The 113,487-nt window shown below is 42.4% G+C and overlaps 1 protein-coding gene across 1 annotated transcript; it reads right to left on the reverse strand.

Annotated features, from left to right (window-relative positions):
• Positions 1 to 49,423: 49,423 nt before the first annotated feature.
• Positions 49,424 to 112,681, reverse strand: LOC115113069 (lysyl oxidase-like 4). The gene is made up of 15 exons (XM_029640291.2): positions 112,594 to 112,681; positions 110,984 to 111,331; positions 109,230 to 109,537; positions 108,513 to 108,727; positions 76,376 to 76,414; positions 75,884 to 76,097; positions 75,388 to 75,565; positions 68,313 to 68,467; positions 67,391 to 67,558; positions 64,952 to 65,114; positions 64,346 to 64,589; positions 56,919 to 57,034; positions 56,556 to 56,692; positions 51,826 to 51,937; positions 49,424 to 51,676 (listed from the first exon to the last, which is right to left on the reverse strand). The coding sequence occupies exons 2-15, from the start codon at positions 111,309 to 111,311 to the stop codon at positions 51,606 to 51,608; spliced, it is 2,448 nt and encodes an 815-aa protein (XP_029496151.1). The 5' UTR covers positions 111,312 to 111,331; positions 112,594 to 112,681; the 3' UTR covers positions 49,424 to 51,605.
• Between the last annotated feature and the right edge of the window lie 806 nt (positions 112,682 to 113,487).

The raw sequence follows: 113,487 nt of genomic DNA on the forward strand, positions 1-113,487 counted from the left end.
TCAGTATGACAATGCCCCTGTGCACAAAGCGAAGTCCATACAGAAATGGTTTGTCGAGATTGGTGTGGAAGAACTTGACTGGCCTGCACAGAGCCCTGACCCCAACTCCATTGAACACCTTGGGGATGAATTGGAATGCTGACTGTGAGCCAGCCTTAATCGCCCAACATCAGTACCCCACCTCACTGACGCTCTATTGGCTGAATGGAAGAAAGTCCCTCCAGCAATGTTCCAACATCTAGTGGAAATCTTTCCCAGAAGAGTGGAGGATGTTACAGCAACAAATGGGGGACCAACTCCATATTAATTCCCATGATTTTGGAATGAGATGTTCGATGAACAGGTGTCCACATACTTTTGGTCATGTAGTGTACCTCTGTAATATATTGTTATACACTGTGTGTGTGTGTCTGTGTACGTGTGTGTGTGTGTGTGTGTATTGTTATTGTCTTTAACATACTGTGTAAATCCTTATGTCTTGTCAATTACCTATCAAATAAAGAAAATGATTTGGAACATAAATAATATATAGAGCATTTTGATCGTTCCACACTATTCTTACAGACTTGTAAAAGTAGTTTAATTTATCATTTGAAAACAGGACATTTCTGTAAAATGATGTAAGCAAAAAATATAACATCTCCAGATGGAAGTTCATTCATATTGTTTTTATCTGCACAGCAAAGTTCAAAATACCTTGTAGGGTCGATATACAAGCCAACATTAAAGAATGTAAGCAAAATGTGTTGGAACTTACCTGCAGTTCAGGTTTACTCTGTGTGCTATTCCCTTGTGGCTGGTTACAATGTTATTTATGTGGGACACTGGGATACAGTGCTTTCAGAAAGTGCTCATACACGTTGACTTATTCCACATTTTGATAAATGGGGGGCGGCAGTGACCAACAATCTTAAGATTGGGATGGGATTCAATGGGATTCAAGTCTGTGCTTTGGCTGGGCCATTCAAGGATTTCACATTCTTGTTCTGAAGCCATTCCGGTGTTGCTTTAGGTGTATGCTTGGGGTCATTGTACTGTTGGAATGTAAATCTTCACCCCCCAGTCTAGGATTGTTTGTACTTTGAAGCAGGTTCTCATCAAGGATTTGCCTGCATTTGGCTCCATTCATTGTTCCTTCTATCCTTACCAGTCACCCAGTCCCTGCTGCTGAAAAGCATCCCCATAGCATGATGCTGCCACCACCATGCTTCACAATTGGTTGGTGATGAGCTCTGCCTGGTTTTCTCCAGACATAGCACTTTGCATTCAAGCCAAAGAGTTACATTTGTCTCATCAAACCACAAAATCTTTTGCCTTATGATCTCAAAGTCTTTCACCTTTTTACAAACACCAGGAGTGTCAATTGCCTTTTTCTCTGGAGTGGCTTCTCTCTGGCCACTCACCATAAAGCCCAGATTGGTGAAGTGCTGTAGAGACTGTTGTCGTTCTGTCAGGTTCTCCCATCTCAGCCAAGGAACTCTGTAGTTCTGTCAGAGTGGTCATTGGGTTCATGGTCACCTCCCTGACCAAGGTCCTTCTTGCCCAGTTGGTCAGTTTGGTCGGGAGGCCATCTCTAGGCAGAGTCTGGGAAGTTCCATATTTTTCCCATTTCCTAATGATGGAGACCACTGTGCTCTTGGAAACGTTCAACACTCTAGAAAAAGTTTTTACCCTACCCCAGATATGGCACAATTCTATCTCAGCGATCTATGGTATGGACAGTTCCTTGGACTTCATGGTATAGTTTCTGCTCGGACATGCACTGTCAACTGTGGGACTTATATAGACAGGTGGGGTTCTTTCTAAATGATGAAAAACTATTTACAGGTGGACTCCATTCATGTCCACAGGTGGACTCCATTCATGTTGTAGTGACATCTCAAGGATGATCAAAGGAAATTAGATACCCCTGAGCTCAATTTGGAGTGTCGTAGCAAAGGGTTGTGAATACTTATGTAAATATATATTTCTGTATTTAATTTTAAATATATTTGAAATTCTAAAAACATGTTTTCACTTTGTCATTATGGGGTATTGTGTGTGTATATGTGTGATAATTGTTGTTGTTATTATTATTATTTTAACAAAGGTGGAATAAGTCAAGGGGTATGAATACTTTCTGAAGGTACAGTATATCTATGGTTGAGTGATTGAGGCATCTTTCAGTTAGAGAGTGACTTTTCCTCAGGGAGACATAGTGACAAATGTCAGACTTGAAAAACCCTGGAAACAATGTATAACGCACACACACACCATTCTAAATCTATCGCTCAATGATAGTAGGACTTCCTGACTCGGTCGTGGAATCAGGGTCCTGTGTGAGTTGAGTCATGGGAAACGTGTGTGTGTGTGTGTCGTAAATTCCACTTCCCCTCCATCAATTCCCAATCATCCCCTTACTCAGGTAATAAACCCCTGAATCTATCACCCACACTCATAGACACCGTTCTAAGACCTTGCATGCCCCTTCCCCTGTGGAAATTATCCTGATCTTAAAATAGCGGAAGTCCCTTTTCAGGAGTTTTACTACGGTGAGAAGAAATGTCCCTCTCATAGTGGTAGGCTGTCTAGTGCTACAGCATTTTGATGAATCTCTTCTGAGCTCCGTTATCAACGACTGTATGACTGCAAAAACACACACACACACACACACACACCCCCATCTAGACACACACACTGTGCTCATGCTGTGATGAATCTCCTCTGTGCAGGGTGGTGAAAGGGAGAACACTTCTCATATCATTAAGCTTTAGTAATGGTCCCCATGCAGTGAACCCTCTGGCACGGTGATTCTCACTCTGCTGGCTAACTAGCCTGCTATGGACTGGGGAGGGATGGAGAGTGCAGGCACTAGATGGTCAGGTCGGAAGGGACATAAATGGCCATACAATTCACTATTAACTGCACACCCTATTTACTGGAAGCACAGTGCAGTTCACCAGGCTGAATTCTAATATGTTCTTGCCCTGCAAACTGCTCTGGATGAGTGCATACATTAATATATAGTCCCACGCTGTTGCACCACAAGATAACTAAATTGTCACCCCGTGTGTATGTATTTTTAGATCAGTATGTGCATACAGTACTGGTCAAAAGTTTGGAAACACCTACTCATTCAAGGGTTTTTCATTATTTTTTACTATTTTCTACATTGAAATAACACGTATGGAATCTATTAGAAGGCAAAAAACTGTTAAACAAATCTAAATATACTGTATTTTATATTTGTGATTCTTCAATGTAGCCACCATTTACTTAGATGACAGCTTTGCACATGCTTGGCATTCTCTCAACAAGCTTCATGAGGTAGTCACCTGGAATGCATTTCAATTGACAGGTGTGCCTTGTTAAAAGTTAATTTGTGGAATTTATTTCCTTCTTATCGCGTTTGAGACATCAGTTGTGTTGTGACTAGGTAGGGGTGGTATACAGAAGATAGCCCTATTTGGTAAAAGACCAAGTCTTTTTTTTTATGGCAAGAACAGCTCAAATAAGCAAAGAGAAACGACAGTCCATCATTACTTTACGACATGAAGGTCAGTCAGTTCTGAAAATTTCAAGAACGTTGATAGTTTCTTCAAGTGCAGTCACAAAAACCATCAAGCGCTATGATGAAACTGGCTCTCGTGAGGACCGCCACTGGAAGACCCAGAATTACCTCTGCTGCAGAGGATAAGTTCATTAGAGTTACCATTCTCAGAAATTGCAACCCAAATATATGTTTTACAGAGTTCAAGTGACAGACACATCTCAACATAAACAGTTCAGAAGAAACTGAATGAATCAGGCCTTCATGGTCGAATTGCTGCAAAGAAACCACTACTAAAGGATGCCAATAATAATAAGAGACTTGTTTGGGCCAAGAAACCAGAGCAATGGGCATTAGACCAGTGTAAATCTGTTCAAATTTGAGATTTCTGGTTCCAACTGCAGTGTCTTTGTGAGACACAGAGGAGGTGAACGGATGATCTCCGCATGAGTTGTTCCCACCATGAAGCATGGAGGAAGAGGTGTTATGGTGTGGGGGTGCTTTGCTGGTGACACTGTCAGTGATTTATTTAGAATTCAAGGCACACTTAACCGTCATGGCTACCACAGCATTCTGCAGCGATACGCCAACCCATCTGGTTTGCGCTTATTGGGACTATCATTTGGTATTCAACAGGAAAATGACCCAACATACCTCCAGGCTGTATCAGGGCTATTTGACCTAGAAGGAGAGTGTTGCAGTGCTGCATCAGATGACCTGGCCTCCACAATCACCCGACCTCAACCCAATTGATATAGATTGGGATGAGTTGGACCACGGGGTGAAGGAAAAGCAGCCAACAAGTGCTCAGAATATGTGGAAAGTCATTATGTGGGACTGTTGGAAAAGTAATCCAGGTGAAGCTGGTTGAGAAAATGCCAAGAGCTTGTAAAGCTGTCATCAAGGCAAATGGTGGCTACTTTGAAGAATCTCAAATATAAAATATATTTTGATTTGTTTAACACGTTTTTGGTTACTACATGAATCCATATGTGTAATTTCGTAGTGTTGATGTGTTTACTATTATTCTACAATGTAGAAAATAGTAAAAATAAATTAAATGAGTTGAATGAGTAGGTGTGTCCAATCTTTTGACTGGTACTGTACGTGAGTGTGTGAGTGTGTGTGTTTGTATGGAATGCATGTGTGCATGTGCGTGTGTGTGTGCTTACATGCTCGCACGTTTGTGAACCAGGGTTCCAGAGCCCTGGGCTGAGTGCTGAGATCACGCTTCATACACATGGGTTGCCTCCCAAATAGCACCATGCATATTCCCTTTATAGTTTATTAATTTTGTGCAAGACCCATGAGGCTACGTACTGTAGGGTATTAGGCTGCCGTTTGGAACAGAGACATGCTGCTTGCTTGGTGTGTAGGTTTAGCCACCGACAGGGAGCTCAGTAGATCACCTTTCTCTGACAGCTCTCTTAAATGTCCTTGGCAGACCCCCCCCCCCTCCCTTATCCTCTCTCCCTCCATTCACCTCTTCCCTCCCTCCATCCTTTCTTCCCTCCATCCGGCCCAGCCTGGATGCTGCCATATTTCTCTCTTTCTCTCTCCCACTCTTTTTGCCCTCACTCTTCACTCCTTTATACCTCTCTCTCTCTCTCGCTCGCTCTTTATCCTTGAAATTCCTCCTGTGCAATGCCTATATTCTTATCAGTAAAGTAATACAACAATTTGAAATACTGTAGGTGTAGATGCACCTTCCTAACATTGAGTTGCACCCCCTTTGCCCTCAGAGCAGCCTCAATTTGTAGGGGCATGGACTCTACAAGGTGTCGAAAGCATTCCACAGGGATGCTGGCCCATGTTGACGTCAGTGCTTCCCACAGTTGTGCCATGTTGGCTGGATGTCCTTTGGATGGTGGACCATTCGTGATACACAAGGGAAGCTGTTGATGTCATGATCGCCGTCGTCGTGGAAATGACCGGACCAAGGTGCAGCGTCGTGAGCGTACATCTTTCTTTATTATAAATGTCGCCAACAAAACAAGAAACAACAAAAATGAACGTGAAGCTTACTAGGGCTATACAGGCCACTAACAAAGACAACTACCCACAAAATACAAAAGGAAGCAAAGGCTGCCTAAGTATGATTCCCAATCAGAGACAACGATAGACAGCTATCCCTGATTGAGAACCATACCCGGCCAAAACATAGAAACACAGAACATAGAGTTTCCCACCCGAGTCCCACCCTGACCGTAGAGATCTTTTTATTCTCTATGTTTGGTTGGTCAGGGTGTGACAGTTGAGCATGAAAAACACAACAGAGCTGGAGTTGTACCGGTACCCCCTGTATATAGCCCCGCTATTGTTATTTACTGCTGCTCTTTAATGATTTGTTATTTTTATCTTATCTTTTTTCTGTATTTTCTTAAACCTGCATTGTTGGTTAAGGACTTGTAAGTAAGCATTTCACTGTAAGGTCTACACCTGTTTTATTCGGCGCAGGTGACAAATACAATTTGATTTGATTTGAAACGTTCTTGGCACACGCAAACCGGTGCAATGTCACATTATCCCAGGCCTGGGCAATGCGGCCTGCGACCTGATTCAATACTGCCCGCGGAATTAAGCTCAAATCACATAAAGAATTTGCGACAGTAAAGTTCTGAAAAACGTATTTGTTATTCAAATTTTAAAGCCCAATGAATTCTCGCCTTTGTGTAATGATTTAAATCCCACTGCTTGTGGGACATGTATTTTGAAGGCACGTATAAATCACAACTGCACGAGGACAGACAGTGACTGACAGGCTGACACACACGTCACAGTTACAAATAGTAGCTAGCTAGAAATTGAGCAAAAATTTGTTCTTCAAAGATTTTAAAGAAAAGGGAAGTAGACAATGAATGTCGGGTGTTCCAGCAAGTGGACATCAAAATATTTATTTTTTGAGGTATCAGGGAAAGCTGTGTGCTTAGTGTGCAAAGAGAGCATCGCTGTCTTGAAAGACTGCAACTTGTCCCGACTCTTCCAGACAAAGCATGCAGAGAAATATAGGAATATGTCTTGTGAGCAGAAGGCAAGTTCATTGAAAGAGTTGCTTTCTCAGTTGCAAAAGCAGCAAGGACTTTTCACAAAACTGCATTCATCAAACGACGGAATTGCGAGACCTAGCTGTGTACTGTCCCACAAAATTGCTTAACATAGCAAGCCATTCGTTGAGGATGAATTCATTAAAGAATGTATAATTGAGTAGTTTACATGTAATGTTGTGCTCACTCTCTTGTATTTTTGTGCATACCCGTTAACAAGAGTTCTGTCTGTGTTGCTGAAATCCCAGTGTACTTTCCCCTCTGTGTAGTTCATTGCATGTTTAATAATGAAAATACCTACCAAAAGGAGAACATGGATGTGGTTTATTTATGTGCATGTAAAATAAGTAGCATATCTGGACGTGATTTGCAGTAGATATATCTGTCAACACAGTCACACACATGATGTATAATCCTGTAATATGATTCTGGCCTGCTATGGCAAAAAAATATTCTAATGTGGCCCTCCATGGAAAATAATTGCCCAGGCCTGCATTATACCATGCCGCATTCAACAACACTTAAAAATGTTGTCTTTCCCATTGAATGGCACACATACACAATCCATGTCTCCATTGTCTTACGCCTTAAAAATCCTTCTTTATTTAATCTGTTTCCTCCATCTACACTGAGGGATGTGGATTTAACAAGTGACATCAATAAGGGATCATAGCTTTCATTTGTATTCACCTGGTCAGTCTATGTCATGGAAAGAGCAGGTGTTCATAATGTTTTGTACACTCAGTGTATATAGACAACAACTTCTAAACATCTGACCAACAAGGAAAAGTACAAGAACCAGGACATATATCTTATCGAAGAAAAATATTTGTTTGGCATTCTGTCTCTCTGAACAAAATGTCCCCTCAAAATAATATTTAATATTTTTTACATCATGCGGTTTTGTACACAATCTCTCTTGCACCTCTATCAATCAGGTTTTTAATTTAATGTATGAATATGTGATTTATGTAGCTGGGGCAGATAGTATAAATCTATTGTGTGGAGAGCGCTGATGTTCCTGTATTGATTGACCGTCTTAATAGTGTTTGTTGTTTATCGCTGATCCCGGCAAATAAAGCAAATAAATAGTTCAGATTGAGCTCACTCACAATGATGATCAGTAGTATGGAGGGAGGGAGACAGAGAGGGAGGGATCTGGAACAAGGCAGGGAGAGGGAGAGGGAGAGGGATTACAGATATGCAACAAGGCAAGGAGAGGGAGGGAGGGAGAGAGTCTTGTATGGAGGATGTAGTCTGTTCAGTGATTGAGCGCTTTGCTGATGCACACTGCTATAGGACAAGACATGAGCAACAGCTCGATGGGTGCGAAGCCAGGGTGAGCCTTGGCTCAGCACCCATAGAGCAGTTTGTGTATGAGCAAGTGTCTTGCTCAAGGGCACAATAGCCGGAGATGGTATCTAGAATTTTCTGCCAGTGCTATGAGGACTGGACTGACCTACATTTTTGGCCTGATCTGCTCCTATATAGTTTTGCGTTTGAAGAACATTTCATTTTAACATTTGATTGACAGCCCAGTGTATTATTGTATGCTTAAGGACACAACGTGTCCAATGTGCACCCATAGGCATGCACACACACACACACACACACACACACACACACACACACACACACACACACACACACACACACACACACACACACACACACACACACACACACACACACACACACACACACACACAGTCTCCAACCCAAGGCCTAAATCAAGTACAAATCTGATCGCTCAGATTCTTATTCTCAGAGTTATTTCTATTCCCGGTGAATTTGTCAAATCAATGAGAAAATCTACCCATTGTTATTTCTCAGTGTCTGTGCTTTTCAGAAGAATTGTGACAAATGAAATTTGTCTTGACAGTCAGTTAGTTAGAGAAGAGAAAAGTTAAGAGAGCTTTCTTTGAGACGTACTGTGGTGTGTCATGTTAAATAAATTAAATAAGGAAACCCTGAGAACTACAAGTGATAGTCTTTAGTTAATGCGTTGACCTGAAATGATCCGCAATAGATAAAAGAGGGAATATTAATTTCATTAGCTTATGTAACAATGATTTAAAATTGCCCTTGTGTGTAAGGCACAAGGCCAACATTTAATATTTCACTGCTCCTTTCCACACAGCACTTAGAAGTGGCCTTAGGTACAGCTGTAGGATCAGTTTATTCTCCCTATTCAATTTGTAATCATTTGGGGGGAAAGTGCATAACTGACCTTAGATCAGTCTAGGGGCGACTTCATTCTACACACACGTATCTACACACTTACACAGACACTCACAAGCAGATGCACACACACACACACACACACACACACACACACACACACACACACAAACACACCTAAAAGTAGGGAGGGGAACACACAATAAATCAGGACAATTACTCGTCATGTCTCTCAAAGAATGCTCACGCCCCTGGCTAAAATAAACAGAACTTCCCATCCCCATTTCCCTAAGACAGAGCAGGCTGTCACCCTACTGTCGCTGCTGTAGCTACCTCTCCCCCTGCCACCCTCCATCCTCCACCCTCCCACTCTCCCTCTGTGGCGCTACCACATTAACAGTCGATCGATCCTGAATACGAGAGAATGGGAAACGAGAAGAAAATGGAGGGATGTGTCCATCTCCGGTGAAGGGAGGTGTGGTGGACGGGGGTCAGATCAAACGGTGACACAATCCGGATGTTAAGACTACGGCAGGAAGATGGGGAGGATGGAGGCCGGAGGCTGAGGGGGATGCTGAGGGGGATGGGCTGGGGGGGTTGAGGTGGGGATGCAGGGAGGTGTGTGTTTCGCAGACGTTGACGGATCTTGGCAATCTCACGCTAGTCTCCGCCACTCTATCAGGCGAGGAGCGTTAACATTAGCTGTCAATATCATCAGCCGGGGGTCGGCTAGGTCTGAGAGATACACCGGTCTAGTAACACTCAGTTACTGTGGGCTTTTCTATACTACATACACCTGCCATGCTAGGGCTGAGATACACTAGGCTAACACTGCTCAGATACTGTGGGCTTTTCTATACTACATACACCTGCCATGCTAGGGCTGAGATACACTAAGCTGACACTGCTCAGATACTGTGGGGTTTTCTATACTGTCTGCCAGGCAAGGGTACAGAAATACAGAGGTAATGGGTTTGAATCTGGACTCGTCATTTCAGGTGATTTACTGTAATGCTGGTTCAGCCAAGGCCACATTTGTTGACTGTAAAAGGCTTTTCGTGAGACTGTCTGCTAAATGACTGCAATGTACCATTCCTTATATACCGTAATATAAATATGCACATGATCGAAGCACCGCAGCAGAGCATTATATTTTACAGCGAATGCTGCAGAAAACGTGAACTCCTTCATAGGCGACTCTTACGTCCGCCCGCACACACAGCTGGCTGTTTAAACCTGTCTGAAAACAGACTATAATATATCTTTGTCTATAAAACAAATAATCTGAGATGCATGCAATTGAACAAGTCACAGGAAGCATGCTCTCCTTTTGTGCCTCCTACTTAAAAATGTACTAGCCTAATCCGTAACCCTACAAATACAGTGCCTTGCGAAAGTATTCGGCCCCCTTGAATTTTGCGACCTTTTGCCACATTTCAGGCTTCAAACATAAAGATATAAAACTGTATTTTTTTGTGAAGAATCAACAACAAGTGGGACACAATCATGAAGTGGAACAACATTTATTGGATATTTCAAACTTTTTTAACAAATCAAAAACTGAAAAATTGGGCGTGCAAAATTATTCAGCCCCTTTACTTTCAGTGCAGCAAACTCTCTCCAGAGGTTCAGTGAGGATCTCTGAATGATCCGATGTTGACCTAAATGACTAATGATGATAAATACAATCCACCTGTGTGTAATCAAGTCTCCGTATAAATGCACCTGCACTGTGATAGTCTCAGAGGTCCGTTAAAAGCACAGAGAGCATCATGAAGAACAAGGAACACACCAGGCAGGTCCGAGATACTGTTGTGAAGAAGTTTAAAGCCGGATTTGGATACAAAAAGATTTCCCAAGCTTTAAACATCCCAAGGAGCACTGTGCAAGCGATAATATTGAAATGGAAGGAGTATCAGACCACTGCAAATCTACCAAGACCTGGCCGTCCCTCTAAACTTTCAGCTCATACAAGGAGAAGACTGATCAGAGATGCAGCCAAGAGGCCCATGATCACTCTGGATGAACTGCAGAGATCTACAGCTGAGGTGGGACACTCTGTCCATAGGACAACAATCAGTCGTATATTGCACAAATCTGGCCTTTATGGAAGAGTGGCAAGAAGAAAGCCATTTCTTAAAGATATCCATAAAAAGTGTTGTTTAAAGTTTGCCACAAGCCACCTGGGAGACACACCAAACATGTGGAAGAAGGTGCTCTGGTCAGATGAAACCAAAATTGAACTTTTTGGCAACAATGCAAAACGTTATGTTTGGCGTAAAAGCAACACAGCTCGTCACCCTGAACATACCATCCCCACTGTCAAACATGGTGGTGGCAGCATCATGGTTTGGGCCTGCTTTTCTTCAGCAGGGACAGGGAAGATGGTTAAAATTGATGGGAAGATGGATGGAGCCAAATACAGGACCATTCTGGAAGAAAACCTGATGGAGTCTGCAAAAGACCTGAGACTGGGACAGAGATTTGTCTTCCAACAAGACAAAAACATAAAGCAAAATCTACAATGGAATAGTTCAAAAATAAACATATCCAGGTGTTAGAATGGCCAAGTCAAAGTCCAGACCTGAATCCAATCGAGAATCTGGGGAAAGAACTGAAAACTGCTGTTCACAAATGCTCTCCATCCAACCTCACTGAGCTCGAGCTGTTTTGCAAGGAGGAATGGGAAAACATTTCAGTCTCTCGATGTGCAAAACTGATAGAGACATACCCCAAGCGACTTACAGCTGTAATCGCAGCAAAAGGTGGCGCTACAAAGTATTAACTTAAGGGGGCTGAATAATTTTGCACGCCCAATTTTTCAGTTTTTGATATGTTAAAAAAGTTTGAAATATCCAATAAATGTCGTTCCACTTCATGATTGTGTCCCACTTGTTGTTGATTCTTCACAAAAAAAATACAGTTTTATATCTTTATGTTTGAAGCCTGAAATGTGGCAAAAGGTCGCAAAGTTCAAGGGGGCCGAATACTTTCGCAAGGCACTGTACATGTATTAATATATTGTCAAAACACATAGGCCTATTCAATAGCCTAGAAGAAACAAAGAAACTGAAATAAAAGTGATTTTAACCTGGTTATAATTAATTTTCTTTCAATTTATTAATAATAAAACAAGGCAACAGTAAACATGTCGTCCCCCACAAATTATGCAGCGCCCCCTTGGGCCAATTGAGATATCGTATGACATACACATTTCAGTTATCGTGTGTGACCACAGATTATCCATTATATTGTTGACATACTCAAGTGGCCACTCGAACAATGAAAATAAATGTCTTAAAAATGGTATGCAGTTAGCCTGAGTACCAGTCTCTATAGATAATCCACCCCCTGTAGGCCTACTCCATGTTTTTTGCAAAGAAATACACCACCTGCTGGAGAAGACAGATTTTAGGCCCGGGGGTTATCCCTCTTGCTTTGCGTCTTCATCTCTGGTGTGACTCACACATTTCAGTTAATAACTATAGCTCCCACCTTGGGCCTATCAGTGTAATTTTATAAATGCAGGATCTTTACGGCAAGATGAATCATTCCCCCAAGTTCCGTCAAAATTGGGCCAGTGCTGTCTGAAATATCACGTGTGACTAACAGACCCTGAAGTCCCCTCCCCTGCAGTCCCCGCCCCAATTTCATCGTGGGGGACAACTCGGCATACAATATTTCCTTGAAAAGGAAATCAAACATGTTGGATAGGAACTGCCTTTATTAGAGATTCTGCACAGCGGCTTGTTCTAGCCGCTCCACTAGAGCAGCAATCATCAACTAGATTCAGCCACGGGCCGATTTTTACTATAATATAATATTTGACAAAAACATGATCATTTCAAACCTTGCTTACATTTGTGTACAATCAAATCAAATCCAATTGATTTACATAGCCCTTCTTACATTAGCTGATATATCAAAGTGCTGTACAGAAACCCAGCCTAAAACCCCAAGCAGCAAGCAGTGCAGGTGTAGAAGCACATTTCTCTCTATTATGCCTGGGAATACTTGGGAATAGATTTCCAAAATTAAAATAAATGGTGTTTTTACAGTCTTTGATGTCCAACAATGAACATAAAAACATAAAAAAATAAGTGTTAACAGATTTTGGATCAGAAAAATGGGGAAATAAAACCACCCACAGGTGATTGGCACCAATATGTGCAGTCTGACTGTAGATAGATAGCTACCATGGGAATTTTTTCGATATTAAAAAAGACAGAATGTAACTGACCTGCACAGGTAGGAAAGTGTCCAGATAACTGTGTGCTGATTGACCGGCAGGCTTGGTGTGAAGGTTCTGAAAGATTGATTTCTAATCAATCATCTGAATAATATAAGAGTCCTAATCAACACCTGATGGGCCATCACTGGATCAATTGAGCCGTGTACACATTGGCAGTTTGAAGTGAGTCAAATCCATTTTTTTTGCATATACAATTCGAATCTCATATTTTTCCTGCAGTCTGAACAGTCAAGAAGTACATGGAATCAGATTTTTTAAGCCACATTTCAAACCACATTAGATGGTTTGTAGTCAGATACAAATTGGATTCCTGGCCATGTGTCTGAATCTTTAAATCTTATTTGTTTGCCCTCAAGTGGTTTTTAGACTGTTATTTGGCATATCGAGTCTGTTCTGAGACCTCACTATCAATGCATTTCTATGGGCTACAGTTGTAATGGTTTTCCTCCTCTTCGTCTGAAGACCCAACTCACGTCCTGACCAACTAAAACAAACAATTAACACAATAACTAGGGTCAGAACGTGACAACAGTAGTAAAGGCAAAATTCCATATTTTATCAAATCATTTTTTAATATATTTTTTTACACCTAAAGATGTCATTAAATTCCTTATCAAATAGCTAAATGATCCACCACCTTAAAACAATTCCATATGTTAGCTTAGTTTCCAAGTTGGCGGCAGGTAGCCTATAGTGTTGGGCCAGTAACTGAAAGGTTGCTAGATCAAATCCCTGAGCTGGGATCAGGCCATCATTGTAAGTAGGAATGTGTTCTTAACAGACTTGCCTAGTTAAATCAAATAAATAAATGTCTTGTTGCTTGCTAACTACTCTGTTGACAGTTTGACAAGAATATGTAGTAGCTAATTAACTTGTTTGTTAGTTATTTACAAACAAATTAGTGAATGTGCTAGAAAGCTAAACAGCTAGTTGACTGCCTTGGCTAGCTAAAAATGACTTGTTTTGAAAGTTGGATCATCTTATCATTTGAGGCTTTAAAAGTGTTCTTACACTATGATTTTAAACATTCAATGGAACTGGGAAACATATGGAATTGTTTTAAGGTGGTCACACCATGGATCATTTTGCTACTACTGCAGCCCATAGAAATGCATTGATAGTGAGGTCTCTTCAGAATCTCGAAGTCCAGAACAGACTGGGAGGAGCACAGTACTACACAGAGCCATGGCAACATGGAACTCTATTCCACACCAGGTAACTGATGTAAGCAGTAAAATCAGATTTAAAAACCAGATAGAAATACACCTTATAACAGCGGGGACTGTGAAGAGACACACATACAGGCACAGACACAAACTAACAAATACAAATGATAGACTCGCACTCTACACACATGTACACATGGATTTTGAATTGTAGATATGTGGTAGTAGAGTAGAAGCATACAACAATTGTGTTGTGAAAAGTGTTATGAAATGTAATGTCATATAATATTTTAAAATTGCCTTAATTTTGCTAGACCCCAGGAAGAGTAGCTGCTGCATTGGCAGCAATTAATGGGTTTCCTTAATGAATACAAATACAAATTGAAAACACATTCATAGTTGGTAAAAAAAAAAATGGTAAAAAAATAAATCATAAGGAATCAGGTTATGAAGTGTCTATCCTACATATAGGAGATATAAGAAAGTTCAGGATTTTTTGTTGTTGTTGGGGGGACATACACATTTAACTCTTTAGACACTTTTTTATGGCACAAAACTATCTCCATACTTCCGTTATTTGTTCGGGCTACCTTTAGACGAGTCCCGTGACACTTGTAGGGGGAAAATGAATAATACTTTTGTCTTCATGAGAGTCTCCCCTTTCCACAGTGGGTTCATATTATACGGAACAAAAATATAAATGCAACATTTAAAGTGTTGGTCCCATGTTTCATGAGTTAAAATAAAAATCCCAAACGTTGTCCATACGCACAAAATGCTTATTTCTCCAATTTTTTTGCACAAGTTTGTTTACATCCCTGTTAGCGAGCATTTCTCCATTGCCAAGATAATCCATCCAACTGACAGGTGTGGAATACCAAGAAACTGATTAAACAGCATGATCATTACACAGGTGCATGTTGTGCCGGGGACAATAAAACGGCACTCTAAAATGTGCAGTTTTGTCACACAACACAATGCCACAGATGTCTTCCTGGAAGCTGAAAATGTCCAAGTTCTTCCATGGCGTACATGCTCACCAGATATGTCACCCATTGAGCATGTTTGGGATGCTCTGGATCGACGTGTAGGAAACCCGTGTTCCAGTTCCCACCAATATCCAGCAACCTCTCACAGCCATTGAAGAGAAGTGGGACAACATTCCACAGACCACAATCAACAGCCTGAACAACTCGAAAGGAGTTGTGTCGCACAGCACTATGAGGTCAATTAATAAATGGTAATCAAAACGATAAGAAAGCTCATAATTGTGCATGTTACTTGATAGTGAGAGCCCAGTAATAGATTGACATGCAATCCCTTTAATTATAGGCTATTGTTACTTGTTGTCTCTAAGATCACGATCACATTTACATTTACATTCGTCATTTAGCAGATGCCCTTTCCATTTCTATAAAAATAGCCTATTCTTTTTACCGATGTCAGCCTTTTACCAGATCCAAATATTTTCGTATGAACTGTATAACTGATACAACTTCTGTAGGCTATACATACAATATTCTGCCCATATGAGCAAATGTAATTTTGGCCCAAAAACAGTCATACATGATTTAGAGTGATTTCTGCATAGTGCATAGTTAATGAAAAGCAGCAAACATACAGTGCATTCGGAAAGTATTTAGACGCCTTAACTTTTTTCACATTTTTCACATTGAATGGAGCAAGTCCCTGCAGCAATGTTCCAACATCTAGTGGAAAGCCTTCCCAGCAGAGTGGAGGCTGTTAAAGCAGCAAATGGGGGACCAACTCCATATTAATGCCCATGATTTTGGAATGAGATGTATATACTGCATACTGTATGCAAGATACAAATAGGAGAAGATATGTAACTTCAAAATACAGAAATCATCCCTGTATGATGCTGCGTAATGCATCATAGGGGGATCATTTCTATATTTTGAAAGATAAATATCGTGAAAACTTGAGTGATGACAAGAAAAACCATTTGGGACTATGTTAACAATGGGACTAATGAAACAAATACCAAAATATCGTTTTTTGTGGAGTTTTCCTTTAAGTTCAGATGTTTAAGTTCAAGTGTCAAGATTAAATGCTGGAAGTGTTTGGCATAGGGTTACAAAATCTGTATATCCACTGCCTAAAATGTTTGGTATCCTGTGCTCTTAATTTTCTTATACTAACTAACACACATGCCTAAGTATATTTGTCATTTGGTTTAGTAGGATATAGTTATTTCACACTGTCATCAATGTTTTTACTAATATCTCTAATAACATACTTTGGTAGCACTTTACAATAACTCCACGTAGTAAAGCATTTATAATGGATCAGTAAATAGTTTATTCATCATTTATTAATCAATACTCCATAGATAATATGTTTAATATAGGTCCTTATGAACCATTTACTAATCATTAGTTCCGTTTTTTTCACGGCCTCATCTAAAGTGTGAGCTATTTATACTTTATAAATACTTAATACATTTTTTGAATGACCAGCGAAATTTCTCACAAAATGATAGACATGCCATTGGTAGACATTTCAGCAGTACCTAATTCTCCTTAAGGTCTCAAAATAAACTAGAGCGCCGGTGGTTTTAGTTCTTGCAGTCAAATTGCAGTGTTATAAATTATTTGTAATTATGTTCCGGAACCCCGACCATTCACTCACAAAAAAATCATCACATGGCTGAATCTAGTTGATGATCCCTGACCTAGAACATATCAATGGTAAAAGAATAAGGAAACAACAAAGTATGTTACAGGAAATACAGTCGTGGCCAAAAGTTTTCAGATTGGCACAAATATGAATTTTCACAAAGTCTGCTGCCTGAGTTTGTATGATGGCAATTTGCATATACTTCAGAATGTTATGAAGAGTGATCAGATGAATTACAATGAATTGCAAAGTCCCTATTTGCCATGCAAATGAGCTGAATGCCCCAAAATAATTTCCACTGCATTTCAGCCCTGCCACAAAAGGACCAGCTGACATCATGTCAGTGATTCTTTCGTTAACACAGGTGTGAGTGTTGACGAGGACAAGGCTGGAGATCACTCTGTCATGCTGAACAATACCTTTTCCAGCATGATGGAGCACCTTGCCATAAGGCAAACGTTATAACTAAGTGGCTCGGGGAACAAAACATTAATATTTTGTGTCCATGACCAGAAAACTCCCCAGACCTTCATCCCATTGAGAACTTGTGGTCAATTCTCAAGAGGCGGGTGGACAAACAAAACCCCACAAATTCAGACAAACTCCAAGCATTGATTATGCAATAATGGACTACCATCAGTCAGGATGTGGCCCAGAAGTTAATTTACAGCATGCCAGGGCGGATTGTAGAGGTCTAAGTCACTTTGAGCGCGGTATGACTGTCAGTGACAAGCATGCTGGTGCCAGTACATAGGAAATGATCAGCCTCCTGGGCCATTCACGCACAGTGTATGCATTTTCCCGAGAATGGTGAGACAAACAAAAAACATCCAGTCAGTGAAAAGGTTGAAGGATATGAATCATGCAAGCTAACAGGTGGGCTACAAACAGGCAAATGACAGATCAGTACCACAGTGGTTTGCAGTACGGCATCTTATTTGTGTGGATCACTAGTGTTTAACATGATTTTGGAATGACTACCTCATCTCTGTACCCCACACATACAATTATCTGTACAGTCCCTCAGTCGAGCAGTGAATTTCAAACGCAGATTCAACCACAAAGAACAGGGAGGTTTTTCAGTGCATTGCAATGAAGGGCACCTATTGGTAGATCGTTAAAAAAAAGCAGACATTGAATATACCTTTGACCATGGTGAAGTTATTAATTATACCCAGTCAATACAAATATACAGGCGTTCTTCCTAAATCAGTTGCCGGAGAGGAAGAAAACCACTCAGGGATTTCACCATGATGTAAATAGTGACTTTAACCTCTCTGGTATCAGCGTCCCACCTCGACAACAGCAAGTGAAATTGTAGGGCGCCAAATTCAAAACATCATAAATCCCATAATTAAAATTCCTCAAACATACAAGTATTATACACCATTTTAAAGATAAACTTCTTGTTAATCCAACTCCAGTGTCCGACTTCAAAAAGGCTTTACGGCAAAAACACACCATGCGATTATGTTAGGTCAGCGCCTAGTCACAGAAAACCATACAGCCATTTTGCAGCCAAGGAGAGGGCTCACAAAATTCAGAAATAGCGATTAAATGTATCACTAACCTTTGATGATCTTCATCAGATGGCACTCACAGGACTTCATGTTACATAATAAATGTGTGTTTTGTTCGATAAAGTTAATCTTTATGTCAAAAAACCTCAGTTGAAATTGGCGCGTTATGTTCAGTAATCATGGTCTCAAACAAACATCCGGTGAAATTTCAGAGCCACATCAAATTACAGAAATACTCATCATAAACATTGGTGAAAGATACAAGTGTTAGGATTACATAGGATTAAAAATAAACGTCTAGTTAATCCAGCCGCTGTGTCATATTTCAAAAAGGCTTTACGGCGAAAGCACACCATGCGATTATGTTAGGTCAGCGCCTAGCCACAGAAAACCATACAGCCATTTTCCAACAAAGGAGAGGTGTCACAAAAGTCAGAAATAGCGTTAAAATTAATCACTTACCTTTGATGATCTTCATCTGGTGGCACTCCCAGGTCTCCATGTTAGACAATAAATGTTAGTTTTGTTCGATAATGTCCCTCTTTATGTCCAAAAACCTCTGTTTTGTTGGTGCGTTTAGTTCAGTAATCCAAAGGCACAAAGCGTGATCTCAACATCCAGACGAAAAGGTACATTTCTTTACATGTATAACCTTGAAATGCTTCCAGTGCTTTCCACCGCAGACTATTTTAACTTTTACTGGGCCTCTAAAGGTAGTAACTCTAAACGTAATGGGATAGTTCAGCAACATAATGTGTTCAGATATTTGTTTCCTTATGTTGTAAGCAGTCTACGGAGTGCTCTTAATCTCTCAGCATAAACTGAAGAATCTGTCGCGGCAGAATGGAAGGTGTAGGATAACTAGCAGCAGTAGTTCCAGTGTTTAGGTTTTCACCCCTGACTATTTGGCGAAGGCAGTGCTTAAACTTCAGGTGAGAGTATATTTTGCGAGGGTGTAGACTTCGCAAACCGGAAATTCCAATTTCTAACACATGGACCTAGAACCAAATTACAATATTTTAATTTGCGGCCAAAGGAGGGTCAACCAGTTATTAAATCCAAGGGTTAACATACTTTTCCCACCCTGCACTGTGAATGTTTACACGGTTTGTTCAATAAAGACATGAAAACATATAATTAGTTGAAGCACACTATGTTTGTCTATTGTTGTGACTTAGATGAAGATCAGATCAAATTTTATGACCAATTTAGGCAGAAATCTAGATAATTACAAAGGGTTCACATACATATGAAAAACTTGCCACTGTAAGTCCTAGATGGCAGAAAGCTTGGCCCCAGTGATGTACTGGGCTGTATGCACTACCCTCTGTAGCGCCTTACACTGGGATGCTGAGCAGTTTCCATACCAGGCGGTGATGCAACTGGTCAGGATGCTCTCGATGGTGCAGCTGTAGACATTTTTAAGAATATGGGCACCCATGCCAAATCTTTTCAGTCTCATTTCAGTCTCTCTTTTCAGTCTCATGGGGGGGAAAGTGCCCTCTTCACAACTTTCTTGGTCTGTTTGGACAATGATAGTTTGTTGGTGATGTGGACACCAAGGTACTTCAAACTCTTGAATCGCTCTACTACAGCCCCGTTGATGTGAGTGGGGGCGTGTTCGGCCCTCCTTTTCCTGTAGTCCATAATCATCTCCTTTGTCTTGCTCACATTGAGGGTGAGGTTGTTGTCTCTGGGACTAAGTACGCACCCCTGATGTTGAGGATCACCGTAGCAGATGTGTTGTTGCCTACCCTTACCACCTGGGGGCGGCCTGTTAGGAAGTCCAGGATCCATTTGCAGAGACAGGTGTTTAGTCCCAGGGTCCTTAGCTTAGTGTTGAGCTTTGTGGCGCTATAATGTTGAACACTGAGCTGTAGTCAATGAACAGCATTCTCACATTGGTGTTCCTTTTGTCCAGGTGGGAAAGGGCAGTGTGGAGTGTGGATGAGATTGCGTCATCTGTGGATCTGTTGGGATGGTATGCTAATTGGAGTGGGTCTATTGTTTCCCGGATGATGGTGTTGATGTTAGCCATGACCAGCCTTTCAAAGCACTTCATGGCTACCGAGATGAGTGCTTCGGGGCGGTAGTTATTTAGACAGGTTACCTTCGCTTTCTTGGGTACAGGGACTATGGTGGTCTGATTGAAACATGTAGGTATTACAGACTCGGTCAGGGAGAGGTTGAAAATGTCAGTGAAGACATTTGCCAGTTGGTCCGTGTATGCTCTGAGTACACATCCTGGTAATACGGCCTTGTGAATGTTGACCTGTTTAAAGGTCTTGCTCACGTCGGCTATGGAGAGCGTGATCACACAGTCGTCCGGAACAGTTGGTGCTCTCATGAATGCTAAACACTTTACCTGTTGTTAATAAATGTGTGAAAAACTAGGTTACTAGTTGTTAGAGTAATGATGAATAAATAGTGAATAAATGATTGACTTATCCATTATAAATGCTTTATTGCATGAAGTTATTACAAAGTGCTACCCATACTTTTTTGTTCTGGGATCTGTTTAGAATAGATTGTCCTTTGGGATTCTGATCCTATCATCGTCACCCATCACAATTGCATGGTTGCAGGCACTGCTTTCTGCAACCATGCAGTTTTACTGCTCTTCCAGAAGGCCAGCTCAGTTTCCCAGTTGTGCCTCCTGTTCATAGCTGTACAGAGGCAAAACAACAATGGCACAAATCAACTAAGTGTTTTAACGATACATTTTAGGTGCATTTACAATGTCTAGATTTACCCACAGGAGCTTAACACTCACATTCATTGATTAGTGTTTACTGTTAGTGGTCCACATTCAGTGTTTACAAAAACAGTACTTTCCTAATCTATGATTGGTTCTCTTTCTCAGAGGTTGCAAACATAGTTCTGTATTTGTCTTACAGCAGTGGTTCCCACTCCAGTCCTCGAGTACACCCAAAAGCACGCATTTTTGTGGTAGCCCAGGACAACCATTCCTGATTCAACTCATTGAGGGCCTGATGATTCGTTGACAAGTTGAATCAGGTGTGCTTGTCCGGGGCTACAATAAAAATGCGTACTGTTGCGAGTACTCGAGGACCGTGAGTTGGGAACCACTGTCTTATATGGCGTGAAACCTGGGCCCATCAGCAAGATGTTTATATCCAAGCCTACACCAAACCACATGGCAGAAGGAAAAGTGAGGTAAGCTATAAAGTTACTGTATTTTATTGTTTAAGATCTCACTGTTGCTGGATCTCTCTGTGCTGAAGGTGGAAGAGACTTACAGGGATTTCCAAATGCTAGACAAACCGCTGGTTACCACCATGTATAACAGTCATGGAGTGCAGAGGCCTAATGGGAATGGCTGGCTAGAGCCCATACAGTCTTTTGACTGTGTGTGTGTATGTGTGTGTCTGTGTGTGTGTGTGTGTGTGTGTGTGTGTGTGTGCGTGCGTGCGTGCGTGCGTGCGTGCGTGCGTGCGTGCGTGCGTGCGTGCGTGCGTGCGTGCGTGTGTGCGTGTCACTTCAATGTGTAGAGAACACAAAATGTAAAATTACTAAAATACTGGGCTAGGATACTCTTAATACTCTTAATCGGGATTGATTTGCTCTAGGATGATTAATGAGACTGGAAGCAAACTTTTAAAATAGAAAAACTTAAGGCGGAATATTTGATCACAACTGGTAAATGGTAATCAACTGATAATCAAGGTTTAAAATAGCATGTCAATGCCAGTATCACAAATAATTCAAGTATCAAATTGGGATGTAAATATTAATATCACATATATATGAATCAATATAAATGATGAGAAGTCAGATTTCGCTCCATTTCCCTCTACGCTGAAGAAAACGGTATCTTCACACCTCCTTGGCCCATTTCTTGACAAGAGCAGGCATGCCACAGTGAAGAGCTGGTGGATGCTTCCTGCAGTAGCTAGGGGAATATTGGTGTCAAACAACTTGTTCTCCTTCACCCTCTGAATCACACCCTCCACATGGTCTCTTGTGTCTGATGAATTTCTTCTGTTAGCATTTGGCTCTGTTTTGAGTGAAATGGGGGATGTTAAATCTTCTTTGGTACAAGGTCATCGACGAGGAACCCCTTGTCGGGCATTACTGCCATGTCCTCTCTGTGAAGCTGTTGGATGCCTGACTGAAATGTCTTTATCACTGATGGAGCCTGTGTACAGCGAGGACACAAAGGTGATCAGTCCATGAGGAGCTATTCCCACTAATTCCATCATTGTGCAGTGGGAGAACATCTTATTCTGCAGCAGAAGTGAGGATGGTGTCTGACACATAAACTCGGTGCAGTCAACAATGACCTGCATGTCGGGGGAAAGCTTTTAAATTCCTCCAGCAAGTTGGCCTTTACTTTCTCTTGTAACATCAAGATGGTCCCTTCTCTGAGCAGTGTGTACAGGAAGTTGGCCCACGTGATGATGATCCTATGTCCTTCAACCCCAGAGGTAGATATGTAAGGAAAAGGAATATCTCATCCTCTGGCTGCAACGCCTGTCTCTGTAAACAAAAGCAACACCCCCCCCCCTCGCCACCCTTTTGCCCTCAGAACAGTCTCAATTTGTCAGGGGGCAAGGACTCTGCAAGGTGTCAAAAGCTTTCCACAGGGATGCTGGCCCATGTTGACTCCAATGCTTCCCACAGTTATGTCAAGCTGGCTCGATGTCCTTTGGGTGGTGGGCCATTCTTAATACACATGGTAAACTGTTGAGTGTGAAAAACCCAGCAGCGTTGCAGTTCTTGACACAAACCAGTATGCCTGGCACTTACTACCATGCCCTGTTCAAAGATACTTAAATATTTTGTTTGCCCATTCACCCCCTGAATGCACAATCCATGTGTCAATTATCTCAAGCCTTAAAAATCTTTCTTTAACCTGTCTCCTCCCCTTCATCTCCACTGATTGAAATGGATGTAACAGGTGACATCAATAAGGTATCATAGCTTACACCTGGACTCACCTGGTCAGTCTATGTCATGGAAAGAGCATGTTTTGTACACTCAGTGTATACAGTTTATACACACTATACCCGTATGAGAAGGACCAGAGAAAAATTGCAAGCTAGTACAGGCTAAAATGGTTAAATGGTTCAAATGGTTAAAACAGGAAGTAGTTTGCTGGAAGCAGATTGCCATAACATTTATTAACCAGTTAGTTGTTTTATGACGCTTGTAAGTAACCTATTGGTTTTGCTGTCCTTCGTGGATTGTTGGACACACCTATCCCCCTAACCCCGCCTCCACGTCAATGGAGTACCAAAACTTGGTGGAGAGAAAAGATGACGTGAAAAAGGTGGAAAGACATTGTCAAGGACAAGAACCAAGAGTGAAAATGAGTTATTTGACCAACGGAACTAAGATTGGATGCAAACATCAACTGAATACTTTGAAAATCATTTTCAATATGTTTGAATTGTTCATACAATTCAATATTTTTAGTTTACATTACATTTTATTCTTTACATGTTTCAACATGCATTACTTCACTTTTCCTTAAAATATTTTATTTACATTAATTTTTTATTTTGGGCCAATTCTTTTGAACTGAAATTAGCTCCAAACATCTGGTGCAGACACACATCCTCTCCATACCACCTGGCAGGAGTGATCTGTCAGGTGGGATGTAATCCAGAAGTGTGCAGAGCCTGAGACACCAAGCCCTGAGAGGGTAGAGGGGAGGAGCTGATGATTCATGGTGTCGAAGGCAGCAGATCGTTCTAGGAGGAACAGAGGAGAGAGTCAACTTTGGCAGAGCTAAAAGCCTCTGACACAGAGGAGAGTGGTCTCAGATGAGTGAGCTGCTTGAAACCTGACTGGTTAGGGTCAACAAGATTGTTCTGAGAGAGATAATGAGAGAGTCGGTCATAGACAGCACGCTCAAATGTTTTGGAAAGAAAAGAAAGAAAGGATACTGGTCAGCCAGTAGTTAAGGATGAGTTGATGAGGGAAGTGATGAATGGGAGAAGGTCTCCAGATAGAAATGTTGGTTTCCTCCATTTCCGCACAGCTGCCCGACAGCCCTGTTCTGTGAGCACGCAGTGTTATATTTGAAAAGAACCAAACAAACACGTTGTCAGTTGAGGTTGACGTTTATCTAAACAAGTAGCATCTTACATACAACGGAAATAGAAAAACCAAATCACCTAGTGATTTCCGATAAAAACATATTAAACAAAACAGACCGCACAATTGATGATACAAATCACGGATGCTATACTAAACAATCAGTGCTGAACACAACACAGTGAGTCACTCAGCCAGGGAGCGGGTGGGGAGGGCCGAGCTGTCCTGGAGGAAAGGGGACAGTGAGAGTCAAAGGATGTGAAAAGGGAGGTTAGTAGTGTCGAAGAGGCAGAGTCAAGAGACAGAATAGAGAAGGATTTAGCAAAAGGGAGAGATTATAGGATTAAAGAGGCGAGAGTAGTGGGAGAGAGAGAGTGGAGATGCGATGGCGCATGACCATCTGGGTAGGGGCTGAGTGTGTAGGTTTGGAGGAGAGATGGAGAAAAAATAAGCAAAGCAGTGATCAGAGACATGGAGGGGGGTTGCAGTGAGATTAGTAGAGGAACCGCCTCTAGTAAAGATGAGGTCAAGTGTATTACCTGCCTTGTGAGTGGGAGGGGACTGAGGAAGGATGAGGTCAAAAGAGGAAAGGAGTGGAAAGAATGTGTGTCAGGGGGTTGAAGTCACCCAGTACAATGAATGGTGAACCATCACTGGGAAATGAGCTTATCGTGGAGTCAAGCTCATTGAGAATCTCTCCAAGGGCACCTGGTGAGCAATAAATAACAACAATGTTAAGCTTGAGTGGATGAGTGACAGTGTGTCATTCAAATAAGGAAGGAAAAAGAGAAAAATCTTCACTTAGAAGAAATAAGTAGCCCTGTGCCACCACCGCAACAACCGGATACTCTTGGATTATGAGAGAACACATAGTCAGATGAGGAGAAAGCAGCTGCAGTAGCAGTGTTAACTGGGGTAATCCATGTCTCTGTCAGGGCCATAAAGTGCAAGGACTGATTGGCATTTCTAAATGCTGCCGGAGACTAGAAATTCAACATGGGTTGTGCGAGCAGGGTACACTAAATTAGAAGGGTTGCAGCAAAGGTGTGGGGAGCTTCTGTAAAACCTTCAGCGAGAGGAGCAAACAGGGATAGGAAGACATTTACTTGACAAAGCTACAAAGGAGCAAAATGAGGTCATCAGAAGTTAAGATACTCAAGTGAGAGAGTGGTCTGAAGTCTTTCTCAAACAACTCCGCAGAATGTCTCTGTTTCAGCGGCAGTCTCCATTTTGGCGCTTACAGCTGCCGCTGAATAAACAGGGGAGACTGAAGTCCTAACACGTATTGTGGATTGCCTGAGGTGGTGAAGAGGTGAAGAGAACACCGCCTACAACACAACACACCTACGAATTAGCAAGACGTTTACACAAATAGGCCTGAAACTAAGTCCACAGCAATAGTCACAAGTACTGAGCAATCTGACAGTTCAAACAGCAATGATGAAGTAGGCTAGTAGGTAGAAGATCCCTCTCAATGTGTTCTCCAACTCATAAAACATTTTAGAAATAGGCTCAGTGCCGTTATCTTGCAAGGTGAGGTATTGAACGTTTTTGAAAAAGGGGTGTCATGAATTGTGACCCCTACATTCTTGAGTAAAACATTTATTACTTGTTAATGAACAAAATATCTTTCTCTGAGCAATTGTTTTAGTATAATACTCCAATTTTTTGGAGCTCAGTATTTGAATGATTTACTATATACAGTCATTTCTTTCTCCTCTTTATCAAGGATGTCAATCATTTCAGACCCCAGTGTATATTGTATGCATGCCAGTTAAATAAAAGACATTCAAATAACACCCTTGCCTTTCTGCTAAATAACTCAAATGTAAATGTAGTTAGCAGGTGAATTTATGAGTGGCCCCAGTGAGTATCAAACTTATGACCCTAGCTTTGCAAGCGCCATGCTCTATAAACTGAGCCACACAGGACTAGGTAGGTGTCTTTACCACACCACATTCTCCACATTCACCCCACCTCTGTCCCCCAGCCTGTCACTCCATCTCTTTCTCTTTAGCGGGATAATCAGCTCAGCTGTGTTCCAAGTTCCAACCAGGTAATTCCTGCCTGCTAGGGAGTATTCCCAATGGGCCTTGGTCAAAAGTAATGCACTACATAGGGAATATGATACCATTTAGGACACAACCTAACGCCAACAGTCATACAGGTAGGTTTCATTAAATTATCACAACAAATTACCTGAACACCATCCCAATCCCTCAGCCCACCTGTCTGTCTCTCCATCTCTGTCTCATCAGAAATGTTCCAACCAACTCTTGGAGTTTGTGTGTGAGTGTGGCCGTGCCGCCAGAGCTGGTCGGCGCTCAGTCGCTGCGGAAATGCATTTTTTTGTTTAATTTCAGGGTTATTGATCGAAAGGCGCTTTATGGCTGTATGACATCCATAATCACAACAACACTATGACAGGAGTGATAAATAACAGGAGGGAGGGAGGGAGGGAGGGAGGGAGGGAGGGAGGAGGGAGGGAGGGAGGGAGGGACCAGTTCCATCTCTTACAGTTCTCTGTATTAATTACTGTACGCACGCACATATGCACACACACACACACACACACACATGCATGCGCTTACACACACACACAGACACACACACACACACACACACACACACACACACACACACACACACACACACACACACACACACACACACACACACACACACACACACACACACACACTCACACACACACACACACACACACACACACACACACACACACACACACACACATACACACAAACCAAATCACCATCACCACAATCAACTAATTGATCTCACTTCAATAACCATAAATTACTTTTTATTTTCCCAACGCAGCTGAAATATGTTTGTTTAAGCTGGTGTTTAAAGGATTGGACCCGCTAGGTCACAGTAATTAGAAAATAGGCTACTGTAGTTGATGTAATTATGACGATTAGCAGAGCAGAGTTACTGCTGGCCTGCTAGCTTGCAGAGCAATTGACGTTTTATTCAATACTTTCATAATACATTTTATGTTACTGGTCATTATTGAGCATAGAAATTGAAGTAGAGAAGCATGATAAGGTATCTATTTTAACAGTCATGTGCAAGAAGAGGCTAAAGACAGGCATAAAGTTGGTCTTGTCCAAAACAGATTTATCACCTTTGTGTAGTTAGTTGAAGTCTGTCCAAGGCTTTTTAAACTATGTGGCTCCCCAAGGCCAAAATAAATAGATTCAACCTTTATGGTCCATTCTATGATAGATATAGAGGGCCCTGGATAATAATATTAATAAACACAATTTACAGCCTAGTAGCATGACATCATATTGAGTCTGACATTTGATACATTTGAGTCGTTTTATTGGGTATTTGTGGAGATATTCAAAGCCACATAGCTGGATTGGAGTGTATGGTATTTCGTTTTCCACAGTGAGTGTAAACACTCAGGACTATTTCCACCTTACAGCCTGGCAGAAATGGGTTCTGTTCAGTGGGTGAACTGGCAGATGCTAAGGGATTAGCGGGAAACATACCCTGGGGTTACTGTGGGCACTGTGGGCACTGGGCAGTCAAGAAACAACACACACACAGACATGCACACACTCATGCAAGCACACACACTTTGGCTCGAAGCCTGACGAAGACCCATAGCGGTCAAAGAATAGTGGCCAGTCACCCAACCCTTGTCTCACACCCTCCTACCCACTCTCTTGAACTGGAGAGGGCACCATAAGCTATGTTTTTCATCAGCCAAGACTACAGTAGAGAAGAATAGACATGAGGAGGGGTGAGGGCTGCCGCTAATAAAATGTCTCAAGTCAAAAGGGTGATAAGGCTTTGCACACGCTTTTATTTGTGAGGGGAAGGAGAGGTCCGCGTTGCATTGGAGAGGTCTACCCTGGCACACACACTCTGACAAACACATCCTGACACACACATCCTGACAAACACACCCTGGCACACACACCCTGACACACACATCCTGACACACATCCTGACACACACACCCTGACACACACATCCTGACACACACATCCTGACACACACACCCTGGCACACACACCCTGACACACACATCCCGACACACATCCTGACACACACACCCTGACACACACATCCCGACACACATCCTGACACACACATCCAGACACACACATCCTGACACACACATCCTGACACACACATCCCGGCACACACATCCTGACACACACATCCCGGCACACACATCCTGACACACAAATCCCGGCACACACATCCTGCCACACACACCCTGACACACACACCCTGACACACACATCCTGACACACACACATACACACACATCCTGGTACACACACATACACACACAAACAGACACATGCATGCTCGCATTTCAGATTTGACATTTTATTATTTATAGTTTTATAGTTTTACTGCACTGTGGGAGGAGAGCTTGCAGGTAAGTATTTCACTGCACATTTACACCTGCCGTAAAGGAGAGAGAACTAGAGAGAGAACAGTTGAGAGAGAAAATGAAAAAGAAAGGTGATTTTGGGCCTTTAAACTAGAGTAACTCCCCAAAATAATGAGATTGTAACCTTCACATCAAGCTGAGACACTGGAAGGTACAGTGCTATACAACTATTGTGCTGTATCATGTTTCCTATATCAATGAGGAAGCTAGGAAGACACGATGGAGTGAACTAGCTACTGCACATGGATACAGAATGAACCCACCGTGAGCCGTGACAACAGAAACTGTTTGCTTGTCCCAGCTTCGGATGACTACCATACAATCATCACTCTCTGTGTCATTTCAGAAAGATACTGCATAGCTGTTCACACCAGTGCTTCACACGTTTCATAGTTATTTGTATGTAAGACTACCCTCAATGTACATTCTCTTTGAATGTGTCCCAAAGGGCATCCTATTTCCTACATTGTGCACTACCTTATGGGACCTGGTCAAAAGTATATAGGGAATAGGGTGCCATTTGGGGCGCATCCTTCCTCATTATTAGGCAGGAGACCCTTGACCTAATCTTGGACAAGACCTGTTAAAGACAGGCAGCCTCTCCTTATCTCCATGCCCTTGCAGTGAGAGCCTGAACTTTTGACTAGGGTATATACTTTTGACTAGGGCCCATATGGCTATGGTCAATAGTAGTGCTCTATGTAGAGAATAGGGTGTCATTTGGGATGGAGACCTATTGATATGCCACCTCGGCTATATCTTCATGCCAAGATGCTTCCAATTATGCGCGTCATTGGAGTGAGGCGGGCCGACGAGCGTTTCTGTTAAAAACCGTCCCGTAGTTCTAATTCGATCTCGCTGCTTTTCTGCTTTTACCTAAAGGGATAAAGAGAGTGTGAGAGGGGGGGAGAGGGATGGGGGGAGCGGGATAGTCTTCTAAAACCCTTCCCTAGGCCACATAGAGACTTGGGTCTCGTTTCAATCAATTGTGGACTCTTTTGGCATAGAGGAACTATGTCACTGCCTATGTCGACGGGGGGGAGGGGGGATCCCGGGACTCTCCCAACAAATCACGAGGCAGACATGACAAAACGACGCAATTGAAAACCAAAGTGTGCAGGAAAAACCTTTTCAATGGTTTCAGTTAAAGTAGTTGATGCAAACTAGCCACTTGTGAAATGCACTCTTTAAAGATGACCTCTGAGATCTCCATCTTGCTAGCTACTATTTTGCATTTTATTCAAACGGATACACTAGTGATGTAGGCAGTGGTGGAAGGAGGAGGGAGATGGAGATGGGAGGAGAGAGAGAGAGAGAGAGAGAGAGAGAGAGACAAAGGGAGGAAGGAGGAGGGAGATATAGATGGAGGGAGAGAGAATATGATCATGCTGCTTTCAGATACAGGGATGGTATGGCTTCCACACATGAGGGGGCCTAGAATTCGGATTAGTAGAAAGGACAAAACCCCTCAGTGTCTGATTTCTTGGCCAGTACACCCAACATGGCGTAACAATGCAAATTGTTATAATAAACATAAATTATTGTGAACCCGAAGGCATTTTTTCACATTGTGTGGACAATAAAGGTTTTCTAATTCTAACTCTAAATTTATCAGCCATTCAAATGTGTACACCAAATATGGCCGCAAGTCTAGGTTCAAGAATTCAGAAATTATATCATTATTCTAGCCGCCAGTGTAACAACCAAGGAACATTGTTTTGATTAATTCTAATTCTGTGGTTCTGCACTTCACCACTTTACTTATTATCAATACTCTGTACTGTGTTTCCATTGGGACCCGGTGGCTCATGTTACCTCCCAGAGCTATTGCCTGGGCTTTAGCTCATGGTAGTGGGCTAACTCTTAACTCAGCCTTTACATATCATTATGTGTTGCAGTGTGTAGGCTACTCTTTCCAGTGCCCCAGAGAGCACAGTTTAAACCATTTCGCACAAGGGACAACAGGGGACAACAGTAAATAAAGACACTGTGACTCAGCTGCTGTAACTGGCTAAGTGGTGACATGGGCAACGAGGAAAATAATGGGCGATGGGAGACAGAATGGAGAGAGAGAAAGAGAGGGAGAGAAAGAGAGAGAGAGAGAGAGAGAGAGAGAGGTATCTCTATATAAGCCTCTAGGTCTCAGGAATGCCTAGTGATGTAGCTATCGGTCATAACTCTCCTTATCAATGTTTGTGTCTGTGTCAGGACCTTCAACTCTCTCTGTCCTAGACTGACCCAACCTCATCTGTCTCTCTCTCTCTCTGTCCCTCGCCTGTCCTCTCTCTCATCACTCTATCTTCAGGCCTCTTTTCCTTTCTTCTGTGGACGAGGTGGTAGCCTTAGTACAATTACAGGTAACTTCTTGTCGTGAAATTAAATTCTACCTTTAGCCCTCAAATATCCCTCAAATGTATGAATGTATTTGTTCTTTCTTCCTTCTTTAATCTCTCCTAGTCGACCATTGAGCGCTCAACGTAGTTCCATAACCTGCCAGGAGAGGGTGGCACTTCTCTAGTAATGTTCGGTGATTTTTTACATTTGCTTTATTTTCTAGTGAATACAGCAGAACGTATGTGATATTCAGATATGCCATATAGGACTGGCATCATCCTGCCAGTATAGAACTGTGGTCATTGAAAAAAGTTACACTATAACCTAGTCTAAAAGCTTCTTGACAATTCTTCTTCATGATTTGAAGGTGAAGGCTAGGTGAAAACAATATGGGGATTGGGAATTGGAGAAGTAAGACATTTGAGAAATTGCTTTCGCCTGTCAAGTTTGTATTAATCAAGTGCAGGTGGAGAAGAGATAAAACAGGAGGAAAAAGGAAAAGAAACCGCATTAGATACTGAGATCTTTCATTTCTCTCTCCCTCACCCTCATTTCATTTCATCTTAATCTCACTCTGCCTCCTTTCTCTCTCTCTCTTCTCCCCCTGCAACCCTCTCTCCTTGCTCCAGCCTGTAATCAGGCTGGTTAGTGGTAGCCATTTGGAGTGGTATATAGAGAGGTATATATAGCAATAATTGTCAGGGAGTTGGGCTGAGACTGGCCATAGCATATGTACTCTCACAGAGCTCACACACATGCACGCGGCGAGCATTCACGAACACAGATGTTTTATTGTCACATACATCACGTAGGTGCAGTGAAATGTGTCGTTTTACAGGGTCAGTCATGGTAGCACGGTGCCCCTGGAACAAATCACGGTTAAGTGCCTTGCTCAAGGGCACATCAACAACACACACACACACACACACACACACACACACACACACACACACACACACACACACACACACAAATATTAAATATTAAACATAATCTTCTGTCACACAAGCTCTCTGGAGTCTAATCTACTGTACACTCCCACATGGTTATAAGAACAATTTAAAATGAAGAATGATTTAATAACTATGTTTATTCAGATGAAAATTGAATACGTCCGGTCAAATGTGTTTTTCTCTCAAAATGATGGGAGAATTATGCAAATAGGGTTTTAATTGAATTGAGTCCTTAGTCATTAGCATATAGGAGCCATTCTAGATGATGAGTACGATGTGTTAGTGTATGTGTGTCGCAATCAGGATGTCTGTCTCTCTGTTTATATGCAATATACTGACTTCACAAAACATTAAGAACAGCTTCCTAATATTCAGTTACACCAGCCTTAATTCATCGGGGCATGGACTTTACAAGGTGTCGAAAGCGTTCCACAGGGATGCTGGCCCATGTTGCCTCCAATGCTTCCCACAGTTGTGTCAAGTTGGTTGGATGTCCTTTGGGTGGGGGGACCATTCTTGATACACACAGGAAACTGTTGAGCGTGAAAAACCCAGCAGCGTTGCATTTCTTGACACACAAACCGGTGCACCTGGCACCTTCTACCATACCACATTCATAGGCACTTAAATATTTTGTCTTTCCCATTCACCCTCTGAAGGGCACACATACACGATCCATGTCTTAATTGTCTCAAGGCTTCAAAATCCTTCTTTAACCTGTCTCCTCCCCTTAATCTACACTGATCGAAGTGGATTTAACCCGTGACATCAATAAGGGATTGTACGTTTCACCTGCCTTCACCTGGTCAGTCTATGTCAAAGAAAGAGTTCCTAATGTTTTGTACACTCACTGTATACACAAATAACAACTTTAGAGCGGACAGGGATGAGGATTCAAACACACACACATATGCAGATACCAAACCATGCACACGTGCACAAACATGCACGCACGCATACACACACACACAAGCGTGACCGCGCATACATTTGTGCACGCGTGCACACACACACACACGTGTCATCCATCTTCCACGTGTCACTCCTGCCTTTATATGAGAGAAGCCTGCGCCATATCATTAGCTGTGTGTTTGAACCAGTAATGTCCGGCTCAGTGGTTTGAGCTGTATAATGCTTTACATGCTGTGACAGTCAGAATGGCCTGGATGTCCTTCAGAGGGACAGGGGGTTGGCCAGGCAACTGCAGGCCACACAATATACAGATGTAGTATCTTCATTTGACCAGTTTCTCAGGACAGGAAAATGATCCTGCAGCAACAGGAAATGTGAATTCTTGTGTGGATTATAATGAATGGACATTCTTGTGGTTGATACATTTTTAGGTTAGTGCAAATCAAGTCTGACATTTTTAAGTGGAATTTACATACTTTAGAAGTCTATTTAAACCTCAAATACAATACAAGTTTGCATTCCCTTCTGTGCAGGGTGATTAACTTAAGATTCAACAACTCTAGGCCTAACCTGGGTGCTGGGAAGACAACCCACTGCACAACACCTCCCTAGTTGTTATTTTATTAGGAACCCCATTAGCTGTTGATAAAGCAGCAGCTACTCTTCCTGTGGTCCACACAAAACATGAAGCCAGGTTTTCTGTTCATTTGAGCAATAAGATGGAAGGGAGGTCCATGCAAAAATGTCTCTGTATAATACTGTACACTTTTCTTGAATTTGTTCTGGATTTGGAGACTGTGAAAAGACCCCTGGTGGCATGTCTGGTGGGATAATCGTGTGTGTGTTATTTGACTTTTCAACACATTAACATTTCTTAGAAAAAGAAGAAGTGATGCAGTCAGTCTCTCCTCAACTCTTAGCCAAGAGAGACTGGAATGTATAGTCTTTATATTATCCATCTGATTACAATGACGAGCAAGAACGTGCCACTCTGTTCTGGGCCAGCTGCAACTTAACTAGGTCTTTCTTTGCAGCACTTGTCCACATGACTGGACAATAATCAAGATAAGACAAAACTAGAGCCTGCAGGACTTGCTTTTTGGAGTGTGGTGTCAACAAAGCAGGGAATCTCTTTATTACGGCCAGACCTCACCCCATCATTACAACTATTGAATCTATATGTTTTGACCATGATAGTTTACAATCTAAGGTAACACCAAATAATTTAGCCTCATCAACAGCCAAACCATTCTTTACCAGATTCAGCTGAGATCTTGAGCTTAGGGAATGATTAGTACCAAATACAATGTTTTTAGTTTTAGAGATGTTCAGGACCAGTTTTACTGGCCACCCATTCCAAAACTGACTGCAACTCCTTGTTAAGGGTTTCAGTGATTTCATTAGTTGTGGTTGCTGACACGTATATGGTTGAATCATCAGCATACAGTGACACACAGGCTTTATTTAATGCTAGTGGCAGGTCACTCACAAAATAAAATACGGCCTAGAGAGCTGCCTTGCGGTACACCACACTCTACATGTATAACATTAAAGACGCTTCCATTTAAGAAAATCCTCTGAGTTCTATTAGATAGATAGCTCTGAATCCACAATATAGCAGAGGTTGAAAAGCCATAAAACATACTTTTTCTCCACAACAGGTTATTGTCAATAATATTGAAGGCTGCACTGAAATTCTAACAGTACAGCTCCCACAATGGTATTATCAATTTCTTTCAACCAATCATCAGTACATGTTGAGTGTCCTTCTTTATAATTATGATGAACGTCTGTTGCCAATTTGTTTACAGAGAAAAAGCATTGTATTTGGTCAAACGCTATTTTTTCAGACTATGAGCTGGCAGCAAGCTGATAAAACGCTTGGGTAGCTTCCCTCCAGGCTTGAGGACAAACACCTTCATCTACATTCAGATTAAAGATGTGACAGATAGGAGTGGCCATAGAGTCAGATACCATTCTCAGTAGCTTTCTGTCTAAGTTGTCAATGCCAGGAGATTTGTCATTATTGATCGATAACAATAATGTTTCCACCTCTCCCACACTAACTTTACAAAATTCAAACTTACAGTTATTTTCTTTCATTATTTATATTTGTTGCATGAATACGATGTCACAGTGTTTGTTGTTGGCATTTTCGCCCTAAGTTTGACCACTTTGCCAATGAAGTAATTATTAAAATGATTGGCAACACCAAATGGTTTTGTGATGAATATGCCATCTGATTCGATGAATGATGAAGTTGAATTTGTCTTTCTGCCCATAGCTTTATTTTAAGTACTCCATCATTTTCATTCATTCTTTATATCATTCATCTTGGCTTCATGATATGGTTTCTTCTTCTTTTGTTTAGTCACATCATTTCTCAAATTGCAGTAAGTCAGCCAGTCAGATGTGCAGCCAGACTTATTAGCCACTCCTTTTGCCCCATCTCTTTCAACCATACAGTTTTTCAATTCCTCATCAATCCATGGAGCCTTAACAGTTCTCACAGTCAGTTTCAGGTGCATGTTTATCAATAATTGGAAGAAGCATATTCATAAATTCATCAAGTTTAGTGTCTGGATGCTCCTTATTAATGTAATGTGTGCATTGGGAGTCGGGAAGCAAGTTCAGGGAGTGCATAATTTAATAAACAAATGAACAAAACAAGAAACATGAACAACGCACAGACAGGAAACAAATCAAATCAAATCAAATTTTATTTGTCACATACACATTGTTAGCAGATGTTAATGTGAGTGTAGCGAAATGCTTGTGCTTCTAGTTCCGACAATGCAGTAATAACCAACAAGTAATCTAACTAACAATTCCAAAACTACTGTCTTATACACAGTGTAAGGGGATAAGGAGTATGTACATAAGGATATATGAATGAGTGATGGTACAGAGCAGCATACAGTAGATGGTATCGAGTACAGTATATACATATGAGATGAGTATGTAGACAAAGTAAACAAAGTGGCATAGTTAAAGTGGCTAGTGACATAAGGATGCAGTCGATGATCTAGAGTACAGTATATACGTATGCATATGAGATGAATAATGTAGGGTAAGTAACATTATATAAGGTAGCATTGTTTAAAGTGGCTAGTGATATATTTACATCATTTCCCATCAATTCCCATTATTAAAGTGGCTGGAGTTGGGTCAGTGTCAATGACAGTGTGTTGGCAGCAGCCACTCAATGTTAGTGGTGGCTGTTTAACAGTCTGATGGCCTTGAGATAGAAGCTGTTTTTCAATCTCTCGGTCCCAGCTTTGATGCACCTGTACTGACCTCGCCTTCTGGATGATAGCGGGGTGAACAGGCAGTGGTTCGGGTGGTTGATGTCCTTGATGATCTTTATGGCCTTCCTGTAACATCGGGTGGTGTAGGTGTCCTGGAGGGCAGGTAGTTTGCCCCCAGTGATGCATTGTGCGGACCTCACTACCCTCTGGAGAGCCTTACGGTTGAGGGCGGAGCAGTTGCCGTACCAGGCGGTGATACAGCCCGCCAGGATGCTCTCGATTGTGCATCTGTAGAAGTTTGTGAGTGCTTTTGGTGACAAGCCGAATTTCTTCAGCCTCCTGAGGTTGAAGAGGCGCTGCTGCGCCTTCTTCACGACGCTGTCAGTGTGAGTGGACCAATTCAGTTTGTCTGTGATGTGTATGCCGAGGAACTTAAAACTTGCTACCCTCTCCACTACTGTTCCATCGATGTGGATAGGGGGGTGTTCCCTCTGCTGTTTCCTGAAGTCCACAATCATCTCCTTAGTTTTGTTGACGTTGAGTGTGAGGTTATTTTCCTGACACCACACTCCGAGGGCCCTCACCTCCTCCCTGTAGGCCGTCTCGTCGTTGTTGGTAATCAAGCCTACCACTGTTGTGTCGTCCGCAAACTTGATGATTGAGTTGGAGGCGTGCGTGGCCACGCAGTCGTGGGTGAACAGGGAGTACAGGAGAGGGCTCAGAACGCACCCTTGTGGGGCCCCCGTGTTGAGGATCAGCGGGGAGGAGATGTTGTTGCCTACCCTCACCACCTGGGGAAGGAACCAAAGGGAGTGATATGGGGCAGGTAATCAAGGAGGTGATGGAGTCCAGGTGAATCTGAGGCGCAGGTGCGCGTAACAATGGTGACAGGTGTGCGCCATAACGAGCAGCCTGGTAACCTAGAGGCCGGAGAGAGAGCATATGTGACGGTACCCCCTCCCCAGCACATTTGGCTCCAGCCGCAGGACGCCAACCAAAGGGACGATCCCAGGGATCCGGAGCGGACCGGTCGCCTGAGGCGCAGAAACCTGAAGAACCGGCTGAGACGTGAGAGCCTGATGAGCCAGCTGAGACCTCCCTGGTTGCCTCGGTCGAGGCACGGGAACCTGTTCACCAGCTGAGGCATAGGAGCCCATCAAACCCACTGAGGCATGGCATCCTGTCAGCCAGCTGAGATATGGAATCCCTTCGAGCCAGCTGAGGCAGGGGGACCTGACAAACTGGCTGAGGCCTCCCAGGTAGCTCCGGTTCGGACACCGGGACTCGACATCATCTCCAACACAAAAAAAACACAAATAAAAACACAACCTGATGCTTCCCTTTGGTGAGGTGTCATTTTGTAACGTGTGCACTGGGAGTGCATAATTTAGGAAGTTCAGGGAGTGCATAATTGAATAAACAAATGAACAAAACAAGAAACACAAACAATGCACAGACAGGAAACTGAAACAGAAACAATGACACCTGGGGAAGGAACCTAAGGGAGTGATATATAGGGCAGGTAATCAAGGAGGTGATGGAGTCCAGGTGAGTCTGATGATGCGCAGGTGCGTGTAATGATGGTGAGCCATAACGAGTAGCCTGGTGACCTTGAGGCCGGAGAGGGAGCACACGTGGCAATTAATCACATCAACACATATTCTTAACATCGTCCACATAAAGAGTCCCAACAAAAACGTTGGTATGATCTTATACACTATTTTAGGCCCAGCTTTTGAACTTTGGTTCTCCTAGATATAGCCACTATATTTATCACTGCATCCAATGGGTACGGATAAAGATTTAGAACATGTTCTACAGTATTAGTAAAAATGTGAACAATACATGTGGATGATCTTGTTCCTGTAGTGTTTGTAAACACCCTTGTGGGTCAATTAATAACCTGAACCAGGTTACAGGCACTGGTTACAGTGAGAAACTTCGTCCCGGCTTGATGATAACCAGTCAATATTCAGGTCCCCCCGAAAGTAGACCTTCCGTTTACGTCACATACACTATCAAGCATTTCACAAACATTATTTAGATACTGACTGTTAGCACTTTGTGGCCTATAGCAACACCCCAAAAGAACAGGCTTTAGATGAGGCAGGTGAACCTGCAACCACAGTACTTCAATAAAACTTGAGATCTTCTATAGGCATTACAGGGATATGGCTCTGAATATATACAGTGCCTTCGGAAAGTATTCAGACACCTAGACTTTATTCACATTTTGTTACGTTACAGGCGTATTCTTAAATTGATTAAATGAAAAAAATCCTCAGCAATCTATACACAATACCCCATAATGACAAAGTGAAAACAGGTTTCTAGAAATGTTTGCAAATGTGTTAAAAATAAAAAAAACACTATCGGCTGGGTCTGTCACCTGTCATCTTTTACAGTCCTGTGGGCTCTCCACCTCAATCTTCCTGTGGTCCGTATTCAGTTTTCAGAGATAATTGTCCTCAGACTCCATCCAGGTCTGATGTGGAGATTCTGCAATTCTGTCCACAAGAATGTTGTTCCACCCTGTTTGTCCCTCAAGATAATCTGATTACTCCGTCATTGTTATGATGGATTCACATACATAACTGATGTCCTTCCTCAGTGTTTTACAGATTGCTGTCATCTTGCCGTTTACCTATTTAAACTCATTGAGCTGACCCTGGGAGAACTGCAAACTGTTCTTCAGGTCCTGGACCTCTCTGGTCAGGTTGTCCAATCTTTTATTAGTTGACTCCACTAGTATTTGGACACAACACTATTTTCTTGTTGTTGTAACAACTGCCTGTAATCAACTATTTGTTATTTGTTTAAAAGATCCTTCACCTTTGATAGAGAGACAACACTGTCCTCAATGGTACTCCCACCGGCTTTGGTCTTTGTCATGGCAATGGAGGCTACGCTGTTACTCCTCGCAGTCCGCAGTCCCTGCGTTCAAGCACTCAACAAAACCCTGCTAGCTTGGTCGGCAGCTAGGCTAGCTGCTACGCAAAGCAACTCCTCAGCACCTTGGCCGGCAGGATCCCTGGACAGATAGCAACAGTCCCAGTAACAGATGCCAACCGCGTCGCAGGATCCAAACTTAAAAAGGTAGCTAGCTAGTAACCAAACCTTTTCAATAAAATACTTTTTCCAGAGACTTTCAAAACTTTCAAAAACAACAATCTCGGGCCGACTCTTTTCTCTGTATATATCAATGATGTTGCTCTTGCTGCGGGCGATTCCCTGATCCACCTCTACGCAGACGACACCATTCTGTATACTTCTGGCCCTTCCTTGGACACTGTGCTATCTAACCTCCAAACGAGCTTCAATGCCATACAACACTGCTTCCGTGGCCTCCAACTGCTCTTAAACGCTAGTAAAACCAAATGCATGCTTTTCAACCATTCGCTGCCTGCACCCGAACGCCCGACTAGCATCACCACCCTGGATGGTTCCGACCTAGAATATGTGGACATCTATAAGTACCTAGGTGTCTGGCTAGACTGTAAACTCTCCTTCCAGACTCATATCAAACATCTCCAATCTAAAATTTGTAAGTCGCTCTGGATAAGAGCGTCTGCTAAATGACTTAAATGTAAATGTAAAATCAAATCTAGAGTCGGCTTTCTATTTCGCAACAAAGCCTCCTTCACTCACGCCGCCAAACTTACCCTAGTAAAACTGACTATCCTACCGATCCTCAACTTCGGTGATGTCATCTACAAAATAGCTTCCAATACTCTACTCAGCAAACTGGATGCAGTTTATCACAGTGCCATCCGTTTTGTTACTAAAGCACCTTATACCACCCACCACTGCGACCTGTAAGCTTTAATCGGCTGGCCCTCGCTACATATTCGTCGCCAGACCCACTGGCTCCAGGTCATCTACAAGTCCATGCTAGGTAAAGCTCCGCCTTATCTCAGTTCACTTGTCACGATGGCAACACCCACCCATAGCACGCGCTCCAGCAGGTGTATCTCACTGATCATCCCTAAAGCCAACACCTAATTTGGCCGCCTTTCCTTCCAGCTCTCTGCTGCCTGTGACTGGAACGAATTGCAAAAATCACTGAAGTTGGAGACTTTTATCTCCCTCACCAACTTTAACGTGATGGGGATACATGATCCCCTTTGGGATCACCCCCCATCCCCCCTGAGCTGTAATGTGGCGCAGGGAACGCAAGAAATAATCCTAAAAATATTTAACCTCCACAGAATCGCTTGAAAAATGGCTCAAATGAAAGATAAAGAAGTTATTTATCTACCCAGCAAGTCAGATTTCTAAAATGTTTTACGGCGAAAACATAGCACATATTTATGTCCAACCACCACTGCATACATACCTCATTAGCTTAGCCAAGTAGGAAAAAATATGCAATCAACAAACGCAGGATTAAAAGAAAAATCATTTCACTAACCTTTTGAAATCTTCATCAGATGACAGTAAATATAACATGTTACACAGTACATTCATTTTTTTTTCAATAATATGCAATATATATCCATAAATCTCTGTTTACAATTATGCATCGTTCAAAAAATGCTACTGCAATGTCAGGAGAAATAAAATAGCTCCGGCAGATAACGTCAGCTAACAAGGAATACACATCATAAACTTTGACTAAATATGCATGTTTTACATATGTATGGCAAGATAAACTTCTTCTAAATGCAATCGCTATGTTACAATTATTTTTAACGTTACATTTGGCGTTCACTAGGCTATAATAGAGAGTCGGCGCTCCCATTTAGCATACTGACTCCTCTATCTTGGAGTCGACAGAAACCCAAAATGAAGACATAAATATTCCCTTACCATGGCTGTTCTTCCTTCAGAAGACCTGGAAGGGTTAATACTCACCAAGTTAGCGTTCAGTTTTCAAGTCTGTGTCTTTCCGTTCTCAAACTAGACACTTTTCGGTCGAAATGTATGCAAATTTCAAGTGGATGCGCACCAAAACGTCGAAAGTATACATTATATTTTGAGTAAACTTGTCAAACTATGTTTATAATTAAGCCTTAACATGTTATAAAGGTCTACAGCAATCGTGAGGGCGAACAGAGAAGCATACGTTGTTCAGTCCATCCTGAGGGAAAGAGAGAGAAATTTCCCAGCTCCCATTGGTGAAACTTTTTTTTTGCGTCACCGGGACGTTTGGGCACGCTGAACGTCTCGTGAGCGTGCGATTCTCACAGTTACACGCCTCATCGAAAGCAGGCTTCACGCTGAAGATGTAGAAACTGTTTCCATGGTTATAACTGCTTGGGAAGTGTGTATACGATGACGTTGAAGTGGTGGCAACTTTTTTCATTACAAGAGAGACTTTGGGAGAATGCATGCCCTGAGACTTCTGCTCTACATAGAGACAAAATTTAAACGGTTTTATAAGCTTTAGAGTGTTTCCTATTCGATAATAATTTTTATATGCATATATTAGCAACTTTTGACAAAAATTTATCATGGTTTATATGGGTGCCAAATTCCTCCAGAAGGGGCAGTATTCAGGGCTAGCCCCAACAGGTTTTAAACATCTGCTATGTGAGCAGCTAACCGATCGCTGCAGCTGTACATAGTCCATCGGTAAATAGCTCACCCAATTTACCTACCTCATCCCATATTGTTTTTATTAATTTACTTTTCTGCTCTTTTGCACACCAGTATCTCTACCTGCACATGACCATCTGATCATTTATCACTCCAGTGTTAATCTGCTAAATTGTAATTATTCGCCACCCTCCTCATGCCTTTTGCACACAATGTATATAGACTATTTTTTTCTACTGTGTTATTGACTTGTTAATTGTTTACTCCATGTGTAACTCTGTGTTGTTGTCTGTTCACACTGCTATGCTTTACCTTGGCCAGGTCACAGTTGTAAATGAGAACCTGTTCTCTACTAGCCTACCTGGTTAAATAAAGGTGAAATAAAAAATAGAAATACAAATAAATTGAGCTCTCCCACGTTCTGCGTACAACAGGCCTGCCTACCTGCTGTTTTAGTGCAGGTTGGCAGTGGGGACCATAGACATGTAGGCCCATGATGTTTCTACCAGTCACAGTTCCTGTAAACGCAAGGTAGAAGTCATCCTTAACCACAGATCTAGGATCAGATTATCATAGCGCCTAGGCCATTCAGGAAGAAGACACCCATCTATTGTATATGACAGATTTCTATCCATTCCAGTTCTATGAAGATGGTGTGAATGACAGTTCTATCCACACTAGCTCAATGTCAGTGAAAGGGTGAATGACGGTTATACTGGATCAATCTGGTTCTATGTAGGTGACATAGAACTATCAGTCCAGTTCTATGTAGGGCGAATGACAGTTCTATCCATTCCAGCTCTATGTCAATGAAAGGATGAATGTCTATAGATATCAGTGACAGGGTGTGGGTCGTATACAGGGACAGGTCTGTCATTGAGAGGTGAACACAGTCCCCATTGTAACCAGCCCTGAGATCCCCTGAGGGGGCTGGCTGGCTGGGTCTGGTGCTACCGCTGTTTCTCATAACAACAACACGTGTTGCTAACAGAAAGCAGACTAGTTCAGTCAGGATAAAACATGAACAGGGCGGCTGGCGGAGTGTTTATCAACTCACCTCCCTCTCTAAGCTCTCACTCTGTCTCCCTCACTCCATCGCTCTCTGGCACTCGTTCTCTCATGTTCCGATCTCTCACGATAAGCAGGCATCTTTGAGTGTATGTCTGAGTGTGTGTGTGTTCGTGCATGCAAGTCTTTTGTCCATCCTAAGCATCTGTTTTAAGTCTGTACTGAGGTTGGTGTGTGTGTGTGTGTGTGTGTGTTCGTGCATGCATGTACAGTATGTACACTATCCCAGGTGCGTCTCTTTCAAGTCTTTTGTCCATCCTAAGCATCTGTTTTAAGTCTGTACTGAGGTTGGTGTGTGTGTGTGTGTGTGTGTTGTGTTCGTGCATGCATGTACAGTATGTACACTATCCCAGGTGCGTCTCTTTCAAGTCTTTTGTCCATCCTAAGCATCTGTTTTAAGTCTGTACTGAGGTTGGTGTGTGTGTGTGTAAGAAACCAGTCAAGGAATGTTTTGTGTCAGGTGTTTGGTTATCAAATCAAACTTTCATTTTTAATAAAACATTTTGGAACATTTGGGTGCTTTCAACCCACCCCTCCCATATCACAGTTTGGAATTCTTGAATTCAACCATTAGTTTCTGAAGGGCTGTGTGTACTTTAGTTACAGAAATATTTTGGGGGATTTTCTCACTTCCCCACAGGAATGATCTGTGCTGAGTATTTGCATATGATTTCAGATCCAAGATGGCGTAGCAGTGGGTTGTCTGTTTTGATTGTCTTGTCCCTTCCCTTGTATATATAGTTTTTCTTTGTATATATTTGTATTATTTTTAATCTCATTTTCCATCTACGGACTGAACATACTCTCCTGCAACCCGCCTCACCCAACGTGCTATGGATCTGCTATTTTTACACTTTTGAACCGGAACCCCCTTCAGAAGCTAGCCAGCTAACTAGCTGCCAGCTAACTAGCTACTAGCTAGTAGTCAGTTAGCCACTGCTAGCGGTCATCACCGTTAACTCGGACTGGCAGCCTCAGCCCAGGCAACTCCTGCCAGTCTGCACCATGCGATATCTACCCAGAGCATATCGGACTGCTTTTCTCTACCACATCTCCGGATTCCTACCAGTAGCTCTGAACCTTCACTCCGGATCCTCGCAGCTAGCTAGCTGCTATCAGAGTGGCTACTCCTGTCTAACGTCTCTGTCCTGAAGCAAGCACCGGCTAGCCGAAGAAATCCATCAGATAATTCCTGTGCTTCAATACCTCTTCTGCCTATTAGCCTGGACCCTTTGCTGCTGACACGGAGCCCCGCCGATCTATCACAACTGGTCTTACGACATAACCGTCCGAGGAGGTTTCAACAGTTGCGATGTCCCCCTGAGGCCCATCTGCTAGCCTGCTGCTAGCCCTGACCTACTAGCTGTCTGAATCGCCGTGCCTCCAGGTCGCCTAGCTACTCACTGGACCCTATGATCACTCGGCTACACATGCCGCTCCCTAATGTCAATATGACTTGTCTATTGCCGTTTTAGTTAGTCATTTTTGTCTTATTTCACTATAGAGCCTCCAGCCCTGCTTAATATGGCTTAGCTATCCCTTATGTTCCACCCCCCACACATGTGGTGACCACACCTGGCTTAAATGGTGCCTTTAGAGAACCTCTCTCATTGTCACTCAATGCCTAGGCCTCCACTGTACTCACATCTGACCATACCCATCTGTACATTATGCCTTGAATCTTTTCTTCCTTGCCCAGAAATCTGCTCATTTTACTCTCTGTTACGAACGCACTAGACAACCAGTTATTTTAGCCTTTAGCCATACTCTTACCCTACACCTCCTTTGTTCCTCTGGTGATGTAGAGGTTAACCCAGGCCCTGCAGCCCACAGCATCACTCCCATTCCCCAGGAACTATCATTTGTTGACTTCTGTAACCGTAAAAGTCTTGGTTTCATGCATGTTAACATCAGAAGCCTCCTCCCGAAGTTTGTTTTAGTCACTGCTTTAGCACGCTCCACCAACCCTGATGTCCTAGCCATGTCTGAATCCGGGCTTCATGACCTCTCAACGTTGCCTCTTGTCATAGACACCACTCAGCCCCCAGCTGTGCCCTGGACACCATATGAGAATGAATTGCCCCCCCATTTGTCTTCAGAGTTCATACTGTTATGTGACCTAAACTGGGATATGCTTAACACCCCGGTCGCCCTACAATCTAAGCTAGATGCCCTCAATCGCACACAAATTATCAAGGAACCTACCAGGTACAACCCTAAATCCGTTTTCCACCTGGCTACCCCTATATCGGCAAACATCTCAGCACCCCCTACAGCAACTTGCCCAAACCCTGAAAGAACTGCAACATCTGGCTTCCAACAAATCAGCTGGGCTAGACAACCCTAGACCCTCTATCTAAAATGATCCTCCGAAATTGTTGCAAACCCATTACTAGCCTATTCACCCTCTCTTTAGTATCGTCGGACATACCCAAAGATTGGAACGCTGCCGTGGTCATCTCTCTCTTCAATGCGGGAGACACAGACCCAAACTGTTATAGACCTACAGTTGAAGTCGAAAGGTTACATACACCTTAGCCAAATACATTTTTCACAATGACTGACATTTAATCAGAGTAAAAATGTCCTGTCTTAGGTCAGTTATGATCACCACTTTATTTTAAGAATGTGCAATGTCAGAATAATAGTAGAGCGAATTATTTATTTCAGTTTTTATTTCTTTCATCTCGTTCCCAGTGGGTCAGAAGTTTACATACACTCAATTAGTATTTGGTAGCATTGCACCAAATTAGTATTTGGTAGCATTTGGTAAATTATTTAACTTGGGTCAAACATTTTGGGTAGCCGTCCACAAGCTTCCACAATAATTTGGGTGAATTTTGGCCCATTCCTCCTGATAGAGCTGGTGTAACTGAGTCAGGTTTGTAGGCCTCCTTACTCGCACATGCTTTTTTAAGTTCTGCCCACTAATTTTCCATAGGATTGAGGTCAGGGCTTTGTGATGGCCACGCCAATAGCTCAACTTTGTTGTCCTTAAGCCATTTTGCCACAACGTTGGAAGAATGCTTGGGGTCATTGTCCATTTGGAAGACCCATTTGTGACCCAGCTTTAACCTCCTGACTGATGTCTTGAGATGTTGCTTCAATATATCCACATAATGTTCCTCCCTCATGATGCCATCTATTTTGTGAAGTGCACCAGTCCCTCCTGCAGCAAAGCACCTCCACAACATGATGCTGCCACCCCTGTGCTTCACGGTTTTGATGGTGTTCTTCGGCTTCCAAGCCTCCCCCTTTTTCCTCCAAACATAACGAGGGTCATTATGACCAAACAGTTCTATTGTTGTTACATCAGACAAGAGGACATTTCTCAAAAAGAACAATCTTTGTCCCCATGTGCAGTTGCAAACCGGAGTCTGACTTTTTTATGGCAATTTTGGAGCATTGGCTTCTTCCTTGCTGAGCTGCCTTTCAGGTTATGTCCATATAGAACTCGTTTTACTGTGTATATAGATACTCCTGTACATGTTTCCTCCAGCATCTTCACAAAGTCCTTGTTGTTCTGGGATTTATTTGCACCTTTCGCACCAAAGTACGTGTCTCCTTCCTGAGCGTTATGACAGCTGCGTGGTCCAATAGTGTAAATACATGCGTACAATTGTTTGTACAGATACGCATGGTACCTTCAGGCATTTGGAAATTGTTCCCAAGGATGAACCAGACTTGGCTGATTTCCCCAATGTCAAGCAAAGGGGCCCGAGTCTGTCAGTAGGCCTTGAAATACAGCCACAGGTACACCTCCAATTGACTCAAATGATGTAAATTAGCAATGAGATCCATTTCTGGATTTTTCAAAGGTGTTTAATTAAAGGCACAGTCAACTTAGTGTATGAAAACTTCCGACCCAATGGAATTGTGATACAGTTAATTATAAGTGAAATAATCTATCTGTAAACAATTGTTGGAAAATGACTTGTGTCATGCATAAAGTAGATGTCCTAACCAACTTGCCAAAACTATAGTTTGTTAATTAGACATTTGTGGTGTGGTTGAAAACTAGTTTTAATGTCTCCACCCTAAGTGTGTTACGTACGCCTCTAGGAAGAGGGAACACAACACCCTGCACCTACAATATGAATGGTATTGTAGGTGCGGGTAAGGATGACAAAGGCAGAGAATTTACCGTTGATAGGGAATTTCTTCCTTCACACAGTAATTTTGGGAAAAAGACTACCTTACCTACCCACAACTTACCTAACTAGCACCACCTGGTGCAATATCCAAAATACAGGGGGTGGTCCGCCCAGGTTTTACCTTGTATGCATAGACAGAGTACATACTACGGGTATATGTTGCCTAAGCACTCCCAAGGTCCCTTCCCCTTCGAACAAATGAAACAATAATACAAACATAAGTAAACAATCTCAATAATCAAAAACACTGCGTCCTATGGGGACACACATACCTCAGAAGCAGCGGCTACAAAATACTTAACAAAAACCTGTCTCTGATCAACAACCAACACAGGACATAACCATCAGCTCTCTCGCCTAACAAAGGAACAGTGACTTTTATAGCTTCAGAAGGAGTCGGTAATTGAAGACAGCTGTGTCTCCTGACGAGAGGGCGGGGTCAGATCTCCAATCATCGATGCGGCCGACCAATCAGCTGCTTAGAATTTCAGTAAGCCATCCTGAAACACACACATACAAACAAAACCACAACACAGAAACTGGGGAACGTAACAGTATGTAATCTTCCGACTTCAACTGTATAATTTTTTGGAGCTGGGATGGGACAGATGCCTGAACTCACTGTGGCCCCTTCTCCAAAATAAAAAGTACTTTAACAGCATTGTGGCAAACTCATCATGAATGGGCCATGAGTTTTTCTCAATCATGTGATCTGAAGAGGGGAAAAAAGCCCAGAGTTTTTCCAAGTCATGTCACAGGGTCAGGAAATAGTCCTGACCTGAGAATACAGTCAAGAGAAGTAATATGAGGAGAAAGAAACAGATAGGGGAGACAACTTGTATCATGATGGTTTTTATTGATTCACAGTAATGAATGTAGTGATATTTGTGCTGTAACTCATCTATGCAGCCAAGCCCTCTAGCCAGTACTTAACCACAGCTATCCCAACTATTCCATTGGCAAAATGTCACAAAGTCCATTTCCATACACCAATTATGCATAACAACATCATCAAATTCTCGAAATAAATCACTTAAGCAAAGGGATTAACATGAAACAAATCTTAAATGTGAAACCATTTGACATAAGAATTGATCATTTATTTCATGAAAGAATACTTTGGTCACACATGAATCAAAGATTTGGTTTTGGGAGTTATTTGAGTCTCTGAGAGCACAAGCTTTCTATATGAATATTAAATAAGCACCCTAGCTCACACATTCAGCTTACACTGCATACCGTTTCAAACATTATCACATATGACAACCAGTTGGCAAACTGGCCATGTAGCATTGTAGATATCCCAACGCTAGATATTCCAACAGCATGGATATGCGTACATACAGTAAAATATATGATGTAGATGTAGTGAATGTGATGGATAAGAATCAAAAACGGTTATTATTATTAAAGTTATTATATTATTAAAGTTATGGAACATAATACAAAAATTAAATAACAACACATAGAATAGACTATGTTATTATGTCAATAGCAACTGTACACAAGCACAATACAATTGAAAAACAAAAATATTAAGCTATAAAATGTTTTTTGACACGATTAAATACCCCTGTAGAGACACCTCTAAACTGTATTTAGTATGATTTAATCTACAGCTTTTATTGATTAAAAGGTGTGTGTGTGTGGGGGGTTAACTTAACACTGTTTCATAATAACATGGAGGTGTTTTGTGATATAAAAGTTGATGAAGACAAGAGGGCAATAACTAAAGCCCGTGAAATGTGTATTGAGTGGGCAGGGAACCCAAAGGGATCTGCTAAAGATATTAATTTAAAAAACTCTTCAAAGTCTAAGCTGTTGGGGGGGTGGTTCTAAGCTGACATATGGAATTGTTTTAAGAAGGTCATACCATGGATCATTTAGCTATTTGATTTGGAATTTTAGGACCCATTTAGGTATCAAAAATATTGAATTTGGCCTTTACTACCATAGCCCATAGAAACGCATTGACTAACACATTCAAAAATGGCAAGAAACAGACAATCAATAAATCATAAGAAAAAGGAGATATGAATGCTCAGGAAATATTTGTATTTATTTGACACATATTTAACACCTTATTTTTGTTGGTTTAAACTACCTCCATACTACCATTCATTTGTATGGGTTGCCTTTAGATAAGTCCTGTGACACTTGTGGGGATCGTAGAACAAAACGGAGAACACAATCGTGTTTGTGAGTCTCCACTTTCTATAGAGGTTTTTAGGCCAAACCGTTCAGATGCTACAGAGGTTTTTGTGAGAAGACAGATTTTCGGGATGTCTCGTGGTCTGACAAACAGCACTGTAGCTCTGTCACTTTCCACCGCAGATGCGGGAAGTGCAACATAGGCAGATTGAGATGCAGCCCAAAAAAAATGCAAAAAAAAATGGATTAATCTATCTTAAACTGACAGATTTCTATATAGATTGGTGCGTCAATAGCAGCTGTTGACTGTTTGAATCCAGCAGTTTATTTTGCTCTCAGACAAACATGTTGTTCTCTTTAGGAGCTCAGTATGCCAGTTATGCGGTTTCTGCAGTAGTGGCCATGGTGGATTTTCACTGGTAGTAAAATCTGTTGTGTTGCCCACGTCAAGGCTTCTCCTCTTTCCTTTTCTTTCTTTCTCTTTGATCTCTCTCTGCTAGTGGAGGCTGCTGAGGGGAGAACAGCTCACAATAATGGCCGGAACGGAGCAAATGGAATGGCATCAAACACCTGGAAACCATGTGTTTGATGTATTTTATACACCACAGAATCCGCTCCAGTCATTACCACGAGCCCGTTCTCCCCAATTAAGGTGTTGCCAACCTCCTGTGCTTTCTGCCCATTCAAAGGCAGTGTTCTCTATCTCTATCAGTCTGTTTCTCTCTGGTCCTCTCTGTCAACCTTTTTCTGTTACCTCTCTACCCCCACCCTCTCTCTTTCCCTTCCCTTCCCCCTCTCTCCCTCTCTAGTCTGACTATCCTACCCAGGCCTGTAGCTGGTGACAGCAGAGTTCACAGTTGCAGTGTTTCTCTGTGTACGCCCCATGCTTACCCTAACTCTAACCCAAATACAGCTAATTAAAGGCTTTTTATACACTGCCTACCTGGCTGTGGGTTTACCGCCGAACCTGCTTTCACTCACACTGGGAAGGCCAGGAAAAGGAGAAGGAGAAGTGCACTGAGATGGATGGCACAAAGCTGTCTCTCAGTTTGACATTTGGTGAAAGGAAAAAACGAAAAGTTAAGATGATACAACCCTTTGAAGTTACACTCTAAGAAAATATTTTCTACCTGGAACCCAACATTTTTTTTTCTGGAACCAAAAACAGTTCTCCGAGCTACAGGGACAGCCAAAGAACCATCGGTTCTAGGTAGACCCTTTATTCTAGTATATAACCTAGATAGGGACTTATTAGGTGAAAATGTGTTTGCTTTACATGTTTCATCAATATAAAAAGTATGCAAGCGTTAGCCTTGAATAAATTAACCTGCAGCATTACATATTATGAAAAGATTTGCACCAAAAGCATTGAAATTCACACAGTAAAGAATAAAGTAAACTACATCAAGTTACATTTTCTTGGCTGGTATCAAGATAAAATCACAAAAGCCAACTTGAAGGCCTTCATGTAATAGTAATTTAAAAACAGAAGAGAGAACTGTTTACTAACTCAACACTTTTTAGTTTTGTGTATCAGTTTTACTGTAGTTACAGTATTTTGAGAAAAAATGGTTAACACATCAGAATATAACTACCTGCACAATAATAAAACAGCTAATTAAATTGTAAAAACTAAGATAAACGGTTCATACACAACTATGTATTCAAACCCGGGCCTTGAGGTCCACTGTAGAGCTACGGACATCAAAGTCTACAGGAAGGTTGTGATTACAGTACTAATATTGTGATAATGTAGATGTAGGAGACATTTGTCCAGACAGACCAACAGTCAAACAGATAACGCAGACCTCTTTTCAGTCATTCTTTCCCCTTTCCTGGGACGCGGGTATACGGGACCAAGCATATGTTTGGGGTTTTAGGCTGCATTTCTGTACAGCTGGGTTTCTGTACAGCACTTTGAGATATCAGCGGATGTAAGAAGGGCTATATAAATACATTTGATTTGATTTGACATGTTAGTCATTTTAAATCATGGACAGACAATAATCATTTAATCTTAATCAGAATTCATTCATACAAACTTTGAGTAGCTAAATTACTAGTAATCCACATTCATAAACTAACAAATGTTGAATCCATACCATTTTAATTATCCATTGTTAACTGAACTAATTTGGTTGCCTTGGTGACACCTGTCCTGCTCTCAGTTGCTATTGACTGTTGGGTGTGGTAAGGGTGATGGTCTTCTCCTGGTTGTGGTGTATTTTGGGTAGTGTAGCCAACAGCAGGTCAGGGCGGTGGACAGGTGCAATTCCGTGAGTCCTCTAGTGTTGTGGGGCAGGAGTCCCTGGACCCACCAGACCCCAGGCCACCCTGAGAAGTATATGTTCCCAGCTCTGAGCCCTCTTCGCTGGGCACCAGACTGTGCCAACGCTGGGCCCTGAATGGGCCTAGACAAAGTTATTGGAGATCTGCCGTTGGTGCTCGAACAGGTCCTCAATCTCTGCACTGTACGCATCACCTGGTAGAAGAAACAACATACAGTTAGAGAGCGAGCGAGCGAGCGAGAAGGAGAGAGAGATTGAGGAAGAGAGACAGAGAGAGAGAAAGACAGGGATAGAAAACAAGAGTGTGAATGTGTGTTAACAAGAGTGAAATAACTTCCCATACCTGCGTGACATCCATACATGTATGCTCTGTGTCCGTCGTATTTGCATCGACATCTCATCACGTTGTTCTGGAAGTCCGATTCAGCCATGTCTAACGAAGGGTTAACTTCCACCTGCAATATGACAAAGACAGAGGATATAGCTATTAGTATAGTCAACTGTATGCAATGTCAATGGACTGAGTGCACTAAACCAGAGCAGGCAGAACAAGAAACACATATTTGAATTGGGACTGATTAACTTTACTGTACTCAAATAGAGATTGTACTTGTTCTTTGTGCACGTATCAGTAGTTGACTATACTTGAGCCCTGTAATGGACCAGAGCCAGAGAGTAATGACAAAGTTATTACAATGTAAGAGAATTATGGTTGTCTGATCTCCTGACTTGCAGCCACTAACTCAATTCTTACCACACTGCTTTATTAGAAAACAGAGGGAGGAGTTTATTATTTTGTCAGAGGGTGGACTTTAGCTTTCCTATTTAACAAAATGTTCACTGATCTATGTGTGGTTTCACCAATGATTGATCAAAACGTATTGCTGATTGCCCTTAATTGAGTGCATGCATTTGCTGTGACTTGGAAATCTTCTGTGCTTAATTGTATGAAGATTGGAGCTTCCCCTAAACTAGTGTAGTTCACGCCCTCTGCCTCCTTTATAACCTGCGGTGCACTTGGAGTACAAGATGCAAGCTGTCAGTGCACACTACAAAGGTTTAAGCTGCAGGGCTCTGGTTGGAGCTCCTAGTGGCGTCCATCCTAACATAGTCTGCCCTGCGTTCAAGGTTGTCGCTTATCGTTTGTTTTTTGAAGTTCGCGATCCAAGCGCCACTCCCCATGCTCCCATATGCTTGCGGTGATGGTATCTTCACCAGGTATTTGTTATGATGATGAAATTATGTACAATGTAATTTGTTTGCTCTTAAAGTGTCAGTAGCGCGATTGTAGTCCTAGGTATTCTAATTGTTTTGATTAGTGTGCAAGCCACCATCCAGGTATGTATTGATTGCTATCTATATTGGTAAACAGAAAGAAATTGCCAGTTGGTTTGTAATCTTGTAACTGAAGAATATTGTAATTAAAAATATATATTATTGATCAAGTGTTGCCTGGTCCATTGCATTGCTCATGACCCAGCTCAATAGGTGGCCTGTCACAAACCTGTGTCGAGGTGTCACCCACTCATTTAACATAAACTGCCATTTAAGGTAACCATAGTTGGCAGGTGTTACAATTTCATTTCATTCTTACCCCTCAAGTCTCCCAGCCGTACCAGACCCGTGGCGTGGAAGAGAGAGGAGTAATAGCCTGCATCCCAAATAGCACCATATTCCCTATGTAGTGCAATACTTTTGACCAGAGCCTATAGGACTCTGGTCAAAAGTTGTGCATGATATGGCAACTAGGGTATCATTTGGGTCACACCCATAGAGTAATAATGTGTGCAGAGTGCGCTAGCATCCACCGGACTGAAAGAGACATCTGAAATAAAGATTAGTTGGATGTAAAATTGTTAGATGGTCTCTGTCATTAAAAGTCAGTCGTGGTTGGTATTGATTTTATAGTTAGTCTTATTCCTTTCCATAAAAAAGTGGGATGGCTTTTCCATATTTCAATAGGAGAAATAAATACAGTACTTTTCTCTCCATATAGAGGGACAGATGGATGAGATCCCCATTTGCTCTTTGAGTAGCAATCAAGTTGTAAAGATGTATAATGTCAAGACTATAATAAAACCATTGTTTGTCCCATTGTGAGAAACATAAAATAAATGCTGGAAGACACTGCTTCAATAGCAGCCTGAGGAAAACTCATCAATAGTTTTGACTACTGTATGGAAGGTTGTAAGTTTAGCATAAATGTTGAGTAACAAACATATTTTCACCCATTGGGTGTACATGCTGAGAGTTGTATGGTTCGTCACAGGACTAAAGTATGGCCATTCCATATGCCCAACTGAGTCTCACTATTTGAGTTATAACTGAAGAATCTGTCAGAGGAAGCATCAACCTGTTTGCTCCATTTCCACTTTTCTGTGCTGTTCATTGTAATGTCATTCTGTTTACATTTTTCATGTTAAAATCAAAATCGATCACAATAAAAGCCTCAAACTCCACATCACCTATGCAGTCGACCACATCGGCTAAAATTACTCTTGGCTCTTAACTTAAAGAACACCTTTAAGTTGAGTTGAGGACATGAATTAAAGGAGTCATTTAGTTGGAGGTTAAAAAGGTGCAGTAGTTACAGAGTGCATTACCATGACTGTATACGTTTCTGTAATAGGTGCTATTCCGAGCTTTACCATGTTCTAATAGGCTGTTATTCACCAGTCTAACAGTCTACTTTCACAGCTGCTGACATAGCCATTCTCTTCTGTAAGCCCACACACTCCCGTGCGCACACACACACATGCGTGCGAATGCAGGAAAACACAGGCAGGCAGGCAGGCTAAAACACACACACACACACACACACACACACACACACACACACACACACACACACACACACACACGGTGATAATACTGAGGGCCCATTTTCCCTTATAGCCACTATGTAAACCTGCTACACCCACTTTAAATACAGGATGCAGCCAGTAACACAGGAAAGCAACTCTAAACTGCACCAACAAAAAAACGCCAGAAGAACTTGTTCAAGTTTGTGAATGCACAAAACCTAGCCTCTGTTGAAATTAGTGTTGGACTTTGTCATCTGTAGCCGGTTGGCTTGGGCCATCGGAATGTGTAACAGAGTGAGAAAAGGCCTGTAAGAACAGCAACGGAATTGTATGGGGGGAAATGAACTGTTTCTAATGGTGGGGGGGGGGGGGGGTTCTAATGGAACTATTTCTAACCCTGCGTGGTTCAAGGACAGAGCTTCTAGATCTTTATTAAATGTCCACCTCTCTCAAATGTAGACATGTAGGTAGCAGTATCGCTGGATGCTTGAAATACATCCACAGGTACACCTCCTCCAAATGATGTCAATTAGCCTATTAGAAGCTTCTAAAGCCATTACATAATTTCCTGGAATTTTCCAAGCTGTTTAAAGGCACAGTCAACTTAGTGTATGTAAACTTCTGACCCACGAATTGTGATACAGTGAAATAATCTGTCTGTAAACAATTGTTGGAAAAATTACTTGTGTCATGCACAAAGTAGATGCCCTAACCGACTTGCCAAAACTATAGTTTGTTAATAAGAAATATGTGGAGTGGTTAAAAAACTAGTTTTAATGACTCAAACCTTGGTGTGTGTAAACTTCCGACTTCAAAGCACTCTCCTCATCCTCTCTTCTTCTCATCCTCTCTTCTTCTCATCCTCTCTTCTTCTCATCCTCTCTTCTTCTATCCTCTCTTCTCATATTCTCTTCTAACCTCTCCTTCTATCATATCCTCTCTACTTCTGTCCTCTCTTCTCATCCTCTCTTCTATACTCTCTTCTTCTATCCTCTCTTCTCATACTCTCTTCTATCCTCTCTTCTTCTATTCTCTTTTCTTCTATCCTATCCTCTCTTCTTCTATCCTCTCTTCTCATACTCTCTTCTATCCTCTCTTCTTCTATTCTCTCTTCTTCTATCCTATCCTCTCTTCTTCTATCCTCTCTTCTTCTATCCTCTCTTCTTCTCCTCCTCTCTTCTTCTATCCTCTCTTCTTCTATCCTCTCTTCTCATCCTTTCTACTTCTATCCTCTTCTTCTATCCTCTCTTCTTCTCATCCTCTCTTCATCTACCCTCTCTTCTTCTATACTCTCTTCTTCTCCTCCTTTTCTCCTCATAGCTGTGGCAGGGCCACCACCTGTAATTATGCCCTGCTCTACATGCCTAAAATACACATGTCCATGTGTGTGTGTCCGTGAACATGTGTGTGTGTACGTCTATTACAGAGACATGCAGGGTGATTAAATAAAACAGGCTGTGACACTTAGAGAGTGTGTGATGAAACAGGGAACCGTCTTCACTGTAACCTCTCAACTGACTCCCATGGCTTAGGTAGCACAGTCTTTAGGGAACAAATTTGACCACAACCCCCCTCTCATTAGCAGGGATTAATTAGGTAGTACCAGTAATTACGGGGGTGCTAGTTTCCCTGTAACCCCTCTCTCATTAGATAACAGATATCAGTGAGTATTACTGGGGGAGCTAGTCTCACCATAACCCTCACTAACAGATAGAGTGTTTCACTGTAGCAATGTTGACTGTTACCCAAGGCTTTCCCACGGCTGAGATATAAAAAGAATCGAGATCCTAATTGGCCCCTGGGATGGCATACTGGGATTAGTAGTCTGAGACAGAAGTGGTGGCTGGTGGGAGTTGGAGTATTTGATGTATCCTGAGGTGACGCCCACAAGGACACTGCTGATGAACATGAGACAGGGTCATGACAGAAAGGGAGTGTGTGTGTGTGTTTGGGGGGTAATACAACATAGCTGTCTCTCATGTTATCACATATCACAGAGGAGGGTCTGCAGACCTCAGTCACAAACATGTCATACTTCAACATACTCACAAAAAAATGTGCGCGGTACAAAGGAACCAAAGTGCAAACTCGGAGCTTGATCAAGAGCACCTTTGTGTGTGTGTGTGTGTGTGTGTGTGTGTGTGTGTGTGTGCGTGTGTGCGTGTGCGTGTGTGTGTGCGTGCGTGTGTGTGTGTGTGTGTGTGTGTGCGTGCGTGCGTGCGTGCGTGCGTGCGTGCGTGCGTGCGTGCGTGTGTGTGTGTGCCTGTACCTGGAAGATGTAGTCTCCAGGCTTGACATCGGTGATGTCAATCCACTGACAGTCGATGTCGTGGCGATACGTATCCCAGCAACCCACTGAGATGCCCTGGTCACCCATGTTGTAGCAGGAGAAACGCTTATGCAGACCTGATACACAGACCAGAACAGTGACTTTACTCTTCAACTTGAGGTTTTTGGAGCCAGTTTCAGTGACTCAAATAAATAAAATAAAAACAGATTTAACCATGGTCCAGGAATAATTCAGGTCATGGACAACATATGAAGCCAAGTTATTTAAAATAAATGGTTGTTATAAATGTTAATAGCATGTGACATTGCTGTGGCATCCATGTTAATAACATGGTGTTATTACCTTCAGGGCAGTATGTATCCTCCAGACAGAAGCTGGCCTTGTGTCCCTCAGCTATTCTGGTTCCATTCAGAGTCAACAGGTCATAGTGGGTGAACACCTCTATGCTGTGGTAGTGCCTGGTAACACAGAATAATAGGGTGTGTGTATGTGTGTGTGTTTCAGAATGACAACAGTAGGTCCCCATGTTTGGTAGCCTAGTGACCTCACCACTAAAACATGGGGCAGGGTGTCAGAGTGACACCTCTCGTAGAAACTTGTTTTAGAACTTGATAGGTAGCACCGCTCACACACAGAGCTGTTTACACACTCACAGTGAATGGGGGGCATTGAAACTCACCCACACACATTCATGCATTCACGTGCACACACACAGGAAAGTAATGCACGCAAGCACACACGCATGCATGAACTAAGACATGCACGAACATGTGCAGATACAAACACACCACTCCTGTGTTATTGGAACAGATTAAGAAAGGCGGGGCGGCCCTGTACAACCCCCAGACTGTGTAACACAGAGTGGCTCAGTCATATCTCAATGTATCTCAATGTACTCATTAAGACACACACAGTCATTACACACACACATTCAGTGGACAGCTAAGGAATCTGGGTAGATGACAGCATGCCGCCAGGCCACCCCCAACTTACTGGAACAGAATACACACATACACAGAACTCTACAGAGAACACACTGAGGAGGGTTAAATGACTCCTTCTTCTCCGATGACGACAGTCAGAACACACTCTCGTCATCTGACAAGAAATGGCCTTAATTGGGGGCAAAAGTTCCTGACTTGATAGAAGACCAGGATAGAGGAATGAGTCACATGTATAGGTGGTGAAATGATTTCATTTATATCAAAGTAACTGACCAATGACTAACTACCACTAAGGCCAATCAACAAATACTGGTTTCTATGTGACCCTATGAGCCAGTTTTTATACAAACGCCATCTACTAACTTACGTTGAGGTCACAATAGGTTGAATATTTTGTGAGTGTCAGCAGTATGAAAAGTGATGCTACGAAAGTGAGGAGTCATTCGGTTGCAACGTTCTGAATAATGACACCAACTAAGATTCAAGTACAACAGAACAGCAACATGTGTATTCATAACATTATCAAAGCAAGGCTTTATGTGGTCCATACGTTTCCGTGAGTAATGTTCTGTACAAACAGCAGTTATTGTACTTAATGGCAATGAGGTCATACCTTCACATGTTTTATACCCTGTCACTAACTCAATTCAATTCAAGTCAATAAGACATTATTCCTCCCACAGAGACCTCTAACCTGTCACTAACTCAATTCAATTCAAGTCAATAAGACATTATTCCTCCCACACAGACCTCTAACCTGTCACTAACTCAATTCAATTCAAGTCAATAAGACATTATTCCTCCCACACAGACCTCTAACCTGTCACTAACTCAATTCAATTCAAGTCAATAAGACATTATTCCTCCCACACAGACCTCTAACCTGTCACTAACTCAATTCAATTCAAGTCAATAAGACATTATTCCTCCCACACAGACCTCTAACCTGTCACTAACTCAATTCAATTCAAGTCAATAAGACCTTATTCCTCCCACACAGACCAATTGTGTCCCACAAGTGCCAATTATCCCATTACAGCTGTACAATGCAAGTCCGTGGTGATGGTTTCCATAATAATGCAACTTAGAAACATTTACCTGAAGCATGGTCAGCCAGAGCCACAACTTCCACTACCAACTACTTATTTTATGTATTTATTTATTTCACCTGTATTTAACCAGGTAGGCTAGATGAGAACAAGTTCTCATTTGCAACTGCGACCTGGCCAAGATAAAGCATAGCAATTAGACACATACAACAACACAGAGTTACACATTTATAATGACTGACAACCACAGCTAACCACAACAAGCAGGCTGTGTCGATCTAGGACTAGGACCCCAACAGCCTCCCTTGGAGTGTAACTAAGGTTGTTTTCCCGGGTTCGGTTTCCTGGAGCGTTTGTGAGAATTTTACTAAATACATTTTGCCCTCACTAAACCTGAAAATACAGTGGGGAGAACAAGTATTTGATACACTGCCGATTTTGCAGGTTTTCCTACTTACAAAGTATGTAGAGGTCTGTAATTTTTATCGTAGGTACACTTCAACTGTGAGAGATGGAATCTAAAAATCCAGAAAATCACATTGTATGATTTTTAAGTAATTAATTTGCATTTTATTTGAGTATTTGATCACCTACCAACCAGTAAGAATTCTGGCTCTCACAGACCTGTTAGTTTTTCTTTAAGAAGCCATCCTGTTCTCCACTCATTACCTGTATTAACACCTGTTTGAACTCGTTACCTGTATAAAAGTCACCTGTCCACACACTCAATCAAACAGACTCCAACCTCTCCACAATGACCAAGACCAGAGAGCTGTGTAAGGACATCAGGGAGAAAATTGTAGACCTGCACAAGGCTGGGATGGGCTACAGGACAATAGGCAAGCTTCTTGGTGAGAAGGCAACAACTGTTGGCGCAATTTTAAGAAAATTGAAGAAGTTCAAGATGATGGTCAATCACCATTGGTCTGGGGCTCCATGCAACATCTCACCTTGTGGGGCATCAATGATCATGAGGAAGGTGAGGGATCAGGCCAGAACTACATGGCAGGACCTGGTCAATGACCTGAAGAGAGCTGGGACCAGAGTCTCAAATAAAACCATTAGTAACACACTACGCCGTCATGCTCAATCCAGCGCATGTCCAGGCTCATCTGAAGTTTGCCAATGACCATCTGATCCAGAGTAGGAATGGGAGAAGGTCATGTGGTCTGATGAGACAAAAATAGAGCTTTTTGGTCTAAACTCCACTCGCCGTGTTTGGGGGAAGAAGAAGGATGAGTACAACCCCAAGAACACCATCCCAACCATGAAGCATGGAGGTGGAAACATCATTCTTTGGGGATGCTTTTCTGCAAAGGGGACAGGACGACTGCACCGTATTGAGGGGAGGATGGATGGGGCCATGTATCGCGAGATCTTGGCCAACAACCTCCTTCCCTCAGTAAGAGCATTGAAGATGGATCGTGGCTGGGTCTTCCAGCATGACAGCGACCCGAAACACACAGCCAGGGCAACTAAGGAGTGGCTCCGTAAGAAGCATCTCAAAGTCCTGGAGTGGCCTAGCCAGTCTCCAGACCTGAACCCAATAGAAAATCTGGAAGAGTGGGCCAAAATCCCTGCCGCAGTGTGTGCAAACCTGGTCAAGAACTACAGGAAAGGTATGGTCTCTGTAATTGCAAACAAAGGTTTCTGTACCAAATAGTAGGTTCTGCTTTTCTAATGTATCAAATGTCATGCAATAAAATGCAAATTTATGACTTAAAATCATACAGTGTGATTTTCTGGATTTTTGTTTTAGATTCCGTCTCTCACAGTTGAAGTGTACCTATGATAAAAATTACAGACCTCTACATGCTTTGTAAGTAGGAAAACCTGCAAAATCGGCAGTGTATCAAATACTTGTTCTCCCCACTATAACTTTTTCTAATGTGATTTGCGAGACGTACATTCTACATGACATGAGCAAGCCAGCTTGTTTACAACAGGCAAAAAGTTCCACACTACCTGGTACTCTGGTCCTTGATCTTGGACCCGCTACTCCCGCAGGTCCAGGATTCATTTCAGCCAGGGTTTATAGCATGGATCAGGCTACCTAATACCCCAGAATCCAGATCATACAGGGATATGTGAAAACTCCCTAACTCCTACATATTATATAGAGCTGTAAGGCATTTCCTCCTCTTCTTCCGAAGAGGAGAGGCAAAAAGGATCGGAGGACCAATATGCGGCGTGGTAAGTGTCCACGGTTCTTTTAATAAGAAATACTACACATGAACACGACTGAAATACAAAAACAATGAATGTGGAATGAACAAACCCAAAACAGTCCGGTGTGGCACAAACACTGAAACAGGAAACAAACACCCACAAACAAACAGTGAAACCCAGGCTACCTAAGTATGATTCTCAATCAGAGACAACTCATGACACCTGCCTCTGATTGAGAACCATACTAGGACGAAACATAGAAATCCCCAAATCATAGAAAAACAAACAGACTGCCCACCCCAACTCACGCCCTGACCATACTAAATATTGACAAAACAAAGGAAATAAAGGTCAGAATGTGACAAGAGCTGGGAATTGCCAGAGACCTCACGATACAATTTTTTCACTATACTTACGTTCCGATACGATATTTATTGCGATTCTCACAATTCTATATGTATTGCGATTCGATACTGTGATTTTATTGCGATTCAATGTTCCAAACATATCACTTACCATATGTCTGCTACAGAGGGTCAAGAGAGAGCCATGAGAAAATAAAAGTGCTGAAAACAAATTATAAAGGAGCTATGAAGGAAAAATAGTGACGTTTTGGTGCAGGTACAGAAAACTAGTGCAAAAATAATACTATGCTTTTGTGAAAATAATACGGTACAATATATCATACGAAATGATATCCCCATATGTAACTGTATCAACCACATCCCCTTCATAGAGGTCAGCCACATCCCCTCAGGGAGGTCAACCACATCCCATTCATAAAGGTCAACCACATCCGTTTCATAAAGGTCAACCACATCCCCTTCATAGAGGTCAGCCACATCCCCTTCATAAAGGTCAACCACATCCGTTTCATAAAGGTCAACCACATCTGCTTCATAGAGGTCAACCACATCCCTTTCATAGAGGTCAAACACCCTCATAAAGGTCAACCACAGCCCCTTCATAAAGGTCAACCACATCCCTTTCATAAAGGTCAACCACATCCCCTTCATAAAGGTCAACCATATCCCTTTCATAGAGGTCAACCACACCCCCCTCATAAAATTAAACCACAGCCCCTTCATAAAGGTCAACCACATCCCCTTTATAGAGGTCAACCACATCCCCTTCATAAAGGTCAACCACAGCCCCTTCATAAAGGTCAACCACATCCCTTTCATAAAGGTCAACCACATCCCCCTCATAAAAGTAAACCACAGCCCCTTCATAAAGGTCAACCACATCCCCTTTATAGAGGTCAACCACATCCCCTTCATAAAGGTCAACCACAGCCCCTTCATAAAGGTCAACCACATCCCTTTCATAAAGGTCAACCACATCCCCTTCATAGAGGTCAACCACATCCCCTTCATAGAGGTCAACCACATCTCCTTCATAAAGGTTAACCACATCCCCTTCATAGAGGTCAACCACATCCCCTTTATAGAGGTCAACCACATCCCCTTTATAGAGGTCAACCACATCCCCTTTATAGAGGTCAACCACATCCTCTTCATAGAGGTCACCCACATCCCCTTCATAAAGGTCAACCACATCACATCCATAGAGGTCTACCACATCACATCCATAGAGGTCTACCATAACCCAAGCATAAAGGTCAGCCACATAACATCCATAAAGGTCAACCACATCACATCCATAAAGGTCAACCACGTCACATCCATAAAGGTCAACCACATCCCATCCATAGAGGTCTACCACATCCCATCCATAAAGGTCTACCACATCACATCCATAAAGGTCAACCACATCCCATCCATAAAGGTCTACCACATCACATCCATAGAGGTCTACCACATCACATCCATAGAGGTCTACCACATCCCATCCATAGAGGTCTACCACATCACATCCATAAAGGTCTACCACATCACATCCATAGAGGTCTACCACATCACATCCATAGAGGTCTACCACATCACATCCATAGAGGTCACCCACATCCCCTTCATAAAGGTCAACCACATCCCGTTCATAGAGATCAACCACATCACATCCATAGAGGTCACCCACATCCCCTTCATAAAGGTCAACCACATCCCCTTCATAATGGTCAACCACATCCCATCCATAGATGTCAACCACATCCCATCCATAGAGATCTACCACATCCCATCCATAGAGGTCTACCACATCACATCCATAGAGGTCAACCACATCCCCTTTATAGAGGTCAACCACATCCCCTTTATAGAGGTCAACCACATCCTCTTCATAGAGGTCACCCACATCCCCTTCATAAAGGTCAACCACATCACATCCATAGAGGTCTACCACATCACATCCATAGAGGTCTACCATAACCCAAGCATAAAGGTCAACCACATAACATCCATAAAGGTCAACCACATCACATCCATAAAGGTCAACCACATCACATCTATAAAGGTCAACCACATCACATCCATAAAGGTCAACCACATCACATCCATAAAGGTCAACCACATCCCATCCATAAAGGTCTACCACATCACATCCATAGAGGTCTACCACATCCCATCCATAGAGGTCAACCACATCCCATCCATAGAGGTCTACCACATCACATCCATAGAGGTCTACCACATCCCATCCATAGAGGTCTACCACATCACATCCATAGAGGTCAACCACATCCCATCCATAAAGGTCAGACACATCCCATCCATAAAGGTCAACCACATCCCATCCATAGAGATCAAACACATCCCATCCATAGAGATCAAACACATCCCATCCATAGAGGTCTACCACATCACATCCATAGAGGTCTACCATAACCCAAGCATAAAGGTCAGCCACATAACATCCATAAAGGTCAACCACATCACATCCATAAAGGTCAACCACATCACATCCATAAAGGTCAACCACATCCCACCCATAGAGATCAAACACATCCCATCCATAGAGATCAACCACATCCCATCCATAGAGGTCTACCACATCACATCCATAGAAGTCTACCACATCACATCCATAAAGGTCTACCACATCACATCCATAGAGGTCTACCACATCACATCCATAGAGGTCTACCACATCACATCCATAGAGGTCTACCACATCCTCTTCATAGAGGTCAAACACATCCCCTTCATAGAGGTCAACCACATCCCCTTCATAGAGTTCAACCACATCCCCTTCATAGAGGTCTATCACATCACATCCATAGTGATCAACCACATCCCATCCATAGAGGTCAACCACATCCCCTTCATAGAGGTCTACCACATCCCCTTCATAGAGGTCAACCACATCCCATCCATAGAGTACAGTGATATAGTAATATAGCTCACCAAAAGTATTGCAATAGAATATTCCAGCTACTACTAAGTATATGGCAAGGCATTGTAAAACTACATCTACCACAATCCCTTCATGAAGTGAAACAGGACAACAAGTACAATACCTAAAACTAAAATTTCTAGAACTACAAAGCCCCTGACCCCCAAAAAATGCCTGTGACACTGGTGCCATGTCCAAGACTCCCTGGTAGCCCTAGGTCTAAAGTCAGCCTGTATCATGTTTATTATGCCAAAGGCTGCAACTACCACAAATCATATAGACATCATAAAACTACAACTCCCACAACACCTCTTACCTATGACATGCATGCCATGTCCAAGAATCTCTAGTAGCCCTAGGTCTGAAGTCGGCCCGTCCCATGTTCATAATCCTGGAGGAGAATCGTAGCAGGCGGCGGTGTCCGTAGGGCCAGTTCATTCTGGCAGCGGAGGATGACAGACAGTTCTCCTCGTTGGCACAGGTCAGCAGGTGTAGGGGTCGGTCCTCTAGGTAAACTGTCTCCTGAACCAGTTGGGCATCTAGTACCAGGTCAGGGGCAGCTAGGGGGCAGAGGAGAGGGGTGAGTGGTTTGGGGTAATTTAGGCATGTATTGGGGTCAGGGATAAAAGGTCAATCAGGTATTACAGGAAACAATAGGTCAAGGGCCAATACGGGAAGGGGAGGGTTAAAGCTTAATCAGAGATGATCAAAAACCAAGTTCACATTCAGAAAGCAAACAGGAGAAAACCTTTTCAAGCGGAAGACTGAAAATAAGTGCTAATATTGGAGTTCAGGTACTTCAGTTTCAAACCGTTTTCACCCATTTCTTGACATTTGAACAGAACCCTTGGCAGGATCTGTTAAGATTACACAGTTGAAGAGAGCTAGCCAGGTGGACAGGTGTGCTTTGATAATGACTCACTCTCTGAACAGGTGACCCCTGCAGCATTAGTCCCACCCCCTCGGGGACAGTGTACATGGTTGTTACGGCGACACTGTTGGATTGACAGCTCAGTTCCAACACAGTGGGTACCACTCAACACCAACTCTGCTGCGTTACGATCCCCAGCCCAATACCACGTCTCCTAGAGAGAGAGAGAATGTTTCACTTTTGTACATTACTTTTCTTTCCTCCGTCATCCTGTGAATTGAAAGAAATGCTTTTTGAGAGTTTTTTGTTCGACTTCATGGGTATTTCAACTATTGGCAAACATCCCTTTCCTAAATACCCTCTGTACTGTAGATGTACTGTAGATATGTATATTTACAAATAATGTATTTATGGATAGTTGAGATTTTTCCTGCACCACCCATCCACTCACAGACTAGCTTTTGTATAAACATAATGCAGACTGACACACACACAAGCACACACACAATTAACACACACTTCCCCTTGGGGTAGATGCAGTCATTTAGCACTGTACAGTATTTAGCTGCTGAATGGTCAGGTGACGGTCAGCTGTGGAAATGGCGGTAGGTCTGCAAGTCAGTTACGTTATGACAAAATAAAGTGAGTGTTACAAAGGATTATTGTAAGGCATTATGTTGTGTTGTAAGGCATTAGGTTGTGTTGTAAGGCATTATGTTGTGTTGTAAGGCATTATGTTGTGTTGTAAGGCATTATGTTGTGTTGTAAGGCATTATGTTGTGTTGTAAGGCATTATGTTGTACGTTATGTTGTGTAGTAAGGCATTATGTTGTGTTGTAAGGCATTATGTTGTGTTGTAAGGCATTATGTTGTGTTGTAAGGCATTATGTTGTGTTGTAAGGCATTATGTTGTGTTGTAAGGCATTATGTTGTGTTGTAAGGCATTATGTTGTGTTGTACGGCATTATGTTGTGTAGTAAGGCATTATGTTGTGTTGTACGGCATTATGTTGTGTTGTAAGGCATTATGTTGTGTTGTAAGGCATTATGTTGTGTTGTAAGGCATTATGTTGTGTTGTAAGGCATTATGTTGTGTTGTAAGGCATTATGTTGTGTTGTAAGGCATTATGTTGTGTTGTAAGGCATTATGTTGTGTTGTAAGGCATTATGTTGTGTTGTAAGGCATTATGTTGTGTTGTACGGCATTATGTTGTGTTGTACGGCATTATGTTGTGTTGTAAGGCATTATGTTGTGTTGTAAGGCATTATGTTGTGTTGTAAGGCATTATGTTGTGTTGTAAGGCATTATGTTGTGTTGTACGGCATTATGTTGTGTTGTAAGGCATTATGTTGTGTTGTAAGGCATTATGTTGTGTTGTAAGGCATTATGTTGTGTTGTAAGGCATTATGTTGTGTTGTACGGCATTATGTTGTGTTGTAAGGCATTATGTTGTGTTGTACGGCATTATGTTGTGTTGTAAGGCATTATGTTGTGTTGTAAGGCATTGTGTTGTGTTGTAAGGCATTGTGTTGTGTTGTAAGGCATTATGTTGTGTTGTAAGGCATTATGTTGTGTTGTAAGGCATTATGTTGTGTTGTAAGGCATTATGTTGTGTTGTAAGGCATCAAGCGGGCGACTGAACAAGCTGCGTATTCCAATCTCCATTTTAGTCAATAAGATTCTTTCCGTAGTTGTGTTGTAAGGCATTATGTTGTGTTGTACGGCATTATGTTGTGTTGTAAGGCATTATGTTGTGTTGTAAGGCATTATGTTGTGTTGTAAGGCATTATGTTGTGTTGTAAGGCATTATGTTGTGTTGTAAGGCATTATGTTGTGTTGTAAGGCATTATGTTGTGTTGTAAGGCATTATGTTGTGTTGTAAGGCATTATGTTGTGTTGTAAGGCATTATGTTGTGTTGTAAGGCATTATACTGTACATGCATTATACATTCAATCATAATGCATTCATATATATATACAGTTGAAGTCGGCATTTACATACACTTAGGTTGGAGTCATTAAAATTTGTTTTTCAACCACTCCTCATATTTCTTGTTAACAAACTATAGTTTTGGCAAGTCGGTTAGGACATCTGCTTTGTGCATGACACAATACATTTTTCCAACAATTGTTTACAGACAGATTATTTATCTTATAACTCACTGTATCACAATTCCAGTGGGCCAGAAGTTTAGCACCCTTTGCCTTGATGACAGCTTTGCACACTCTTGGCATTCTCTCAACTAAATTCATGAGGAATGGTTTTCCAACAGTCTTGAAGAAGTTCCTACATATGTGACTCAGAAAGTATTATTTCAGCTATCCGGTGATTTTTCAGGTTTGAGGACTCAGGGACACCGTGAGTTGATGGGTGAATTGTGGAGTCAGGGTGTACTCTAGGGGTGAAATGGCACCATATTCCCACAATGGGCTCTGTCCAAAAGTTGTGCATTATACAGGGAATAGGGTTTCATAGGTGTGTTTCCGTACCTGGTGTGCTCGGGATGCGAACCCCAGACCCAGCTGTCTACAGACCACCATGGCTTCATTGATCCCCCAGTTCTCACTGCAGACTGACCCCCATCTCTTACGACCCCCTACATCCATCAGTACCTCCACACGCCCCTCACCTGGCTCCCTGCCCCCCGCCAATCGCACCTAGGATAGGATGAGGAAGGAGGAGGAAGGAGAAGAAGAAGGAGGGAGAAAAATACATTTCAATTCAGTATTTTCTCAACCTGTATGTTTCGCAAGTCAGATGTTCATAATTATAAATATCTAATGACTCTATAATAATTGAATTGGTATTATAAACTGGGTGGTTCGAGCCCTGAATGCTGATTGGCTGACAGCCGAGGTATATCAGACCGTAGACCACGGGTATGACAAGACATGTATTTTTACTGCTCTGATTACACTCGTCACCAGTTTATAATAGCAATATGGCACCTCAGGGGTTTGTGGTAGGCACTGGTATATTGGCTATATACCACACACCCCCAATCAATCAAATGTATTTATAAAGTCCTTTTTACATCAGCCGATGTCTCAAAGTACTGTACAGAAACCCAGCCTAAAACCCCAAGCAGCAAGCAATGCAGATGTAGAAGCACCATGGCTAGGAAAACCTCCCTGAAAAGGCCGGAACCTAGGAAAAAACCTAGACTGGAACCAGGCTCTGAGGGTTGGCCAGTCCTCTTCTGGCTGTGCCGAGTGGAGATTATAACAGAACATGGTCTTATTGCTTAATTATGTCATGTAAAGGTGTGTGTGTGTGTGTGTGTGTGTGTGTGTGTGTGTGTGTGTGTGTGTGTGTGTGTGTGTGTGTGTGTGTGTGTGTGTGTGTGTGTGTGTGTGTGTGTGTGTGTGTGTGTGTGTGTGTGTGTGTGTGTGAATGTGTGTGTGCTCTAACCGTGCTGTCCAGGCCAAGCTTGGGGATGTTGCAGCGTACTGAAGCATCCTGGGTATGTTTAAATGTCCAAAGAGGAACATCTTGGAAGTAACAGTCTAGGATAGACTTCTCTGTCCCCAAACACTGGACACTGTTCATATGGATAGGACCAGTACCTAGAGAGAAAGAGGGAGAGGGAGAAGAGGGAAGATGAGAGCATGAACACACCACAACAACCATACATCTCTCTGTATCTTGTGTGGTACTAAACCTAGACCCGAGGGCATTGCAATGCAATCCCCCTAAACGGCCCTGATCTAATAGACACACCCACTTACACCCACAGTAGTGAAAGCTGAGGTTAAAGAGCAATAAACAGATAACGATCTCAGCCATTTGTTTGCGTGAACCAATTGTGTCTTCCCCACCACAACAGAACCCCAACAGCACCCCATCAACAAAAGGTTCCTATCTGTACTTAAGCAACAAAAGGTTCCTATCTCTATCTCTCGCTGTCTGTCTGTCTGCCAGAGGAGATAACAAGGCTGTACCTCGAGTACTCCAGAGATCCGACACACATCATTACCACCATTTTGTACTTTAGAAAAAACACACAAAAAAACACCCGCCACCCAGCCAGTACTTTTCAGAAAGACAACCCCATGGCGAGCAGAGAACACAACACGTGCAAGCAAGAACAGAGTCAAGGCTGAATCGGAAGATAAAATACAGTAACACTTGAGTTAATAGATTGGTGCTTCTAACTGTAAAACAACCTGTCAATGTGATGAAGGAAAGAAAGTGGGAAGAGTACTCAAATTTAGACAGTAGGCAAGTACATGAACTTTTATTGATAAGTGTGAAAAGTAACATTGAGATAATGAGGAAGTACATCGAGAAGAGGGCTTGACATTGTTTTTTTAGGTTTTTAAAAATGTTTAGATAAATTAAAAGAAGGTGTAAGCTGGGAAGATATTGAGTCACCACAAAAATAACACACAGGTGATTCTGACCCAAAAATCCGAGAGCGAGAGAGCTGAGAGAAAGCAGGTTGGTGATTGCATAATTAGGGATGGGAAAGTCCAGTCCTCGGTGGTCTGATTGGTGTCACACTTTACCCAACTAATCATGATCGTCACTTTAAAATGTAATTAGTTTAATCAGGATTTTCAAGGAATGAGCAAAAAGTGACACCACTCCAGCACCCGAGGACTGGAGTTGCCCATCCCTGTTCTAAATTATAGATTGAAGGCCTCCATCCATATTGGTAACAATGACTGGGTATACATCCACCCACATTAAATAGAATAAAGAAAACCCACTTCCTGAACCAATCATCTCCATATGTGTGTGTAGAAAACCACATAAAATACCACTGAGTAGTAGGTAGATCAGAACAACCACAGTTTAACTTATCAAGACCAACACAGCTTCTGTGGATTGTGGATCTTCATTTAAAAAAGCACATTTTAGCTGATTTGGGCAGTAGTTCCATGAAAAAAGGCGGGTACAAAATAGATCCTGAGAAACTGGTTACGAAGAATCATGTACACAAGCACACACTAACAATCGGCCACACACACACACATGGATGTATACCACCTCACAGAGTAAATAACAAGTAAAAATACACCAGTGTTCGTCAGAATAGGAAACAGAGGCATTGTCCCTGTAATTTAAACCAATGATGATGAGAGTTCAAATGGCAGCTGATGAGTTTAGACATTGGTTTCAGTTTTTGACTTAACTTTACCAATGATTAAAGTAAAGTTGAGTGCTATAAACAGTCAGCAAATGTAAAATTCACTCCCACTAATTTCCCATTCACTGCTGTGTACTTTGTGCAGTTCCTGCTGTATCACATTTGTGTGTGCGTACATTCAATTATCTCCTTTCAAGGTCTCATTTTCAGAGGAGAAATGTTTTTGTGTAATCTTTAGACTAGTCCTCTTTCCCCGTGAGGTACAGTAGATTTGGTCTGTGAACCCTATCATATCTCATATCCAGTCAGAGCTCTGCGTGTGTGTGACCTTACAGCAGCTGATTTGCATGTGTGGTAATCCCTTTGACAGACGGTGCAGCGTAAAAAACATGGCTGACGTAGTAGAACCCCCAAGAGGATGAAAGAGGCCTTGCTCTGATAGCGCTAGTGAAAGAGGCCTATATCTGTAGTAGATGGTTATGGATGACTGGCTATCAGGATGGCTAGTTCTATAGTTGGTGTCTCACATTACCACATTAACATGCTCACAGTAAACACACACATTCAGACACACTGTTAACACCACACGTCTCTCTCACACACACACACACCCAGTCACTCACACAGAGCTACAGTGGGGAGAGCAAGTATTTGATACACTCCCGATTTTGCAGGTTTTCCAACTTACAAAGCAAGTAGAGGTCTGTAATTTGGATCATAGGTACACTTCAACTGTGAGAGACGGAATCTAAAACAAAAATCCAGAAAATCACATTGTATGATTTTTAAGTAATTAATTTGCATTTTATTGCATGACCTCTACATGATTTGTAAGTAGCAAAACCTGCAAAATCGGCAGTGTATCAAATACTTGTTCTCCCCACTGTATATTTGTGTCCCCAAACAGCCCACCCTAAAGCTACTGGGATCAGTACAGGCAACGTGACTGAGAAATGTCACAAACCCTATGGTTGAAATACACATAGGCAGACCTATATGGCACACCCACACAGGCAGACCTATATGGCACACCCACACAGGCAGACCTATATGGCACACCCACACAGGCAGACCTATGGCACACCCACACAGGCAGACCTATATGGCACACCCACACAGGCAGACCTATATGGCACACCCACACAGGCAGACCTATATGGCACACCCACACAGGCAGACCTATGGCACACCCACACAGGCAGACCTATATGGTGTTTACTGCTCAGGCTTGGTGACATGAAAGGGCCTATTTGATGATTGAATGGACTTCAAATGGGATTAAACAGCTGAACATTAAGAAGTCCCACGGAAAGAAAAACACCATTAATGTTCCCTAAACCACGCTTAACTTCAGAGAGAGGGAAAAACTAGGGTTCCCTCCTAACCACTAACCAACTATTTGGGCTATTCTCACTAGCTATGTGACCACAATCATCCCGCTTCCAGCTCCCTAAAGTCTTAAAGATTTGTATCTGTCTGCTTGATTGGCATGTACTGTATGTGCTAACATTAATTATAGCATAGTTTATTTATCTAAAAATGTTTATTGTAAATACTATATTTAGTGACTGTACATTTTACGTGCATTTACTACATTTATTGATACTATTGCACGACAACAACACAAGATATTCATGCTTACCAAACTACAGTACATAAAAACACCAGTTATTCAATGTACAGTTCCTATTGTCTGTCTCTGTCGGTCTGTCTCTGTCTCTGTCTGTCTCTGTCTGTCTCTGTCAGTCTCTGTCTGTCTCTGTCGGTCTGTCTCTGTCGGTCTGTCTCTGTCGGTCTGTCTCTGTCGGTCTGTCTCTGTCGGTCTCTGTCAGTCTGTCTCTGTCAGTCTGTCTCTGTCGGTCTGTCTCTGTCCGTCTGTCTCTGTCGGTCTGTCTCTGTCGGTCTCTGTCAGTCTCTGTCTGTCTCTGTCGGTCTGTCTCTGTCGGCCGGTCTGTCTCGGACGGTCTGTCTCGGTCGGTCTGTCTGGGCCTGTCTGTCTGTCTGTGTCAGTCTGTCTATCTGTGTCGGTCGGTCTGTCTGTGTCGATCTGCCTGTGTCTGTGTGTCTGCCTGTGTTTGCCTGTGTCTGCCTGCCTGCCTGCCTGCCTGCCTGCCTGCCTGCCTGCCTGCCTGTCTGTCTGTCTGCCTGCCTGTCTGTCTGTCTGTCCGTCCGTCTGTCTGCATCTGTCTGTCTTCATCTGTCTGTCTGCATCTGTCTGTCTGCATCTGTCTATCTGTCTGTGTCCGTTAGATTCTGGAGTCTTAATGTAGGTTTTTTCCAACACCATACATGTATACGTTTATGTGGCCTGCAGAACTCAGTGAAAATTATATAGGACAGTAAAAAGTCTAAAAAGCAACATGTTATAGAGAGTGTTGGCAGATGTCCCCTAGTCCGGCTATGGCTGTAGTTAAGCAGCTGTTACGAAAGTGTGTAATGTGTGTGTGTGTACAACTGAAAACTCTCACACCCATTGCCCTGCCAATCAGGATATAGTTAGGGACTTGCATTTAAAGCAGGGTGAGAGGATTAAACTATTAAATGTAACCTGTCATTTGATATGACAGCCTAGGAAGCTAGAGCTGCACGTAACATAGTAATGCTACAGGCAGGTCTAGGACTTAACACAGACATTGTAAGCATTCACACCCACACACTGGGTGTTACTGAAGCAGCAGCCCAGTGGTTGGATCAGGAGGAAATATGAACTTATTTTGGGAGAAAATTAAAAGCTTTTCACTTCGCCTTGACTCTTACAACACAGGCACAGACTGCTGGGTGCTACAGTATGTAGCAGCCATAAGATCTGGGACAGGGGTACTTTGATGTGGCAGTGGTGGGGATTAGGTTAGGTTGGGTGCGGTTATAATAGGCTACAGTATAGGTGCAGAAGGCTGATTGATACCAGAGATAGTTGAATAGTGAGAGATGAGGATGCTAAGAGCTACAATGTTCCCCACTCCTAAGGCTCTCTAGAACCAGGAGTGAAGAACAGTGGCTATGTGTCATTCAGGGCAGGTGGGGCACCTGTATAGCTAAAGAAAATAGGCAACTCCAAAATGCAGGTGTTTCAGCCTACCTCAGTGCTTTCTATGATGGTGGGGCAGCCAGTGGAAAATACCTAGCGTAGGGGTTGGTAATGTCCTCTATTTGTGCCGTGATTGGCTCAGTGTTCTCACACTCATCGGGACACTACGTCACAGAGCTAAATAAAATTCAAGCCCGTTGGGTGCTGCCATAGACTTTAGAAGTGCACATCCAAGAAGGCTCAAGGTCATTGGCCACAGATAAAATTACATCAAATCACATTATATCTACAGTAGCTTTGATTGGACTGATCATGTCAACATCTTACTTTCAAAATCTTAGCTAGCAGTCATCATCATGCGTCAAGTCGGCAAACTACTGGCAAATCCTTTTCCATCCTTGTCATGTGAAGAGAAATTATAGATAAAACATATCGGTGCTCATCAACCATTGGACATAAACATTACACAACAAGTTGGAAATCGCAAATTCAACAATGAGTGCTAAGGTGCCACTGCAGCCAGGTGTGACCGGGAGACCCATGAGACGGCGCACAATTGGCCCAGCATCGTCCAGGTTAGGGGAGGGTTTGGCCCAGCATCGTCCAGGTTAGGGGAGGGTTTGGCCGGCAGGGATTTTCTTGTCTCATCATGCTCTAGCGGACTTCGGACTTCGGTCATCAGTGTTTCCTCCAACACATTGGTGCGACTATCTTCCGTGTTAAGCAAGCAGTGTGTCAAGAAGCAGTGTGGCTTGGCTCTCGACCTTCACTGAGTCCGTAGAGGAGTTGCAGCGATGAGACAAGATCGTAACTACCAATTGGATATCACGAAAAAGGGGGTAACGCCATGGGCCACAAAAGTTAGAATAAATTGTCCATGCTGTCCATCCAGAATGACTTCTGCCGCATTTAAAACAACTGGAAACTCGGAACTGGGAAATCTCAGACTTGTGAGTTCAAGACAACTGGGGACTTAGATAAAACTAGCTCTGACAGGGAAAATACGGAAAATGATTTTCAACGGTTTCTAACTGGGAAATCCAAGTCAGGATTTTGGAACTCCTTCTAGAGCCCACAAGAAGGACTGTTGCAATCCCTTCCTGTTCCCGTGAGCACAGCACAACAAGGTGAGTTCAAAATGTCTTGTATGCTGCTGCATAAGTTCTTGCCCGGTTGGTCAGTTTGGTCGGACGGTCAGCTCTGGGCAGAGTCTGGGTAGTTCCATATTTTTTCAATTTCCAAATGATGGAGACCACTGTGCTCTTGGAAACGTTCAACACTCTATAAATTGTTTTATACACTTCCCCAGATAATATGACTCATCACAATTCTATCTCAGAGATCTACAGACAGTTCCTTGGACTTCATGCTATAGTTTCTGCTCGGACATGCACTGTCAACTGTGGGACTTATATAGACAGGTGGGGTTCTTTCTAAATCATGTCCAAACAATTGAATTGGTGACAGGTGGACTCCACCAAGTTGTAGTGACATCTGAAGGATGAACAAGGTAAATTTGATGCACCGGAGCTCCATTTTGAATGTCATAGGAAAGGGATGTGAATACTTATTAGATATTTATGTATTTCATTTTCAATAAATTTGCTACATTTTCTAAAAACATTTTTTCACTTTGTCATCTAGGACAGGGAAAGACCCGTGACTAGGTGGTAAGAACAGCTGGTGGCTGTCGCATATTAGGAAAAAATATATATATTTTAAAAATGCACAGCTGTGTGTGTGCATGTTTGCGTGTGCACGTCTTGGTGGAGCTGAGATTGCTGATTCCATTCCTTTGAGGAGCTTTCGGCTGTGAACTGAGCCATATACGCTGAGCCCTCCAGCTGCCCAAGCACACACACGTGCTCACACACACACACACACACACACAGACACACACACACACACACACACACACACACACACACACACACGCACACACGCGCACACACACGCACACACACATACAGCTGCAGTGACCATGGTGGAGAAGAGGGGAAATCCGCTAACAGTGTGTGAACCACAGATCAGCACCCTCAGGCTCACAAACAAATACATTCTCAGACCGTTCAGTGGCAGACGAGCGTAGAGTCCTAAGATAAGTCCTAAGCTGGAAAAGTTCCTCTGACTCACATGGAATCTCAAACAGGTACACAGAGTACAGAGACATATACATGGGTGTCTGTGCCTAAGACCCGGAACCCTGTAGGGCAGGATGAAATGGAAGAAACTGGTAAAAACACAACTTCCATGTTCACGTGGCACAACCGGAGTGAACTTTCTCCCTTGCCAGTGAGAATAAGACAGAGAGAGACAGAGAGACAAAAAGACAGAGAATAACAGATAGAGAGGGAGTCCTACCCTACCTTGTCCCATGTAAGCTCCAGTGAGGGCCTCTTTGGCGGTTCCGAAGCCGAGCTCCCTGCACACCACGCTAGCTGAGACGCGGTTCCAGACGTGGTCTACAATGGTCCCCCACTTCCCCTCCTTCAGCACCTCCACCCGGCCCTCACCCAGCCTGGGGCCAGCCTTCAGACGCACCGGCTAGAGGGGGAGAGGAGAGAAAGAGCGAGAGAGAGTCAGAATGAGCGAGAGAGACAGCGAGAGACCGAAAGACAGAGAAAGAGAGTGAGAGACAGAGAGACAGAGAGACAAAAGACAGAGAGAGACAGAGAGTGTCAGCATCATGTATGACTAGACTGTATTATTGTCTAAGAATGTTTTGTATCTTGTGTTTGCGCAGAACACATGAAAAGTGTCTAGGTCTTGGCTCTTGGCACAGTGATGCATGAGGTGTGTGTGTCTGTGTTTTTATGTGTGTGTGTGTCTATGTTTTTATGTGTGCGTGTACCTGTCTCTTACCACAATTGGGTGGGGTGCCTGGGGTCTTCCAGATGACATACGTGCAAACTGAGGTCCCGGTACACACCTAGCCACCGCATGTCTCCCACTCTTACAGGGGGTGGGGCTATGTGGAATGGACAGCTGAGCGTGACACTCTGATAGGCTGGTCTCTGATCCCAGGCAGTGAACCTTCTCTACCCAGAAACCCTTTTTACGTGCCATGAGGCTCAGCCTAGGAAGTGGGAGAAAAGAGGCCATAAATGTCATATAACGCTTTATAACACATAACGTGTGCATAGCTAACGTCTGTCATGTCAGTTCCATGAAGGAGAGGAACAAGACAAGAACTATCCAGTAACACTTCATTTAAACACTCTACATAATGCATTATAAGCACATTTAAAACTCACAAGGCATTATAATTGAACATTATAATACAAAATTATCAACATCTGGAGAAACAAATAATTTGTAGTTAGTTGAGATGTTCAAACATTGACTAGGTCTTACCTTGTGGAGGGATCAGCAACCTTGGTGTCCCAGATTTTCCTGTGAAGAAACAGGAACATTAAGAAAGGATGTTAGTATCTCTTCTGTTTACTCGTTGAGGTTTCATGAAACACATGTTATTCCTGTGAGGTGAGATGACTAAATCTTGCCTACAGAATCAGCGTTTGTAGAAGACAACTGTGTCATGTGTTTGGCAGTGGTATAAAGTACTTAGGTAAAAATACTTTAAATTACTACTTAATTTTGTTTTTTGGGGTATCTGTACTTTACTTTACTATTCATATTTTTGACAACTTTTACTTTCACTGCACTACATTCCTAAAGAAAATAATGTACTTTAACTCCTTACATTTTCTGTGACACCCAAAAGCACTAGTTCCATTTTGAATGCTTAGCAGGACAGGAAAATTGTCTAATTCACCCACTTATCAAGAGAACATCCCCGGTCATCCCTACTGCCTCTGATCTGGTAGACTCACTAAACACAAATGCTTCATTTGTAAAGGATGTCCGAGTGTTGAAGTGCCCCTGGCACATCCGTACAAAACCGTGCCGTTGTGTTTGCTTAATTAAAGGAATTTGAAATTAGTTATAATTTTACTTTTACTTTTGATACTTAAGTATATTTTAGTGATTACATTTACTTTTGGTACTACCTTTAGACTTTTTCTGAAGTAGTATTTTACTGGGCGACATTCACTTTTACTTGAGTCATTTTCTTTTAAAGTATCTTTACTTTTACTCAAGTATGACTATTGGGTACTTTTTCCACCACTGGTGCTTGGTTAATGCCACACAAAATTATACCCCCACACACACACAGTTTATTAGCCATATTGGTTGGCATGTGTTGTTGATGAACACAGATGGGTGAAGCATTCCCTACACCTCACAAACTGGCCTCACATTTGGTTAATATGGTCCATGCCACACAGAATTACAGCCAAACACATTGTCAAAAACAAAAGCCACCTTGGTGGGCATGTGCTGTTTGTGTACATGGACACAGACAGTACCAGTTATGTCCTAGAAGCATCTATACCTGACATACTGGCCGTACGGATGTCAACAAGTATAAATATACTTACATAGACAAATATGTCCGCCTACAGAAAGGCCCATCTGTGTTGTGCTACAGTAAATCTTTGTGTGTGCGTGCATGTGTGTGCATAGGTGGTATTTTGGTGACCATGAGTGGCATAGTTAGAATAAGAACAAACTCATTTTTCCCTGTTCTCTCTGACCACCACGTCCTGGCTCTCGCTGCTTTACTTTGGGGTGTAGATATTTGCATCAGGAATGTCTAGTCTAGGTCTGTGTGTATGTTTAGAATGAGTGGTCAGAATGTAGGCCTATGTACCACATATGTTAAGTACCGTCAGCTAAGCCGGGCTTCAAGGGAAAAACAATGATCTCTGTTGACAACGTGGGGGTACAGGTCTGCTTAAACAACTGGGTTGTATTCATTAGGCAACAACTCTAAGGAAACAGACTGAAACAGGGATGGACTACCTGTTTTCGTTTTCCATTTAGAAAGTTGCTAGACTGTTAGAAAAAAAGGTGCTATCTAGAACCTAAAATGGTTCTTTGGCTGGCCCCATAGGAGAACCCTTTAAAGAACCCATTTTGGTTCCAGGTAGAACCCTTTTAGGTTCCATGTAAACAATATTTCCACATAGGGTTCTACATGGAACCCAACATGGTTCTACCTGGAACCAAAAAAGTTCTATCTGGAACCAAATAGGTTCGCCTATGGGGACAGCCAAATAACCCTTTTGGAACCCTTTTTTCTAACAGTATCCGTTTGGCCATAATGAATATGACCCTGGTGTGGTGTTGCTGGGGTGTTGGTAACATGACAAAATAAGAACTCTTAAATCACTCTTACTTGGCATCTTACAAGAACATTGCTGGTACAACAACATTTGTAAATAACTGGATCACTAGGAATGGATTCAAGAATAAACACTGGGCATTTTGAAACAACTCTTTAACCTAACCAACCATGCATAGGCTATATACAAATGTGACTTTGAACAGCTATGAGCGACATTGCTGGGAAAATGTTGAAACAAAACCCCCAAACGCACACAAACAAACACTCAGTGTTGGCACACTTTAACCGTAAGAACTTGTCAGGCCGTCCGAGAAACGAAATAAATGAAAGACCCGAATGAACTTTGATTCATAAAACATTTAGGCCAGAGTCCAATCCTGACACTCCATCAAAGGCATAGCCAAGACGTGCCCAAAAGGAATCCCCTGTTGATTCTCTCTCTCTCTCAACACACACACGGTCGATCAGCACACACACGGTCGATCAGCATCAAAGCAGCCGTCCCTCAGTTCCCGCAACAGGAGTGCCAAACAGGAGTTGAGGTAGACCACACACACACCTCAGTCAGTTGCACTTAGGGAAACAAATACATCTACAGATAACACAGGATATTTCGATTTCCATCATGAAACTAACAAACATTTCTGCATTTCTAGTCACATACTACAAACAAGGATGTTGGAATCAAGAGATTCAAATTGTTATTAAGTAAGTGGTTCCTCAGCCATTTTTTTGGTTTACTTTATTCAACTTTTTGGTCCAAGTATTGATTGAACTAAAAAAAGCTTTTAACATACAATGTTTTCAACTTACATATTTGACACACATGGTTATATTGTGCATGCTTATTTATACAGTAATTAATATTCAATATGTAGTCACCTGGGATTTTAACTCACAACGTCTTGGTCCATGGCATTCCAATCTTCCTGCTATGCCAACATGTCTGTGTAAATGACTGATTTTACCTGTGTTACACTTTGCACTTCAAAGCAAATAACTATGTTATTTATCATAGTGATTAAGGAGTACCATTAAAACAGAGTAATATACCCCATCAACATCAGTCAACTATGCAGAAAAGCCAAAAATTGCTGAAATAAGTAACTCAAATAATGATGGGAGAGTAGTCAGATTAACTGATAATTGACACAGACATGGAGATGTTTCAGGAAGATCTGAATGCCATGAACATAGAGGTTGTATGTTCAAATCCCAGGTGAGGACATGTTGAAAAAGAATTACTGTACAAATGAGCATTCACAATGTAATCATGTGTGTGAAATATGTAAGTTGAAACTTTGTTTTTTTAAGTGCTGTGTGTAACTAGTCTCACAGTCTTTTTTTGTTGGTAAAATGCCCAAATAACAATTTCTAGTTGAATGAACATGTGAGACAAGTTGACAGAAATTTTGGAGCTAAGTTTAGGCCAACTGATTTCTCTTAGTTCAGGTAACACTTCGGCTGAAAAGTTGAGTAAACAAAAAAAAGGCTGTGGAACCAATTACATAATAAAAATAGTTGAAACAGCCAGTTCTCTGTCAGTAGGTCACTCGGTATAGCATACTATTGGGAGTCAACAACCAATCATATTCACCTAAAGAAAACTGACATCACGCCCAACGGGCCAATAATTAACGAGCCCACCCTCGGAAGCCCCGCCTCTGAGGCTATAATACCAGGGCTCATATTAATTTTAAAAAATTCTTCGCTCTTCAGCTTGCCTGAAAACAGAAAGTCACAAACTCTTCAAGCACACGATGACTACGGGATTCTGCTCCAACTTAGGTGTCTGTTAGTGGGGAGAGACAAGTCGTCCCCCAAGATTAGGGTTCCCCAACTGGCGGCAAGTGGGTTGTTTTATTTGGCCCCCAAAGTTTTCTGAGCAAAAAAATAGTATTTATTGGTATAGAGTACTTTTTATTTTTGGACATAAAAGACTATAAAAACACCAGAAAATCAGATACAAGTGATTTTAATATAATACATTTGTTCCCAAGTATTCCTACGCATAACACAGCTACACGTGATCATATATAAATGTAAGGAAGGTTTGAAATTATTATTTTAGTCAAACATTATATCTGTTTGGGCTTCTAGTGATCAATTTTCAGTCTACAAATTCTTTGTAATTATGTTCCGGCCCCGACCATCAAGCAACAAATCGCCCCATGGCTGAATCTAGTTGATGATACCTGTCCTAGAAGTTGCGAGTTTTGGGTCTTGGTATTGTTTTTTTTATTTTGTAGAAGCTGACTACTTTCTGCTCTGCTTGTGTAGCCAGTGCTACTTGCTTGAGTAAGATGGCCAGCAGTAAGAAAGAGTATGTTTAAAAAAAGGCTAGAGGCCAGGACAGAGCAGCAGCGCTGGTTGGAGTTGATAGGAGTGTCATCCCAGCCAAGTGAGGCTCATTCCAGTGTCTCATTCCAGTTTCTCTGGCAGTGTGCAGAAGGGTTGAAATACTATCCCTGGTTGGCTCTGGGGGGTTTTCAAGAGTGTGAATCAGATGACATCAGTCTGGGGCATCCTAAAGCCCTGGCTTTGGATTCGGCAGGGGAGAGTGAAGCATTGGTGGTTAATTGGTGGCTAACTAGCTACCAGCTATCAGCTATCAGTCGGCTAACTTTTAGCTCGGAAAGCTCTCGCCAGTTCGTACAACGGGTTTCAAACCAGAGCATACCGGACCTATCTTTCTCTCCATAGCACCGGATTCCTACCACAAACTCTGAACCTATTCATCTGAATCATGGCAGCTAGCTAACCGTAACCTGGGTTGGCTACTCCTGGCTAACGTTCCCGTCCCGGAGCAAGCACCAACTAGCCTGGGGCCAGCCCATGCTAGACCCATCTCCCGGCTAGGGCTCCTGGGCTACTCCTGAAGCCCACTCCTCGGCTACAATATCCGGAGCCCTTCTACTGCCGGTATGAGGCACGGAACCCCACCGATCCTTCACGACTGGAATACCGACATAATCTGCCCGAGGATCCCAACAGGCCCCTCAGGCACGACGTCCCTTGAAGGCCCATTCTTCTAACCGCGGCCTGCTAGCTATCTATAGCATATTGGACTCTTAGCTGATCCACCGGCCAGTTTCTTGGACCACTATACCCATTTTGCCAATTGGACTTGGACCCCTCTGCTACTTGGAACCCTATTAATCCCACTACTGGTCTATCGACGTCTCCTCAGGAGGAGGCAAAAACAGACTTTCCCCCATCGCGACGTCCCTCTATGGCCCTTATGCTAGCTGGCTAGCCCCGGCCTGCTAACTGCTAGCTTGCTAGCATCGGCCTGCTAACTGTCTGAATCGCTGTGTCCCCAGCCAGCCCAACCACTCACTGGACCCATACGATCACTTGGCTACGCATGCCTCTCCCTAATATCAATATGCCTTGTCCATTACTGTCCTGGGTAGTGATTACTGTGTTATTTCACTGTAGAGCCTATAGCCCTGCTCAATATGCCTTAAACAACCACGTTGTTCCACCTCCCACATATCCGATGACATCACCTGGTTTAAACGTCTCTAGAGACTATATCTCTCTCTTCATTACTCAATGCCTAGGTTTACCTCCAATGTACTCTCTTCCTACCATACCTTTATCTGTACATTATGCCTTGAATCTATGCTATCGTGCCCAGAAACCTGCTCCCTTTACTCTCTGTTCCGAATGTGCTAGACGGCCAGTTATTTTAGCCTTTTGCCATACCCTTATCCTACTTCTCTTCTGTTCCTCTGGTGATGTAGAGGTTAATCCAAGACCTGCAGTGCCTAGCTCCACTCCTATTCCCCAGGTGCTCTCATTTGTTGACTTCTGTAACCGTAAAAGCCTTGGGTTAATGCATGTTAACATTAGAAGCATGCTCCCTAAGTTAGCTTTTTCATCTGCCAACCCGGATGTCTTAGCCATGTCTGAATCCTGGCTTAGGAAAACCACCAAAACCCCTGAAATTTCCATCCCTAACTATGACATTTTCCGCCAAGATAGAACTGTCAAAGGGGTCGGTGTTGCAATCTACTGCAGAGATAGCCTGCAGAGTTCTATCTTACTATCCAGGTCTGTACCAAAACAATTCGAGCTCTACTTCTAAAAATTCCCATTTCCAGAAACAAGTCTCTCACCATTGCCGCTTGCTATGGACCACCCTCTGCCCCCAGCTGTGCCCTGGAAACCATATGTGAATTGATTGCTCCCCATCTATCTTCTGAGCTCGTGAGGCTAGGTGACCTAAACTGGGACATGCTTAACACCATCCTACAATCTAATATTGATGCCCTCAATCTCACACAAATGATCAATGAACCTACCAGGTACAACCCCAAATCTGTAAACATTGGCACCCTCATAGATATCATCCTAACTAACTCGCCCTCCAAATACACCTCTGATGTTTTCAACCAAGATCTCAGCGATCACTGCCTCATTACCTGCATCCATAATGGGTCTGCGGTCATCACTGTCAAACGCTCCCTTAAACACTTCTGCGAACAGGCCTTTCTAATTGACCTGGCCGGGGTATCCAGGAATGACATTGACCTCATCCCGTCAGTAGAGGATGCCTGGCTATTCTTTAAAAGTGCCTTCCTCACCATCTTAAATAAGCATGCTCCATTCAAACAATGTAAAACTAGGAATAGATATAGCCCTTGGTTCAATCCAGACCTGTCTGCCCTTGACCAGCACAAACACATCATGTGGCGTTCTGCATTAGCATCGAATATGAAACTTTTTAGGGAAGTTACGAACAAATATACACAGGCAGTTAGGAAAGCTAGGGCTAGCTTTTTCAAACAGAAATTTGCATCCTATAGTACAAACTCAAGAAACTTCTGGGACACTGTAAGGTCCAAGGAGAATAAGAGCACCTCCTCCCAGCTGCCCACTGCACTGAGGCTAGGAAACACTGTCACTACCAATAATCCACAATAATTGATATTTTCAATAAACATTTTTCTACGGCTGGCCATGCTTTTCACCTGGCTACACCTACCCCGGTTAACAGCGCTGCGCTCCCTACAGCAACTCGCCCAAATCCAGATAGCTTATGTTCTGAAAGAGCTGCAAAATCTGGACCCCTACAAATCAGCCGGGCTAGACAATCTGGACCCTCTCTTAATAAAATTATCTGCCGAAATTATTGCAACCCCTATTACTAGCCTGTTCAACCTCTCTTTCGTATCATCTGAGATTCCCATAGATTGGAAAGCTGCCGCGGTCATCCCCCTCTTCAAAGGGGAGACACTCTAGACTCAAACTGCTACAGACCTACATTTATTCTACTCTGCCTTTAAGGTCTTTGACAGCCAAGTTAACAAACAGAATACTGATTATTTCGAATCTCACCGTACCTTGTCCGCTACGCAATCTGGTTTCAGAGCTGGTCATGGGTGGACCTCAGCCACGCTCAGAGTCCTAAACGATATCATAACACCATCGATAAGAGACATTACTGTGCGGCCGTATTCATCGACCTGGCTAAGGCTTTCGACTCTGTCAATCACAACATTCTTATTGGCAGACTCAACAGCCTTGGTTTCTCAAATGATTGCCTCGCTTGGTTCACCAACTACTTCTCAGATAGAGCTCAGTATGTCAAATCGGAGGGCTGTTGTCCGGACCTGTGGCAATCTCTATGGGGGTGCCACAGGGTTCAATTCTTGGGCCGACTCTCTTCTCTGTATACAACAATGATGTCGCTCTCGCTGCTAGTGAATCTTTGATCCACCTCCACGCAGATGACACCATTCTGTATACCTCTGGCCCTTCGTTGGACACTGTGTTAACTAACCTCCAGATGAGCTTCAATGCCATACAACTCTCCTTCCGTGGCCTCCAACTGCTCTTAAATGCAAGTAAAACTAAATGCATGCTCTTCATCCCGCACCTGCCCGCCCATTCAGCATCACTACTCTGGATGGTGCTGACTTAGAATATGTGGATAACTACAAATACCTAGGTATCTGGTTAGACTGTAAACTCTTCTTCCAGACTCACATTAAACATCTCCAATCAAAAATTAAATCTAGAATCGGCTTCCTATTTCGCAACATAGCATCCTTCACTCATGCGGCCGAACATACCCTCGTAAAACTGACCATCCTACCGATCCTCGGCGATGTAATTTACAAAATAGCCTCCAACACTCTGCTCAACAAATTGGATGCAGTCTATCACAGTGCCATCTGTTTTGTTACCTAACCCCATATACTACCCACCACTGTGACCTGTATGATCTCGTTGGCTGGCCCTCACTTCATACTCGTCGCCAAACCCACTGGCTCCAGGTCATCTACAAGTTTCTCCTAGGTAAAGCCCCGCCTTATCTCAGCTCACTGGTCACCATAGCAGCACCCACCTGTAGCACGCGCTCCAGCAGGTACACCTCACTGGTCACCCCCAAAGCCAATTCTTCCTTTGGCCGCCTCTCCTTCCAGTTCTCTGCTGCCAATGACTGGAACGAACTGCAAAAATCTCTGAAGCTAGAGACTCTTACCTCCCTCACTAGCTTTAAGCACCAGCTGTCAGAGCAGCTCACAGATCACTGCACCTGTACATAGCTCATCTGTAAATAGCCCATCCAATCTACCTCATCCCAATACTGTATTTATTTATTTATCTTGCTCCTTTGCACCCCAGTATCTCAACTTGCACATTCATCTTCTGCACATCCTACCATTCCAGTGTTTAATTGCTATATTATAATTACTTTGCCACCATGGCCTATGTATTGCCTTATCTCTCTTATCCTACCTCATTTGCACATGGTGTATATGGATTTTTCTACTGTATTATTGATTGTATGTTTATTTATTCTACGTGTAACTCTGTGTTGTTGTATGTTTCTAACTGCTTTGCTTTATCTTGGCCAGGTCGCAGTTGTAAATGACAACTTGTTCTCAACTAGCCTACCTGGTTAAATAAAGGTGAAATAAAAAATTAGCAATTTGCAATTCATTAATTTGTAAAGTTGCAGTGATCATTTAAAATGAGTAATCTAAAGATATATATTTAAAAGTCTGTCCGATTTCAAGGACTGTCAGCTTAAGAGGCAGACACAAGCTTATACTACACTAAATAAAGCATTATTTGAACAACTGTGCAGAAAGTGTGGCTTCACATAGAACATTTTCAAAATAGTATGTTTTCAAAAGGATTTGACCTCATAACCTCACATCCCTAAAAGTTCCATAGTTCCCTCCTCTACCTGCTAAACTACCGGTCTGGTGAAAAACACTGTACAAAATCCTAACTATATTTGTAACTAAGGTGTCCAGTATTTATTTATTTTTTCAATTTTTTCTATTTCACCTTTATTAAACTAGACAAGTCAGTTATGAAAAAAATATGATTTACAATGACCGCTTACCAAAAGGCAAAAGGCCTCCTGCCGGGACGGGTACTGGGATTAAAAATACAAATAAATTAAGTAAAAATATAGGACAAAACACACATCATGACAACAGACACAACACAACACTACAGAAAGAGAGACCTAAGACTACAACATAGCATAGCAGCAACACATGACATGGTAGCAGCACAACATGGTAGCAGCAAAAAACATGGTACAAACATTATTGGGCACAGACAACAGCACAAATGGCAAGAAGGCAGAGAGAACAATACATCACGCGAAGCAGTAACAACGGTCAGTAACAGTGCATGATTGAGTCTTTGAATGAAGATATTGAGATATAATTGTCCAATTTGAGTGTTTGTTACAGCTCGTTCCAGTCGCTAGCTGCAGCGAACTGAAAAGACGAGCGACCCAGGGATGTGTGTGCTTTGGGGACCTTTAACAGAATGTGACTGGCAGAACAGGTGTTGTATGTGGAGGATGAGGGATGCAGTAGATATCTCAGATAAGGGGAGTGTGGCCTAAGAGGGTTTTATAAATAGGCATCAACCAGTGGGTGTTGCGATGGGTATACGGAGATAACCAGTTTAAAGAAGAGTATAGAGTGCAGTGATGTGTCCTATAAGGAACATTGGTACAGCACATGGTGAAGGTAAAGCACATCTAGCCGCTCAAGAGCACCCTTACTTGCCGATCCTTAAATTACGTCTCCATAATCTAGCATGGGTAGGATGGTCATCTGAATCAGGGTTAGTTTGGCAGCTGGGGTGAAAGAGGAGCAATTACAATAGAGGAAACCAAGTCTCGATTTAACTTAAGCCTGCAGCTTTGATATGTGCAGTAGAGGTTGGTGTTTGAAAGCAGCTTAGAATCAAAGAAAGCACCGGAACCACAGTGAAATCAGTGGAATCTAGCATTTTCTAACACACGTTTTGAAAAAGCACGCAATCAAATTATTCTTTGGATGTCATTGGTGATGTAATTCAGATAAAATGTTACACGCATTTGCACACTGCTTCAAAGTTAGCCTCTTAGCGATTTTGACACATGCCTCTGAGCTCCGATATCAAACGTAACATCACTAGTATTTACCTCCTGTCCCTGCAGTGGTGAAGAATCACTAACTCACATTTAAAGATTTCACAGATGAGCTAAAGGCAACCTACGATTGCCTCATTCAGCCAGGCTGGTGCTACCAGACAAAATCATGAATATAGAGGGTATAGAGGAGGCAGTGCTCGTAAGCACACCGCCAAGTTACTCCAGAGGCTAACAAGGGGGTAAATCCAAACACGATGCTTTCGAATAAACTGTGCCGGTTCTTGGCAGATCAGATGGACAAAGTGTACCAGGCTGAGGATGTGGCAGCTCGTTCATTGAATGTGGTCACAATGCTGCTGATGTATGATACTGATTTGTTGCAGGAGCTGAATAAGACCATGGAGGCAGGGAAGCCGGTTTCAGAGCTTCTCAACGAAATCCCAGGCTACGGTTGATTTTGTGCTGCATCTGACCTGCTGTACTATCCTGTCTGTGGGGGAAAGTATGAAGGCGACAGTGGTGGCTCAGTGGGGCCCTACTCCCCAAGTATTTAATGTGCCAATAGGGCTCACAAGTGGCTCGGGTCAATGGGGGCAAGTTACTGGATGACGAAGTCTCCAAACCTAGTCTGGGCTGGGTATCAGAATGGTGGTACCACAAAATTTTGTACAGGGGTATCGAGAGTGTGGTATCGTACAGGTGTGAGCATAATAAACACAGTTTATTATTCTAACTTTTCTAACTTTATTCATGCTACTTCTTCTGTCTTTATAGGTATTTATAGCGAGCTCTCTCTACAGTACACAAAACGATTGCACGAATCCTTCGTTCTCTGTAATGATTGCGCAGATGTTAGCCAGCTAACTAGTGTGTATATTATGAACACTTGTATAACACACATTATGAACAGGTCGAATCAGGTTGAGAAAACAGATTTACTGTTCCTAGACTACACCTCTGACTCAGTAATGGTGTGTGTTTAAATGTGTTTAACCTCTCAAGAGCCCCAGTCTGCCTGAATAATCAGTGTGTTCGAGGCCTCCACCCCTCATTTACCAACCCACAGGGAGAGGGAGAGCAAGGGTGAGAGCAAAAGAGAAAGAGGCTAACGATAGGGGGACCTACCCCTGTTGCTAAATGACAACAGTCACCCTGCTGTTTCTGTTTTCCAGCACCGTCACACTCCCTTACTTTCCTGACTGCCTTACTGCTTTGCCACTTTCTCTAGCTCTCCCCCCCCCCTCTCTCTCTTTCACTTCATCCCTCTCTCTTTATCTCTCTCTCTCCTCTTACTCCTAGGAAGCTACAGTATCTCCCTCCCTTACCATACAGTGCCAAAAGAAGGAGTACTGTTTGAACCCTGAATATTAATAACAACCACCACTTTAACCACCAAAGGCTTTGTCAGGGTAGTGGTTGTTGGGAACCACCGATCTAAGCACAGTTTTCAGTTGCGAAGGTGAAGTTACAGAGTTACATAGTCTTTGTCCTCCTATCATATCAGGATTAACTTTTTCCATGGAATCAGAGATGACAGCCTATGAGCTCCTCCTTGGCTAGGATGATATCTTACACAACGAATGCAGTATGACATACCCATCAAAACAAAAAGCTATTTAAATTACAACTTGGGCTGAGCACCAGGGTTCATCTCTTCTCCACAACCACGTAAAGCACAGCCGCAATACATAGGCCTACATAAATTAAAAGTCGGCCATATAAATTAGAGACGAGCTCACTTAGGATCACTCAGTTTGCTTAGATCTGAGACACAGCCAAGACTGAATCGGACACACAAAATGTCACCCTAAGGAAAATGATACCCCCGATCTTAGGGAGAGCTGAGCTGAAGTGCAATTAAACAAAATGGTGGTTGTAGGTCCTCAAATCTCCAGGGTGACAGAGAGAAACAGACGTTGCTGACACAGCGGGCCAAAGTAGGGCCCAAACTATAATTGGATAGCATCAGTGGCTCAGTCCCTGCCCTACACACTCTTCTTCACTCACACATTTACAATGCACGCATGCAAACATACTTGCACAGACACACAAATGATGCACACATACATACTGTACATACACAGACACACACACACACGCACAAAGGATGCATGTATACACACACACACACACACACACACACACAAAGGATGCATGTATACACACACACATCAACGGACACACACACAGCTATAATTGGGACGTTTTTTCTCTGGCGGCAGGCAGGGCAGAAATCCTGAAGAGCCTTACTCCTGCCCAACCTATAATTACAACATCTTCAGAGTCTCATCCAGACCAGGAGAGATGGACAGAAGCCAGGACGGGACAGGAGCCAGGAGGGGACAGGAGCCATATGTTCTGGTCTGGTCTGGGCTTTCTAAGAATGGACCAGAGACTGTCTGGTATATATGTCAATCCATGCCAGGTCATGCCAATCCATACTGGGCTCTGCTCAGTTAATTAAAGGTACAGTCTGTAACTTTCATTTCAAGTTAAATAAGTGCTATTTTTATTTAGCTTCTTAGACAACCGTGTTTGAAGAAAGAAAATAATGAAAGTTGCAGACTGCACTTTTAAGCCATTTCAGTCAACCAACCATCAGACACTCAATCACACAATCTTAGGATGTGGGATATTGGGCTATTCATAAAAACTGTTATGTCTTACAATTATCAACCAACCAGGGCTAAAATACTAATAAAATCTATTTAAAAAAAATGTAATAGAGCAAAACTGGCCTTAATAACTATATAGACTTTAAACATGTATAACTGTAATGAGGTGAAAAACGATCTAGCCGTTCTAGGTCATATCAGAGTAATGTGATGACAGGTCTAAAGCTTTCATCAGCTGGACCAAAAGGCATACAAACACTTGGGTACTGTTCAGTGGGAAGGAAATGAAAGAAAATCCTTTGAAACAGATGGGAGTTTTGCCAACAGATGGGAGTTTTGACTGCATTTTGGGTATGCGAAATAAAATGTTTTATAGTAGACTGTGACATTTCGAAAAATGTGCATGCTTTAAATACCAGGTTGTCATACTCACTTTTACTTTTCATGCAGTAGAATCAAAGATGATCTATTATATTGATAAGACAGCCGAGTGAGTACTCTAACAATGGAAATACATGTCCTCAATGATTGAAGGCAGGCGTGATCAGGTGGGACTATTATAGCCAATGAGAGAGCAGATACACAGGCACAGCTAACTAGTTTTCTAAAAGTTGCCGGAATGCACGTGCATACACTTATATCAGTACTTATATAATTTGTAACGGCTTAAACATTACGAAACGTATATTTGATCAAATAAGCCTCACGTAATTCGAAGCTCTCTCATAGACCTCCATACAAAAAAGGGCTTATCTCACGCTGATAGATTTTGGGCGGAGTAAATCCTCATGCTTCATCTCTTCCTCTCTGGTAGAATTCACTGCACGCTATTGAGGAAGAGAGTCATCTTTTCAGATCCACCTGTGTTTGACAACAACTGTTGTCAGCTGATAATGAGATAGGGGGACACACTGTACCTCAATGAACGAATGACGGGAAACAACACAATTACGCATTAGATGACGCATTCTCACTATGGGTGAGTCTAGTATGTTCATACTTGTTGCTAACTGCATACATTTTAACTAAAGCATATGTTCTAAATAGTATGTCTATGATATACCGAATGCAGTTTTATTAAGTAATAGGCAAGACAAGGCCATTGGACTAGCATGCACTTGTCAAAACCGGACAAAGAAATGTTCCTGAATATATCGACCTCTCTTCGTTTTTTTCTTCTTTATTCCTTACTTTCTCTTTCTTTTCTTGAAAGCCTTGGTGTTGCTGTTCCTTTGACCTCAGAGGTTATAAAACAAGATGCCAACAGAAGTCGGCTGCCTGTGAAGGCTTCAGGCCAAGTCCTTCAGGCTACACCAATCTTGTCCTCTTCACTCACCACTCCCTCTCCCCCTTCCTCCCTCTCCTTGATGCGTAGTCAGACTCAACTTCATTCAAGGAATACTGCGAAAGCTATAACTACCCCATCTATCCTCTTCTCTATCTTTCATCTGCTCTTCTGTTTAGGCAGAAATGAAGAAATGCATTTCACTGTACTTGTGCACGTGACAATCAGTGGTGTGAAGTACTTAAGTAAAAATATACAGAACACAAATATAAACACAACATGTAAAGTGTTGGTCCCATGTTTCATGAGCTGAAATAAAAAAAAACAGAAATGTTCCATAAGCACAAAAACCTTATTTCTTTCAAATTTTGTGCGCACATTTGTTTACAGCACTGTTAGTGAGCATTTCTCCTTTTCCAAGATAATCCATTCACCTGACAGGTGTGGCATATCAAGAAGCTGACTAATTAGCATGGTTACACAGGTGCACCTTCTGCTGGGGATAATAAAAAGCAACTCTAGAATGTGCAGTTTTGTCACACAACACAATGCCACAGATGTCACAAGTTTCGAGGGAGCATGCAATTGACATGCTGACAACAAGAATGTCGACCAAAGCAGTTACCAGATAATTGAATGTTCATTTCTTTAGCATAAGTTGCTGCCAACATCGTTTTAGAGAATATGGCAGTACGTCCAACCGGCCTCACAACCGCAGACCACGTATATAGCGTTGTGTGGGCGAGCAGTATCTGTGACCAACAAATACATATCTGTATTCCCAGTGTTACGGATACAGTTATCCTGTGTGTGTTTCTTTTCTCTCCTTCTCCCCTCACAGGTGAAAATCATCACTCCTCAATCAGTCAACAATCAATCATCAATCAGAAGACACACCTCCTCCTATTTCCTACCCTATCACAGTTCCTTCCCCATGGTTTAAAAACCCCATCATTTGTTTGCTCTGAAGCAATCTCTAGCTCAATCTCTAGCTCAATCTCTCTGTAAATGCCATGTCTGTAGGTCTCTGTGTTTCACTCTCGCTTTGTGTCTTAACCTCTCTTTTGTTTAAAGCACCTCCATAGCACTTTGTCATCACCTGTGAGTATTGTTTTTGGTTATGGTGTTTGTTTGTTGCTGGTGGGAAAAGGGGGAAACCAAGACAAGTCGCCCATGGGCATACACTACCCGTAGGTGAACTTTGTTAAAAACACTAGTTAGAACTGGGCGGACCACCCACTGTATTTTGGTTAGTTAGTTAGCTGTTGTTAAAGTAGGCTAGTCTAGCTTAGGGGTGTTTTTGAATACTTATTGTTTCTTTCCTTGGGTCCAGCTCAGCCCCTTTTCCTGCTCCCCCCATTACCGTGTGTTTATAAATAAACCTAGAGTTTGACGGTAGATTTCTGTTGTCGTGGTTATTTCGTGCACACTTTTACTTTGTCACCATAATAATTTGCATGAGTTATGTTACGGGTCTCATTACCATCCCCCCTAGACTGTCGGGCCAAAAGGGATTCGTAACATAAGTGGGGCCTCGTCCGGAATCTGTCATAACTGACACCCATGCCGCTCATGTAGATTGTTGTAGTGGTATAGTTCAGTGTTGAGCGTCATAGCTGAAGTAGCATTAGTGTTTGCTATTTCCTTTGGCACTTGTGAAGTAGTGTAAAATGACTACTTTTGATTTGAGATCCTTTTTGGATAACCCTTCGTGGGAGGTTTTTGACAAATGTCGTAGAGTTGATTTAATGACCTTGGCTGACCATTATTCAGTATCGATTCCGCAGAGTTTAGTTAAGGCGGAGGTTAAACGGCTAGTATTAAATGTATTGTTGGAAGAGCAGGTGCTTGTGTTACCGCTGCCTGAGTCTACTACCCCTGTAGGGGATGTTGCTGCTCCTGTGAGCCCATTGGTGTCTGATAATGAGGGAGAGGCTAAAACACCAGCCACATTGTCCCGTTTTGATCCACTCTCCCCACTGTCAAATGGTGATGCCAGGAGGGATGTCCGTTTAGCACAGTTCCAACTGGAGGTGGAAGAGAGCCCAAATTAGGCGAGAGACTCTCCAGTTGGAGATGTGTAAAATAGAGGCACAAAAAGAACGAGAACAACGGCATTTGGAGATGTGTAAAATTGAGGCAGACAGAGAACAAAGGCAGTTGGAGTTCAAAATGCGCCAGATGGAACTGGAGGCAGAGACAGCGAGGCTAGCCTCCGGTCCTACTGTGCCTGTTTGTGAGCCGTCCTCACCTGCTGTGTCCTCAAACACGTTTGACATTAGTAGGCAGATTGCCTTAGTACCTTTGTTCAGAGAGTCAGAGGTTGACTCCTATTTTTGTGTATTTGAGCGTATAGCCATAGCATTGAAATGGCCTGAAGAGGTATGGTGCCTATTACTTCAGTGTAAATTAACTGGTAAAGCCCAAGAGGTTTTGTCAGCGTTACCTCTGGAGGACAGTTTGAATTATGAAGTGGTCAAAGCTACTGTTCTTCGTGCCTATGAGCTTGTGCCTGAGGCATACCGACAGAGATTTAGGTCTCATAGAAAGTCTTCTAGTAAGACTTATGTGGAATTTGCTAGAGACAAGGGAAATCTGTTTGATAAATGGCATGCTGCTAGTAAGGTAACTGATTTCAACTCTCTCCGGGAGTTAATCTTGTTGGAAGAGTTTAAAAATTGCTTGCCCGAACGCATTGTAGTTTACCTAAACGAACAGAAAGTATCCTCCCTGGCAGAAGCGTCTGTGTTGGCAGACGAGTTTGTGTTGACGCACAAGAGTGTGTTTTCGGCTCAAACTGAGAGTAGAGTCACTGAGTTTCCTACCTTTAGCCCTAGTCGGCCAGCAGTAGTATATCAAGCACGCCAGAAGAATGAGCGTCCCTGTTTCTATTGTCATAAAGTAGGACATATGATTAATGATTGCTTCCTGCTTAAACGCAAACAAGGGATGCCTCTTCGTGCCAAGCCACCAACAGGTGTTGCTCTAATTCGTACGGTTGTGAGGTCTGCAACAAAACAGGTGCCTCAGGGTAACTGTAGTTTGAAAGTCTCAGTCCCCGACCGCAGTTATGAACCATTCAACCATTCATTTTCGAGGGGTTTGTGTCCCTAACGAATGACAAAGCGTCTCAGCGACCGGTTAAAATCCTTAGAGATACTGGTGCGGCGCAGTCGTTTATATTGTCTGATGTGTTGCCCTTATCTGACGATACATATTGTGGTTCCAGTGTGTTAGTGCAGGGTATTGAAATGGGTTTTGTCCCAGTGCCATTGCACTTTGTGAACGTACACTCTGAGTTAATCAGTGGAATATTCAGAGTGGGGGTACGCCCTATGTTGCCAGTGAAAGGTGTGACCTTTATAATGGGTAACGATATTGCCGGAGGAAAGGTAGTACCCGTATTGGAAGTATTGGATAAAAGTGACCACTCTCTCTCTAATGAGCTGGCACAGAGTTATCCACATGTGTTCCCCGCTTGTGCTGTCATTCGTGCTCAGGCACGACAAGAGGGTGACGTGATAGATTTGTCGAACACTGTTCTGTTCAAAGAGGTTGATCAAGAAGATGGATTGTGTGATACCTCTGAGAAGCTGATCACCTCTGACAAACAGCCCAGGAAAGAATCAAAGAACGTTGAACTTATTGCTGATGCAATACAGTTACCAGTCACTCGTGAGCAGCTGATTGCTAACCAAAAGGTTGACAACAAGCTTGCTAAATGTTTTTCTAGTGTTGTCTCATTGGAAGATGTGAAGAAGAAGAACGTGGCTTACTTCATTGATGGTAATCTCCTCATGCGTAAATGGAAATCCCATGTTGACGCGGATGGAGATTGGAATGCTGTTTACCAAATAGTGATTCCTACAGCCTTTCGACAAAATGTGTTATCCCTTGCTCATGATCACCAGTGGTCTGGTCATTTAGGAATCACAAAAACTTATGATCGGATCCTTCGACATTTCTTTTGGCCGGGTTTAAAACAAGATGTGGCTCAGTTCTGTCGGACATGCCACACATGTCAGATAACAGGAAAACCAAATCCGGTTATTCCTCCCGCTCCTCTTTGTCCCATACCTGTCATAGGTGAACCATTCGAGCATGTGGTGGTTGATTGTGTCGGACCGTTACCGAAGACAAAATCGGGTAACCAGTTTTTGTTAACGATAATGTGTATGGCTAAAAATAGTGATACCCCGAGGCCATTCCTCTGAGAAGGATTACAGCCCCGGTAGTGAGTAAAGCCTTAATAAAATTCTTCACGACATTCGGGTTACCTAGGGTGGTACAAAGCGATCAAGGTACCAATTTCCTATCCAAGCTCTTCAGGCAGGTGTTAAAATCCTTGTCAACTACGCACCGTGTGTCAAGCGCCTATCACCCAGAGTCTCAGGGTGCACTTGAAAGATGGCATCAGACACTGAAGTCTATGCTACGTAAATATTGTTTGGAATCTGAGAAAGATTGGGATGAGGGAGTTCCTCTAGTTTTGTTTGCTGCTCGTGAAACTGTGCAGGAGTCCCTAGGTTTCAGCCCGGCTGAACTGGTGATTGGTCACACAGTGAGAGGACCAATGAAAGTCCTTAAAGAACAGTTCTTGTCCCAAGAGTTGTGTACCAGAGATGAGAATGTGTTGGACTACGTTAGTCGCTTTCGTGAGCGCCTACACCAAGCTTGTGCTCTCGCAAAGGAAGCTCTGTCTTCCTCACAGAGGAGCATGAAAAGACACTATGATAAAGAGGCTGTTTCTCGTCCACTACAGCCAGGTGACCAAGTACTGGTCTTATTACCTGTTCCAGGATCTTCACTGTCAGCTCGTTTCTCGGGTCCTTATTTAATTGAAAAGAAAATAAGTGAAACTGACTATGTGCTTCAAACTCCTGATAGACAACGCCAATCTCGCGTGTGTCACATTAACATGTTGAAAGCTTACCACACCCGACCCATCACACAGTTAGAGAGTTCAGAAACAGAGGAAGGTACTGCTGTCTCCTCTGCTACTACTGCTATGATAGTGGACTGTCATATTGATGATGTTGATGGCTTGGAGTTGCGCAATACTCAGCAGCAGTGTGTTAGATTGCCCAACTCAGAAATGCTGCTGTCTATTCAATCCGGTCTGGTTCATTTAACGGATGGACAGGCCAATGATATTGTGAGGCTACCACAGTTTTCCATGTCTCTTTAATGACGTTCCTACTCGCACAAATGTGTTGGAACATGACATTAATGTTGGAAATGCTACACCTATCAAGCAACACCCATATCGTATCAACGCTTCCAAGAGGAAGATAATGAGGGATGAGGTGAGATATTTGTTGGAGAATGACCTGGCTAAGCCAAGTTCAAGCCCTTGGAGTTCTCCTTGCATTCTGGTTCCTAAACCTGATGGTACGTCCAGGTTATGTACGGATTATCGAAAGGTAAATTCTGTCACAATGCCAGATTCGTTCCCGTTACCCCGACTGGACGACTGTATCGACACTATTGGTGCTGCTAAGTATGTAACCAAGTTAGACCTCTTAAAAGGATACTGGCAGGTTCCGTTAACTTCACGTGCTTCTGAGATTTCTGCCTTTGTGACCCCAGACAACTTCCTACAGTACTCAGTCATGGCTTTTGGGATGCGAAATGCACCAGCCACCTTCCAACGACTGGTTAACTCCGTATTAGCTGGCGTTCCTAATTGTAGTGCATACCTTGATGACCTAGTGATTTATTCTTCTGAGTGGTCAGATCATGTTGACTCGCTAAGGGTAGTATGTGAACGGTTGGCAGCTGCTTCTCTAACCCTGAACTTGGCAAAGTGCGAGTTTGGGAAGGCTACTGTTACCTATCTCGGTAAAGAGGTTGGCCATGGACAGGTGCGCCCTGTTGATGCCAAGGTCTTGGCTATAACTGCATTCCCTAAACCTACCACCAGACGAGAGCTACGCCGCTTTTTAGGGATGGTTGGCTACTACCGTAGCTTCTGTAAAAATTTCTCTGCGGTAGTTGCTCCATTGACCGATTTGCTTAGTCCGGCTAGATCATTTGTGTGGTCCTCTGATTGTAAGAGAGCTTTTGAATCAGCGAAAGCACTCTTATGTGGTACACCTGTACTTGCTGCTCCAGATTTTGAACAACCGTTCAAACTTGAGGTAGATGCTAGTGCCAGAGGTGCTGGTGCTGTTCTACTGCAGCAGGACAAGAGTGGAGTGGATCATCCCGTTTGTTATTTTTCACGTAAATGTAATAAATGTCAAACAAACTATGCGACAATAGAACAAGAAGCTCTTGCTTTGTTGTTGGCTCTGCAATACTTTGAAGTATATATTGGTTCCAGTGCCCTACCCGTGATTGTATATACTGACCATAACCCCTTAGTTTTTCTCCACCGAATGTACAACCAGAACCAGCGCCTTATGCGTTGGGCGCTGATTGTACAAAATTATAATTTGGAGATCCGCCACAAAAAGGGTTCTGATAATGTGTTGGCAGATGCTTTGTCTCGTGTGTAATGATTGTTGTATGTTTTGGCAAGGTTGACTTTGTTATTGTTGTGAGTATTCATTGTAATACTGTGGTCGCAATCCTTAGGGTTGCTTCTAAAACTTGTTAAGGAGCAAGCGAATTTTCGCAGTCTTAAAAAAAAAAATCGCGCAACATTTCAGCGCCCTGCTATTCATGCCAGGAATATGGTACGTTCATTTGGTTAGTTTGTGTGCAAAGGAAACAGTCAGACCTTTCCAAAAGTGTTTAAATCACGCCTGTGCCATTTACAGAACGTGCGTTTCGGTCGAATAGGTCATGAAAATCTGTTCACTGAAAGTGTAAAAATATATTCTTCCGCGCCTGCAGGCAATTGTTTACAGAGAACAGAATTAAATAGAGCCGCGTTCTCATTGGCTACAGCTTCCCCATGCTGTCTACAGTTACGTCATTAGTTTCGCAATTGATTCTTGGTCTAACCCAAACAAGAGAACTACTTTCCTACTGCCACCGCCCAGATTTTCGAGCGACCATTTTCAGCCATGTATTTCTCAACGGACCAGCTAACGATTCCACACGGTCTAATGAGGTATTTTATCGCTTATTCACGTGTAATAATACCTAAAGTAGCATTACAAACGTATTTCGAAGTGTTTTGTGAAAGTTTATCGTCGACTTTTGGCATTTTAAAAAATGACGTTACGTTATAAAATGCTAATTTTTTCCTCCATTCCCAAGGTATTCCTAGCTCGATATCTAGGCTATATATGGACCGATTTAATCGAAAAAAGACCCTAAATGATGTTTATGGGACATCTAGGAGTGCCAAGAATGAAGCTCGTCAAAGGTAAGGAATGTTTTATATTTTATTTCAGCCTTTTCGTTTGCGAGCGCTAACGAAAAATCTGTCGTTTTTTGTAATGCTGCATTTCTGTGAGGTTGCATGGTACAGATAATAGCGTCTCATGCTTTCCCCGAAAAGCATTTTACAAATCTGACTTGGTGAATAGATTCACAACGAGTGTAGCTTTAATTTGGTATATTGGATGTCAATTTTGATGACATTTTGATTTTTATCATAAACTATGCGTGGTGCACTTGAAATTTCAGAAATTTCAATTCCTATATAGGAAGCGCTTCCATAAAAGGTTTTAAGTCGACCCTCTACTTTTTTGAACATTCTGTTAAAAATCGCGCAACATTTCAGCGCCCTGCTACTCATGCCAGGAATATAGTATATGCATTTGTTTAGTCTGTGTGGATAGAAAACACTCAGACGTTTAAAAAACTGGTTAAATCACTGCTGTGGCTTTACCAGAACGGCATTTACATCGAAAAGCACAGGAAAAACTGATCACTGAAAATGGGAAAATATATCCATGCGCTACTTGAACCCATTGATAAAGGTGAACCACAATTAATTGACTGAGGTTGCAGTACCTACAGCTTCCACACGGTGTCTAGAGTCTTGTCATTTCCCTTCGAGTTTTTTCTTGGTCAAACACATGCAGGACACCGTATCTCCTCCGGTCTAGGACCGGATATTTTCGTTGAGTTTCTAGCCGGACATTTTTCCAGACGGACAGCTAATGATCTTTACATCGCCTCCTGATGAATTTTATCGCTTATTAACGTTTACTAATACCTAAAGTTGCATTACAAACGTATTTCGAAGTGTTTTGTGAAAGTTTATCGTCGACTTTTTGAATTTTTAAAAATGACGTTACGTTTTGAAACTATGTTTTTTTCGTTTATCACACAGTCTACATATAACGATATCTAGGCTTTATATGGACCGATTTAATCGAAATAAAGACCCAAATAGTGTTTATGGGACATCTAGGAGTGCCAACAAAGAAGATGGTGAAAGGTAATGAATGTTTTCTATTTTATTGTGCGGTTTGTGTAACGCCGAAATGCTAATTATTTTGTTTACGTCCCCTGTGGGTCTTTTGGGGTGTTGCATGCTATCAGATAATAGCTTCTCATGCTTTCGCCGAAAAGCATTTTAAAAATCTGACTTGTTGCCTGGATTCACAACGAGTGTAGCTTTAATTCGATACCCTGCATGTGTATTTTAATGAACTTTTGAGTTTTAACTAATACTATTAGCATTTAGCGTAGCGCATTTGCATTTCCAGAGCTCTAGTTGGGACGCAAGCGTCCCGAGTAGAAGCAACAGGTTAAGGGTGGGAGTGTTACGGATACAGTTATCCTGTGTGTGTGTATCCTGTGTGTGTTTCTTTTCTCTCCTTCTCCCCTCACAGGTGAAAATCATCACTCCCCAATCAGTCAACAATCAATCATCAATCAGAAGACACACCTCCTCCTATTTCCTACCCTATCACAGTTCCTTCCCCATGGTTTAAAAACCCCATCATTTGTTTGCTCTGAAGCAATCTCTAGCTCAATCTCTAGCTCAATCTCTCTGTAAATGCCATGTCTGTAGGTCTCTGTGTTTCACTCTCGCTTTGTGTCTTAACCTCTCTTTTGTTTAAAGCACCTCCATAGCACTTTGTCATCACCTGTGAGTATTGTTTTTGGTTATGGTGTTTGTTTGTTGCTGGTGGGAAAAGGGGGAAACCAAGACAAGTCGCCCATGGGCATACACTACCCGTAGGTGAACTTTGTTAAAAACACTAGTTAGAACTGGGCGGACCACCCACTGTATTTTTGGTTAGTTAGTTAGCTGTTGTTAAAGTAGGCTAGTCTAGCTTAGGGGTGTTTTTGAATACTTATTGTTTCTTTCCTTGGGTCCAGCTCAGCCCCTTTTCCTGCTCCCCCCATTACCGTGTGTTTATAAATAAACCTAGAGTTTGACGGTAGATTTCTGTTGTCGTGGTTATTTCGTGCACACTTTTACTTTGTCACCATAATAATTTGCATGAGTTATGTTACGGGTCTCATTACCATCCCCCCTAGACTGTCGGGCCAAAAGGGATTCGTAACACCCAGTCATGTGAAATCTACAGATAAGGTACTATTGAATTTATTTCAATTAACTGATTTCCTCATATGAGCTTTAACTCAGTAAAATCAATGAAAATGTTGCATTTATATTTTTTGTTCAGTATACTTTAAAGTACTACTTAAGCAGTTTTTTTTGTATCTGTACTTCACAATTTATATTTTTGACAACTTTTACTTCAGTACATTAAAAAATAATGTACTTTTATCCATACATTTTCCCTGACACCTATAATTATTATTTATATTTTGAATGCTAAGCAGGACAGGAAAATTGTCTAATTCACCTACTTCTCAAGAGAACATCCCTGGTCACCCCTACTGCCTCTGATCTGACAGACTCACTAAACACACATGCTTCGTTTGTAAATGATGTCTGAATGCTGAAGTGTGCCCCTGGCTATCCGTGAATTTAAAAAACAAGAAAATGGTGCCACCTGGTTTGCTTAATATAAGGAATTTGAAGCCAGGAAGGGACAGGAGCCATATGCTCTGGTCTGGTATGGTCTTTCTTTTGATACTTAAGTATATTTTAGCAATTACATTTACTTTGGATACTTAAGTATATTTAGAACAAAATACTTTTAGACTTTTACTCAAGTAGTATTTTATAGGGTGACTTTCACACTTTCTGTTAAGGTGTCTTTAATTTTTATTCATGTATGACAATTGGGTACTTTTTCCACCACTGGTGACAAAAAAATGGAAACTTTACTGTGGTATCCAGGCCTGATGCAGTGTTGACCTGGCTGACAACACCTACAGTCCCCACACAGCTGACATTCTCAAGACCATTCAGTCATAATTGCCTATATGGGTGAAGGAAGGAGTGAGTGAGTCATTGAGCAGCATGGAGTATTCGAGAGAAGTAACACGCACTGCTGTTCTGGGGTTGTGAGTGGAGCTCTGCAATTCAGAAGCCGGATGGGAGGGAGGGAAAAGGGAGCCAGTCCAGGCGCATGTAGCCAGTACTTAAAAAAGCTCATACCAATCACTGTGCCCCCTCATATTTATCCTGTAATTTTTATTTATTATATATATAAATAACTAGCTACAAAGAACCTCTTTCAGGCTATCAATCAAGTTAGAGTAGCTTGCTTGTCTAACTATATTAGCTGGAAAGCCTGCTGGCAAGGTTGGTAGACTTCAAAAAATCTAGCAACTACTAAATGTACTGAATAAGACTCACATTACCTTCAATCTTTAACCCAGATTTTAGCACAGATACAGAGAAGCATATGTACTTCCTTTTAAAAAATTACCGCCAGTCATGAAGTTAAAGACCACACAAGGGGAGTGCTTAGATACAGTGCCTTGCGAAAGTATTCGGCCCCCTTGAACTTTGCGACCTTTTGCCACATTTCAGGCTGCAAACATAAATATATAAAACTGTATTTTTTTTGTGAAGAATCCACAACAAGTGGGACACAATCATGAAGTGGAACGACATTTATTGGATATTTCAAACTTTTTTAACAAATCAAAAACTGAAAAATTGGGCGTGCAAAATTATTCAGCCCCTTTACTTTCAGTGCAGCAAACTCTCTCCAGAAGTTCAGTGAGGATCTCTGAATGATCCAATGTTGACCTAAATGACTAATGATGATAAATACAATCCACCTGTGTGTAATCAAGTCTCCGTATAAATGCACCTGCACTGTGATAGTCTCAGAGGTCCGTTAAAAGCGCAGAGAGCATCATGAAGAACAAGGAACACACCAGGCAGGTCCGAGATACTGTTGTGAAGAAGTTTAAAGCTGGATTTGGATACAAAAAGATTTCCCAAGCTTTAAACATCCCAAGGAGCACTGTGCAAGCGATACTATAGCGACCACTGCAAATCTACCAAGACCTGGCCGTCCCTCTAAACTTTCAGCTCATACAAGGAGAAGACTGATCAGAGATGCAGCCAAGAGGCCCATGATCACTCTGGATGAACTGCAGAGATCTACAGCTGAGGTGGGAGACTCTGTCCATAGGACAACAATCAGTCGTATATTGCACAAATCTGGCCTTTATGGAAGTGTGGCAAGAAGAAAGCCATTTCTTAAAGATCTCCATAAAAAGTGTTGTTTAAAGTTTGCCACAAGCCACCTGGGAGACACACCAAACATGTAGAAGAAGGTGCTCTGGTCAGATGAAACCAAAATTGAACTTTTTGGCAACAATGCAAAACGTTATGTTTGGCGTAAAAGCAACACAGCTCATCACCCTGAACACACCATCCCCACTGTCAAACATGGTGGTGGCAGCATCATGGTTTGGGCCTGCTTTTCTTCAGCAGGGACAGGGAAGATGGTTAAAATTGATGGGAAGATGGATGGAGCCAAATACAGGACCATTCTGGAAGAAAACCTGATGAAGTCTGCAAAAGACCTGAGACTGGGACGGAGATGTGTCTTCCAACAAGACAATGATCCAAAACATAAAGCAAAATCTACAATGGAATGGTTCAAAAATAAACATATCCAGGTGTTAGAATGGCCAAGTCAAAGTCCAGACCTGAATCCAATCGAGAATCTGTGGAAAGAACTGAAAACTGCTGTTCACAAATGCTCTCCATCCAACCTCACTGAGCTCGAGCTGTTTTGCAAGGAGGAATGGGAAAAAATGTCAGTCTCTCGATGTGCAAAACTGATAGAGACATACCCTAAGCGACTTACAGCTGTAATCGCAGCAAAAGGTGGCCCTAAAAGTATTAACTTAAGGGAGCTGAATAATTTTGTACGCCCAATTTTTCAGTTTTTGATTTGTTAAAAAAGTTTGAAATATCCAATAAATGTCGTTCCACTTCATGATTGTGTCCCACTTGTTGTTGATTCTTCACAAAAAAAATACAGTTTTATATCTTTATGTTTGAAGCCTGAAATGTGGCAAAAGGTTGCAAAGTTCAAGGGGGCCGAATACTTTCGCAAGGCACTGTATGAAAAAAAATTCCCAAACCATCCATACTTTATGCCCCCTCAGAGTTTTGGGGTGCTTGACACCCCTGGTGTGCTTCCATACTATTGTAGCCTATACTGTGTAAGAGTATTAACGGCACTTCCTAGATTGGGTCGGGATCGGCAACAAAATAATTCCCTCTGTCAGAGCTCTCACTCCGATCTTGTGGAGGTGTTTTTGTGTCTCCCCTTCTAGTCGGTCACCATCTCGTGGGCCGCAGTTGATCTGGAGTGCACTGTATCCTGGGTGGGCAAGCTTCCATTTCGGTGTGTCGGTGGGGGAGATTTTCTCACAAGGTGTTTTTGGAATGATATGATTTTGTGCACATTCTAATATATATATATATATATATATATATATATATATATACAAAGCGGAGGCAGTTTCTGTAAGACTGCTTTGTAATGAAATAAAAGAGAGAATGCAGCTCTCTTACAGACAGAGAGGTCCATTCCACATTTTTATACAGACTACAATGGGTCCTAAAATTGTCCCCTGTGATAAAATGTATTGCGGAATGGTAGACTGTGTCCAAGGGTTTCAAAACAGAGGTTGCTGCATGTAAACAATGTCATCAAAATCCATTACAGGGAGAAGCATTGTATTAACAATCTTTCTCCTATTTTCAATACTGGGGTATGATTTATTTCGACATAAAAAACTATCTTAGCTTCTTAGTCAGATTTTCTATCAGTGATACGAAGAACAACTTGTCATCAATCCAGACATCCAGGTACCTACAGTATATTGAGAAACAAGCTCAATTTGGGCTCCATTTGTAGCGCAAATATGCAGATCCTCAGGGCAACATTTTGTGACCTAGAGAACAGCATGAGCTTGGTTTTACTTGTATTTAACACATATTTAAGAACTAAGTGATTTCTGAATTGAATCAATGTCATGCTGAAGTTCACGAATGGCCTGCTACACCGAGGTGGCACAGGAATACAAAACTGTGTCATCTGCATAGAGATGAATGTTACAAGTATTAACAGTGTTTCCAATGTCATTAATATACAAGGTGAACAATAATGGACCCAAAATTGAACCCTGAGGAACACCTTTTTGAATCTCAAGAAATTCAGATTTTACCCCATCTATTAAGATGGCCTGAGTTCTGTCGCTAAGATAATTCTGAAACCATAAACAGGCTGTATATCCCAGGCCAGTTTTTGGTAACTTCTTCAGCAAAACAGAATTATCAACAGTGTTGAATGACTTTGACAGCTCTTTTTAGCATCCAAGGCATTGACAAGATCATTAACAACTAGCGTGGATGCTGTGGTAGTACTATGCCCAGGCCTAAACCCTGATTGGTTTATATTAAAAATACAATTATCAGATCAAAAATAAACAAAGTTGTACATTAACCAATGATTCAAGAATCTTGAAATGGGGCGATAGTTGTCAAGATCATTTGTATCCCTTATGAAGTGGCAGCACATAGGCGGATTTCCATGCTTTTGGAATACTTCCTGATAACAATGTTAAATAAAAAATGTGGGCTACTGAGCCAGCAATAAAGGGAGCTGCATGCTTAAACAGAACAGGTTCCAAATGATCAGCCCCTGTGGTTTTTTGTTGTTGTCTAATGTTAGCAAAGCATCCAGGGCATCTTTATCAGTGAATTTCCGAAAAGAAAACTCCTGACCAGCATTTACAGTATCATTCAATAGATTTTCACCATCAACATCCAAACTACTCTTTTCAAGAGCTGGCTTGAGATACATTCTACAGTGTCTCCTGACCCCTCCTGTCTCAGCCTCCAGTATTTATGCTGCAGTAGTTTATGTGTCGGGGGGCTGGGGTCAGTTTGTTATATCTGGAGTACTTCTCCTGTCCTATTCGGTGTCCTGTGTGAATCTATGTGTGCGTTCACTAATTCTCTCCTTCTCTCTTTCTTTCTCTCTCTCGGGGGACCTGAGCCCTAGGACCATGCCCCAGGACTACCTGACATGATGACTCCTTGCTGTCCCCAGTCCACCTGGCCATGCTGCTGTTCCAGTTTCAACTGACCTGAGCCCTAGGACCATGCCCCAGGACTACCTGACATGATGACTCCTTGCTGTCCCCAGTCCACCTGGCCATGCTGCTGCTCCAGTTTCAACTTCCACCTGACTGTGCTGCTGCTCCAGTTTCAACTGTTCTGCCTTATTATTATTCGACCATGCTGGTCATTTATGAACATTTGAACATCTTGACCATGTTCTGTTATAATCTCCACCCGGCACAGCCAGAAGAGGACCACCCCACATAGCCTGGTTCCTCTCTAGGTTTCTTCCTAGGTTTTGGCCTTTCTAGGGAGTTTTTCCTAGCCACCGTGCTTCTACACCTGCATTGCTTGCTGTTTGGGGTTTTAGGCTGGGTTTCTGTACAGCACTTTGAGATATCAGCTGATGTATGAAGGGCTATATAAATAAATTTGATTTGATTCTAATGTATAGCCTGCAGAAATAAAATGGTGACTAAATGCATTAATGATACATTTAGTCAGTAATAGGGCCACAATCTAAATGAATGCATTGGGGTAGAGAAAAGGAGACACAACCCTTCAGTGATGTTACAGCTTTCCAAAATGTACCTGGGTTCCCTATACGTTTATATAGTGTATTAATATAATCATCAGATTTGGCTTTTTTAACTAGTTTTATACTAGTTTATACTCAGAAGGGTTGGATCTTGGCATCCATATATCCCTGACACATACAATGAGAGAGTGGTCACTAATATCCAAAGCAAAAACCCCAGTCCCAGCATATTTATCTGGAGTATTTGTAAATATGGGGTAAATCAAAATCGATTTTGTAGGGTCCTTTAAGTTTGGACGAGTAGGCTTTGTAATCAGCTGGGACAAATTTGGATTAGTACAGAAATCCTTTAAAATCCTGCCTCCTGCGTTCCCCATGCAAGATTAAACTCTCCAGCGATCAACACCTCTTGGGTAGTAAAAATGGCAATTAAATCAGTGAGTTCGTTTAGTGCACACTTCTTGGCAGAGGATAGATTCCTGTAACTGTTCTTTTTTTGTTTGAACCCAACCGAAGAGTTAAAGACAATTAAAAGTGTTTAGGACTAGAGGTAACCTTTAAAAGAGACACAGAAAGAAGAATATTTGGGTGAATAGCAACACCACCACCTTTGCCTTTCTTATCAGCCCTAAACACATTGTAACAATCCATAGCATCCTCAGAGTCCAGGTTTTATCAGTTAACCAAGTTTCAGAAAAAATACAAATATCAGGGTTTGCATGAGAGGCTCAGATCTTGACATTATCCATTTTAGGTAATAAACTATGAATGTTAAGATGTAAAAATCTCAAACCTTTTCTGCATTTAAAATCACACGGAGTTTCAATACAAAGATCTGATTAAACTTATTAGGACAATAAAACAAAGTAGGAATAGCAATTACATTTCTCCGATTAGCACATTCAGATACAACATGTGGAACTCGCACAGTGACCAAAGAGGAGATGGTAAAAACTGACTTACATGTAATGCTAATATTGTCCTCACATCAATGTAGTTGACCAATAGGCCATTCTTTAAGGTTCATGTCCTTCCCCTCATTAAACAGAAGGTGGCGTAGTCTACTTGGACCTATTGGTTTAGGTTGCCACATGAGTAAGAGGAGCCGTACCAGGTGTAACATGGTGAGTCTTTGCAGTCATTAAACAGCCAGTGTTATATTTATATGAGGATCTCCCTTCATTCTAAAAGCTGGTGTAGTCATTTTATTAGACCCCGCCCATTCCCACCCCTTATACAAACACGAGCTAAAGATATAATGATGTAATTGAAACATCTGGCACATAAAAACTGGTTGACAGGCAAACAGACCAATCAAATATTTTACAACATGAAAATTGACCAGTCCGGTCTTGAAACTCCACTCACTTTCACGTAGCATGACAGGAAAATGTCTAGTGAGGAAATTAACTGGCTAAAACAGTAGCTCTCTTTAAACAGTTACAGGATTCTAACACCTGGAGTATAGAACAGATGTTATGGTCAGCTCAATCACACACACGTACATACAAGCACACACACGTACATACAAGCACACACACGAACACACACTGACACACACAGCTCGCCACAGTAGTTGCAGCCCATACGGAGAATGAATGTCTCAACTTTGAGTCGCACAGGACAAAACTTTCAGGAAATAATTACAGTAGGATGTCCAAGTAGGTCTGGACAGAGGACTTTCCTTCATAATGGGACAGAAATAGTCGTGCTAATGTGTGGTCCTCCCTCGTTTATGAATCAAACCATCCTGAAACCACTGTTTTCCACAGGGTCAGAGGATGTGCAGTTGAGTGACTGAGAAAGGTTAGTGCTATCCGGAATCCTTGGGATGTCCCTAACCTTAACCATAACCATAATCCTTACCTAACCCTAACCTTAACCCTTACTTCAACCATTTTAAATGTAAACTTCAATGGGGTAGGGACATCCCAAGGACCCTAACCCACACACACACCTACACATACTAAGTCTCTCTCTCACACACACACACACACACACACACACACACACACACACACACACACACACACACACACACACACACTGCTCTCTATAATATGCCTGGGCTGGCAGAACATGAGCAGTGTCCTCAGAGGGAACAGCAGGTAAAGGTGAGGAGATGAATGGTTGAGTTAAAATCCCTGTGAGTGAACTGCCAATACCACCAGTCCCTCCACAAAAAAGCCCTGTCTCTCTCCAGTTCCCTATATGCCTCTGTATTGATGGGCCAGTTAAATAACAATCAGTATAGATATTAGAGCTCATCACTGGGATCTATAAGTTTGAGTGGAGCTGTTTGTCTGGGCTGAGAGGGCAGGGAAAGGGAGATGACATCAGAGAGAGAGGAGGGGAAGAGAGAGAGGTGGGAGAGGGAGGGGTGGGAAAGAGAGCAAGAAAGAGGGGGGTGAGGTAGAGAGAGAAAGAGCAGAGAGATGGCGAGAGGGAGAGAGGGAGAGAGAGAGAGAGATGAGGTAGAAAGAGGGGGAGAGAGATAGAGAGGGAGAAAGAGGGAGACGAGTTATCTTTATCATCTTCCCTGTCCTTATTCTGGGCAGGGTTCCTTGGAGGAGGGAAAGAAGGGAGAGAGAATGAGAAAAAGAGAAAAGAGAGAGGGGAGGCTGGAGGAGGGAGATAAGGCAGACAATAGCCTTTACACTCCAGTCTGAACACCAGTGACTTAAATGACTATTCAAATTGATGTCTCTGTTTTTACATTCTCTTCTCTATACGTTTATTCAATTTACTTTTTTGTATCATTTCACAATGGGATTAATGTCAATGCTGTCACAGTCCAGGAGTCAACGCCAATAGCGCAGTACTTAACAACTGTAAGGCATCCATATTAGGAACTCCTGAAGATGTTAGACAAGAAAAGTCCATCACGTATTTAAAAAAAAAAAAATCCTTTATCTGAGAACTGACAATCTAGGACACTTTGACTAACAACTGAGAAAGTTATGCCTGACAACTGACGGACTTCTTAATATGAACACCATAGTACATCAGGAAACAAATCGTAGCCCTGTCTGAAATCTACCCTTTCCAACTATTTGCAGGTCTGTGGGCAAAATGGAGGGGTTGACTTACTTGTATGTTCTTTCGTTGTGTAGTTCTGCCTCAGGGAACCCCAGCATTCCACACACCACTTTGCTGCTGTTGAGGTTCCAGCCCAGGTCACACACCTGCCTCCATCTCCCAGCATGCTTCACTTGCACCACACCCTCAGTGATCAGGGCCCGCTTCTTAGTGTGCATCAGGATGGGTCGCAGACGCACCTCCTGAATGCGCACCTTGCTGGAATACTGAGAGAGAAGGGGGAGGGGATTTCTTAAGCCTTCACTGTAGAATAGTTTGATCAAGGACACTTTCAAATTCAGTTGACCTACACAATGAATTTATCAACTGTGACAGTAAAGAGATTGATTGACTATTGGCATTGGCAGTATCGGTGGTTGATCAGCAAGTGCCGAAGTTATAGAGTGGCAACAAGAAGCCTAGTGGTTAGAGCATTGGGCCAGTAACAGAAAGGTTACTGGATCAAATCCTCGAGCTGACAAAGTCATCTTTCTGTAGTTCTGCCCCTGAACATGGCAGTTAACCCACTGTTCCCCTGTAGGCTGTCATTGTAAAATAAGAATTTGTTCTTAACTGACTTGCCTAGTTAAATAAAGGTAAAAAATGAATAATGGAGTTGGTGGTGCCCAGTGTAGCTGCTTACCAAGTTGTATGCTGTTTTAGTCTACAGTACCTACTTTACTGCTAGAGGTAGCAGGGATAGAGAGTATAAGGTCTAATGCTACCTACCGGGTTGTAGAGGTGCTGTCTAAGCCTGGGGCTCTCCGGGAGGTGTCCGTTTCCCTGATGGGCCTGTCGGGGGTTACTGCGGCTGGCCAGAATGCTCTGCCATTGGGGCGAGGGACTGACATCCGGACGCAGGGCAACCGACTGACCATTACGCGAACCTGTGACCTGGTCCAGTCGTCGCTCCGGACTGCAGACCACGCCAAGGTCCTCAGAGTGCTTACAGTCATTGACGCCCCAGCCGTTATGTTTACAGTCTTTCAGAGTCTTCTCTGTGCCGTCACAACGCACATTGTCCATCCAGATAGGACCTGGGGACGGCGGAAACAAGGTTATTATTGGATATGGACATCAATTTGTCATTGATAGAAGTAAGGAAGCAGGGAGGGATAAATGGCTGGGTGGGTGGGTGGGTGGGTTTGTGGGTGGGTGGGTGAATGGATTTATGAGTGGGTGGGTGGGTAGATGGATGGATGGATCCGTGGATGGATGAATTTAAATGACTAACTGAATCATCTATCCACTCCCTCATTCCTTCATTCATTGATATATGTTTTGTTTGTTGAGTAAACACAGTAAATAGCACCAATTAATATAATCAAAATAACCCTGCAGTGACTGAGCCGAGTTCGCCACCGTCATAAAGATACAAAGATAACTTATAGGACTTCACTGCACTGCTTATTACAGCCACTGCCTGGCAGCCTGGCGATATACGGCCTGAGAGGAGCATTTGTTTTACAGTAATGACAGCCTTGCCCTGCCAGCGACGTGCTACACTTGCCTTGGTTTATGGACATTCTTTATTGCCCCCTTTAAATTCCAATTAAAATGGAAGAGCGAGTGAACCGACAGAGCAGCAGCTAGGCTAGGCTGTCTAGCACCACCACCCTATCATGCAGCCTGGTCTCATAGACTAGATGTAACATAGTAAACCCGGGACACTGAAATTAGTAGGATATGTTACCTGGGTATTGTTACATAAGAATGATGATTACTTATAGCAAAACTGAAAATAGGGTGGTTGGTCGAAGTGGATTGGTTGGCGTATAATACGAATGTCTAGCAACCCAAAGGCTGCGAGTTTGAATCTCATTGTGGACAACTTTAGCATTTTAGCAACTTTTCTACAACATTACTTTTTAGCTACTTTTCAACTACTTGCATGTTAGCTAACCCTAACCCTTTAACCTTAACCCTTTTAGATAACCCTTCCCCTAACCCTTTATCCTAACTCCTAAACTAAACTTTACACTAATCCCTAACCACTAGCCCAGCTAACATTAGCCAGCTAGCTATAGTAAGCTACGTTTTCGCAAATTCGTTACATATAGTATGTTTTGCAATGTGTAACATATCGTACTAAATAGAGTGTCTTTGATTTATGTACAGAATAATACAAAATGCTATGAGACCAGGTTGCAGCCTGGGATAGGATACTGCTGTTTTGAAATTACTAAATGTGCAGCCAATGCAATATGGTAAATCAGGCCCGGCAGTAAAAGTCAAAGTGCCAGGTGTTAAGGAAATGGAGGGTTTGAAGAAAGTTATTTAAGTTAGAAAGCAGATGCACTATTTACAGAAAGATAGGCCTATGCATTGTCATTTGACAGATGGAAAAGATTGGAAATAAACAGGTGACTGTGTTTGTTTAATTTACCTTTCAATTGTAAAGAGTATATTATCTGTATTATGTTATAGAAATAAAGATGACATTTGATCGTTGCAAAATGCAACACCTGTTCTGGAACATTTACCATCACCCTCTCCATATTTGGCACTGTGCGCCCATGTCATGCCGGTCTGGAAGCCCAGCTCCCGGCAGACGACATTGGCCAGTTTGATGTCCACTTCGTCATCACACACCGTCCCCCACGTGTTGTTGTGCAGCACCTCTACACGACCCTCGTTATGTCCCTGGGCATAGTTTCCTGCCAGGCGCACCTTGCCCACGGGAGCCTGAGCGCCTGTGGTCCTGCTGCGTGGTGATGATGACGACGGTCGGCGGGGTTCGGAATGCGTTGGGGGGGAGAGGAAGAGGAGGAGCAAAGAACTCAAGCAGGTGAGGAAGATGCGAGGCATCATGTCTGAGTATGGAGAGGTGTCTGGGGGAGGGGGGAGAAAGAGAGAGAGAGAGAAAGGGTCAGAGTCATCAACATAATTTAGTTTTGAATGTTGGGTTATTGACTGTAAGTAATAACAATTGTATTACTCGATTGGATTTTATAGTGTTCAATGGTATTGTATTCAGAGGTGATTATTTCCAATTAGATATTTAGCTCCATAATGCTGCACTGATAGTCACTTAAAAAATAAGAGGCCCTATCTGGGCTCAGCCAGCATGGAATTGTTAACGAGAAGAGAGAGAAAGCCATGGCTATCCTCAAATAGGCCAATACTGACATCATCTGGACAGAGTTTAGAGATACAATGAAGAGGACTTGATAGAAACCAGTCTAATATGGGCAGAATATGAATAAACTATTACATTTCCAACACTACATTTCCAACATTCTGTTCAACCACATAACTATAATTTCATTTCACACAAACTTAGAGGTATTATTAGTCTATAAGTATTTCAGATCTAACCAAATCTAACCTCCCATATGTACAAAATATCACCAAAATATCACCTTGGGGCTACTGAAACAAATTTCACCCCAGACAGACACAGACAATCAGACAGACATGCATGTTATATAAATGTCATACCTAGCATTGCACAACACTATAACCTTACTAAATAGACATTCACTGTGTGCACTGAAACACAAGTATACACTTAGATCACATTTTACATTGAGATGCACAGAAGACATTATAATAATTTCACTTTCTTACTGTAATTACATGTAAATACCCCAGAAAGTTATTTGAATCAGAAAGCAACCATTATCAGAAATTGGTGAGTATGGCATAACAATTCCACATTTGAATGAAACACCTGTAACATCCAACATCAATGTTGTCAGTTTCACAGACCCAGATAGATCCTACTCCTGGATTCCATTTTGTTGGGTGGGTATTTGCAGGTATTAATCAATGTGGCTTCATAGTCATAGCCTAAATGATACCTGGACTATGTTAAATCTTCATTTAAAAAGGTTGAGTCACAGACATGGTTGATGTTCATCAAATCACATGTTTTAATCCTTGCCTAACTAATCTAGAATGAAGCAACCACTCATGTTGAACCATCTGAGATAATCAGCCAAGAGCCAACATGTAAACTTAACTAAAATTACCTAGACTAATATACTTCAATTACAATTCATATTATAAATCAAAACCAAAAGCACTGCAATAAGGTTAATAAAAAGTCATTAAATAAAACCAGTCTAAAATAAGAGTAAAGTGGACTCACCTGTTAGAAAGCTACAGACACAGCAGTCCTAGACGTCCCAGACTGGGTGAGGAGAGAGTAACTGAGTGAATGAGTGTGCCTACTAGATGGGGTCCCTGGTCAATCCCTCTGCTCCTCCCTTCCTCTCATTCCCTTCCTCCATTCATCACTTTCCTTCCCTCCCACATTTCTCTGTCTCTCTCCATGTACCTCTCTTTCTCTGTCTCTCTCTTTCTGTGTCTCTCTCACTCATTTGTATGTAATTTCACTGTTGCACATAGTCCCACAAATATCTGTACGATTAGATCTGAAATGTAGTCACATGTCACAAAGAAAGTCTATTCTCACAACCCACTATATATCCTATACACTCACAGGGAGCCAAATGTCAACAGTTAAAACGGAGAAGCACAACGTTGCCTCATTTTATATCACATTCTAATGATAAAACTGGGGGGGGACAAAAATGCAATTTCAGAATGTGAAGGGGGGACATGTGTCCCCCCATCCCCAGTGAAAGTTATGCCCCTGTATATATAAATACAGTGTCAAGAAAAAGTATGTGAACCCTTTGGAATTACCTGGATTTCTACATACATTGGTCAAAAAAATCTAGGTCACAACAATAGACAAACACAGTCTGCTTAAACTAATAACACACAAAAAAGTATACATGTTCATGTCTTTACTGAACACACTGTGTAAACATTCACAGTCCTGGGTGGGAAAAGTATGTGAAAGCTTGGATTAAATAACTGGTTGACCCTTATTTGGCAGCAATAACCTCAACCAAATGTTTTCTGTAGTTGCGGATCAGACCTGCACAACGGACAGGAGGAATTTTGGACCATTCATCTTTACAAAACTGTTTCAGTTCAGCAATATTCTTGGGATGTCTGGTGAACTGCTCTCGAG

The sequence above is a fragment of the Oncorhynchus nerka genome, linkage group LG28 (assembly GCF_034236695.1).
Source record: "Oncorhynchus nerka isolate Pitt River linkage group LG28, Oner_Uvic_2.0, whole genome shotgun sequence".
Lineage (NCBI taxonomy): Eukaryota > Metazoa > Chordata > Actinopteri > Salmoniformes > Salmonidae > Oncorhynchus > Oncorhynchus nerka.

Bases quoted from the DNA above. Each gene is read 5' to 3' on its own strand.
- LOC115113069 (XM_029640291.2), bottom strand. From the start codon at position 111,311: ATGATGCCTCGCATCTTCCTCACCTGCTTGAGTTCTTTGCTCCTCCTC. The intron at 64,590-64,951 runs GTGAGTCATTAT...TCTGCCCCCTAG, and splicing joins AGGGGTCACCTGTTCAGAGA to CTGCCCCTGACCTGGTACTA. The intron at 56,693-56,918 runs GTAATAACACCA...TCTGTGTATCAG, and splicing joins GGATACATACTGCCCTGAAG to GTCTGCATAAGCGTTTCTCC.